Genomic DNA, 143,661 nt, shown 5'->3' with positions numbered 1-143,661 from the left:
CACTGGTACTCGGACTGGTTCCACTTCCCCCAGCTCCGCCGCCACCGACTGTACCCGTCACAACCGGCCCGAAGCGGATCGCGTAGTACCCTTGCAGACCGGCCAGAACCGGACGCCACTGGAGTGTGGCGGAGTCGGTGGAGACGTCGTGGACTTGGAGTCGCTCGGCCCGGATGATCTCTGTTAGGTGGGAGGACGAAGCAGGATGATGTCACTGCATGTGAATTCATAATATGCATGCTACAGCAGTGGTTCCCAAAGTGGGGTCCAGGGACCCCTAGGGGTCCTTGAGGGAGTTCCAGGGGGTCCCCAGCTAAATGATAGTTATAGGAACCAAATGGACCCTTATGGGTCTGTAACTCTGAGAGTGTACAAAACTACAAATGGAACCAAATGGACCCGCTAGGGTGTACACTCCCTGTAACAGAGTGGTCCTCTGTTACTTATTCTGCACAGCATATTGGCACTTTATTAACTTGCACAGTTGTATTTTGCAGTCATGATTTTATTGTTGAATACCGTTTCCTGTTGGCTGAGATGGCCACTCAGCCAACGAGTTCCACCTGGGGAAATGCTTGGTGATTAACAAACATGAGTGGCAAGTGCAATGCGGGTTATATATTCAATATGTTTGGGAAGTGCAATAATGTGGAGTTCTATTGTTGAGGTTTGATTGAATGCCTAACAATTGCCTGTGATGTGTTTCAGTAAGGATTGGGCTGGACCATGTCAGGATAGCAGGGGAGTTAAGATGTGCTGTTGTGATTATGGATGTATCATGTACCTATGTTTATTTTAATTTTTATATAGGATGTTGTGTACTGTTGTTGTCTCCACCAGGCCGAAGGCATGTGGGGAGAGTATGTTTTGCACTCCGTCCGTCCGCGTGTCCGTCCGTCCGTCCGTCCGTGTGTCCGTGTGTCCGTGAACAGCTAATCTCGGCCACCGTTAACCCGGTCGATGCCATATTTTGCACACACACTCCCTGGATGCCAACCATGAACCTCTGCCCCAAACTTTCCAGAACGGCCTGTTATAGCGCCACCAGGAGGCCGCTTTGTGCAAAACAAGTTTTTGCACAGTACACCTACAGATTTTGTCCAAACATCACGCAAATTGGTACACAGTCTCTCTAGAGCCATTCAACCAAACGGGTCTTTCAGATTTATCAGACTCCATCCTGATTGGTTAAGATTGGCTTCCAAAGTTCACAGGAGTGCTCAGTTTCAAACAAAATGCTGCAAATCATGAACACATCGCGTGATTTCCCTGAAATTGTGCACCCACATTCCCACTAGGCCGAGGACGAAATGCCACATGAACAATTTCAACTCAGCCTCAAGGTGGCGCTATAACTGGCCGAAAAGTGTTTTTACCTCTAACTGCACGGATCTGTGGATAACCTGGTGGAGACCTGTGCCCGGAAGGGCACTTTTTCTAGTTTTGTCTGTTTTTGTCTGCCTTTTATTTTTCAACTTTTACTGATCTTGTATTTAAGGTTTGTTTGTCTTGTTTTCTGTTATCATTTTTCTTTGGTGTGTTTACTCTTTTATGTCATACTTGTGGGGTTTATTTAAGAGAAGCTGTTAATGTTAATTATTCTTTTTCAAACTCTATCTCAATAATGCTTCTGTGAAAAAAACCAATAAACAAAGTTATATAAAAAAAAAACATGTGCTGTTGTGATTGCTTATTTATGTTGTAGTGTGAAGGATTTATAACTTGTATAGTACATTGTATGGTTTAAGGTTATTTCTTTATATGTATGTATTGTATGCTTCATTGCTTATGTATGTATTTATGGTATGTTCTCATTTGAAGACACCCCTGTAAATGGTATAGTCCATTCTCATTATTTCCAGCTGGGTATAAAAGTCTGCCATTTTGCCAGTGAACTGGCTGGGAGTAGAGAGCTTCCTGCATTTATGTCAGTTGGTAGTGCTCCTTTGGTGAATAAACATACCATTGGTTAACCTTTACCAATGCCTCTGTACTGTTTCTCCAGCCACTAACATGGTCATTCCTACACTCTCAAGAGTTAAATTAACTTTGATTTCACAATACATTGGGGTTCCAGAGATAGAAATGGGGGACCGCAGCCTAATTCAAGTCAAACCGAGGGGGAATCCTTGAAATGAAAATGGTTGAAAATCACTGCTAGAGCCGTAAAAGTCTTCTGTTATGGGGGTCTTTGGCATATATTTTCAAATGGGGGGGGGGGGTCTGCAGGATAATGAGTATCATTTTGGGGGTCCTTGACATGAAAAGGTTTGGGGACCACTGCTCTACAGAATGATGTCATTGCATGTGTAGTAGTTGTCTCTAGACTCCGCTAACATGGCAGGGTGGTTTTTTTCCTACTGCAGTACAAAACAGAAAGATTTAAAATGCTCCAGCCTTGCAGAGGCCCCTTGCTTTGCGGGAGGTCTTAGAACACTAGACACTAGACAGAGTGCTAAAAACGTCACAGAGACCGAGACACAGTCTGCAAGCTTTTTAACTACTGCAACAAGACAACCTGAAATAGCCAGCGCCATTAGGCAACAAAATACTAACCCAAGAGGGGGAGCGTAATGTTTTAAATGGGGATCGTCTCAACTCAAGAGGAGTATTACAGTACATGTTTTCTGAGGTAACCCGCATGCATTATGGCTGATACCCAATCTGGCAAAAAGAAATAAGCTATATAAGCTATCCCCTGGTCTATATATGTAGGTGTGTGGCACAGTGGGGGCAAGGAGAGTTGTTGAATCATTGATCCATTAATAGCTTCCCCTATCTCATTACAGGGAATCTTACATGCACAAAACACCGTCTCGGCTATCTATTAGGCTCCGTCGTCTCCAGGAGCATGTGTGGAATTAGGGAGAAGCAGAGCGACATGCCTTTACATTCAAGTGAGGGGCACTGAGTGCGGGTACAGCGTGGGGAGCTAGCTGGATGCTCAAAGCAAAGTGACACTTGGTCAAGGTTTGTGTTTGGGGCAGCGGTGGACGAACGGTTTGCGGAGCGTTCTTGATACCGGAAGGTCGCTAGTTCGTATCCCCGGACCGGCACGTTAAAATTACCACAGCTGAAGTGCCCTTGAGCAAGGCATTGAACCCCTACCATGAAATGTTCTATGAGCAGGGCCTGGCTGTAAACAAGTTCTTGAGCTTAGTCCAGTTACCCTGGGTAAACATAGTAACTTTGCTTTGCTTTGCTTTGTGTTGCGTATTTTCACCTTGCAGTGATGTAACACCAAATACTGGTGAGATATAAGTAGTTTCTCCATTGACTAGAAATTGATAATCCCAAATAACTTCCTATAGTTTTCATACATTGCACAGTGAAACAGCTCTCACTCTTTTAGCGTATACATGGATATAAACAAAGCAAATATTTGTTTTTATAAAATGGCAAATTCATGACAAAAGGATATGTAGCTTTTATAAAACATAAGCGATGATGAAATAAAACCGTCCAGAATTGAGCAATGACATAATAGTAAATCCGTCACTGGCACCACCAACGCAGCTGGCAAGTATCTCCAGACGATGGGCGTTCTTAACATACGCCCAAGATGGCATCATATTGAGCTACATCATTTTGTGAAGTGTCCCAGTTTACAGTAAGTATAATGGTCAATATACAGTACAGTACGTCACTTAACGATCACGTCTACATAAACACACACACACATGCACACGCGCGCACTCACGCACGCGCGTGCGTGCGCACGCACGCATGCACACACACACAGAATGCCAGTGCTCATGCTCACCAATGATGGCATCCCTCAGGTCCTCTGTGATGATGCTCATGTCATCGATGTCCACAAAGTACAGGTGGTTCTCCACGGGCGGGGTCACCACCTGCCGCAGCACCTGGTAGTTGCCGTGACCGGTCGAAACCACCAGCACGGCCACGCCCTCGTCCCGCAGCTCGGCCATCGGTCCGACCACGTCGCCGGGCTTCACGCCGTCCGTCAGCCACACCAGCACCCGTGGGAGGCCGGCCCTCGCCCCTCCGTCCGCACCGGGACTCAGCACCCAGGCCTTCGCCATCCTGACGAGGGTATAGTGTTGTTTTGAACAGTTTTTTAGTCATAGTCTTTTGAATAATTTTAATTACATTTTAGTCAACTGGAATGTTTTAGTCTTAGTCTAGTTTTAGTTGAGTAAATATGATGATTTTAGTCGACTAAATCGACAGCTGATTTAGTCGACTGATTTAGTCGACTCTACCTGAGGGCCTCCTCCGTGTTGGTGTCCCCCCTCAGGGCCTTGGTGTTCCTCAGGGCCTCCTGGAGGCCACTCTGGGTGTTGTAGGAGTCGAAGCCGAACTCCAAGCGCGGCTGTGTGCCCACCTGCAGGAGGCCCACCTTCACCTGGTCCTCACCCAGCGAGAAGGGCAGGAGGAGCTCCGACAGGAAGGCCAGCATGCGGGAGTGCTCGTAGGACGACACGCTGCCCGAGGAGTCCAGCAAGAACAGGACGTCGCCCTCGCAGCAGTTGAGCGCTGTGGGGGAGAACAGAAGACAGCGGTTTAGTTAACAGAACAATGGCTGTTATTGATGAGCTTATCAAGTGTTGTTACTGTGTGCGGCGGGATGATATCACTCACTATAAAGGTTATTATGTGGGCAAAAGAAACACGCTGACAAATGCCAGAGCTGGGCCAAAGCACGTTTATTTGTTTAACCGCTGCTAGGCAGTAAAATAAGCATTTAAACTCATCTTGTGAATTTAAAGACAAGAGCATATCCCTTTTTTTTACCAGGGAACATTGTGGCATCAGACCTCAGTGACAATCAGCTAGGAAGAAGAGCTAGTTTTGTTGTTGTTTATACCCGTCACTTGTTGCTTTTTTTTTGCTTTTTATGATGACACGGAGTTGTCTCTTTGGAACACCACCCGTAGCTCCATTTATTCAAAGCCTCTTGCACAACACAACCCCGGCGCATAACAAACTGACAACACAACCCGACGCACAACAAACTGACAACACAACCTGACGCACAACAAACTGACAACACATCCCGACGCACAACAAACTGACAACACAACCCGACGCACAACAAACTGACAACACAACCCGACGCACAACAAACTGACAACACATCCCGACGCACAACAAACTGACAACACAACCCGACGCACAACAAACTGACAACACATCCCGACGCACAACAAACTGACAACACAACCCGACACACAACAAACTGACAACACAACCCGACGCACAACAAACTGACAACACATCCCAACGCACAACAAACTGACAACACAACCCGACGCACAACAAACTGACAACACATCCCGACGCACAACAAACTGACAACACATCCCGACGCACAACAAACTGACAACACAACCCGACGCACAACAAACTGACAACACGACGCACAACAAACTGACAACACAACCCGACACACAACAAACTGTGTCATCATTCAACGACAGCCTTTAGGCAAAACCAAACGTTCCCCAAGCCTACACTATGTCAACATATAACAAAATACATACATGGATGCACCTGGGACGTATCCTCAGTGATGTATCCCAAGGTCATCGGGGTTTCGGGTCTGCCAACATCATACCCCTCACTCAGGTGACCCAGCCGGGGTGATCAAGTCCCGACTTACGTCCCAGTAGCTACCCTTGATCAGTCCCATTATGGAAAAGCCTAAGTCGAGGCCAGAGCAAGTGCTATACGGCAAGTGCTACGGGCTAAGATGGAGTCTGAAGAGTTGGGTTTTCAGACTACGGCGGAGGATAGGGAGTGAGTCTGCAGTTCTGATTGCAATGGGAAGAGCATCCCATAGTTTTGGAGGCAGAAGGGAGAAGAGTTTGGGACGTGTGGAGCGTTGTCCCGGCATTTTTGGTGAATGTACTTCAAGCTTTCCTGCGTTGGCTGATCTGAGCGCACAGGACGGTTTGTAGGATCCAGTCAGACTCAGGCAAGATATGGGGGTGCCATACCTTTGGTTGTGGGTCAACCTTATAGGAAGACAGAGGGAGGTGGGCTGTGACGCCATGTGGGTCAATATATCATCATCGAGTAGAAACCTACTCGAGCCCACACTGTTTCTTTAGGAACAGTATTTCTTTTCTAGTTATTATTATTATTAAAGAAGTGGCTAAATCATTATCCATGAAGCCACCCCAAAGCAGAAGCAGTAAGTACCTTTCCACTGGTGTTGTGCTATTATGCAGATGTGGGACGATACCATTAAATAACACAGCTATCCATCTCTCACAATCTGAATCCTTCCGCAACCTTTTTCCATAGGACCTCTGTGTCTCAAATTCTGTGAGCATGCGTGCGCACACACACACACACACACACACACACACACACACACACACACACACACACACACACACACACACACACACACACACACACACACACACACACACACACACACACACACACACACACAGAGAGAGAGAGAGACCCACTTGGAAAAGTTGGAATCTCCCTCCCTTCTCTCTTCCGCCAGCCAACCTCCTTGGAACAGCTTGGTCTCACAGTCATTAAAACCTTTATACTGCGTGCTTTCACCATGAAAGTGACGCAGACCGGGAGCCCAGAAGAAAGACTCGCACTTGCGTTACGGGAGGAAGTCGGAGATGAAAAGCAAAGTGATTATAAACTAAGATAAGATTAAATGAAAACAAATTAGCTTTAAATAGGGATGAGAGGAGCTGCTGAAAACTTCAGAGGTACAGGGAGGATGAAAGGCCAAGTAAGTGTTCACACGCTGAGCCACGGAACAAGGATTTTTGCCAATGTTCCATATTTCACAACAAAGTCGTAAAAGAGCTGTGAGGGCGAATCCAAAGAAAGAGGGGAGAGGAGAGGGAACAGAAGCTGCTTGGTATTGGTGGCAGAAGGAGTAGTGTGGGGAGGTGTGTGTGGAGTGAAAAGAGAATGGGTATAAAGCCTAAGGGGGGAGGTGTGTATTGGCAGTTCCATCTGAGAGACGAGGAGGAATGCATGGCCTTATACGCTCACAGTGGACAGAAAAACGCACAGAGGGAGAAGGGAAGAGCACTTGACTGACAGAAACAATTTTGCTACTGGAGATATTTAATACCAGAATAATGAACCCCCAGTCCACCCTCCGCCCCCTCAATCCACACAAGCACACACACACGTTGACAGCATCATTTGAAGTTGCAGAGCAAGGTTCAAGGAGAAGAAATTATGAATATGTGGAGAGAGTGAGAGCTGAGAGAGAGAGAGAGAGAGAGAGGCACACAGACGCCAGATTGCCTCCAGTGATTTGTGACCTTAAGAGAAAATTAGACATGCTTTTAGAGCTGAATGACATTTGAATCTGCACTGTTCAGACTTGAGTTTCAGAGTGGTTATTTTCCTGTGGGTACGCTATTTATCACTGCATGGCCAACATGTGGTGATGATTGAAGAGCCGGGGGTATGGAAAGCTACACACACTTCTGTTCACTGTCTCACACGAAAACACATACTCTCTCTCACTCACACACACACACACACACACACACACACACACACACACACACACACACACACACACACACACACACACACACACACACACACACACACACAGACGCACGCACGCACGCACGCACGCACGCACGCACGCACGCACGCACGCACGCACGCACGCACGCACGCACGCACGCACGCACGCACACACACACACACACACACACACACACACACACACACACACACACACACACACACACACACACACACACACACACACACACACAGACGCACGCACACACACACACACACACACACACACACACACACAGACACACATGACAACAAAAACAAATACACACATGCACATGCGCACGCACACACACACACACACACACACACACACACACACACACACACACACACACACACACACACACACACACACACACAGACGCACGCACGCGCACACACACACACACACACACACACACACACAGACACACATGACAACAAAAACAAATACACACATGCACATGCGCACGCTCTGCCTCTGCACCTGAAGAATGTCTTACATCTGTCTGGTTGTTTGGACTTTGCACAGCGGGTCTTTTGGAGGGAGGGGCTACTATGTGGCCTCTGTACAGCAGCCCCCAACTCAGATGTTGATATGTGTTTATCTTACACTGTGTAAGAGTTTACAGTAAAATCCTGTATATATTTTACTGGATAGGTTTCCAGATGGTAGTTTACGCTGCTAATAAAAAGTGTTGTTTAGAAGAGCCATATTATTGTAAATACCGGTATACTGTTAAAATGATTTGCGGGGAGCAGTGAGTGACATGATGCCAGAAACATGAATGATAACACAAGCTCACAGGACAGCATTAGGTCCTAAAAGTGTGCAGTGTCCGATTTAAATTAAGAGTCAGCTGAGCGCTTTGCATTGTATGTCTAAAGTCTAAAAATATATACACCATATGGCTTGCACAGTGTACTGTATAGGTACAAATTGTTTGCAAGGCCGTTGAGGGCTATTAGTGACACATACAGTACTACTAAGAATTCAAAAACCTCTCTTAGAGCCACCAGTATGGGCACACATACAGTACATACTGTAAGTGTACAACACAGCAGTGTAATCTAAGTATACAGTAGCTGAGTAGCCTATAGGTCTACCAGGTTAACAAGCCTTTGCTGGTCCATTTACACCAGTGGGTAGTCTACCTCCCAGGGGTTCTTGGAGGGGGTCGGTCATAATATTCTGTATGTATACAACAAATCCTTTCAAATGGGGTCTGCGGCCTCATACATGCCCTTGACGTGATTCTTTTTTGCGAACTACTGCATTCCACATACCAAAAGACATGGTTGTGAGGTATAAAGGCAGAACTCTCTGAGCACATCATGGCAGAATGGAAGATAAAGGCGTTTAAACATGTCTAGCTTGCTGACATAGTCAGCAATTAGGACATTTCTTCCATACAGTACTCAATAATAAGAGAAACTATACACATTACATGATTTATCTTATATGGAAATGTGTATAAAACATGGGACTGTCTTGTGTCTTCCACTCATACAAAGAAATATACACATAATCCTGCTGATGTTTTGGAGAGCACTGCATGTCATACTTGTTGTAGCTGTATCTAGATGTATTATCTTTGGTAACTTGGAGAAACTGGAGGAGTAAGTTTTTTATGGAAGCCCTTGGTTTACAAGGTCATCCTTATTAAAGGCACACAGGCTATAAGGAGCATAATTACTGTATGCTAAATCAGTGGTGGATTCCCATCAAGACAAGTTGTAATGGATATGGCACAGTGACAGCACTGTACACACACAACTATGTTAATAGTGAGTCACAAAAGGTGCTGTCACCACCAGGATTAGCTTTTCAGACAGACTGTAAATCCAACCACATAGGCTGATAACAGCTAAAACTATCTGAGGCTCATGGTCAATCCAATTTACCGTGAATTATTACAGATTAATATCCCATCTGAGGACGACCTAGAGAGATTATCAAAACGTTCAATAGCAAACTGGTGTGAAATAAACAAACACCTGAATCACTGTAGGCTACCAGCCCAGGACAGTACCAACCCCGCCCAGACCCAGTACATCCATAAACACCACTACCCCGCCCAGAGTCGACCCAGTACATCCGCAGCATGCTGAAACTTACCTCCTTCAGGTAAAGGGTTCTGTGAGTCCGACGGCCGCAGCAGGACCACGCAAACCATTGCACAACTCAACAAAACCCGAAACTCCATTGCGGACGATGGCGATCAATCTATTCCAGTGGCAGATTCCCTCGAAATAATAGCACTTCAGAGGTGTTTTTTTTCTTCCTGGGGGGTCTTGATTCAACCACCCATAGCCTGAGAGCGCGTCAACAAAGTCAAGATAGGTAGCCTAATTCATATCGCAAAGAATTCATACACAATCTGTATTTTTACTCTCTCTGTTGTCTTTAGGAAACATTATCCGCCCCGATCGAAACGTCGAGACTCGTTATATGAAGTAGTTTCTGTTGGGCTGCACTTGTAGACTATTCAGTCCATGCAGGGCAGGCGCTCTTCAATGAAAAGTGAGTGCGCTCTAAGCGCGCAGCTTTCTCTTGCACTCTATAGCCTACTCCCTCCTCCCTTCCTGTTCCAGTGCGCGCCGCTCAACCCTTTAATCCCAATATGAGAACCTATCGGCAAATAAAGAAGAAACAATGTAGTTAACAGATAATTTTGTATTTCCCTCATCTCTGAAATCTGAAATTATCTTCGTATACAGATTATATACAGATCTCCATACTCTGTAAAATTAAGAAAGAATAACATGACACAGAGACGGTGACTGCTTAATGAAGTTAATTTAGGACCTTCTAGCAGTTCATTTCGTTTTATTAAACACATTTATTCCATGTAGCCCATGTTTTGTAATGGCATCATCATGCTATTATGCCCGTGGATATACAGATACTTAACAATGATAAATTATGATAATACCTTTTCACCAACATTCATTATGTTTCTTATTTACAGGTGTATAGTATAGTGGGGCGAAATGGAAAAGGGGCATACCAGTGGCGAGTACCTAGCCTAGGGGGTATAGGCTAGTCTCTGTCTCACTGTCAGTGTGGGCTCAGCCCACTGGGCTGTAGGCACTAGGCTACACTGCAAAGCATGGTGCTGATTTAACTCTGAGATTTAACTCTGAAATTGAACAAGCAGACTCTATAGGGTAGGGTCCATATAATATGGCTACTACGCTTAATTACACAGCAGTCAAGGGGATAAAAAAAAATGAAGACTGAGAATTTCACTGCTTAATAGTCCAGTGTATGTCTTTTCCACTATCTAATCAGGTATAGGCTACATTCAGTGGCTTTATATTTATTTTACCCGCTGCCGCATGGGAACTTGTGGGAAACATTTTTTTATAATGAGTAGGTCTTGGCATTCAACAGTTATTAGAGGTTATCTTTTCTGTCAAATGAAGCAATTATCTGGGCACTGAAGAATTCCAGTTATCCTCTATATGGAACCCTCGCTCAATGAGGAGATCATCGGCCTACTTGCATAGAGCCTGGACCAGTGGGAGTGCATCTTTGACATAACCCAGTCAGTCCGTACTGATGATGACTAACTGTGAAACGCCAACTGCTTGCACACACATACATGGCCCTTAAAAGAACATCATGTAAAGCATGAGCCTCATCTGTGATCACCCACAGGCTTTTAAGATAAAGTATGATCTATATGTGGATAGCGGAATGTGTGCACGGTTTAAGAATTGGGCTGTGTAATAGTAGGCTATGCTGTGTTGTTGTGCAAGACATCTTTTTTTTATTGCAGGCATATATGTCTGTGCGTGAGAGGCAGAAATAGAGGGAGAGTTATGCCTAATTTATGCTCAGTCATATACGAAAAAGCAGATCTACAAAGCTTGTCGTTGTGAAAACAGACAGCAGATCTGCTATTTTCGGCATGCGGCGCCATCGTATGGTGAAGATAGAGATAGAGAGGGAGGGATGGTGGTGATAGAGAGGGAGGGCGACAATGAAAGAAAGGAAATTGGGGTAGGAGGGAATAATTGGATGTAAGAGGAAGAGGGAATTCCAGACAAAGGTCTAGATTCCTCTAGGACACATTCTGTCCAAATGCTTGCATTGTTCCAGTGAGACATTGACAGCAAACACGCACGCACACACACACACACACACACACACACACACACACACACACACACACACACACCCCTCCCCAATACACACACACACCTAGTAACTAAACACAAAGGGTGGAGTCATTGGATCCATATGATGCTCTCTCGCGTGACCTATATATCAGAAATTACCCCATAGCCACCTGTTGGTCTTCAGGAAGTAAACATGTGCTATTTGTCTGCTGAGAAATGCATAATACGTCTAGACTCTGACAGTGTAAATAAATCTGGACCCAAGAGTCCAGCTTTACACAGCTGGACCATAAGGATAAGGGTTTACACAACAGTAACAGCATTTTGCTGTTGTATTTGCTTCTGTGGAAAAGTGAGTTTTGTGCCATATCTAGTGGGCAGTGGGCACACTGTTAAAATGTGTTTGTTTTTTGGCTTGCCTTTATACAGTAAAATCCATAGTGTTCATGTAGCTCCAAGACAAGAGTGTATACCCTTATGGGTTAGGGTTATGGTTACATCTGTACACTCTCTGAGTTAAATTAAAACTGGGGGATTTACTGTGTGCTTCCTCTGCAGACTGGAGATTTTTCAGCATGCATATTTGTGGCCTCTGAGATCTGTGGACACTCACGGACAACTGTGTTGTTTGGATATGAATACAGATGGGTTCTTTCTGGTCCACTTCAGTCCAGTCTGTGAGCAACAAATCACTAAGATACACAAAGTATATACCCCCACCTGGAACAACTTTGTACTGGCGTGTGTGTGTGTGTGTGTGTGTGTGCACACGCGTCTGCGTGTGTGTGTGTGTGTGTGTGTGTGTGTGTGCGTGTGTGTGTGTGTGCGTGCGTGTGTGTGCGTCTGTGTGCGTGTGTCCGTGTGTGTGCACGCATGCACGTGCGAGAGAGTGAAAGAACCATATAGAGGGATGGGGCGTAGTACATGTGTAAAATATAAGTTTATGTGCATTCCGAGTTGGTGCTTTTAAAATGTAATATTTGACATATTACTGATTACTTTTGATTCAAATAATAAGCTAACTTTTTGTGTACAAAAAAGTTACTTTTGCAATGGTTTCACAAAATACCCGTAAATTAGAAATGTAATTAAGCATAATATTAAATGGAAGAGGGCAAGCTGAATGAAATAGAAGAATTATACAATATTGTATTAAAATACTGTTTTAGCATCCTAAACTTCAATGTCATGATGAGACACAAACAACTCAAGCTGGGTATACAAAAACAAACTAAAATATCTAAAAAGTGAATCTCTGACAAACTGTATTGTCATTAGTGTGTGAATGTTAGCTTAAAAAAGATTCTGAAACGTTACTTGACAGTAACTGTAATAATAGTACAGAATTTGTCACGTTACATAATATGTTATGTGTTACTTGTGTCACCCCAAGACCGAACACATTTATATGCATTTGCTCATGTCTTCAGCCCAATGATAGATCATGTGCAGCTAACAGAGCGCACACATTCTGTGGCTTATGTTACGTTTGACATTTTGCTGAAACCTTTCATTGAAAATGTCAGCGGTTTCTACGCATGTTTCTATCAGCACAGCACAGTTCTATTCTTTCCCGGTTGCTTCTAAGTCAGGTTATACAACCTACGCTTGTCTGTTTCTACTTATTAAGTTATTTGCACATACCATCATAGTCGTTGTGGAAAGATGGTTACATCCCATTTGAGCTGCACTGTGTGAGTCAGTAGCTGGAAACACCACATAAACTTGAACCCCTTGCAGAGGTCACGGCTGTAATGCACGTAGGCGGAAAGGGAGGGGTGGATGATGGTGGGATGGAATAGTTTGTGACATTTTCATTTGCAATTATATATCACACATTTATGATGCGATAACAACATAACATGGAAATGTTGAAAAACTGAAGCCTTCTTTGAGAGGAAGGGTGGTTGTTGTTGGTGAACACTTGACTGTATGGTTTAACAGCCAGGGCTAGTATTTAGTGCAGTATTTAATACTTAGTGGCTTGATACTGAGTCATAGCAAAGGTCTTGATGTAATTAACCATTAAAAACCTTGGCTGCAGGGATATTTGGCACCATACACCGCTGGACACCAGTGTCTATAGTTAAGTGAATTCCATAGCTCTGTTTAGCACGGTTCTCTCCACCCATTGGTTTGCGTTGGGGAATTCTGAGGTTTCCCCCCCCACCGCATCTTTTATTTCTACGTTTCAAGAATTTAAAGAGAAACATGTTCTCTCTCTCTAGGAGGCTTCCCTGAAACAAACTACAACATTATAAGATAACGGGAAGGTTATGGAGGATACCATTCCGAATACGGATTAGGGCAAGAAATGATGGATATATATAGTGTGTGTGGGGGGGGACAGGTGATAGAAACTAAGATAACAATTTAAGACAAGCTACATTAGAGGTAAAGACATGTGTGCCAGAATCAAGCGAGAGCGGCTTTAAATTGAGAGATAAGGAGCCAACAAGGCCCTTTGCCTCATGCACTTTGGATTCTGACACCAGACATAAATAAAAGCCATTAAAGTAAACTAAAAATACGGAGGAGGGGGAAGTCAGAGGGGGTTCCCATCACTGGGCCGTGTTGAAGTCCACGCGTCCAATGCGTAAGTGATGCCTTCCTGCCCTCCGTTGGTCAGCATCCTGTGTACGTATTTGGTGGGATCTTGTCTAAGCTTACACAGTAACATCCTCAGCAAGAATTTAACTGTGTCAGTGTGTGCAAATGGTGGACCCTTAAGGGTCCATTTGGTTCCAATTGTACACTGCAGAGTTACAAATGGAACCGAATGGACCCGTCAGTTTCACTGTGTGGTGGTTACACACAGCCTGTAAAGACATTTACAGTTTTTACAGTTTCCTGCATTCTGCTGAGGTGTTAACAAGTTAACATTGAGGAAGGACAAACTGAAAGATGGAATGTAACAGTAATTTGGTCATTTTACCCACTGTACTGTTTTTTTGTTGTTTTCTGAACACAAAATGCAAAGAGCAAGACATCGCCTTATATTTTTGGGGAGCTACAACCTGGCTGTATGGAGGAGAGAACAGAGAGCATTCTCTCGTGTTTCTGAAACAAATGTGACAAGTAACATTAAACACAGGCACAGCCAACTGTTCAGTTAAACCTGGGATCACACTTTCACAGATAAATGAAGCAAAGTGTATATTTAACTTTGCTTGAGAGGCACACACATCTGCTCACTGCGTAGGAGTGTATGAGCAACACATACAGCAGATCCCTCTCTCACCAGTTGAAACATCTGTTTTGCAATAATCTGCATGGATTCTCCGCATCGGTGGGGCCAACACCCATTATGCTGCACACTGCAACTTTCCATGGTGAAATGTCACAGCCTGGGTTTGCGTCTTTGCGAGCACAGGCTGATGGTAGTTTATTCTCTGCTGCTCAAACAATGGCCTTATTGTGGCAAGTTAGGGGGCTAGATCTTTAGATTTAGAGAATAAATATACGCATCTTTCAGGCCTAAACCGCATTTTATTTACTTTGTCGCATGGTGGCACAATGAGTCGCATCCATCTGCAGGTTTCAATGTATGACACCATCATACAACAGTAAAGGTAAAGGTCAACTGATCATCGCAAGTTGTGCAGGATTTTACTTTGTAATAAGATCTGGTCAGGGTGGCAGGTACATTATGCTGTGAATATTTAATTTAATTCAGTCACAATTAACACAATTAAAAATTAACACATGATATTATATATTCTGTCAATGTTTAGGACATATTTTTCAATATCTCTGTTAACAGTTGACACAATGCAGGAACTGTTCTAGAGGAATGCTTTACTTGTGTGCCAATGACTCCCAGCAATGTAAAAAGAGATCCATTTGGCTGCCAAAGGTCCCCTTCCTGTATGAATTGACTGACTTCTGTCCAAAAGCCCTCAAAAGAACCCTTGCATGACTCCTAAAACCGAGAAATACAAAAAACCCACTGGCTCAGTAAACCACAAGAGAAGGGCCACCGGGAATGACTCACCGATGACACTTTGGTTTCCTTTAGCTCAAGTTTAAGTCTGGCACAGTCCGATTCATTTAGTACATTGTGAGTTAAATGAACACTCAAGATTGTACAGTGTCGGAAACAGGCGTTGGTTGAATGGAACTGATGCCCTATGCACGCACGCACGGGCGCACAGTCGCACACACACACACACACACACACACACACACACACACACACACACACACACACACACACACACACACACACACACACACACACACACACACACACACACACACACCTATGCATCTATTCTTATTCTCCAATATTGCATTTTCTTATTCCCACACTTAAACACTAGCTGGCATCCCAATTTTGGGCATGCCATTATAGGCGATTTATTTTCAGAAATTGTCAAAATGTCAAACATTTTATTTCAAAACTACAAAAGTAGAAAATAGCATAAATGCAAGCTGTGTTTGTGAGCTTGTAAATTGCTATTTGCCATATGACGACGTCTAATAGGGCTTAAGTAGTTAATCAAAACAAGTCTATTGATTTGTCTGTCTCTACTGTCCTCCTCAGCTGTGTCCCCCAGTGCACGCTGTGCATTGGCCACGGTGCAAAGCAGCTGGATTCTCCATTTCATGATTTCATGGCCCTTACAGCTCATCCCACCCACCCACACACACACACACACACACACACACACACACACACACACACACACACACACACACACACACACACACACACACACACACTGTTACAGCTGTCATCCACCCTTAGTAACACAAACAGGCATGAAACACATACACGAGTCTTCACATGTACAGTATAGTGCACACTGATGCAAGTGTGTGCCACACACATGCACGTGCAAGCACAAACCAGTGAAACCGCGCATACGTGCACGCACGCACACGTGCAAGCACAAGCCGCCAAACACACACACGCCAACTAATGTACACAGACCACCATAGCCCGCAGGTGCGAGCGCATGCACACAGAAGGTAGCTGAAGTCACTTTTGTGGTATGTCTGGAGGTTTAAGACATGTTGTAATTATAAGCGCATCCGCAGTGGAATCTGTTAGGGCAGGTTGAGCGGGGGGAGGGGGGTATGGGGGGTTGGCAGGCTGGCAACCTATCAAAGCCGTCAGTCAGTCAGTCAGTCAGTCAGACCCAACTCTCCTGTAAGCCGCACATCAAACAGGAGGACACAAATAAAAGGACAACATCTGTGTAAACTTTGTTTCCAAAGCCCCACAATTACCAACCAAATCAATCACTGCAGACATTTACATTGTGTACTTGCTGGCCCAGGTATAATAGAATAAAGTATAAGCCATGTGAGGCCGTGGTTTACCATGATGTCAGAACAGCTGTGGGCCATTGCTAAGCACGATACATCATACATTTTAAGTTAAGCATCTCAAAAATGGAAAAAATGTGTGGAGATACCTCTGCGGCCTACTGGTAGTGGACACAAGACAGATGGAGCTGATCAATCCAACGGTTTGCGACATGTGAAGCCAATTAGAATGGAATGGAATATCTAAAAGATGTTCAACGGTCATTGTCACATGTGTCTCCTGATATTATGTGTACCGTATAGGTACACCGTGAAGACAAAAAAAAAATCTGCAACAAACATGACATTTGTAGTGTTTGTGGTAATGGGGTCAGATGAGGGCATTTGTTGTAACAGGCTCCTCCTACAATTTGGGAGGGGCAGCCAATTATAGCCAATCGGTATGGAATATCAAACATCTGTATCCCACATGACTCCAAAGATGTAGCAATTTATGAGTTTTATACAAAATCTGAAGAAATGCAAAATGTCGGTCAATCTAGTTAGGTAGGTGTAAATGGCATGGCCTATATGGGAACTTGCGTCATATCTCCCTATAGTCTTAAATGTTGTCTTCTAATGTGCTGAGCGGGAAGTAATATGTATCGGAGCCTGAACTCCAATATTCACAATACGTTTTATTATCTATTTTTGAGTTATCTGACTGAAATAAGCTTTGCTTGTGACCTATAGAGCGTCGCAGTCCCGCCCCCTTTCATGACGACGCCAGGCCCAGGAAATGAATCCCAATGCATTCTTCCCATAGACATTTCAAAACGTATTTATTTAAAGACCTTTTAAGCGTCGTACGAAGCCAACTCTTGTTGTGACAAATCATGACAACACACACAATATTTTGGACCAAACAAATAATTACAAAGAAGAAAAACAACAACAAAAGTGTTGTAACGTGCCGTTTTTTTCTACTTTCTAATTCTTTGTTTGGCCTGAAAAATTGTGTTTGTTGTCATGATTTGTCACAACAAGAGTTGGCTTTGCCCGCGGCGTAAACGTCTTTAAACGTCTTTAAATAAATATTTTCGGAAAAGTCTATGAGGAAAAATGAACGGGGATTTATTTTCCGGGTCTCTCGAGGGGGTGGGACGCTCTCAAGTGGTTTGCATGCATGCTCGTCACTATGTAGGTTATGTACACGCATAATGAAACTGTAATATGTAAGCAGCTGACCAATTTGATGGTCTATTTAAGATCACCATTCCACTGTTGTTTGTCTTGCTGTCACCAGCAGTTCATATGCGTTTCTTCTTGGCATGCAAACCTGCAGTGAGATTGGGAAGAGCAACGGTGGAATGAGGTGGGCTTAAATAAAAGGCCAAATTGGTCAGCTGCTTGACAACGTCAATTTCATAACCAACATAGTGGTGCGTGTGAACCTTTCAAGTGTATTTGCCTGAACTATAGCTAGTAAGCTATGCTTCATTTCAGCCAGATAACGAATGGATAGACATAAAAAACATTGTATTTATAATGGTGTGAATATTATATTTGATCTTGGTGTTCGGGGGGTTCGGGCTGCTCAGTGTGTGTAGGTGTGTGGGAATGCTCTGTCGAGGCATCCGAATCGTGGACGACGGGTGAGGGCAGGGCTGCCACCGTGGCATCGCCCTGGGGCCCAAGCGTAGCTGGCGGGGAGCTGGTTTGGACCTGGGCCTGGAACTGAGCCATCTGCTCGGGGCTGGCCATGGTCTTCAGAAGAGTGTTCTCCTGCTCCAGCTTAGAGTTACGCTCTATCAACTCCTTGATCTGCTCCTTCAGTACTTCCACCTCTTCGCGCACGGCATACATCAGGTGGCTCTTCACCAGGTCCATTGCCTGCTCAATCTTGTTGTCTATGGCCACGACACTGGCTCCTGGCGAGCTGTCATCCTCTCCGTTTGCAGTGTTGAGGACTGAGGAAGTTAAGGCCCCGACAGAGGTAGCGCCTATCTCAGTTCCAGTTCCGACCCCGGAGGCAGGAAGCCCCAACAGGGCCGACTGGTGCTGGAGGAGAAGACGCTGTGCGTCCTCCAACTGAGTGGTTGTGAAGTTGGGCAGGTTGGCATAGAGGGCCTGGGCCGTCTGAGCCTGGACTTGGGCGCTCGTGAAGTCGTGGGTCAAGCTCACATTAGGTGGCTGGATCTGAGCAGACTGAACAGATTGAGAGGATATCCCACCACTGTGCTCCCCATTGAGGGCTTGGAGCTGCGGATCACTGTGCATGTAAGAAGGAGACATGGAGGACGCTACTACCTGGTGGACTGACCCAGATTGGACTTGGGCTGGGAGTGACTGGTGCTGATCCAGAGTGACAAGGTGGCTCAGGGGTTGTTGGTTGAGGCCCTCTACACGCATCTGAGGGACCATGGTGGAGGTGGTGGCCTGAAGAGAGTTCTGCTGGGCATGAACCTGAAGGACCTGTGGCTGCTGCTGAGGAACTGCTGTAATGTGGCCGGCTCCGTTGGAAGGGCCAGGTGTCAATCCCGCAGCAGGAGGCTGGGGGATTCCTGGGTGTAAAAGTGTGTACTCCGAAGATGTCACCTGCACCTGGGCTGCCTGAGAGCTGGCACAGGGCTGCTGGGGCTGAGAAGTGTAGGCCGTCTGTTGCTGAACCCCCACCAAGCACTGGGTGGAGTCTGAGTGTGGACTAGTAACCTCCCGGGCAACACCACCAGGCAGAGGGTGGCCCACGGTGGTCTGGTTGTCTGTCATCGAGACAGGCTGGTGGTGAATGCTTCCAGGAGCCGAGGGGGCCATGGTGGTTCTCAGCTGTGAATGGGCGAGATCCTGGGGATGTACGTGAGGCTGGCTGTGGGACACTCCCATATTTAGGAGAGGTGGAGCATAATCGTGGGACTGCCTGGGCACTATGGTGCCTGCAGTCTGGCCACTGCACATGCTGTCTGTATAATGGCTCAAAATGCTGGTGGTGCTCTCCCTTTCTGAACCCACCAAAAAGGTCTCAGGAGTAAATTGCCTCACGCTGTCCACTGGCCTCAGGCCAGAAGCACATGTAGCCTCTGCCAACAGAGATGTAGGCACAGAAGAAGGCATGGTTTCCACCTTGTCATAGTGCTCAGAACATGTCCATCTTCTCCTCTTGAAGGTCTCCAACTTCACCACCCTGAAGCGAGAGCTGCTGGTGGTAGTGGTAGTGGGAGCCGAGGTGGGCTGGGATGAAGTTGACGATACAGGGGTTGGGGCCAGACCAGGGTGCACACCCGGGTCAGATAGCCTCCTGTCTGACCCGGCCATGTTGTTGGACCCGGCCATGTTGTTGGACACATCCAGGATTTCAGAGGTGGACAGATCCTCTGTGTGGGATTCATCCAGGTCATCAGAAGTCTCCGTGTCCTCCAGAGTGTTGTTGCTGGTGCTCACGGAAAGAGCCGGAGTCACACTGGTGATCTGGAAGCTACTCTTCTTCACCTGAACCCCTGCTGACTGGGCACACGGGTCTTCTTCAGGATCCGGATGATCCATTTTGAGAAACTCCAGGGGATAGTAGATTCTCTCCAACAGTCTGGGATAACGTTGCTGTTCGATAGCACCGCCGTTTTGAAACGACTCAACTCACATAACGTTACTAAGTTCCGTTAAACAATCAAAAGGTGACTGGAGTATTTGATACCTTTCCTTTCCCCCAGCCTGTGGAGATCCGTTTAGGTGTATCTCTACCTCTCTCTTTCTGTCCTGTGTTTCTTACTGTGCTGGGCTGCTATATCCAATTTCCCTCACTGAATTAAAAGGGGACTATAAATTAAACTATCAATTAAACAATCAATCAATCGGTCTATCTGTCTGTCTATCTGTCTCTGTCTGTCTATGGCGTTTGTGGATGTCTTTTAATGTGCTGAGCACGGAGGGGAAATTCAGCAGACTGAACGCCAGGATCTAATTAAAAATTCACACATGTATTTACATTCTAAATAAAATGTTTTCATCTATTTTTGTTGTCAACTGACATCTGACTCAAAGAATGCCCAGCTTTCAAGATACCTCAAACAGATATACTCCAGAGATCAACGAGCACGCATCACTATGTGGGTTATGTATCTGTATGTGTGACGTCATCTGTGACATCACACTAGCTAATTTGTACAGAGCTGATTTAGCCATTTCAGACTACAAGGTTTTACACACTTTTTGCTATGATACTGATTATTGATGTTTCATTCCGATGGCTTCTCATGTTTGTGGACGCATCGTCCTATCTATCCTATATTTGAATAATATGAAATGGGGCTTCTAAACAATGCAGAACCGAAAGCTATTACACTTCGACCTACAGTATAAGAGACTCTACAAATGTGAAACTAACATGATTTCTTTAGTATTCAAACTACACCAAATTAGGTCCACATTATCTTAGGAGTCGTGACACTGATGATCGTGACTCCGGGCACAGAGAGAGGTGGAAAGCATTATTAATTGATCATGTTGTGAAGAACATTATTATTGTAACATGCAATAATATAATGTTTTCAATCAAATGCTGCCACAACAGGTGCATTCATTCTGCCACTCTGTAGCCCTTTGTGGTTCTATACTCAAACGATGCCGGTTCATAGGCCGACAGCTACGCGCTTCAATATCACAAGACCCAAATTAGAAACTCATATATATGAAAACATATAGTAGACGCCTATGCAGTAGGCATAGGTTGGCACAATGCCACACTGTCCGGCGTCCGCACATCATCCCTGCAACGTTTGGATATTGCCTCTTACACAGCACTGGTTAGATCACCCGGCCTGGTGGATATTTGCGCTCCGCTGTGTACCCTTTCTCAGTCCTCTTGCTGTCATTGAAGGTTGGTATGCTAGCTTCCCCAACACTGTCTATGTGTCTGTGTGTAACAACTAACAACCTATGGTAACAACATGACATATGTAGTAACCTGCATCTGTTTGGATACCAGATGCTGCTATCTGGTTCTTCCTGACAGGCAGATGAAAGCCTCGCAGCTCAGCCTGTTAGCGCCCTCATCCTGATCCACCCTCCTCTCATTCCTAACATGGGCCTTTTGCTTCCGTGTACTCAGCGCACACCCACACCCACGGACACACATGCACAATTTTCCTTCCTATAGCCTACTACAGAATCCTAGCATCCTGCACTTTTAAACACGACATGCGTGCGCACGCACACACACAAGGTTGCACGCACACACACACACACACACACACACACACACACACACACACACACACACACACACACACACACACACACACACACACACACACACACACACACACACACAAGCACAAGCCCCAGAGCCAAGAGGGTCAGACATTCCAGTCTGACAAATTTTCACTCAACCAGCCTCTTGTCAAAGTGACAGAAGTCAAAGTGAGATTGTGGGAATGAACCTGGCATTGTCTGTTAGTGATACGGTACTAGGGGGGACTGTGTTTGAACTTGTCTGCTGTGAGATCCGGCTGTCTACCTGTCTGCTCTCAATGAGTAATCCATTGTGGGACTTGAACACACACATGCAGTGTCGGGTTGGGTGACACAGCCAAGGTACAAGGGGGAAGGGGCAGTTTAGCCCCGGGGTGATCGATGGCCAAGACTGAGCTGACTGCTACTGCTTCTGAAGTTGGGAAGGTGGTCCCAAATGTCTGTATTTCTTAACCTATTCAGAACAAGGATTAATACCAATAGTGACATTTTGGGTCAATCATAAAATCATCCAGCTATTTGGGGTGTCACATTACAGTCCATAAATCAAAGTAATAAATATTGTATTTGCCTCCTCAAGTTATATACTTTGTTATTGTTAGAGTGCAGTCACACCGAACTTTAATTCTGCCTATTTGGCAGACGATGCTTTTCAATGAGAACGGAGCGGTTTGTTGCCATTTGTGGTTTTCTGCAAAGACAACCACACCATTCCCATTGAAAAGCTTTGGCAGAATCCACCCTCACAGGTAGAATTAGACTTCTGTGTCGCCGCGCCCTAGAGACACTTTTTTCCACGCTATAGAATCTGATCCCACGTTTTTGTATTGAGATTTTCCTTGTTTTTGTATTGAGATGCTTGAATTTGTCTCTTTCGGGAGAGTGTCTCCAGTAGTCATGGAGACTTGATGTTTACCAGACCACTGGCTTTGCTTTGTAGAACTCCAGAGAAATCTAAGCAAAGATACATAGTAACTACACACAGGTCTACACATATGACAATCACACAAGTGTGATTGTCTAACCCCTAACCCTTTTCAATGTCCAGTGCTTTCAAAGTTAGAAGTGCTTGATCACATGATGCAAGCTTCGACAAACAAACATGGCCTGTAAATAGTATAACCAACCACGTGGTCTATTCAGGCAACATTGTTCTTAGTTTACACACCACGTCATCAATGCCGATTAACTGAATATTTATTACCATGAAAATATCTGTTTATAGTCGATAAGAGACCATTGACGACGCTGTAGGCTATATAAAGACCACATAGTACCCAGTGTATCTGTTACCGTACATAAAACGAGTGTTTATTATGACACACGAGAGGCTGCAAAGAGGCAGGATAAACAGGATACCTTGCTGAGGGAGACAGAAACAGTACAGCACGTAGACTGGGAGATTCCTCCATGACACATCCAGGATATTATTTTGATTAAGTGCCGTGGTTGTGTTAACAGTCCAGCTCATGAAGCCCGGTGGAAGTTTAATCCACCCCCACGCACTTTTCCTGTCTCCTCTCTGGGTTGTTGTCTTATTGTACAGAATGTGGTCAGATGGAATGGGGGCATATACTGTAGGCATAGTGATTGATGAAGAACACAGTCAAATCACAAACCGTTTCAAAATTATTTCAATTTCTTGTTTGTAAATTATTTTTTTATGTACTTTATGCTTGATGACAGGCCAAAAAATAATCAGCATTGTTGATTGTGAAATCAAGAAGTTCTCAACCTGGGCATGTTTTGCACAACAACAGTCTTTTCATTATGTCTGCCCCTTGATCTCTGTGATGTATAAGTTTGTTTACCTCTGAGTCACTGACACTAAAATCTTGAATTTTTTCTATGAACCTGTGACTTGACATCCATACTGTTATAAATTAAAAGATTTTGAAAAGAAGACGTTCTCAACCTCAACAACCAATAAATATCTACTGGAAGTGCAGATGGGTGTGGGGTGGTTTGGGGGGTGTTGGGGGGTCAAACAATAGGGATCAAATGTGTGTGAGAAAATGGATTTCAGGGAAACTGGGAACTCAAGAGAAGTGTCGTAAAAACAGAGAGAAACAATACAAGTGTTTGTCATGGTTACAACATACAGTACACAGAGACACGCTGCTGATTGAATCACAAGGCACAGTACAGTACCGAAAAACAAAGCACACAGACACAAGCAGAGCTCATGTTAAACACAATACACTTAATAAACGATAGTGGATAAGGACGATGGAGCTGTCCTTATCCAAAGTTTGCGTCTGTGAAGTTCACGCATATGCCAATATCTGTACTGGACCATGGCAACGCGTTGCCGGTGCATAACCCCAGCAACGATGGACATGTTGATAACATTGTTTATCAGCCCGAATATGGAACACACATAATACATAGGCCTAACACACACATTTTCCACACTTCGGTGTGGAATATTTATTTCCAGGGGTGGTTACAAACAGAAAAAAATGTCTCACTTTGAATAGTAGGCTCTGATTGGTCATCCACAGCTCTGGGGTGAGTGAAATGAAATTGAGTGCCAGACCAATCTCCAAATTAAGTGCGTGCGTGTGCTCACGTTGTGTCCTGATTATGCCCATATAGGATATCCCTGCTGACAGCAAATCAACAGGCAAGGTTTTATACCAATATGTCCAAATATGGATATGGCTGATGTCACAGTACTGCTGCTCAGTCACATCACATATGACATCATTCAATGCTGGGTAGGCCCAAGGCCCGGTAGGCCTACCGAACCACATTTTGAGTTTAATTGATTGATTGATTGATTGATTGATTGATTGATTTGATTGATTGACTAAGACTTGGTTAATCAGGGTTAATTTATCAGAATATTTAAAGACGTACAAATACCCGTGTGAAGTGATCATCATACATCATCAATTCATCATACATCATCTCATTCTGGCCAATCACAATTTTCATCCTTTCACACTTTTGTCTTCAATGTTTGTGTTTACACACTTTTGTCTTCAATGTTTGTGTTACACAGACCCTCAAAGCTGGACACCCTCTTCCCCTCACTTCCACTAAATATGACAAATTAAACATTAAAACATTAAACGCCAATGACATTGAATGGAAAGTTTATGCCATGTCAACGAGCAAATCAGCTAACCAGAGGGACAGGCAACAGGCATTCTGATTGGCCAGTATGAGATGATGCATGATGATGTACTGTATGTCTGATGATAAGAGCTGATAATTCCGCTAAATATGATGTAAATTAAACATCAAAACATTAAATGCCATTGACATTGAAGGGAAAACCTACGTCATATGTAAACGAGCAAATCGGCTAACCAATCACATATGTTGGTGGAAGCACTTGGCCAATAAGGGACCAACCACCTTATGTACCTCATACAGCAATGTCAAATGTTCGCTAACATAAATTGATGTACGATGACAAGAGCACCCCTCATTTCACACGGGTGTGATTTTTGATTATATAGAAGTCTATATTTGTACGTCTCTAAATGTTCTGATGAATTGAAAAGGGATTTTGTACACAAGTGTAATGCTGTCGTCCACTGTTAACAGTTTTTTGTATTGAGTTGTATTTTAAATGTACTGTAATTCTGCAAACTGTTAATAAATACTTCAATCAATCAATCAATAGGAGGGGCTAGCGCCCCTCAAGAAAAAGAAGAAAACTAGAAAAAGTGCCCTTCTGGGCACAGGTCTCCACCAGGATAGGAATGTAGGACATTGCAGCTTGCCTTCATCTGGTGGTTGGATAAAAGGGCAACAAAAGTAAACTAGGGAGTTGGCATACAAAGTTATCCACAGATCCGTGCAGTTAGAGGTAAAAACACTTTTCGGCCAGTTATAGCGCCACCTTGAGGCTGAGTTGAAATTGTTCATGTGGCATTTCTTCCTCGGCCTAGTGGGAATGTGCGTGCAGAATTTCACGGAAATCACGCGATGTGTTCATGATTTGCAGCATTTTGTTTGAAACTGAGCACTCCTGTGAACTTTGGAAGCCAATCTTAACCAATCAGGATGGAGTCTGAGAAATCTGAAAGACCCGTTTCGTTGAATGGCTCTAGAGAGACTGTGTACCAATTTGCGTGATGTTTGGACAAAATCTGTAGGTGTACTGTGCAAAAACTTGTTTTGCACAAAGCGGCCTCCTGGTGGCGCTATAACAGGCCGTTCTGGAAAGTTTGGGGCAGAGGTTCATCGTTGGCATCCAGGGAGTGTGTGTGCAAAATTTGGCATCGACCGGGTTAACGGTGGCCGAGATTAGCTGCTCACCGACACACACACGGACGGACACACTGACGGACACACGGACGGACGGACGGAGTGCAAAACATACTCTCCCCCCATGCCTTCGGCCTGGTGGAGACAATAACAATAGGCCTATAGCCTACAATATCACAGTGTGTCACAGACTGGGGGGTCCGGGGAACCCATGCAGTACCTACCTCCCACACGGAAAGGACTTATATGTTACATATATGTTAGACATATATGTCTAACATATATGTAACATATATGTTAGACATATATATTACATATATGATAGACATATATGTAACATATATGAAATTGGACCCCCTGAACATATATGTGCATATATGCACTTATATGAACATATATGCACATATATGCACATGTACATATATGTACATAAATAATATAATATAATAATAATAATACAATTATAAATAATACAATAATAATAATAATATAATAGCAACAATTTTATTTACACAGAAATTGTGTATGTGGTTTGGGAACCAGTGATGTAGCCTATTATATGTATAATTACATAATCTATATCTTTATCTTTCTGAATAAAAAAAATATGTGTCAGAAAAGAAGACCTCGGAGATGTTTCTTGGGAGAATAAACATTTAATTATGGCATTGGCATATAAAAATAAATCATAATAAATTATAATTAGCTCATAAATAACAAAAAATACAGGTGGGGGCTCCAGGACACCATGCAAGGCTTCTCTCCGGCACTCGTCATCCCCAAATCTGATTTGATCAAAAAGAGGCATCATTAGTTCAGAAGCAAGCTACAAAATGCACATCACAATTTGCGTCATGTCATCATGACGGTACAATACACTATGATGTATCATTCTCCATTCATTGTCAATCTGAATTTAATGTTTGTGTAGTCAGTGGACAGACATTAAAGCTGGATATAGGAGGGGCTGTATCAACAGCTTTATTTCATTTTAATAATATCATTACTTGTTTGTCTACTTCTTGTGGAACCGCCGCAGCTCCGTCAGCTTTCCGTTTACTGCTGTTCCCAGCATGCCTTTGGTTGACTGCGGGAACTTCTTTAATGTGGCTTCTACATAGAATCAAGGAAAAGGCAATAATGAGAAGACAGTGGACCCGATTTATAATTTAGGCATTTAGCAATGTAAATCGCTCTTAATCCAGAGCGATTTACATTTAAGCAAGAACAAAACATGGCAATACAAAAAAATACATGCTTGAAGTCAACTAGAATTCAAGCAGTCCATCTGTTAGTGTGTACACAAACCTATTGTTGACGATTGTTGGCCTTTAACCAAAAAGATGGTATATGGAATGAATAGATTTAAACAAGCTTTTCTCACAAATGTCACTTTAATTAGTATTGGCGACGTGACAGCACTCATCAGCACAGGTTATTTAGTGATAAGACATGCAAATCAAGCAAATTAACTAAAAGCATGATATGGTGCAAATGGCATGATTAATGATGAACCCATTTAGACCTGAAATACCCTTCATGTCAAAGTGCAATTCAATCTGGGAGTCATTTTGGACGTTACTACATTATACAGGGCTGGGTGTTAATGGACAAATTAAAATATATATGGCACTATATAAGTGCCATATATGTTGCATATATGTCATGCTTATATACATATATGCACATATATGTACCTGAATATGACATATATGTTGCATATATGCACATATATGAACATATAAGTTTCATATAAGTCCTTTCCGTGTGGGCTGTCAGTTGCTGCAGGTGTCCGGGGACCCCCCAGTAGGCCTACCTACCTGTCAGTTGCTGGTGTGCGGGGACCCCCGTTAGGCTACTGGCTGGGGGTCCCAGAGATAGAAATGCCACTAAATGGGGGTCCGCAGTCTAATGCAACACTGTGGACAATGTGGACCCTGTTGTAAACAAGTGTAATGCTTAATTGGGTCGTCCACTCACAGTTGACAGTCTTTGTATTGAGTTTGTGCTTAAAATGTACTGTAAATTCTACAAACTGTTAATAAATATTTCAATCAATCAATCAATGCATGTCAAACTAGCCCTAACCATGACCTCACAAAAACAAGCAGTCCGTGTTGTAGGAAAATTACCAACGGGGTTCGAACCGGCAAAATTAAGAGGCTAAGACTAAGTCAGATGACTAGTCCAGTACACCACCAAGGACACTGCCAAGTTAGAGATCGGGCTCTGTATTGTGTATTTAAGTTGTGACGTCAGCCACTTCCGGATTCTACTCCAGGAAGTTCCACGTCATATATTTTCTCTCGCGGGCGTGGCCTCACCCCCTCTGCTCACCCCGGAAGGAAGTGACGGCCGGCACCCTTAAATACGGAAGAGATGCGTGGAGCCGAGTTTGGTCAGTGTTTGTTTGGAAGTGCCACGTCACCATCGGAGCAGGTATGTTATTTACTACTTAACGCTGTTGTTGTTTTTGTGTTCAAACGTCTATCACCTATGAAATTACTTGTTATGATGTTTATATATGATGTTTCTACAAAATTGTAAAACAATGTTTCAGTAGCTGAATGGTTAACGTCGACGGTTTATAAACACCGGGCCTGAGTTCACTTCCCCGTCGAGGACCGAGAGTGTTTTTCTACCAAACAAACACAATTGCTTTTGCATCTAGTCGAGGTCCACGGACCACCATGTTACATAAATAGACACAATGGTGGTCAGTGGCTCAGATACAGAATGGACCTCTACTAGATCCAAAAACTTTTGTAAGAAGAAAACACACTCTCAGTCCTGGACGGGGAGTAGAACCCGAACCCGGGCCCTAACGTTACATTAACGTCGACAGTACCCACTCGACTACCGGAACACGGCTTTGAAGAGTAGTATTCACATATATAAACACAACAAGTAACTTCAAAAGTGAACATGTTTGAGCCACGGACTACCATTTCACATTAATAGACTCTCACAATGGTGGTCAGTGGCTCAAATGCTGAATAAATAATCGACTAGAGGTGAATAGAGTATTGTTTGGTATGTAAAAGGACAAACATTGTGAAAATTGTCGGGAAGCAACAAACATTCTTTGAAATTGGAGGGAAACGATTTCGGGCACTCATGTTAACAAAGCTCAGTCACTAACCACTATGGCTATGCTACAATCAGCATTATATAATTGTATCGCCGGCCGCAGCTAGAAGAATATGCAGGCTTTAGACTCTCTTTATAAGGATAGATGACAAGGAGTTTATCATTGGAACGCCACCGGTCGCTCCGTTTATTATAAATCCCCACAACAACTGATCACAGCCAACACTGGCGCATCACAACACTGCGTCATCAAAGCACGCCAGCCTTCAGGCAAAAGCAAACGATCCTCGAGCCTACATAATCAAAGGATCAAAAGTAGCAATCTTCTACATTCTCTAATTGTGTAGTTTTTTGGAAATTAAGCAGATGCTTAACAACAATTGAACTATTGAGAGTGTAAAGATCTACTATTGGGGTCCATTTGGTTACCTAAAATAAATTGCTCTGTATTGTGACAGTAATCATTGCTATAGAGTGTGTTCAGTAACAGTGTTAAATAGCTCTATAGTGTGACAGTAATCATTGCTATAGTGTGTTCAGTAACAGTGTTAAATAGATATTGTGACAGTAATCATTGCTATATTGTGTTAAATAGCTCTATATTGTGACAGTAATCATTGCTATAGTGTTTGTTCAGTAACAGAGGTCTCCCGGTCTCTCCAATTTTTTGTTAAACAGAAAAAGCATTTTCTGAAACTGCAATTTTATCCAATCAGGAACGCAGTCAGGATACAGATTAAACAAGTGGAATTGTAATGACTGTAACAGACAAAATTAGAACTGGAACATTATAAGCTCATAAATAGCTACTTTCTCCTGATTGGCTGAAAATGTGTCACCTACCTGATTTTTTTTTTTTTTTTTTTAATATCGTCACCTTATTAAACTAATTGCCTTCAAGGTTTTCAGGAAACACAAAAAACTGTGCCAAATGTAGAATAGGCCTATATTATATTTCTAAAATTATTTCAATTCCAAAAAATATGACTTGACATACAAATAAAGGTGTATGTCAATCATGTAACATGTAAGGATAAAATGACTTAGGCCAATATCTGAACATGCCATTTTAACGTAGGCAATTATAAACGTTATTTAGGCCAAATTACTTCTGCAGTAAGTGACTTAGGCAAAATGTTTTATTCCAATTATTTTTAATAGACCATGGTTTAGGGTCAGCCTCAGAGTGTTTAAAATAATATCAGAGCACAAAGACATTTGACACTGAAGGGGAGTTAATGGGAGTGAATTTCGAGTGAATGGGACTGAAAGGGAGGTACTGTTACTATGGGAGTGATTGGGAGTTAATGGGACTGAATGGGAGGTACTGTTACTATGGGACTGATACTATGGGAGTGACAGTCCCATAGTAACAGTACCTCCCATTCACTCCCATTCAGTCCCATTCACTCTGAATGGGAGTGAGTGGGAGTGACAGTCCCATATAGTAACAGTACCTCCCATTCACTCCCTTTCACTCTGAATGGGAGTGACAGTCCCATCGTAACAGTACCTCTCATTCACTCCCATTCACTCCGATTCAGTCCCATTCACTCCCCATTCACTTTTATTCACTCCCATTCAGTCACATAGTAACAGTACACCCCATTCACTCCCAATTCAGTCTCATTCACTCCCATCGTATCGTCCCATATTAACAGTACCTCCCATTCAGTCCCATTCACTCCCATAGTATCAGTCCCATAGTAACAATACCTCCCATTCACTCCCATGCACTCCCATTCAGTCCCATTCACTCCCATAGTAGATGGTATTCTCCTGTGGGTCGGTGGCGGTCTTGGTCACAACTGGTGGCCAACAGTTGTAACCAACACCGCCACCGACCCACATAGAATACCATCGCACAGTGGTATCAGACCAACCACAATCAGCCAGCCCTCAAACCAAACCCTTCGACTTAGAAGAACGTGAAACTGCAATGGGAAAGTTGAAACCCGGAAAAGCAGCAGGGATTGATGGCATACTGGCAGAAATGATACAGCACCTGGGACCTATCGCAAGGACCTGGCTTGTGGGGATGCTGAACACATGCATAGCACAGAAAACCATCCCTTCTGTTTGGAAAAAGGCTGGAGTAGTTGCAATCCCTAAACCTGGCAAAGACCCATTATCCCCGAAGAGCTACCGACCCATTTCCCTCCTCTGCATCACGTCTTTCTTATACCTGTGGTGTGCGGGCTCCATCCAATACCTACACCAGTTGTGATGCAACAGAGTTTGCTGTGACCGTTGTGAATTATGGGTGGTGTGGTCTTTGCCAAGACGGTGGATTGTGGCCCATGCCTTCCTGCTGTTATTTGTCATTATGGTGTTCTCTATATCTTTTCGTCCTGGGCATGACGTTAAACTGTTCCGTTCGAGAGGACCGGCGACCCTCGAATGTAAACGGCCACGAAAGGAAACTGTGTGTGTGAGGTGTTCTCTATCATTTCATTCCAGACTTCACTGTCTATCTCCTGTGTTTTCCATTCATCTTGAGCGTTACACAGTCGTCTGATGTGCGGGGGGAGGTGCCGGCTAGCGCATAAAGGCACGGACGGGACAGGTGTTGTCTTGACCCATCCCGTGATGATGCGACAGGTGTCATTTAGGGCTGTGTCGACCAATTTGGTGTGACGTGATCGGCTCCAGCTTGAGCAGGCATACTCTGCTGTAGAGAAAGACAGGGCCATGGCAGTTGCACGGATTGTTTGTGGGTCTGCGCCCCACTTGGGAGTTCACTCGTTTTCACAGGATGTTATTGTGGGTGTTGACCGTGGCTTTTGTGTTCTCCAGGTGTTTTTTTGAAGAAGAGTGTCCTGTCCAGTGTAACTCCAAGATACATGGGGTGGGTATGGTTGGAGAGTTTGTGACCATCCCAAGTGACGCTCAGTTCTTTTCTCGCGTCTCGGTTCCTCAGGTGGAAGCTGCATAGTTGGGTTTGTGTGTCTTTCTTTTTCTGTCTTTCTTTCTTAGGACGGAGATCAAGGTAGACACCATAGGAAGGCTCAACACTAGCCGATGCCCCTAGAGATCCATCCCAAAGCTTCCCTCAGGGAGCACAGCAAGCCAGCTAGCCAGCAAGCCTGCCCAGTCAGCCAACGCAGCCAGTCAGCTCCGCCAGTCAGCCAGTGTAGAAAGTCAGGCTGCCAAGCCAGAGCATATCAGCCCTTGCAGTCAGCCATTGCAGCCATACCAGCCTTGCTCAGTCAGCTCAGCCAGGCCTCTCTTGAGGCCTGGCTCTCTGTCTGCCTGGCCCGGTCTGCCCTGCCCTGCCTTGCAGCAACAGAACCAGCCTTGCTGGAAAGCCAGCCAGCTCAGAATGCGAGCTGAGCAAGCCAGTGCAGCAGCAAGCCCAGACTAGGTTACCGCAGCCTTACTGTGCAGCCACAGCCACTCAGTCTAGACCAGCAGGAGCTGGCCAGGCTCCAACCCTTGCAGCGCAGCCTTAGGCCGGACAGTCCCCCTGCCTGCACTTTGTTGCCTTCCTGGCCTGTCTGCCTGCCTAGGCGCCTCGGTCTTCCTGTCTGTCTGCCTTGGCCTGCCAGTCTGAAACTGGTTTAGACTAACTGCGTGCTTGCCAGCTGCGCTGGCTTGCTGAGCTCGTATTCTGAGCTGGCTGGCTTGCCAGCAAGGCTGGTTCTGTTGCTGCAAGGCAGGGCGGGGCAGACCGGGCCAGGCAGACAGAGAGCCAGGCCTCGAGAGAGGCCTGGCTGAGCTGACTGAGCAAGGCTGGTATGGCTACAATGGTTGACTGCAAGGGCTGATGTGCGCTGGCTTGGCAGCCTGACTTTCTACACTGGCTGACTGGCGGAGCTGGCTGGCTGCGTTGGCTGACTGGGCGGGCTTGCTGGCTAGCTGGCTTGCTGGACTCCCTGAGGGAAGCTTTGGGATGGATCTCTAGGGGCATCGGCTTGTGTTGAGCCTTCCAACGGCGTCTACCTTGATCTTCTTCCTAAGAAAGAAAGACAGAAAAAGAAACACACACACAAACTCAACTATGCAGCTTCCACATGAGGAAGGCAGGCAGGCACGCAGGCAGGCACAAGCTGCCTGCGTGCTTGCTTCGCCCTCCAGTTGCTGCTCCAGTTATTTGTTTTCCCTCAAACCCATCCTCAATGTGTTGGGTGAGGTTGAGCTCTGTCCAGCACAGGACGGGACGGAAACCAGCTTGGTCTTTAGTCAGCTTGGTGTCTATGAGTGGTATGAGGCGTTGGAGTAGCAGCCTCTCTTGTAGGTGATGCAGAGGAGGGAAATGGGTCGGTAGCTCTTTGAGGATGATGGGTCTTTGCCAGGTTTGGGGATTGCAACCACTTTGGCTTTTCTCCAGACAGAAGGGATGGTTTTCTGTGCCATGCATGTGTTCAGCATCCCCACGAGCCAGGTCTTTGCGTTAGGTTCCAGGTGCTGTATAATTTCTGCCAGTAGCCTATGTCATCAATCCCTGCTGCTTTTCCGGGTTTCAACTTTCCCATTGCAGTTTTGAGTTCTTCTAGGTCGAAGGGTTTGGTTTGAGGGCTGGCTGATTGTGGTTGGTCTGATACCACTGTGCGATGGTATTCTCCTGTGGGTCGTGGCGGTGTTGGTTACGACTGTTGGCCACCAGTTGTGATGCAACAGAGTTCGCTGTGACCGTTGTGAATTATGGGTGGCTCCCTGAGGTCCTTGATCGCCATTGGGTCCAACAGTGGTCATTGAAGCGTGCACACACATGCACACATGCACCTACACACACAGGGGCACATGCGTATGCACACCTGGACCTTTAAATGAACAACAACACAAAAACTAAGGCACTGGTGTCGGACTTCTGGTTTACCGGAACGGGGTTCAACTCCCTGCAGTGCCCTGCTCAATGTGTTGTATTTCATTCATTGGTCCATGGTCTCAGGTCATTGAGCGGCGCGCTATAGTGTGCGATTCTTCATCATTGTTGAGGATTTTTTAAAGGTGAAAATCAAGGAAAAGCAAAAGGCTATAGTCCATGGTCACGGACCGCATACTGGTCAAGGTCATTTATACTGGTGAAGATCATTTACTAGTCTTCTAAAGGTCATTTATACTGGTGAAGATCATTTACTAGTCTTCTAAAGGTCATTTATACTGGTCAAGGTCAATTACTAGTCTCATGAAGGTAATTTATACTGGTCACAGTCATATACTGGTCACGGTCATTTCTACTGGTGAAGGTCATTTATACTGGTCAAGGTCATTTGTACTTGTCAAGGTCATTTATACTGGTCAAGGTCATTTACTAGTCTTATTGAAGGTAATTTATACTGCTCAAGGTCATTGATATTGGTCAAGGTCATTAAGTGGCACGCTATAGTGCGCGATTCTTCATTGTTGAGGATTTGAAAAAAGGTTAAATTGCAGAAAAGCGAAAGGCTAAAGTCCATGGTCACGGAGGGCATACTATAGTATGTTGTTTTTCTTTTTTTTGGTGGTGTGCAGGCTCCATCCAATAACTACACCAGTTGTGATGCAATAGAGTTTGCTGTGACCGTTGTGAATTATGGGTGGTGTGGTCTTTGCCAAGACGGTGGATTGTGGCCCATGCCTTCCTGCTGTTATTTGTCATGTTGGTGTTCTCTATATCTTTTCGTCCTGGGCATGACGTTAAACTGTTCCGTTAGAGAGGACCGGCGACCCTCGAATGTAAACAGGTGTTGGGACAGGGTCAGGTGTTGTCTTGATGCATCCTATGATGATGCCACAGGTGTCATTTAGGGCTGTGTCGACCAATTTGGTGTGACGGGATAGGCTTGTAGGTGATGCAGAGGAGGGAAATGGGTCGGTAGCTCTTTGGGGATAATGGGTCTTTGCCAGGTTTAGGGATTGCAACCACTTTGGCCTTTTTCCAGACAGAAGGGATGGTTTTCTGTGCTATGCATGTGTTCAGCATCCCCACAAGCCAGGTCTTTCCGTTAGGTCCCAGGTGCTGTATCATTTCTGCTAGTAGGTCATCAATCCCTGCTGCTTTTCCGGGTTTCAACTTTCCCATTGCAGTTTCACGTTCTTCTAGGTCGAAGGGTTTGGTTTGAAGGCTGGCTGATTGTGGTTGGTCTGATACCACTGTGCGATGGTATTCTCCTGTGGGTTGGTGGCGGTCTTGGTCACAACTGGTGGCCAACAGTTGTAACCAACACCGCCACCGACCCACATAGAATACCATCGCACAGTGGTATCAGACCAACCATAATCAGCCATCACTCAAACCAAACCCTTCGACCTAGAAGAACTTGAAACTGCAATGGGAAAGTTGAAACCCGGAAAAGCAGCAGGGATTGATGACCTACTGGCAGAAATGATACAGCACCTGGGACCTAACTCAAGGCCCTGGCTTGTGGGGATGCTGAACACATGCACAGCACAGAAAACCACCCCTTCTGTCTGGAAAAAGGCCAAAGTGGTTGCATTCCCTAAACCTGGCAAAGACCCATTATCCCCGAAGAGCTACCGACCCATTTCCCTCCTCTGCATCACGTCTTTCTTATACCTGTGGTGTGCGGGCTCCATCCAATACCTACACTAGTTGTGATGCAACAGAATTTGCTGTGACCGTTGTGAATTATGGGTGGTGTGGTCTTTGCCAAGACGGTGGATTGTGGCCCATGCCTTCCTGCTGTTATTTGTCATTTGTCATTATGGTGTTCTCTATATCTTTTCGTCCTGGGCATGACGTTAAACTGTTCCGTTTGAGAGGACCGGCGACCCTCGAATGTAGCCACGAAAGGAAACTGTGTGTGTGAGGTGTTCTCTATCATTTCATTCCAGACTTCACTGTCTATCTCCTGTGTTTTCCATTCATCTTGAGCGTTACACAGTCGTCTGATGTGCGGGGGGAGGTGCCGGCTAGCGCATAAAGGCACGGACGGGACAGGTGTTTTCTTGACCCATCCCGTGATGATGCGACAGGTGTCATTTAGGGTTGTGTCGACCAATTTGGTGTGACGTGATCGGCTCCAGCTTGAGCAGGAATACTCTGCTGTAGAGAAAGACAGGGCCATGGCAGTTGCACGGATTGTTTGTGGGTCTGCGCCCCACTTGGGAGTTCACTCGTTTTCACAGGATGTTATTGTGGGTGTTGACCGTGGCTTTTGTGTTCTCCAGGTGTTTTTTTGAAGAAGAGTGCCCTGTCCAGTGTAACTCCAAGATACATGGGGTGGGTATGGTTGGAGAGTTTGTGACCATCCCAAGTGACGCTCAGTTCTTTTCTCGCGTCTCGGTTCCTCAGGTGGAAGCTGCATAGTTGGGTTTGTGTGTGTCTTTCTTTTTCTGTCTTTCTTTCTTAGGACGGAGATCAAGGTAGACGCCATAGGAAGGCTCAACACTAGCCGATGCCCCTAGAGATCCATCCCAAAGCTTCCCTCAGGGAGCACAGCAAGCCAGCTAGCCAGCAAGCCTGCCCAGTCAGCCAACGCAGCCAGTCAGCTCCGCCAGTCAGCCAGTGTAGAAAGTCAGGCTGCCAAGCCAGAGCATATCAGCCCTTGCAGTCAGCCATTGCAGCCATACCAGCCTTGCTCAGTAAGCTCAGCCAGGCCTCTCTTGAGGCCTGGCTCTCTGTCTGCCTGGCCCGGTCTGCCCTGCCCTGCCTTGCAGCAACAGAACCAGCCTTGCTGGAAAGCCAGCCAGCTCAGAATGCGAGCTGAGCAAGCCAGTGCAGCAGCAAGCCCAGACTAGGTTACCGCAGCCTTACTGTGCAGCCACAGCCACTCAGTCTAGACCAGCAGGAGCTGGCCAGGCTCCAACCCTTGCAGCGCAGCCGTAGGCCGGATAGTCCCCCTGCCTGCACTTTGTTGCCTTCCTGGCCTGTCTGCCTGCCTAGGCGCCTCGGTCTTCCTGTCTGTCTGCCTTGGCCTGCCAGTCTGAAACTGGTTTAGACTAACTGCGTGCTTGCCAGCTGCGCTGGCTTGCTGAGCTCGTATTCTGAGCTGGCTGGCTTGCCAGCAAGGCTGGTTCTGTTGCTGCAAGGCAGGGCGGGGCAGACCGGGCCAGGCAGACAGAGAGCCAGGCCTCGAGAGAGGCCTGGCTGAGCTGACTGAGCAAGGCTGGTATGGCTACAATGGTTGACTGCAAGGGCTGATGTGCGCTGGCTTGGCAGCCTGACTTTCTACACTGGCTGACTGGCGGAGCTGGCTGGCTGCGTTGGCTGACTGGGCGGGCTTGCTGGCTAGCTGGCTTGCTGGACTCCCTGAGGGAAGCTTTGGGATGGATCTCTAGGGGCATCGGCTTGTGTTGAGCCTTCCAACGGCGTCTACCTTGATCTTCGTCCTAAGAAAGAAAGACAGAAAAAGAAACACACACACAAACTCAACTATGCAGCTTCCACATGAGGAAGGCAGGCAGGCACGCAGGCAGGCACAAGCTGCCTGCGTGCTTGCTTCGCCCTCCAGTTGCTGCTCCAGTTATTTGTTTTCCCTCAAACCCATCCTCAATGTGTTGGGTGAGGTTGAGCTCTGTCCAGCACAGGAGCGGCCGGGACGGAAACCAGCTTGGTCTTTATTCAGCTTGGTATCTATGAGTGGCATGAGGCGTTGGAGTAGCAGCCTCTCTTGTAGGTGATGCAGAGGCGGGACATGGGTCGGTAGTTCTTTGGGGATAATGGGTCTTTGCCAGGTTTGGGGATTGCAACCACTTTGGCCTTTCTCCAGACAGAAGGGATGGTTTTCTGTGCCATGCATGTATTAAGCATCCCCACGAGCCAGGTCTTTGCGTTAGGTTCCAGGTGCTGTATAATTTCTGCCAGTATGTCATCAATCCCTGCTGCTTTTCCGGGTTTCAACTTTCCCATTGCAGTTTCGAGTTCTTCTAGGTCAAAGGGTCTGGTTTGAGGGCTGGCTGATTGTGGTTGGTCTGATACCACTGTGCGATGGTATTCTCCTGTGGGTCGGCGGCAGTGTTGGTTACGACTGTTGGTCACCAGTTGTGATGCAACAGAGTTCGCTGTGACCGTTGTGAATTATGGGTGGCTCCCAGAGGTCCTTGATCCCCATGGGGTCCAACAGTGGTCATTGAAGCGTGCACACACACATGCACACATGCACCTACACACGCACAGGCGCACATGCGTATGCACACCTGGACCTGTAAATGAACAACAACACAAAAACTAAGGCACTGGTGTCGGACTTCTGGTTTACCGGAACGGGGTTCAACTCCCTGCAGTGCCCTGCTCAATGTGTTGTATTTACATGGTTCATTGTTCCATTACTTAGGCCATTAGTTTAATAAGATATGATATATATGATATGGTACTTTATTGTCAGTTCACACTGAAATTTATCTTGCAACACAGCAGCCAAGTATGCAGAACACATATACACGCATTTGACATAACACAAACAACAAGACAATTGACATACATAAAGACATGAAGACAAGAGCAATATCCACCGCTTAGATTATCCTGTGGCTACTACAACTCCTGATTAAACCCTTTTCTATTTATTAAAGAGCTGGAGAGACAGGAATATTCCTGTTACTGAACACTTAACACTTTTACTGAACACACACTATAGCAATTATTACTGTCACAATAACTTTGTAATGCTACTGATGTTATGTTAGACTATATTTACATCAATATGTCTGGGTCCCCACCTACTCGCTCAGGGTTGACGCGTCACACCTGCAGTGATGGGAGGGGCACCAAAATGTGGTGTTTTGATTGGTTAATGGGGGCACTCCCTTAGTATAAAAGTGTATGTTTTGTGTACACATGACCTGATGAAGATCAAATAGATCGAAACGTTGTCAGTATTTCAATACAGAACGTCTTTCTTATACCTGTGGTGTGCGGGCTCCATCCAATACCTACACCAGTTGTGATGCAACAGAGTTTGCTTTGACCGTTGTGAATTATGGGTGGTGTGGTCTTTGCCAAGACGGTGGATTGTGGCCCATGCCTTCCTGCTGTTATTTGTCATGTTGGTGTTCTCTATATCTTTTCGTCCTGGGCATGACGTTAAACTGTTCCGTTCGAGAGGACTGGCGACCCTCGAATGTCGAATGTATAGTTGGGTTTTTGATGGGTTGGGTTTCAGGTGGTTGTATTGTAGTAGCTTGACATTTCTTTGAGGGCACTTTCAAGGACAGACTCAATCTTCTGGAAGTCTGCTTGTTGGGTTGTAATGCAGAGGTCGTCGGCGTAGATGAAATGCTGGCATTAGGCATTGGGTAGTGGCTGGTCGTTTGTGTAGATATTGAAAAGGAGGGTGGCGAGCACGCTACCTTATGGGAGGCCGTTCTTTTGGGCTTTCCATTTACTCCTCTGGTCATTTAACTGGACATAGAAGCGTCTGTTTTTGAGGAGGCTTTTCCTGACCATTGTGCGGTGTTGGACAGTGTCGTAGGCAGCAGAGAGATCTCTGAATGCTGCTCCAGTTATTTGTTTTCCCTCAAACCCATCCTCAATGTGTTGGGTGAGGTTGAGCTCTGTCCAGCACAGGAGCGGCCGGGACGGAAACCAGCTTGGTCTTTAGTCAGCTTGGCATCTGAGTGGCAACGAGGCGTTGGAGTAGCAGCCTCTCATAGAGCTTGTGATGCAGAGGAGGGAAATGGGTCGGTAGCTCTTTGGGGATAATGGGTCTTTGCCTGGTTTAGGGATTGCAACCACTTTGGCCTTTTTCCAGACAGAAGGGATGGTTGTCTATGCTATGCATGTGTTCAGCATCCCCACAAGCCAGGTCTTTCCGTTAGGTCCCAGGTGCTGTATAATTTCTGCCAGTATGTCATCAATCCCTGCTGCTTTTCCGGGTTTCAACTTCCCCATTGCAGTTTCAAGTTCTTCTAGGTCGAAGGGTTTGGTTTGAGGGCTGGCTGATTGTGGTTGGTCTGATACCACTGTGCGATGGTATTCTCCTGTGGGTCGGTGGCGGTGTTGGTCACAACTGGTGGCCAACAGTCGTAACCAACACCGCCACCGACCCACATAGAATACCATCGCACTGTGGTATCAGACCAACCACAATCAGCCAGCCCTCAAACCAAACCCTTCGACCTAGAAGAACTCGAAACTGCAATGGGAAGGTTGAAACCCGGAAAAGCAGCAGGGATTGATGACATACTGGCAGAAATTATACAGCACCTGGGACCTAACGCAAAGACCTGGCTTGTGGGGATGCTGAACACATGCATAGCACAGAAAACCATCCCTTCTGTCTGTAAAAAGGCCAAAGTGGTTGCAATCCCTAAACCTGGCAAAGACCCATTATCCCTGAAGAGCTACCGACCCATTTCCCTCGTCTGCATCACCTACAAGCTCTATGAGAGGCACTAACATTTCTGAACAGACTATATTTACATCAATATGTCTGGGTCCCCACCTACTCACTCAGGGTTGACGTGTCACACCTGCAGTGATGGGAGGGGCACCAAAATGTGGTGTTTTGATTGGTTAATGGGGGCACTCCCTTAGTATAAAAGTGTATGTTTTGTGTACACATGACCTGATGAAGATCAGAACGTCTTTCTTATACCTGTTGTGGTCTCAGGTCATTGAGTGGCGCGCTATAGTGCGCGATTCTTCATCATTGTTGAGGATTTAAAAAAAGGTGAAAATCAAGGAAAAGTGAAAGGCTATAGTCCATGGTCACGGACCGCATACTGGTCAAGTTCATTTATACTGGTGAAGATCATTTACTAGTCTTATGAAGGTCATTTATACTGGTCAAGGTCATTTACTAGTCTCATGAAGGTAATTTATACTGGTCACAGTCATATACTGGTCACGGTCTTTTATACTGGTGAAGGTCATTTATACTGGTCAAGGTCATTTTGTACTTGTCAAGGTCATTTATACTGGTCAAGGTAATTTACTAGTCTTATTGAAGTTAATTTATACTGCTCAAGGTCATTTATACTGGTCAAGGTCATTTACTAGTCTTAGTGAAGTTCATTTATACTGCTCAAGGCCATTTATACTGGTCAAGGTCATTTACTAGTCTTATTGAAGTTCATTTATACTGCTCAAGGTCATTTATACTGGTCAAGGTCATTTACTAGTCTTATTGAAGTTAATTTATACTGCTCAAGGTCATTTATACTGGTCAAGGTCATTTACTAGTCTTATTGAAGTTCATTTATACTGCTCAAGGTCATTTATACTGGTCAAGGTCATTTACTAGTCTTATTGAAGTTCATTTATACTGCTCAAGGTCATTTATACTGGTCAAGGTCATTTACTAGTCTTATTGAAGTTAATTTATACTGCTCAAGGTCATTTATACTGGTCAAGGTCATTTACTAGTCTTATTGAAGTTCATTTATACTGCTCAAGGTCATTTATACTGGTCAAGGTCATTTACTAGTCTTATTGAAGTTCATTTATACTGCTCAAGGTCATTGATATTGGTCAAGGTCATTAAGTGGCATGCTATAGTGCGCGATTCTTCATCATTGTTTAGGATTTGAAAAAAGGTGAAAATCACGGAAAAGCGAAAGGCTAAAGTCCATAGTCTCGGAGGGCATAAAAAAATGTGTGGTGCTATACAGGCCGTCCTGGAAAATTTGGGACAGAGGTTCATCGTTGGCATCCAGGGAGTGTGTGTGCAAAATTTGGCATCGACCGGGTTAATGGTGCCGGAGATTAGCTGTTAACAAACTGACGGACACACACACAGACACACACACACACACACACACACACTCAGAGTGCAAAACATACTCTCTCCCCATGGCTTTGGCCTGGTGCCATACCGTAATTAATCATTGCCTACAATGTAAATTGTGAAATTACTTTACTGTTAAAATGCAAAATTTACATTTCAACGAATGGACCTCGTAAAACAAAACAAAAACCAAGGCACTGGTTGTGGTACTTCTGGTTTACCGGAATGGGGTTCAACTCCCTGCAGTGCTCTGCTCAATTTGTTGTATTTACATGGTTCATTTGATTCAAGGTTCATTAATGTGCTCAGTGGCGTAAAGTACATTAAAGTACACTTTTGAGGGAAATTGGACTTTTATACTGGAGGGTTTGCAATAGTTTTCACTACGTACATCTCAGAGACAAATATAGTACCTTTACTCCACGACAATTATTTGACAAATTTAGTTAGTTTACTTTGCAGATTTTTTATTATTATTACAAAACATACATTGACCACTTCAGCCCTTCAGTAAAATATACATTTTGGCCTTTTTAAAATACCGGACCTACAAATGCATTGTGAGCTTGTAGATCTGCTATTTTCAAAAGATTTGTACACATTGAATACATTTGAAAACTTGTAAAATGGGACTTTCTAATCTACAAAATGAGTATACTTTCTATACTTTTGGCTCCACAGATGAACTTTGTTTTCATAGTCAGTAGACATGAATTATAACACAAACACTAGCATCTCTATATACCAGGGGGGCGAACATTCAACCAATTATAATACAAACACTAGAAAAAGTGCCCTTCTGGGCACAGGTCTCCACCAGGATGAGCAGATGTGAAGAATTCCAGGCAAAGGTTTTTCCTTGGCCTCTAGGGAGTTGGCATAGAAAGTTATCCACAGATCCGTGCAGTTAGAGGTAAAAACACTTTTCGGCCAGTTATAGCGCCACCTTGAGGCTGAGTTGAAATTGTTCATGTGGCATTTCGTCCTCGGCCTAGTGGGAATGTGGGTGCACAATTTCACGGAAATCACGCGATGTGTTCATGATTTGCAGCATTTTGTTTGAAACTGAGCACTCCTGTGAACTTTGGAAGCCAATCTTAACCAATCAGGATGGAGTCTGAGAAATCTGAAAGACTGGTTTCGTTGAATGGCTCTAGAGAGACTGTGTACCAATTTGCGTGATGTTTGGACAAAATCTGTAGGTGTACTGTGCAAAAACTTGTTTTGCACAAAGCGGCCTCCTGGTGGCGCTATAAAGAGCAGATGTGAAAAATTCCAGGCAAAGGTTTTTCCTTGGCCTCTAGGGAGTTGGCATACAAAGTTATCCACAGATCCGTGCAGTTAGAGGTAAAAACACTTTTCGGCCAGTTATAGCGCCACCTTGAGGCTGAGTTGAAATTGTTCATGTGGCATTTCGTCCTCGGCCTAGTGGGAATGTGGGTGCACAATTTCACGGAAATCACGCGATGTGTTCATGATTTGCAGCATTTTGTTTGAAACTGAGCACTCCTGTGAACTTTGGAAGCCAATCTTTTTTTTTTTTAAGATATTTTTTTGCGGCTTACGCCTTTATTGATTTTTTAAGGGATAGAAAGTAGGCTGACAGGAAACGGGAGAGAGATGGGGGGATGACATGCGGTAAAGGCCGTGTCGGGTCCGGGAGTCGAACCCGCGGCACACCGCGACTGGATCACCAGTCCGGTGCCCGGACCGTTACGCTACGGCCTGGGCCTGGAAGCCAATCTTAACCAATCAGGATGGAGTCTGAGAAATCTGAAAGACTGGTTTCGTTGAATGGCTCTAGAGAGACTGTGTACCAATTTGCGTGATGTTTGGACAAAATCTGTAGGTGTACTGTGCAAAAACTTGTTTTGCACAAAGCGGCCTCCTGGTGGCGCTATAACAGGCCGTTCTGGAAAGTTTGGGGCAGAGGTTCATCGTTGGCATCCAGGGAGTGTGTGTGCAAAATTTGGCATCGACTGGGTTAACGGTGGCCGAGATTAGCTGCTCACGGACACACGGACGGACACACACACACACACACACACACACACACACGGACGGACACACACGGACGGACACACACACGGACGGACGGACGGACGGATGGAGTGCAAAACATACTCTCCCCCCATGCCTTCGGCCTGGTGGAGACAATAAATCATACAATTAAAAAAGTAGAAAATACTTTTTTATAGGGGCCAGTTTCGAATTGCAGTTGCCCGTAAGTGCTCTTTGAGAGCAGTTTTGAAGGAGTCTAGGGATTCACATTTCTTAATGGCTGTTGGTAAGGCGTTCCACATTTTAGTGGCATAGGAGCACAATAATAACCCCTGGCAAAGTTGGGCAAGCTGATAATGTGGGTGCTTTCTTTGCACCAAGTTTTCTATTTAATAGGTTACTCAAGCCAACCAAAAGTATGATTTACTTATAATCTCGTCAAATAACACCCTTTCTATGGCCTTGCCTTGATGTGTTTGTTCATGGTCTGAGTCACTCTCTCTTGAACTTTCTGTTAAATTCTCAAGGCCATTAAGTGCAGCTACAAAACATGTAGACATTCTACTGTGTTTCCTCCTGTCGTGAACATGATGACCTTGAATGATTTTGTTATGCATTACCTGGGGTGGTTGAGCGGGTCAGGCTCAGCCTCATCTGAAACGAGGAGAGTGAACAATTACATGTGTTGAGGACAACAGACATACAGATGGTTGCCTGCCAATCATGACAATGTGGATGACATGCTGCAGGTTCTCTACATACACCTATAGTAGGCTAAGTAAATACTATTTGTATGTGTAAAATAAAAATAAAAGCATGATTAGTCATCCTTATTTAATTTCAGTCATGTCAATATCACAAGTTCACAACACCTACTCTAGGTCTCAAAATACCTAGAAAGATATCAACTATTTTAAATTGAAGACATGGCAGGACAGTGGAAACATAGCCGCAATTTGCAACTCTAGATTTCTTTTTACAATGGGTTGAATCTAGAGTTGCAACAAGCTCCATCCACTTCCTATTCATCATTTTTTGTTTGTGATCTGCTTTGTCTTAAATGACGTTAAACTCACCAACTTTGCAGCTGCAGTCCAAGCTTGAATTATCCTCTTTCAATCTGCCGAGCTAGTTTTTCATAAAAATCCACCGTAGAGATGTTATGAGCTACTTTCTGTCAAGACATCCTCTGCAAAGGATTATTTTTTTAAGTGTTGCAGTTTGGAAGCACTCGTTTCTGTTAACGGGTTGCGCTGCTGCCTCCTGCATTATGTGCAAATTCGAAACAGGTTGAACGCAGGGCCGTTCAGTGACATACGACGAGTGCTTCCAAACTCCAGCACTTAGAAAAATAATCACTTGCAGAGGATGAGACAGAAAGTATAGCTCATAACATCTCTACGGTGGATTTTTATGAAAAACAAGCTCGGCAGATTGAAAGAGGATAATTCAAGCTTGGACTGCAGCTGCAATGTTGGTGAGTTTAACGTCATTTAAGACAAGCAGATCACAAACCAAAAATGATGAATAGGAAGTGGATGGAGCTTGTTGCAACTCTAGATTCATCCCATTATAAAAAAATCTAGAGTTGCAAATTGCGGCTAGTGGAAACAGACAGTTGAACTGTGAATCAAGATTACTAAATAAATGTTACACTCACACCTGCTGGACAATGATGGCACTACAGCTCTATTTTGGGAGGAGTGCTCGACAGAACGCTGGATTTCGACCAATTTCATACAAAAATAAGTAACCTATCTACAAGTTACACAATCTAACCTTCAGATCAGGTATTTTTTTGGCGAGCGACACAGTCGTACTAGGAAATATATACTTTACGTGGCACGTGCATGATGCATGTCATGATGAGTCTTTAGTAAACGTTTCGTTTGCAGTCTTTCTTGAACACAGCTCTGTTCCTCAACAGCAGAAGGGCAGACACGTCATGACGGAGTTGCAAACAAAGTTCACACACTTTGTGAGTGTGTGTGCTGCAACAAACCACCGACAACATGGAGGAAAAAGAGACAAACACGGAAAGAAACTTCACTCCAGGTATAGTAGTGTATATACACTGCTACGTTTAAAGAGAAGAATCAAAACAAGTGTATTATTATTATTGCTATTTAGGATTTCAGCTTTTGGGGGTTTTAGTTGACTGGCTTGAGTAACAGATCCAGCTGTTAGCCTACTGGAGGACAGTAGTAGTAGAGTTGTGGTAGATGTGTTTGGTACTGCTCTTATTTTGGACTTTAAGATTGTTTTACTGTGTTTACGTAATGCTGTATAAAGTTATTAAAAGTCATTAAAGATTCTTATTTGTTACAGTAGGCCTACAGTACATCTCATCAGTAAGATTACACAAGAAAGAGCAAGGTTCTTTGGATTCGCTGCTCAACATTGAAGCATCAATAACAAAATAAATAATTAACAAGTAGTAGACTATGGTAAGAAAATCTAGGCTATTATAGTCCTACATTAAATATCGCATTTTGAGGTGCTTTGATGGTGCTCTGTGCATACTGTCGTACTTGAGCTATTACTGTATAGTAACATACAGTTTACAGTATTTATTATTATTATTATAATTATTATACAGTATATTATCTATGTGCACTGTAGGCTACTGTGCAGCAACTGACCACTGGAGTCGTACATTTTGGCATAGTACCTGTAGTGTACAGTACACTGTGTATGTTGCAGCCCGGGGCTATACTACTGTACTGTACATTCTGTGCTCTGTATTAAATGATTTTGGGGCAGCTGTAGCTGAATGGGTAAAGCTGTCTGGTAATCAGATGGTCACTATCACTGCCTGGTTTGGTTTGCATGCACCCTCTACTTCTACACACCCACTATGTTATTGTAATTGTATCACAGCCTGGCATCAGTCTACTGTTTGTGTCCCCAGGCATTGTAATATTGTCACTTCCCCACTGCCCCTAACAGTTAGGAATGGATAGATAAATGCAGAGGACACATTTTCATGTTATGTGCAAATGCACAGCGACAAATACCCCCCAAAACAACTAAAGTGGACTAAATTATTATTGTATCATAATCAATCATCATGAAGCCATCATCAATGGCTTCATCACTGGCTATAAATGTGAAATATTTCGTGAAGCGTAGCCCTTTCAGGGCGTTTGTTCACCTATTTATTTGAGGATGAGAAGGGGTGGTCTAGTGGTGAGTGACGCAAATTCTACTTTCATTCCAACCTGGTTCTGACCTACAGTATGCCTTTGTCTCATCAGACCCTGGGGGGTCGGGAGTGATCATTGGAAGACAGCTGACAGAACCAGGGCGTTTTGCCTATGCTGCAATGTGTGCCGTTTCCTTGGGTCAGCTGTTTGGTGGGCCTGAAAACAGGTAACTGCTGCCCTCACCCAGAGTCTAGTTATACAGCAGTTAATGTGCCTGAAGACCGTGGTGGAAAAACGACTAATCTTTTTTTGTATTGAGTAAAAGTATCAATTCCACATTGTAGAAATACTATTTTACAGGTAAAGGCCCTGTATATCAGTACTTTCTTGAGTAAAAGTACAAATGTTTTGGCACTTAAAGTACCAAAAGGTAAAAGTATTGAAAATTGGAAATACTCCAGTAAAGTGTAAAGTGCACTTAAGTACAGTACTTGGGTACATTTACTTAGTTACTTCCCACCACCGCCTGAAGACTAAATACCGGTATGTAATATTTTTTAATTTTTTGCCTAACTGTAACTAAAAAGGGGGTTTACATGTATTTGGCTGTTGTTTGTACAGAGCATTTCGTGAGCAGTACCTGGAGGGTCTGGTGAAGTGGCTGGGCCTGGATGTGTCCGTCATGCCTGTCATGGGGGCCTTTCTGTCGGGCCTGGGCTGCGAGGGTTCTGATACCTTCTACTCCATCCTCCAGGCTGAGCCGCTGCTGGCTGCTGGGGCCACGCTCGTCGCACAGGTAGTTCACACTAGTACTGGGAGATATGACTTCTCATCAGGCCCATTCTACAAACGTCTTCTAAATCATTAACAGTTTTCTTTTTTTCCCCCTTTATCCCACGATTTTGCAACCCATTTTTTCAACCCAGTGTCAATTATCTTTTTTTTTTAAACTGCAGTTAGACATAAAAATAAAAAACATAAAATGACAGTTACAGTGCAAGGATTCAGATATACAACATATTCCAGTCCATTTATGAATGTCCATCATTATTAACATTGGTGTCGTTTTTATATTCAGTCCATTTCTCCCATTTTTTTAATGAATAGTTCCTCTTGTAGTCTCAATACATGAGTTAGTTTCTCCATTACAAATATCGCCTCCACAATGCTCAGCCACTGCTCACAAGCTAGAGGTTCTGGTTTGTACCATAGTCTTGTAATTGCTTTTTTACTAGCTGCCAATAACACTTTGACCAGGTAAATATCTTCTCTCTGCGTATTATCCTGTGACAAATCACCCAGATACAGCACAACACTAGTCTTAGGTATCTCATAGCTTAGTATCTTCTTTATCTCTGACCATACATTGTCCCAATACTTACTTATTTTAGGACAATTCCAAAATATGTGTTCGTGCCTCGTGGTCAACATTTATACTTCCACATAACCTCCAGCATGATTGTTGTTTAGACTGCATTCTTGCTGTAATCTTTGGAGTTATGAAATATCTGGTAATATTCTTCCAGCTGAATTCCCTCCATGTTCTAGAGCTTGTGGCCGTGCACTGTGTTATACATATTGTACCAGTCCTCATCAGCAACCTGCACCCCCAACCCAGCTTCCCATTTCTCCTTAATATATAGGGTAGATATTCCTTTACTTGCCATCAAACCTTGATACAGAGCTCTACCCTTTTTCTTTTCATATGCCTGAATCATAATCCTAATAACCTCATTCCTTGAGTCCGTTTTTATCTCTTTTTCATAGTAATCCCTCATATCCAAGTACCGAAATAACTCATGTTTATCTAAGTCATGTTTTCTCCTTAAAATTTCAAAACTCTGCAGCTCCCCCTTTTCTATCACCGTACATACTGCTGTAATATCCTTCCATGCTGCCCATCGTTTAAATCCCTGGTCATATTTTCCTGGTTTGAAACGAGAATCATATGCCAACCAACTACGGATTTTTGTTTCCTTTTCCAGTTTGTATTGTATTCCATATTTCAATTGTAAATGTAGTGATTGGATCCAGATCTTTCTCTCCAATTTCATATATAGCTCCTTATCTGCCAATAAATGTTGTATCTTGCATCCTTCAAATTCCAATTCAATTTCCTTCGATTTCGCAACATATTCTATATTACACCAGCATGTTAATGCCATGGTCTGAGTTGTGCTGCATTAAAATATTACCTCAGGTTTCAGTGTCAATTATCTAATGTAATCCTGAGCGCTACACTTCCTCTGCCAACCCATTAACCGTTTCCGTTGCTATACCTATACCGGTGGTGCTCAAACCTTTTCATGTCAAGGACCCCCAAAATGAATTAATGTATTTGGCCACGGACCCCCATCTCAACATATTTTATTCCAGGCAAGGACCCCCAAAAGCAAAGATTTGAGTTAAGATAATAATAATTAATTAATTAAAAATGCGATGCAAATGCAATTACAAAACAAATTCACTCCCCATCTTCCAGCACAGTCTGAAAAGCCAGCTAGTTTTCTTATCAGACTCCCAGCACCAAGAAGTTTAATTTACCACCCTATATGAGCCCACTGGTGGCATGCGTGACGCGTCAACTCAAGTCCATTGTCCTACTGTATTTGGACATTTGCATTCACACATACAGCCCTGCAGCATAATGCATGGATAAATTCCAGGTTACGGTGTTATGTATGAAAGAGGCTCTAATTATGTCGGGCAAAAACCTTGTATCTCCTCATTTCATCACGTATATTTCTGACATAAATGCCACATTTTTAAATCACGGAGGTAAATTATATAGTCCAATTACAAAAACAAAAGATTTTTGTATTTTATTTTTTATTTTTTGCGCTGTGCTTAATTACTTTTATTTTATTTTACAGGACCTGGTGTCTTTTTCTGTCAAAGACGGTAAGAATCTCGTGTTATTAATGCATATTTGTCTTTGATGTAAAAACATTGTAATCATACTATGACCAATAAATCGTTCTGGTGCTGTGATGTGTGCTCAGGTCAGTATGATGCCAGAGCCAGGGTTCTCATCCGGCATGTCAGCTGTCTGCTACGAGTGTCTCCCCAGCAACTGGAGGAGTTTGAGGAGACCCTGGGAGAGAGGCTCAGGGAGGCAGTGGAGGAGAGCGAGTAAGTAATGGATGGGACTTAAGCATCAGCATGGATGGATGGGCTCTTTATAGACAGTTGAAGAATATGGATGGCAAAAAAATGTTAAAGTGAGGAACTGACCGTGTTGCTGACATGATACTGACCATTATACTTACTGACCATGATACCGACATGATACTGACCAAAGTGACCATGATACTTACTGACCATGATACTAACATGATACTTGCTGACCATGATACTGACATAATACTGTTATGACACTTACTGATCATGATACTGACCATGATACTGACATGATACTGACCATGATGACAATAATACTGACATGATACTGACTGACCATGATACTGACATAATACTGTCATGACACTTACTGATCATGATACTGGCATGATACTGACCATGATGACAATAATACTGACATGATACTGACAATGGTAATGTCATGATACTTAATGACCATGATACTGAACCTGATACCTGATCGCGTCGCACAATGCGACCCGTTTTGAGCTTGTAGATCGGCTAACTGAGGAATGCAATGGCATTGAGCGTTTCTGCACATGAAAGATAGTGATGTTCTTTGCATTGATTTTTTAATATTATGTCTCTTCATGTTCAAACCGCTCAAACATTCAGGACCGACTTCTACAGTAAGTCTGTCTGTGGCTGTTAAGATTCTTTTGCATGTTGGCTGGATTTTGTCACAGAACAGAACAGTCACGGCAGCTCTGTCACGGTCTGAAGGTCACCGAAGTTTGACACTGAGCCACTATAGTTTGCATCACTGTGTTGTGTTTGTTCTGACTTGTGCTGTGAAGCCTTATTTATGTGTGATAATCCTTTCACGCTACTATCCTCTAAACATTTGCCATGTTTTGTTTTGCTCTGCGTCGCTTAGAGAGGACTCATCTCGGAGGCTGAAAAGGGAGAGAGGACGACGGTTACGACGTTACCTCCTCATCGGCCTCGCCACGGTGGGGGGCGGGGCTGTGATCGGTCAGTGTTTTTACTGTTGTTGCATCTAGGCCAGCATGCAAGTGGGGAGTGAAAGTAACGTCAAGCCATTTGTTGAAATTGGGAACACAAATGAGGCAGTTCACAATGTTTCAATTTTAATTTATCTAATCTAATCTTTCTGTTGCTTAAGATGCTTTCTTTTGTGTATAAGAAAAGCAATGAATTCACATAAGATTACATTATTTCTGTGAATTGATTGTCAATTAATCTTATGAGTTCTTGAGCTTAGTCCAGTTACCCTGGGTAAACATAGTAACTTTGCTTTGAGCCTTCGCTAATGTCCTATCATTAAAGGCTGCTTAAGAGGAGAGTTAAGGGGGGAGGGGTCTAGTAGCTCAGCACTCAAATTGCGGAATATCACAAAAGACAATTTACAAATACCGGGATTTAAGCTTTTCAGCAACACCCAACTGCTTTCATCACCGCAGGTCATAGACACTTAACTATTCAGTTCATGCGGTACGAATTTCATTGTTAATTGCGGATACTGCCAGCCTTTACTAATGCAAACTCATATTGCACTGATTCAATGAAGATGTTAATCAATCAAAAAAGATCAATTTGTGTGCATAATTCTGATTCCCTGTGCCTGTCAGGAGTGACGGGTGGACTGGCAGCACCTCTGGTGGCAGCAGGGGCGAGTGCTGTGCTAGGGGCAGGTGGGGCTGCCGCTCTGGGCTCTGCCACTGGCATCGCCATCATGGCTTCCATGTTTGGAGCAGCGGGGGCCGGATTGACTGGTAGGATTAGACCTGTAGGATGGGTTGTCCATGTGAAAAGACTCCTACATTTAGTTTTTAATTGTTATAATTTCAAAACATAAAAAAACCCCACCAAATTAAATGTTTTTTTCTAACAAATTTCTTGAATAAATAAAAGAAAAAGAAAGAAACAAATGTTTAAGAAGTAGTAAAAATAGCCGATCTACAAGCTCACAACGCGGTGCGAAGCGATGCGTTGTGAGCTTATAGATCTGTTATTTTCACTAGTTTGGGTCCTGGGCAAATGTCTCATTTCTCTTTTGGGTGAGCCACTGTTCTAGAGCTGACCTTCTTATCTGTCTTATCTGTGTGTCCTTGATTATTGCCAATGTCTTTCTTACCTTCTTTCACTCCCCAGGCTATAAGATGAATAAGTGTGTGGGAGCGATAGAGGAATTTGAGTTCCTGCCCCTGAGTTCTGGGAAGCACCTTCACCTCACCATAGCAGTAACCGGCTGGCTCTGCAGTGGCAAATTCAGTAAGCACCGGCCTACGACGATCACACATAATGGCATTATGGATTATACTCCATTTCACATCGTTGCTGTCGTCGGGTGGAAACCTTGTGTTGTTATTATTCAGTCAGCTAAGCCAGGGGTTCTCAACATTTTTGGCTGGGGACCTCCGGAAATACTTTGGTCATGTCTCGCGCATGTCCACACGCTTCACTTCAACCAGAAAAGAGGTTCATGCGGCTTTTATGCAAACAAACCACTTATATATAATGGCTATGTAGCATCCAGTTCACCTCAACAATATATAAAACTGCTTTCAAGCACAGTGCACAGTGTCCTCTTCAAACACAATCGCTACAAAACACTTCTGGTAGGAGTGGTACTCACTTTCTCTGAGCTGCCTGGCACGCTCTCACTTTCTCTCTCTCTGTCTCTCTCTCTCTTTCTCTCTCTGATGACTACTTATTACGTACGTACTTACTACTTATTACGTACTGATACTATAATATCTGAGGAACCAGTACATATATTTTATATACTCATACTCGTACGCAAGATGTAACAATAAACCACTTAAATCTTGAATCCCCCCATGCACATGTAATGGAAATTCTAGCATGCCAAATAGATTGCCAAATATATGCATTATTGTGTATTATATATGTGCATTTAGTCTCATTGTTCACCAATATGCTCATTCTGGCTCAACTGCAGCTGTCAATCTAACAGCTGACCGGACTTCTTCATGCTTATTATCACTATGTCAGCGAATGTGTACTATTTGTCTGTCGCCCTTATGTTTAGCGCAGATCCTTATATGGACATTCAGTATAGCATCTCTGAAGACTATAAGAATTGTCTGAGAATGGGGTTGGGGAGGCTTGAACCCGGAGGGGCTGCTGGAATAGGCAAGGAGGCCTGTTCCTCACTCTCTGTATGTTGTTACTTTGTCAATCCTTCATTTTTGGAAGATTATTTAATCTACAACACACCAAACCAACCACCCAAACCCCTTGTAGACTCGTTCCAGGCCCCGTGGTGCAGCCTGGATAGTGGCGAGCAGTACTGCCTGGTGTGGGAGTCGCGCTTCCTCAGAGACCTGGGCTCAGCCATGACCTCCCTGTTGGACGGCTTTGTCAGCATGATGGCCCAGGAAGCTCTGAAATACACCATCCTGTCAGGTAGGACTGGCCTATTCCTGGAAACCAATCAACCACCATTAATGCTCTGGCATTCCTTCTTAAGGCTTGCATAGTTATAAGCACTTAGCAGGAGGGGAAAATGTGTGATTATGGATCTGCGTGTACACACTGTACAGTGCTGGATATGATGGCATTGGGTTTGAAAAGCAGTTCCTTCTGCAAAGCGGTTTCAGGAGAAATGGGCTCTATGCACACAGAATAACTCTTCCTACTTCCGGACTGCTTCCATACTTCTACTAGGTGTTACCGATGATACTAATTAAGGCTCGGTTCCATTTAGTGTACAGTGGTTCTCAGACGCTTTAATTTCAAGGACCACCATAACTCTGAGAGGGTACAAATGGGTCCATTTGGTTCCATTTGCACACTCTCAGAGTTACAGGCCCATATGGGGTGTATCCCAGTCGGGAAAGTTCTTTCCAAAATGGCATGTATGCAAGAGTGTATCCCATTGTCACTATTGACTGTATGATAGTTATGTCTGTCAACCAATCTATGTCTGAATCATTGTCTGTCCTTGTTCCCTGGTAAAGGCATCGTGACGGCTCTGACATGGCCTGCGTCGTTGCTGGCAGCGGCCAGTGTCATCGACAACCCCTGGTCTGTTTGTCTCAGCCGTTCTGCAGAGGTGGGCAAACACCTGGCCCACGTTCTCATAAGCAGACATCAGGTAACACCACCTTTGATTGATTGATTTATTACTGTAATAGAGAAATAGCCAGCACTCCAAAGTCCTTCTGGTACATTTATTTCATTGTGCAGCACACTGAGCACGGACAGACAAATCACGGGCGCGTTTCATGTCAAGCCTTCCTCAGCGTGTATGAGGAAGGCTTGACGCCGAAACACATCCGTGATTTGTCTGTCTGTGCTGCACAATGAAATAAATGTAGCAGAAGGACTTCGGACTGCTGGCTATTTCTCCATTAAAGTGATTTTTCACAAGCCGTGCATCCGGTAAACTGCATTATTTAGACTGAGAGTGATCGTTTTTCTCTTCTATGAATACTTTATTAGACAGAAGTTCAAACAGCACCTAGTGCATGCAGTCAAACACTTCAGTCTAAAAGGATAGCACCACTAAGACAACACCTTAGACCAAGGATAACACTTGGTCTAAAAGGATAACACCATCTAAAATGATGCCACTTGGCTTTGAGAGGCGTGATTTCGGGACTGCATGAGGAGCGAATAGCAGGAGGGCGAAATGTAGGCTGTTGATCAAAGCGCTACATCTGTTTGACTGCCTCCATCTCTGTGCACTTCAAGGGGAAGCGTCCCGTCAGCCTCATAGGCTTCAGTCTGGGAGCCAGGGTCATCTACTTCTGCTTGCAGGAGCTTGCCAATGAGAAAGGTATGTCCACTACTAGTCCACCGCACAGTAAAACCTTCTTAATTTAACCACTTAAACCCTCTCTATGAAACGGACCTGAGTTACAACCACATGGACCCGTAAGGGTCACTGGAACGGTTTCCTCTATTGGTTTCTCAAGTAGAATTCACCCAATGGAAATGTGCTTTTAAACTGAAACATGTTTAATAACACCTGTGCCTTACACCCTGCAGTTTTGCACAATGCGATAATAATTCCCCTTGAGATATGAGGTGCTCAGGTTGTAAAGGATGCTTAGAAATGATTGCTTTGAGATTAATTACTGTTTCCATGTCATGATTATCTTATAAGCCCAAGCCACTCAACGTCAATTCCAGCCATAAAAAACAAGCATAATATGTTAAGCATAAAAAGGGAGGATTTGTTTATTTCATGTGTATGTTTTGTACAGAAACCATTATGATGTGGATGGGATGTGGTTTGGTTTCCTAGGCAGTGAAGGTGTAGTGGAGGATGTGTTTCTGTTCGGGGCTCCTGTCGAAGGCTCAGAGAAGGCCTGGGAGAAAATGGCCAAAGTAGTGGCTGGCAAGATCGTAAACGGCTACTGCAGGTAAAAATGACGGGGATCTCCCCTTTTTAGTAAAGAAATGTAATCATTTCCATAATGACACCATAATAACCATAATCGCTCCCTAATAGCACAAGGTGAAGGATCATTTTAAACTCGTCATGACTCATGATACTTTATCTGTACATGAAAGCCTTTCTTTCTTTCTTTGGTAATCCTTACATAGTATTCTCCTTTGAAACTTTCATTTTAAGCTTGACTATAAAGAGTTCACTTTATTGCATGTTATTAATTGTATAAGCATTTTGTAACATTAAATGAGAATATAGCATACAGATGAATACAAATATGTTTTATGACTGTATAATGGACATATTACATATTACAGTATAATGACATCATCATCATACTGGGAAGTTATGCGGAAACACCTACTGAGTGGCAAAAAACTACATTCTGTCCTTGACAGCCCACAAACAGAAAAGTCTGATTGCATTAAACAACGTTAAACTCACTTTGCCACTTGATTTGCCAATCACTTTATGCATGCACATACCCTCTATATCCAACTAGAGCTGGACAACATGACTTAAATGGTTATTATGAGAATTAGATTCATTTTTTTTCATTTAAACACAGAAGCTACATTGTATGTCATTTATTTACTGAAATCAGACTTCTGAATAACAGATTTTAAGGAGGAGCAACTGAAAGGTGAGATAAGATTTCGGTGAATTATTAATTACACTGTTAAAGCCACTTTAAAGGAGAATTCTGGACCAGCGCATTTCCGTAATCTGATTTTATTATATTCAACAACCAGTGGTAGAGGCACAAATAAATAAAAACAACATCCAGAGCGGTCCGCAGCTCAGAGTATGCGTGCTGGGTCTTAGGCTCTTTTTTACAGAAGCCCCCAGGGTGGGTCCCCCACATATTTACAGATTGCGTGTAATGCTCCCTCATGTCTCTCATCCTCTATCAGGGGAGACTGGCTCCTGGGGTTCTTGTACCGAAGCTCAGCTGCACAGCTCTCTGTCGCCGGGCTACAGCCAGTCAACGTAGACGACCGACGCATCATCAATGTGGATCTGTCCTCCGTGGTGAGTCACCACTCATTACAGACCCTTTTTGAGAATGAGTGCCCTGGAAATGGGGAGCTTGTTTTTAATTAAGAATGCTTTCATGTGAATAGCAAACTTAATCAACATAATGACTAACAAACTACAAAATAAAATGCCACTGGCTGCTACAGTATTGTGTCAAACCGACATAATTAATCTATTGCGTTGGGGACAATTGTTTGCTAGCAGGCTGGCATCTGCATAATAATTAGGGGTCAGTGCGTGACTGGTGGTGGGTGCAGAGAGCCAGTATGGATGTTCCTGTGTGACAACATAACTGTACCCAATACAAGTATCTTTCTGTACATTTTGAAATATACTGTATGATGTACTTCATTGTTGCATGTGATTTGGTACTATCTATTCTATCCTCTGTTAAAAGCAGTAACTGTACATTTGTCTTAACCCATTCTGGGCGGGAACCCCTATTGGTATCTTACCCCCTCAGGCCGGGAACCCATATTTGGTATGTACAGTATTCAAAAATGTAATTTTTTTGATCTGGTCTGAATGTCTCCGCACTATTCAGTATTTAAGTCTGACGTCATTTTGTAGTGCTACGTTACGTCTGGCACCAGCTCCCGTCCGCATCTCATTGTAAATAGAATATATAAACGCGTGAATCTTTTTACAATGACGTTATTTTTCAGTGTGGGGCAGACGGCCTGTCACAGCCAGATTTGGGAGAGCAGCAGCTTTGCTGTTGCGAGGAAAGCGGTAAAATGAGGCTTTCGTGGTTATTTTCGTCTCAGATTTAGTCAGACGGAGCGTCACAGTATAACTCTATGGGGACACAAAAGCGACACAAAAGTAGGACCCGGAAGTATCTCTGGAGGGGGCGCTCACATCACGGCTGAAATACTGAATAGAGCGTCGTAGTCCCGCCCTCGACAAGAGGCCCGGAAAATAATTCCCTGTTCATTTTCCCCATAGACCTTTTAAAAGTATTTATTTAAAGACGTTTACGCCATAAACTGTGATATCAAAAGGTTAAGATATGCAGAATCATCAGTAGAATATATAGAAAGTAGAAAGAGAATAGAATGGAATGTTACATTTAAAATGTCCCCTCCTTTTCAAGAAGACTCCAACTGTTTGTCTGTGTGCTTCCCAGGTGAAGGGACACTTGGACTACATGCGTCAGATGGACACCATCTTGGTGGCGGTGGGTGTGCCCACCAGAGAGGTACCGGGAGCTTCGGCCTCCGGTCGGCTTCCTCAGACAGTAACAATAACAGAAGGGAAGGGGGACATTGCTGACGAATGCCTCGAGGAGCAAGTGGCCAAGAGGCAAACCGTTCAGTGTAGCTCAGCGGGGATCAGTGAGACTGGCACAAAAGACGACGGAGAGCGGAGAGAGGTGATGGAGGCAGAGGATGTGGACAACGCATGGGATATCCCTGATATCTCTGATCTGTTGGATTCCCTGAACGACGCAGACGGTGCAGCTGAAAGGGGAGTTGGTAGTAATTTGACCCATCCTGCAGAGGACCGTGACTCTAATGTCACACACGCAGGTTTCAGCAGTGTCTGTGATGGTGCTGAAGAGGCCAGCTCCGACAACGAACAGGTATCCTGGAGCTGGGAGGATACGGCCTGGACCAGTGAGCTCACACACCCAAACAAACATGATCACACGTAGTAGGAACAGCCAGGGTTCAATTCCAAGTCCACGCCTCTGCTTTTGATACCCCCCACTATTCGCCAGTAGGTATTATGGGAAATTGTAGACTATTGCAGCTATTTAAGCCATTAAGAACCCTGGAAACTGCTACTATACCTCCTTGTAAACTCAACTCCTGTGAACATGACTTTTCAGCATCATGGGAGCAATTGTGCATTCCATTGGTGATAATTTATGAGAAATCATAAACAACTTAAAGTGAAGAAATGTGATTCAATAACTCAATAACCCTGAGTTACTTTTTAATTTAATGTATAGCTGTAATTTAGCTAGACTGTGAAAATAATAGTGTTAATATTTTGTTAGTATTGTCTTTTAGCTAGTTTCTGAGAAAATTGAGAATAAAAGCTCTCAATCTTTCCATACCGGCTGGAGTTTGCCACTACGCACAGCAGCATACTGATTAGTTCTCACCAAAAGTAATTTGCAAAGTCCTTCAATTGCTATGCCTTTGTAGGCTAAAAAAATCAAATTCTTGCTCAATCGCTGCCACATTGCCTTGTTTTTCTTTTTTCTTTACACTGTTGGCCACTCTCAGATATGATTAACTGTTTGTCGCCGCAAGACCTAAGGCGTGGCCAAAGACTGTTTTCTCCCCTGTCCGCTCGTCTGGCGACTGGCATTTTTTCCTTCTTTGTTCCCAGCAATGCCCCAACCAATTCTGCCAAATACATTTTTCATATTTTTCGCGTTTTCTTCAAAACACACTTTTTGCTACAACTCACACAAATCGGGACTAACACAATTTATCTCTAAGGTCATGTGATCCAGATGTACAGTATTACATTTTTCAAGGAGCAAATTCTTCAACTTTAATACTGTGATACATATTAAATGTTATATTGTGTTTTGTGTACTACTTTTTCTTACATTGTTTCTTTCAACAAACATCCACATTGAGTTCCCATGATCTGTAGACAGCGGTAATTATGTATCTCTCTTTCGGTGATCCCCTTCTCCGTGTTTGACCCAGCTGTCAGTCCAGCGTGTCTACCTGGTTGGGCAGGAGCAAAGGCATCTCTATCCCGGCTGTCAGTCCAGCGTGTCTACCTGGTTGGGCAGGAGCAAAGGCATCTCTATCCCAGCGTGTTCAGCATCCAGCAGGTTCACAGCATCCGTGGCTGTGGCGGGGGGATGGGGAGGATCGGAGGCCGAAGGAGACGCTACATCGCTGGCAATGTTTGGATCGCCAGAGTTGCGGAGGGACAGGGAGAGCGCCGGCGAGGGTCTCCTGGGGGAGAGTGACGAGCAGCAAGGCAGGAGCTTCCCTAGGGCCCGCTTGAAGTCCCGCATGAACAGTGGGTAGATGATGGGGTTCATGGTGCTGTTGCAATAGCCCAGCCAGGTGATGGCGTCGAAGAGCGCAGGGGGGATGCACTCGCACACCGCCTGAGAGAAAAGAAAGACATGGACCCAAGGACAAGTTAAAGTGATGTTGAGCTGTGTGGTAGAACGTTATGCTATATATAGCTTAGCTGAAGTGTCTGAGTAACACAAGGTTAAAGAGAAATCTGACTATTTTGATGTATTAATTCAACTCTATGAAAAAAGCTGACGCATTAGATCTAATGCTTTCATACAAGTTATACACAACACATTGCTCTTTTTTGTATAAAACTGTAGGTAGCCTTATTGAAAGTGGAGCCAGCTGTTGGAGTGGAGGCTCCAGTAAAATCTCTAGATCAAGGAGGAGTGAGATCTGCGATTCGAGAGATAGCGCTATCTCTCTAGATGAGCGAAGCAGGTGAGGTGGGAGATGAAGGGAAGTGCAGAATGGGGATGGGAGAAGGGGGAGGCCAAGAGGAGGTGGGGATGCGGATGAAGCAGAAGGCAGAGCTTACGTTCACAATAATGACAATAATGAAGGAGGGCACAGACTGTGCGGTCTGAGCAGACATACTTGCAACATCAAATGACCAAAGGTCCTTCAAAGCTGGAAGGCAGGATAAGTGTAATTACCAATTGAGACGGAGCAGTTTACTCTTGCAGATGTTCTTCCTTTTTACAATCTCAGAAACATTTAAGCTTTGGCTAAAAGTGCTGGCTTTTTTAATCCCCTGCTATGATACAAATGTGTCATTTAGTGTTTTTGGAATGTGGACCTATTTTTCTATAATAAATGTAACAGGACTGTAGGCCTATACTACACATTTCGTGGTTGGTGGCTATATCTAAAAAAAAACTATATATATATATATATATATATACTGTATGTATACATACATACATTTCCATTTTTATCCCACGATTTTTGTAACCAGTTTTTTCACCCGGTGTCAATTGACTAGTGTAATCCTGGGCGCTACACTCTCTGCCAACCTGGGGAGAGCAACGGACTGACCTCATGTTTCCTTCAACGCATGAGGAGTCCAAGCCGCTTCTTTTTTAATCTGACAGGGGGGAGTTTCCCCGGTTGGACGTAGCGCGTGGAAGGAACACGTTATTCCAACCAGTTCCTTTTCCCCTCCATCAGGTGCCCCAGCTGGCCAGGGGGGGGCGATTTAGAGACCAGGATTACTGCATATTGTGAGGGTACCTATAAGGGACATGGGGAGAACCTTTTGCCAGAGTTATTTATTATATTTTTTCCAAATATCTGTTATATGGGATCCCCAGAACAATTTATTTCCCCCAAGGTTCTCCATGGCAAGAATTTTCACAAACAGATCTTTAGCTATTTCCTTTTCTCATTTAACCAATTAGACTTTAGATTTGGCATTTATTGATTGTACCTGGGTCATTGTCAGTATTTTTGTGTGTTGTTGTTGCATCTGTCCTTGTTATTACCAGTCTTATCTCATCCAGTCCACTATATGGTCCATCTTGTTCACCTGTGTTCTGTTAGCCTATCCTGTGTTTAATTGTCCCTTAAAGTTGCACCTGTGTCTAGTTAGTTCCATATACGTATATGCCTTATTTCAGCAAGTGTTTGGCAAATCCTCTGATATCACTTCCTGTGCATGTTCTGTTAACTGTTACATTATACATTATACCCCGCCATAAGCTCAGTGTTGTGTTATAGTACATCCGGGGCCAATGTCTGCTGTCTCTACTGACCTGAGCCATGTTGGTGATGAAGAAGGGCAACCAGGCACTGAAGAAGAGGCCCAGCAGAACTCCCAGTGTCAGACTGGCCTTAAGAGCTGTCCGGCCCTGCCTGTGTGCTAGACGACGCTCTGTGTTCATAGACAACTGTGGACAGCATAACACACCGGGTAATGTGATGGTTTTAGATACATTATACAGGGCTGGTACATACCTGTACCAGCCCTGTATAATGTATTTCTGAACCCAGAGTCAGAACTAAACGTGGAGAAGCAGTGCATAGTTGTTATGCACCATATAGGTGCATGTCTGTTACAACATATGTTACAAGCTGATCAGGACTTTCTATTGCTGCAGCCTTTTACTGAGCTTGTTTGAAGGACTTTGAATTGCCTTGTTGATATTTATACAAATAAATGTGTAAGTCAAACTGTTTGGGTTGACTTTTGCAGGCCAACTGCAAATTGGCCTGAAGTCCAAATGTTGGACCTATTATAAATACCAAATTATTTCATAAAAAGATAGCAGTGTCTTTATGAGCTACCTAGATTCCTAAACTACAATGAATGCCGATGGTCAGAATTTGTGTTTTGATTCCCATCAATAGACAGTAATGCGGATAATAACATTTTCCAGCTAGTATTATGAGTATTTGTTGAATTTTCCAGTCTGCATGTAGAATTAGTAATTATCAATTATCATTGCCTCCTATTCTATCCTATTCTCCTCTCTTCTCTTTTGTATTCAGCAAGCATACTACCTTGTTAATGAGGACATCAAATTAATGTGGCAGTGTGGCAAATCAAGTGGTAGAGGAGGCTGAACAAACAGACAAAAAGAACACACATCTATTACCTATATAGGCTGGGTGCTGGATCAAATAAAGTCACAAATCAAGAAAGGAAAAAAATCCGCACACCATTTTCTGCTCCCAAATATTTATGTGGTAACGTTTCGGGCCGCAGCCCTTCCTCAGATCTTCCAAAGGAAGATGGTATTTTTTTAATTTCTTGAAGTGTGGCAAATGAAAGGATTTTAACTACCCTACTATTCTGTAGTGTAGAATCCAGCTCCCGATTGTCAGTTCACTCGCTGTATGTCAAGTACTGCGAGTGTCGAGTGAACTGACAATCAGCACTCCGATCACAGTGAAATCTGGAGTGTTTGTTTAATTCACAATGTCCAGTTCGGTCAGTAGAGCACTTGCCTTTGAACCGGTTTGACCCTGGGTAGCACCAACTCAGTGTAGCAAGGCTTATGTAACTAATGACTCTTTTAGACTGGATTGGTGTTCATACAGTTCCATTTCAGATAAGGTTCTCAGAACCTAATTAGGGCCCTGACCAGGGGGTAGTACTAAAAGAGTTGAAAAGAGCCTTAAACAAGTAGGCCTACTATAGGAGCTGATGGTAGGTGTGGTGCTCCACCTCAGCAATCCATCTCTCTTACCGGTACATTACGGGATACAGAATTCTCTGGGTGACTGTAGTCATCTCCTTCCTGGTGAGCGTGCCCAGCGGCGGCCCCAGACGATGGGGGCCGGGAAGGCTCCCCAATGGAGTGATGTGGGTAGGGAGGATGGCTGAGTGCCGCCACCCGCCTCGCCTGTCGGTGGGCTACCAGCAGGATCCGACAGTAGGTGAAGCAGATGGCACTGGAGGGCAGGAAGAAGGTCAGGACGGACGCCACGAAGGCGAAGGGCAAGGTCACCCGCAGGCGACACTGGAATGACTGGCCGCCGGAGGGTGACATTTGGAAGTAGGAGGCGGGGTACAGAGCGTCCCAGTACGAGCTGGCGTTGGCACTTCGGCTGCCATGCATCGGAGCATGCCCGCTGCTGTGGCCGAGGCTGTGCCACTTCATCTTGATGGGCAGGAAGGAGGCCAGCGCTGCCAGGCCCCAGGAGGCCGCCACCAGGAGCAGGGCCCGCGGAGGGGTCATCCTCTGCTTGTAAAGCAGTGGTGAGATAATGAACAGATAGCGGTCCAGGCTGATCACACAGAGGTTGAGAATAGAAGCGCTGCAGCACATCACGTCGAAGCACAGCCAGACGGGGCAGAAGCCCGGCCACAGAACCCAGGATCCGCACAGCACGTTGAGCATGGCCGGAGGCATGACCACCAGCGCCACCATCAGGTCAGAGAGGAACAGTGACACCAGGAAACAGTTGGAGGTGCAACGCAAGGATCGATGGGCGAACACCAAAGCAATGAGCAGCATGTTGCCACAAGTGGTCATTATGATAATGCAGGTCAGCATGAACGCCAGCAACCAGGGCCCACTGCCAGTAACACCCCAGGCGCTGTTGGTTGAAACGCTGCTGTTATGGCTCCATGGTAGGTTTACACCATCTATGCCCACCGCTGCTCCATCCAGGTCTGGTGAGGGGAGGTCACCCATGGTGTTGGTAGGAAGTGGTTCCACCTCAGCCAGTCCTCCTCGTCGTGTGTTAAAAAGCACAGGAACCTGTGCAGAGTCTGCTCCCAGTTGACACAATCACAATCAAAAAGGCTACTTCAAGGAGAATGTGGAGATAATTCTAGCCACTGTAACGCTGAACTGAGAAGTCACTCTCTGTGGGAAGGTGAACTGGACTGCTGCTCCCAGGTTACTAGTCATCCCTTGGTGGTGCAAAACGCCCCTGGTGCCCTGTGAAATATGTCCACTACAACCACCACCACCTCAGCATCCCTCCATCGTACCAAACACGTCCCTGCCTCATCCACGGCTAACAGCCAGAGTGAGACATTCGGTGGCAGACGGTGGGTTTTTCTAAGCTGCGTGTCACACGGTGATGACAGTGACCGGGGGAGGGCCAGCAGAGATGTGGGTTCTTCTGACTGAGCTGAGCTTGAGAGCACGCAGCCGGTGAAAAGGAGGCAACTTAAAATGTGTATTACACCGCACAGAGGCATTCTGCTAATACTGGATCATCTTTTGTTGCATTGCAGCCAGAAATTTATTTTTTTCACCCTAGAATTTTTTTTTATTTCTTTTACACTCTGAGGCTCAAAAGAGAACAAATGTTGTTGTGCAGCTGTTCAGTGCAGGCTTTGTTCACAATAAGTGCACTCAAAGTATGACAGTCGGGGTAAAAGTACCTTTAGCCACTTTTGAACATTTCTTGAAAATAGCAGATCTACAAGCTCATAACGCACCACATAACACGTTGTTAGTTTGTAGATCGGCCATTTTCACTGCGTAATACCGCAGTACAACAAAGTATAAACAAAATATGGCTTATAAGTGGTTATATCCCCGCTCGTTCTAATCCCTGTGTCTGCCACTCCAGCGTGCCTCCCAGCGCAAAGCATCTCAGGAGGAGTGTGTTGTTAATGCATGCCCATGCACAATAACAGCCATCTAGCTAATTCTGGACATGGTGGGTGTGTGTCTTTTGTGCTTTTTGGATTATGGTAATTGTACAGCTTCTATATAGCTTTGTTTTATCAGGGGCTAATTAGAAGTTATGCATAATGACTAGCTTTGTCTTTCAAAGATACCCTTTTCATACATAATGACTTTGAAATGTTTCAATTAATTTTCATGACTCCTGTGTACATTCTAATTCTTTGCCTTATTGGTAAATGTATTCATTTGTGATTGGCGAGCACTAGAAAAACAAAACATACTTTGTATTTATTTTTTACATGATTCTTAGACTGTTCTCATGCGCATACAATTACATTACATTAAGTTCTTTAATCATTTGTCATGAAATGTTTTGCCATAAGTTAGTTTTTATGTTTCATGATGTATTTCTTAATACATCTGTCTTGGTTCTCCTCATACCTGTCGGGAAGAAGCTATTTTGTCAATCTAGCTGACTCCGTTCTGGTATTCCACAGGGCTCAATTCTGGGCATTTTCATTTTTATGCTGACGATACTCAGCTATATATTTTTGTAGCCCCAGGTGACCCCTCTGCCCTTGACCCATTGTTGACCTGTCTATCCAGCATTACATGCTGGATAAGTGAGAATTTCTTAAAACTAAACGAGGACAAGACAGAAGTTCTCATAGTTGGTTCAAATGATCAGAAAGTATCAATTAGAAACAGACTTGGTAACTTCACTGTAGGAAATAACTCAGTAAGGAATCTGGGGATTATTATTGACTCTGAACTGAATTTCAATGCGCATATTAATCAGGTTACCAAGACCGCGTTCTTTCATCTTGCAAACATTGCACGCATTAGAACATATCTATATCTATATTGGACGCTTTTGTTTTCTCTCGTATCGATTATTGCAATGCACTATTCTCTGGCTTGCCAAAGAAAACAACTGACAGGCTTCAACTTGTACAGAATGCAGCAGCTAGAATGTTAACTAGAACTAAGATGAGAGAACACATTACCCCAGTATTAGCCTCACTACATTGGCTTCCAGTAGTTTTTAGGATTGATTTTCTAAATGGACCCTCTTACCTCCTCGACTGTCTACCTAGTTATGTCCTAGGCCGTCCTCCACTGTTGGCCTGCTTGAGGTGCCTAAAGGCATGGCAACTAAAAGACACGGTGAGGCAGCTTTCTGCTTCTATCGGCCAACAGCCTGGAATAAACTCCCATTACAGCTTAACCCTCCGTAGCCATATTCAAATCACAGCTCAAGACCCACCTCTTTACTCTTGCTTTTAGTTGAGTTAAACCCGTTTGTTCTTACTGCCTTGCTTGTTTTACTGCTGTTTTTTGATCTTTGCTATTGCTTTATTGTCCAATCCAGAATAGAATGCTGTTTCAGTGTATCCCGCTGGGATGCTCCATGCAGCCACAGAAACACGCACGGTATGTATACACAACAATTTGTTGCATTTCGTTTATTTCCACGTCCTTTTTTCCCTATTATGTTTTTGTCTCACTTTGTTGTTTATTCATAGATTTTTAACCACTGGTGATAAATCAAATGCACACTTCAACCACTTTATGCCCTATTTCATAGTTTGTTGTACAGCAGCGTTGTACATTGAAAATAGACAAATCTACAACTACACAACGTGTCACAATGTGATGCATGGTTAGCTTTGTGAGCTTTCACTATTTTTGACAATAATATTTATGAAATGTTTCACCATTCATTGACAAGTGGTGAGGTCAGGTTGAAAGTGGTTGAACTGTGCCTCATTGTATTCAAACCCTGTCGAATGTACAGTATGCCTGCTTTGTGAATAAAACAGTGACTGCTTCTTTTGTCTTTACTATTTTATTAATAAACACAAACTGACCTGTTACAGGCATGTACAAAGCAAACTCAAGTCAATTTATGGTCAAATTAAGTGGAAACTAAAGAACAGTGCAAATGGTGAACCCCCCCACCCGCCAAAAAAGGCAATGGAGAAAGAAAAGACAGTCCCACGATGACATGCCAGCTATTACTCCTGTAAATAATGAAAAGAAAAAAATGAATTAGCTGGAGCAACAATACATCACTTTCATAAAGATATGAAACTTTATTGTATGTGTAGGAAAGACTCACCTCCTTTGTTCTATGCACTAAATAGTGTGATCTCAAATTGTTCTGACAGTTGGAATATGCCATGCCAAGCCCCGTTCCTAAGCCAAATGAAATCGGCCATGTGTGCCCTGTGAATGATAGAAGCACAGAAGTTAATTTAATTTAATTCCACGCTCATTAATACAAAGAAACACTTCATGACATAAAACAAACAAAAGAATGTGGTGCTGCCATGCTCTTTTCACTCCCTCATTTTGATTCCTTAATACAATCCTTTGATTGTATAGCCTGATGCAATCCTTTGATTGTAGCCTACAGTAGTACAGCCCTGTGTTATCAGTAACTAAAGTAACCAGACAAAATTATCCATGATTAAACCCACTGAAAGGTCATTATATACATTTAACAATGTAGCTTAAAGCTGCATTCTGTTAGCCTGAGGCTGTGGGAGTGTCTGTGGCTCAGGAGGTAGAGCAGGTCGTCCAATGTTACGTGGGTCGGCGGTTCGAATCCTGGCTCCTAGTCCTGTGTCCACATCTCAAAGTGTCCATTGCCTCCAGTGGTTGCCACTATTGGTGTGTGAATGTGGGAAGTGAGGACGCTGGTGTTGACTGTTCGCCACTTCACCTCCCAATATGTGAATGACCTACTGCGGCAGTAGATGGCCTACCTCATACGATGGTCTACATTTGTCAATGCAACCACTGCAAGATGTGCTAGTTATACTGTGTATAATGACTAACATATTCGACATACAGATTTGTTAAAATAGCATTTTATTCATTAAAATGAGTTCCGGATTTCAGCTTTAATTCCTGTACAAAACCTGGAGCTAGACTCTCAAGTCAGCAAATTCCACAAGAGTTTGTAACTACGCCTCCTGAAAATTGTTGTCTGTTTATCATTTCCGTTAAAATATATTTTTCATTTTCATTTTAAAGCAGCAAACTATAGAGACTTCGACTACTTTGATTTAGATTAGTACAAATTGTGCAAATCTAACAAGTGGGGGGAGGCGGGAATCCGCGTACTCCTGTCTCTTCAGTTGCACAGACTGTTTGGCGGAATCATTTGAAAATTGTGAGTCAACAGTTTTTGCTCAAGAGACTACCTTGGGGCTAATTTAATGTTTAACAAGGCATGCAACATGAAATGCTTTGAAACTACTCACGTTTGAAAAACACCACTGAAAACACAATCCCTAGCCCCATGCCAGCACCTACAGAAGAAAGAAGAGTATTAGGGGTGCAACAGCTTTTCATTTTAATAAACTATAAACTAAATAATCCAAAATAATCAATTAATAATAATATTGATCCCTCTTTTGGGCATGTCAAACAGTTTCAAAGTAAATCTAAAATAGTAAGAATAGGTCATTTACAAGCTTCAAGGCGTCACACTGCAACTCAATATACACTTGTAGATCTGTATAATTTTTAAACTATGTTAAGTACCAAAGACAGACACATTAATAGATGTATTGACCACACCAGAGGTGGCTTGAGAAATCTGATTCCAATGCTTCTAACCGTTTTACAGATTAATTTATATTTTGACATCTTTGTTAGTAATTTATCCCTTTGTAACTCAGTGTACAATGTAACCAAATGGACCCAGTTACATTTATAACTACAGTGTAGTTAGTTACAAGTGTAACTGGCTTTATTTGGTTAGTTAACTCTGAGTGTATACAGTTATTACAATTACAGTTATTATTAAATTAATACTCAGGATTTCTCCCTGTTGGAATCTGATTACTCAGTCAAGACACATTTTAATGTGTGCAACCAGGCTATAGGACAAGTAGAACAGTAGGCAAGCACGAGTACTCGTTTACTCAAAATACTTGTTGAATAGGGATTGGTGACAAGAAAGCTAATTGCTTCCCCTAACTTTTCATTTAACTCTTACTTTAATTATAAGATGCAAAAGACAAAAAAGCATCCATAACACAAGTCTGCGTCTAGATATACTCATATTTTAACTGGAAGTGGAAGCATATATCATTTTCAGCTTGGACTAGGTTTGTTTTTTCGTATTAAGTGTAGCCTACCATATGGAACAAACAAAAGTCTGTATTGTCCATTTTAAGGTGAATTTAGGACAACACATGTAGCACATTGACTGACCTGTACCTGCATAATATTGAAATCAACATTTCTAAATAGCAGGTTAAGAAGCAACATATTTTTTAATCATTATTTTCCTCACTATTGAGGGAAAATAACATTGTTAAAGATGTATATAGTTTATGTTATATGAAAATAAATAAATTGTGTCCTTATCTAGACCTTTGGCTAAATATAGTTAGCCTCCTCTTATAGTGAGTCAATGACATCTGTGAGCTAACGTTAGCTGTCAGATTAGACTGGCTCTTCATGCGGTTTTAGTTAGCCGACTATTTACCGACTTTGACGGCACAGTCTGCGAGGCACCGGTCCCATTTCTTCACCAGCTCTTTTTCAGACATGTTTTAATGTTGTTCTTGTGGCTGTGGTGTGGAATGGATGCTACGAAATGTCACATACACCGCCGCTCAAATGAACTTGAAACGTCAGCACGGGCAGTGTTTTTACTTCGTCGTACGAAGGTGTCGCTTGTCAAAAATAGCAGATCTACAAGCTCAGAGTGCGTCGCGGCCGCTACATGTTGTGAACTTGTAGATTTGCTCTTTTCGGCACCGAGTGAAGTCTCGCGATATCTGTTGTTGGGCACGATAGATGTCGCCCTCTAGCGACACAGCTGTGAGGGCTCAGGTGCTCAGGGCCCATAATTATTATGCTCAGGGCTTGACGTTAAGAGGTCCCTTTTAATTTGCAAATGAATAGTAACAGAGTAAAGCAAAGCATTCTAGAGCATTATACAACCCATGCATGCATAATAAAAGACAAATAAAACATATGGCATTGATAGTAGAGGGTCATATCAACAATGAATACAATTTTTTTTTAACTTTTATTTGACATGAAGTCACTACAGCACATTTACCTTAAAAAAAATCAGATTTCCTGAGATGATACACAACTTGCAATTACATACAGTGTCAAATTGCTTGATGTTTACGAGACAAAAGGATTGACCATTTTAAATTGTGATTTGTACAACCTAAGTAAAAATGTGACAATGTGATAATCTCAGAAGATATTTGATTACCCTGCATCCCAAATCTGAAAACTAGAAAAATTGTATTACTATATGCACACACTGAAGGACGTCAAAGGATTGGAAAATGTTAATGAATTCTACAAACAGATTTTGACAAAACGTATCAAAAACATATCAGACAATCACATACAAATAATCCATTGTCACTCTACACCAGGCAAGTGAGATGGGCAAGCTTGTGAAATAGCCAGGAGTCATATTAGCACAGGAGTGATTGATTATAAGGCTTGTATTCAAGATAGCACATCCATCCTCCAAAGAAAAACAGTGCAGGCTCAGGCTTAAGGTATCATCACTGGACTGACTCCTACTGAACAGCATAGATGATAATGAGCATTTTGTAACCATTTAAAAAAAAGCATGTGGTCAGCAGAGGGACACTAAAGAGGTAGAAACTATGTCCTTAAAAGCAAACGTGTTTTTCTTTGGCTAAAATAAAATAAAAATTACCATTACCAATGCCACTAACACTTTCCTATTTGAGGGTCCTTTCCTCCCGTCTGTGCCTTACAGTGCTGTAGCTCTTCTCCTTATATATTTTATGGTATAGTGGTAACAATACCATCTCAATGCAAATCTTGAGAAGGTATTGTTCAAATTCACTCCAATCTGCACAGACACTTGTGTAGACAGTTAGACACAATTTATTTAATTTCTCAAATTAACCCCAAATACCAAATATCTTTGCCAAAAATAGCTCACTACTAAATATCTTTGCCAAAAATAGCTCACAACATGTCCACATGAGATTGTGGATCAGCCATTATTATTTTTCTCCCCAGAGTAGGGGCGCAAGGGTTCATGTGGTTAAACTCAATTCATGAAACATAAGAGTATCTATCACCCCTGTATGCCTGGCTGCAGGTAGATGTTTTTAACAGTCACAAGCAATATGCTAAAACATATTGCAATGCTGACTGGACTGAATTCCAGCCTACATTGAAGAGTAATGTGATGAACAAAGTTGAAGATGCAGCCACACCCTGTCTGATTGCTCCTCAGGGGTGACCCCAGATACCATTCTAATCACTGGATGGTGATTCCACGGATGGCGATTCCACGGATGGTGATTCCGCAGATGGTGATTCCACAGATGGCGATTCCACCGATGGCGATTCCACCGACTCTTGTGCTGTCGCTGGTTGGTTGGTTGGTTCTTCCTTCGGTATTTTTACAGAGCTCTTACTGATGGTCAGTAGGTCTCGCAGCTCCTTGTTCTCAATCTGAAACAGCGGTAAAAAATGAATTACTTGACTGAAATGTGAACATTTCATTTCTAAACAGAGTGTAGTGTGCCCTTACAACCTGTCCCCCAACACAACACTGTTCTTACCTCTAGTTGAGCCAGCTTCTGTCTGACAGAACAATAATGCTCATCGTCCACCTGGACAGCTCTTCTCATCACCTGTCCCATCTCACATATCCGCTCCACCTGGCTCTGCACTTCCTAAATGAGAGAGAAGCATTTGATCAAGGAGATGTTGTCAGTTGTCACTCAAAATGTAATTGAAGTTAGAGCACAACCCATACTGGACTTTTGGGATTGATACACATGATCGATTTGTTGATTAATACAACGTTTTTGGCTGAGGACCCCGGAAATGCTTTGGCCATGTCTCACGTGTTGGAACAGCTTAATCTCCCCCACCCCCAACATTCAGAAAACACCCAAGCTCCACACTCTACCCAACTAAGATATTAACACTAGAAAGGCTCCCAGAGAATTGCTAATATTGCTTGGTTTGAATGCTAGAGACATTTAAAATATCGTAAGTTGTCCCTTATCTGTTGCCCTACTTTTAGGAACTGATGGTGCAAAATGCACCACATTTGAAGCCCACTTTACCTTGGCATGGTCTTGGTGGAGGCTAAGCACAGGCCCGGTGTCCAATTCCTTCTTTCCCATCATGAGCTGTAGCATCTGCCTACGGTATCGACCCATGATCAGTTCGAGCGCGTACTGGTGTTCTTCGAGAGACAGCCATAGTTCTGTGGAGACAGTTACTACTTTTTTTTTTGTCGGAAGCAGTTCTTGGTTCAGTGTCTTGCTCAAGGACAGGCCAGGAAAAACTATGGGATCAAACCAGAGAGGAAGAGATACTGCAGAAGCAGAAAACCTGCAACACTCCAAATTAGTAGAGTACCGGTATTCTTATAGGTGCAAGGCTCAAAAGGTACAAATGGAAATAAAGGAATAGCCAGCATGGGATCAAACCAGAACATTCCGGGTCCCAGATAGCTGCTCTACCTCCTAAGGCTAAGCCACTGCACTTTAATAGCGAGCACTATTAAACAATCCATACAGGTACAAACATCAGAAATCAGAATCAGTTATGTCACTGGCTACAGTAAAGACATAGGCCTACTGTAATTGTGGCAGAGATTAAAGTTTGTAGTTAACCCTATTTACTCCACTGTATGTAAAATAAACAACAGAAAAATAAATGCCCGAAATAGGGGAGCCAGGTCGAAACTTATTAAAGTGGCCGTGAAGTGAAGTCAAACACGGGGGAGAAACATGTAGGCCTCATAAAGTGACAAAACACATGAGCATGGTGACGTGGTGTGTGTTACCTTTATTCTCCTGTTGCAGTTCTTTGATTTGTGTGTTCTCCTGTGTCAGAAGAACATGAGGCTTGTACTTGGTCAGCTCCTGAAGCTCAGAGTTTTCCTCCATGTACTGTGGAAACACAGGAGACATTCATCAGATGACACTAGATCAAATGTGACACTGGAAAATCTTGCATTTAGTTGAAAATGTTATGTGTTAAACATTTTAACAACACAAATCTTGTATGGGGGTCCCTGGCACTAAATGTGTGTGTGTGTGTGTGTGTGTGTGTGTGTGTGTGTGTGTGTGTTTGTGGGGGGGGGGGGGGGATTCTGCTGCTAAATACCTGTAATTTGGGGGCACTTAAAAAATTGAGAACCACAGTATTATGTAATTAAACATCCACAGACCGTAAAAAGTGTAATTATTTATGTTACCTTGTCAGGGAGGGCATTGCCCACCTCTCTCATGCCCTGGACCCTCAGGCTGAGCTGTCCAGACTGCTCCACCAGTCCCTCTGCTGCAGTGTCGTGCTCTTTGAGTCTTTCCAGGAGGGTCCGGGCATCGCCCAGGACCTTCTCTAAAGTACACGCCATTATGATTACACTGAATAAAACAGTTTAACGTAATCTTTCACTAACGAGTAACGACACCTAATAATAAGCTTACATAGAGACGAGTCGACAACTAGGCCCAAAGCTTCTTTTTTTCTTCTTCTTTGCAACGAATTAAATGCTTGCAAGTCAGGCCTGTGTATGCAACATACCTGACCTGTTTGTACATCAAATGTAGTGTAAAGTAAACAGATAATGTACGGTCATGTTATGTTGTGAAGTCCACTAAACTCAACTATGGAGAATTTCCAAGATGCCTTGATTGTACGTCACTTCCGCATTTCAGCAAACGGGATGTGTTCAAGAACTTTACACTGACAATCTGACATAATATTAGCTAGTGACATAGTTCTGTTTACAAAATGCTGTGCCCCTCCAACTGTATATACCGGTACTTTACCCATTTTTCAACTGTTTAAAAATATGTGCACACCTGCTTTGGCAATGTAAACGTATGTTTTCTCATGCCACAGAGACTGCGAAATAGGCTACTAAGAAAACAAATAGTCCGCTCTCGTCTCTCATGCCTAATTTGTGCTCCGATGTTTACGACGGTGTCGCGCAGAAAATAGCCAATCTACAAGATCACAATGGATCGCGGATTGCCGCGTCGTGATGTTGTAGATCGGCTATTTTTGGCACGTGACGCCGTGGCTTCCCCCAGGATTCATTGCGCGGGACCATAACAACAGCGGCTAGTAGTAGTAATGTAATGGCGCTCTCATTCCTTTTTATACTCTTTGTTCCGTCTCCCCGAGAGGAGGCTGAAATCTCGCGGTAGTCCCAGTCATTAATCACTACGTAATGTGCCGTGCTGCTTCTAGCGGCGCTGGTGACAGTGCTGAAAGCTGTTGGGGTGAGTTTATTGCTATTTTCATCATTATAAAAGTCACTTTGTGTATATTTCTGGTCGGCACATGTGACAGTAATTCGAGCGGTGGTTGTCTGTCGACGGGAGTCCGCTGTTTCGCAGTGTAGTGTGTTTTTTTTCCGCTCGGGCCTCCTGGGTGGGGGCAGTGCAGCGGCGGTGTTTGTCCTCGTCGCTATTAAATCACACAACACAGCGGTTAGCATGTTGGCTATTGGCTTAGCAGCATGCTAACATAGAGGCCTGATGCTTACTTGTCACAGACGGACGCTGCTCTCCTTTTTGTTATACTATGTGCTTATAGTGCTTCAAATAATGCACCATCCCGTCGCTCGCCGACAAGAACAGATCTACAAGCTGGCTAACAAGATGCGTTGTTTGTTGGATTGCAATCTGTTCTCTTCGGTCGGACCGACACAGTCGCGATGGTAGTAGCATTGTATATTGTTCCACTAAGGCTAAGCCGTTGTCCCAATCACTCCCAAACGCCGGCTGTTTGCATGTTATGTTATATGTGGTATATTTAATATAACGTCTAATCATGGTCACGCATGCCTTCCTGTGTTGACTGTCTTGCCGATAATAGCTGTATGTGTGTGTGTGTGTGTGTGTGTGTGCGTGCGTGTGTGCGCGTGCGTGTGGCGGGGGGGGACTCGGGGCTGCGACATGCCGCAAGCCGCAACGTGTTTGTTCAGGCCCCAGAGATGAGAAGATGAGAGAACGGTTGTTTTCTAGGAAATCACATGGCAGGCAGCGCTGCTCTTGGGTGTCAATGCTGCGGTCGTGTCGACATTAGTGACCTCTCGAATTATGTGACGCCAGAGGGCGCTATTTCAAGGCCGTTCCTGGCTGCACAAAGGGTGAGGGAGGGAGTATATGGCCACCCAGAGCAGTTCAACGGGAACTAATGGACTTGTCACTGGACTGTTTGAGGTTTGCTTACTGTACTTAAGTACTATAGGCGAGTCACGGTCACGACAGTTAAATAAATCGGGAGTGGTTGATGTCTAGCAATTTCTATACAAACTTCTCTAGTTACATATTTCGATGAGTCACCAATTTCGGAGTGACGCCGGTTTGTTATTCAGGCCCAGGTGTGATTAGCCCCAACACCAGCCAACCATGTAATAACGATTGATAACGAAATGTTTTTGTGTGTACTGGTGCTTGTATTCGAATTTCATAAAACACCACATACTTGGTACATGCTTGTTCAAATCTGATTGGTAGATTTATAAGGCAACCGAGGTGTTTAATCAGGAATCTAAACCAGAGCTGGCTTATTTGGTTGACAAAGAAATTATACTTTTTATAGCCCGTTTGCCGTCGCCACCGTCATTTTTTCCTCTGTTCTTAAAAGGCAAAACGACAAAGGTAATAACGGATGTCAGTTGTATTTTCAAATGTAATAAGTAACTTTTTTGAGGAAGGCTATTCAGTAATGTTTTGTCAATATTGATCAGGTTGGGCACTACTACTGAGGCCTCTGGCAGGGACTGGGTTCATTTGTTTACTACCTTGCATTTTGTCAAGTGTTGCCACATGTCTTGGTTTAATTATTGCCCAGTTAAGATGTAGTTTGGTAATGGTAACACGTTAGAAAGTGCTGAAATGACCAATCACTGCTAGTGTTTCAGTGGGAGGAGTGTGTTCTTGGCTGAAAATCAGGTCTAAGAAGGCTGATTTCCATTGTTTATTTGCCAGAAACCTCTAACCCACTGAGCTTGTGATGACAGGTCATGCTTCTGTATGCCTCCAAGGCTATACATAAACTCAAAAAAGCTGAAAAGATTACCAAGCCCTAGTTTTAGAATACTATAAGTATGATAAAAACGAAAAGATGCACATGTACATCCTTGTCTTATATTTTGCGGCATCTGACCTTCAGACTAGTTCAATCGGATTATGCCAAAATTACCAGTCTGAAATACCAAGAAAGCTGGGTGTGTGGAAGGGGTGCTTGGAAGTTGGAATGCCATTTTACAACAGTATTTTTGAACCATCCTAGTTTGGGATGGGAGCCATTGCGACACAGCCATAGCAGAATAGGTATCATGTATCTCTGGCCTGGTGGTCAGCCAAGATTGTTTTCATGTTGCTGTATTAAGGTTAACAACACAACACACCCATCTCCTCTGACTTGGTTTGAGATTAGCTGCTGCATTTCACATAAAGCCTAACCTTTTTAACACGGACAAGCTGTACAATACCACATTCTGCTGGTGTATAGCTAGTGTCACAACATCAAAGTTGTATCATGATTAAGCAGCGGTCCCTAGTCAGAAACTGTGCCAGAAATATCAACATGGTCTGAATGGGAGGTATGCACAAGGACTTGTTGATCCACACAACCAGCCTGCTGCATCTAGTCAGCTGCCTGGCATTGTGGGCTGTCCAGAGGCAGCTGAGGGAACCCTATTTTTATGCCTGTGCTGTGTAAATCTTGAGGGCAAATAATCTAGTCTTAAAGGACCTACACCATGAATTAAAAAATTCCCCCATTTGTTTTCTTTTTGCCGCCTCTACGTCTCTTCTATCTCCAAAATTATTTGACCAATCAGGTTTTCTCAACCAGGCTTTCTCAGCATATCTGCCGATTCTTCTCTCTGGGTCTCACGCGGGGCATGGGCATTGGGCACAGAGGTGTGTATCGACCTCTCTCAGACGGCTCTTTACCATAATATATCATATGCAGTCTCCCTGACTAGGGCAAAAAAAAAGTCCTATGTCTACCAACGGTCGACTTGATTTTCTTTCTTTTTACACAATCAGTATCTAGAATAATGTCGATCCAGTATAGCGAAGCATCAAACCATGAAATAAACAGCCATTGTCATTTCGGGCAGAGGGAAAAATGGTGGTGGTGGTGCTTCGCGTGGTCTCCTCAGACACACAGAATCCCTGAAGAGCGAGGCGGTGTAGTGATGGGAGATTAATCGGCAAACGCATCGGTGTCGGCCGATTTGAGTTGTTTTTAGATTAATCTGCATTGGTTCGATTAATCAATCAGACCGATTATTAATAGGTCTGATTAATTGGTCTGTCTTTACAGATAAACAAGCCCAAAGTAACAGCTGGAACAGATCTACAAGCTCACAATATTAATATATAATATAAAGGTATTTAAGTTACATCTGACTTGCCTAAGCCTGCAGTGCAGATACCCTGTTACATGTATTTGTCAAAATGGACAAAATTATTATAATTTTTCAATACAGAATGAGATCATATCGACATCGGTAATATCGGTTATCGGCCATAACAGCAATTAATTATACCGGATATCTATATCGGCCCAAAATGTCTCATCGGCAAACCGACGGCTCGTTATGTTATATGTACTAAATATAAATAAATATATTATTTGTAATCCAAGTATTCACAGTATTATAATATCAAAGATGTGGGTGCCTGGTCGGGGAGTAGCTTGGATGAGGGTTGGGTGGAGATTTTCTTTTTAGGTATGCAAGCCTGTCCTATGCCCAGCTTTGTGTGTCACTGTGTTTACCATGGAATGTGATGATGATTGGCTGAGCACGGAATGGGATGTATGTTGGAGCACCCTCAGTTCACACAAGTGTGATTTTGGCATGCTAAATGGTGCCACTTGCCAAATGAGGACAATGTGGTATTTCAGTTTAAAATCTTGGGAGCAGAGAAAAATAATTTGGACTGGGTATATCTGAGTGGTGATTTAGGCTCAAACCTTTAGAAAACCATTTGAGGGACTGCATAAACAATATGATATTAAATAAGTAAATCCTTTTAATAAGAAGAATAGTGTTCTGATACTTTCTATGGTCTTTGGTCCACAGTTGACTCCACAGGGCTTTTCCTGTTCTCATGTGACAGAATATGAAGCGTCTTATCAGTTAGGCTAATGGTACAGTGTTGCCCACTTTATGGACGCTTAATACTAGCTGGACTAGAAACGTGCAGCCCTATGACAGGGTGTTCCACCACTAGTCCATGACAAAGCATTATTTATCAGCCAATGTTGGATGCAAGTGAGAGAGAATGGAACTGAGACTTGGCAAGGCTTCGTTCATGATACCACGCAAAATAACAGGATGCACAATGTGACATTTCTGATCGATAACGGCGATAATCGATCAACATTGCTGCCATGTTAACTCAAAATCTTTGTCCTACATAATTGCTGTTTTGGATTAGTACAATTTTGGAATTTAAGTATTAAACTAACTTTCTCTATTCTTTCTCAACAGTATGAAGTGAAACAGAACAGAATTTTTGTACCATCCGCAACTGCTTCTTCAAGTTCAGATCACAACGACAAAACTAAAGCCAAACATCCCAAAATAAAGCAAGACGTTGCACCTCTCAAGACAAGGAAAAAAAGGATCACTTCAAGGATTTATCACTTCAAGGATTGAAATAAAAGAAGCAACTAAACGACCAAAGACAAAGACGCCATTTTTGAAACGCGCTGAAGAGAAGCAATCCTACGCCTACGCGAATAACTGAGAAGACAATACCTGATCTGAAACCAGAAGTTTGTGCCTACTCAACAGCTTTGACAAAGCACACGTCCCAACGCTGCTCCTAGCCCCCTCATCCTCACCGCACCACCGAGTCACCCCGGGGTGCGGAGTGGGCTGCTATCCCCCTTCAGTCCCCCAACTGTCTCCCCATCTCTTCCTCTTATCTCCTCCCACTGTCTTCATTTTGTTTCATTTTTCTAAGCAGTGTTATTGCACCTGCATTTGCCTTTTTTTGTGCTAGTCTCCCCCTCTGTTTTCTTTTTCTTTTTTTTTTGCTTTATGCAACCATCTAGAACTTGTGCCAGAAAACCTGTAACAACAAAGTGTGTGTTCGCAACTGTGTATGAAGAGATCTACAACTACATAGTTATCAAGATTCCTGACAACTGCAAGTTTCAAGACGCCAATCAAAGGTGGGTTTAAAATCTTATGCCAGGTTGTGAAATTAGATTTGTTGGGTGGAATTCATAGGTGTAAATGGCCTATGGGCAGACACTGATGCTCTCAAATCTACTCCAAGCTGTGTCCAGGGGGGCAGGAGTGCAGATGATGTTTTTCATGACTGTCCTCTTTGCTTGACTGTGATATGCTGTTCTTGTACTCTACACACAATTACACATTTTATACCATTTATCTATAGCATGTTTAACATGGCACTTACTTAAACTGGCAATTCGATTTGTAGGTTCATCAATGGGCATTTGTGGTTCAAAAATATGTAGAAACAATCAATTGAACATGTTTGGATTGATGCATTGCATTTCAGTAAATATGTGGTTTGTATCCTCATGCCCAATAAGTGACTTGGGAATTTGTTACAAATACATTCTTCCATCCTGGAGATCAACTGGGTGAGAGACTGAATTGTCTCTAAAGACTCATACTCTTGACTTCACCTGTTTCTGGGATGATTTGGCAGCTTGTCCACAACCATTGCCCCACTACACTATCCTGCCATGTTCTTCCCCCTTCCTGAAAAAGCACACAACTCTTTCCCTGTGATTGTAACACTTGGCACACTGGCTGTCCTGTCTGCCTTACCCGTTATATTTTTGTCCCTCTCTTCACCCTTGCAGACATCCAGCGGTGTAACATTGGTTACATAGAAATATAATCTAAAACTCAAAACAAACCAATTCAAGTTATCAAGTACAACAAGGGCTCAAGTTTGGTCCGAGTTTATGGAAAAATATGGGCAGCCCCTGGAAAGGCTTTGTCGAGTTTACCTTGCCTGCGTCACCACCCACCGCATTCGTTAGCGCTGACCTGAGCAGCACCTCCCCCGTCGGACTCAGCCTGTCACCGTACGGTCGATCCGTAAGTTCCACCTTTCCCACCTCTTTCCTCCGTGACCCCCTCCTCCCCACTCCATCGAGCCCCAATCCACCCACCTTGCCCTGCATCTCTCTGCTATGACTGGCCTAACCGCTTCCATCCCTTCCGGGAACCAAGACTAGCCTCTGCTCGGGTGCAGTTTTGCAGGGTGACTGGCGTTTTAACAAAGGTCTGGAAGCTTGGCATTCCTTGAATAGTCTCCAAATGCCAAATTTTGCCTGTGCCACACAGCTGCCTTTAATGAAAATATAAAATGGAAATTTGAATTGTTTCAGGTAAACCAATTCACTTGAATCTAGAAGAAATTGAGGTGTAAAATAATCTGAACACATATTGAATTGAGATTAACTTTATTGTGCACTTCACAAGCATGCTGTTGAGCTATTTTAAATTTGACCAGAAATGTTACGTTTTTAGCCTAGAACAATTAGCTTGGTGAATAATCAAACCCAAATGTGTAGGACTTGGTACTCGGACCTAACAGACACCTGGGTGTGTTACTTTGTACTCCTGTGCTAGAGCACATGGAGCTAACAGATCTAAGCATCTGTTAAGTCCTGTGTTCAGAATAGCGGTTAGCACAGTATAGGACCTAACGGGAGGCTTCTCTGGGACCCTTCATAACCCATCACCAACTCGCTGTCTACTGTAGATGACCCTATATTTAACCCGTCATTTGCATTTTCCAATCCTCTCCACTTTTTAGTTTTTCTTACTTGACCGTAGTCAGTGTTATTAGCAGTATGTTACTGTGGCCATTTCTCACTTCCTGGCTGCAACAGTTGATCATGTTTTGTTTTCAGTTCTTTCAATCTTCCTACTATCTCAATCTTGGAATTAATGCATTAGCATCGTCTTTGCTAAGCATTGATTTTTGTTTTTGTTTGATAAACTATTTGTCACCGGTATTGATCATCATAAATGTGAGCCTACAGGGATTTAAACACATGATCACTAATCCCTATTCTGGGCATTTGGCGGAAATGGCAGATCTACATGCTCACAACGTGACACTTGGGACACGTTCTGATCTTGTAGACCGTCCGTTGTCGGCTTGTAGATTGGCTATTTTTGGGAAACAGATTTTGTGAAGTGAAAAGGAGGGGCCAAGCAGCGTAGACTCCCGCAGGACCCAGTTCAATGGAGTATAGGCCTGTGTAGGCTACAATATTGTGGCAGTCTAGGATGGGTAAGATGCAGGTAATGGCAAGAAACCATACAGAAAAGAGGTTATGAAAGCGGCTTGTTGTTTATGGGAAAGCAGGAGTTTAATTGAAAATCCCCCCCATGTTGGATTACCACTTTTTGTGTTGGATAGTGTAAGATTCAATTACCTTTGATGCTTGAATAATGCATATTGTATTTGTACCAAAATGAAATGAGTGAACATTTACCATCGGGTTCTTTTATTATATGCAAAGATCCACTCTTTTGAAAGTGGTTGCTCTCAACAGCGTGTCAGAGTCCTGCCCCCACTGTCAGAAATGGAGAGAGGCTGTTCTGAACCTCCGGTGGCACGCAAAACGACTGTCCCTGCTCCCTCCACCTCCACTGGGCCAATGCCCATACCCCGCTCCTCCTCCGTCTCATGTCCTCACCCAGGAAGTAAAAAACACAAACGGACTCCCCTGTATCAGAGATCTGTAAGTGGGCATGTTGAATTGTGCCCACATTGACTTTTAACAGCCCGGTGTGCAGCTATGATGCCTTAACAGCATGGTTTCACTATTATATTGGTATGCTGTTGAACACCTAGACCTAGTTGTAGGACAATTGGTGTTTATTCTCATTGCTCTCAATGATGGTTTGTAGAAAAGCGTAAACGTTTTTGTGTGCAGTGTAATACTTAACTTATGGAGTGTATGAAGTGGTGCCTAATGCTAGCTTTTGCGTCTCATAGGCCTAAAACACCACCAATGACAAAGCTTGATACAAAGTAGCCTACCGCATGGTTTTGATCTAGAAGGTCCACACGGTGTGATCCTGTTGGCAGCGAATGGCCTGAATCATCATGGTGGTCTATCCGTGTTCACCTCTATTCACAAATGGTGGTTAGATAGCCCTAGAATGCTCTAATAGACCGTACCCCACCCCCAAGTGTGCTGTTCCTTGCATGGTATAGTGAAGTAGATAGATGGTGTGGAAAGATTAACCTTTTTTATTTATTTATATATCCTACATCAGATTTCATTCAACTCAAACACCCCCCCCCCCCCTTTTATTTTTTCCTTCTGTGCCGTGTTCATTTTCCCATCTAAACCACTTTCAAACTGGCATCCCTATTTTGGGCATGTCATTATAGCTGAAAACATTCAGACATTTTCAAAAATAGGGAAAATGGTCGGATGAGCTATTTTTATGGCATAATAAGGGCTTATGTGCTTAAAAGTGCCTTTTTATAATCGGTACAAAAATTAACAGTTTCTTGTCCTATCCCTTGCCCAGATGAGTTTTGACCCGGGCATGCTCCACAACAATGGGCATACGGCGTATGCCAACGGCACAGGGCCCAGCATCAGAGAGACGGGCGTGGTGGAGAAGCTGCTCACCTCGTACGGCTTCATTCAGTGCTCGGAGCGGCAGGCGAGACTCTTCTTCCACTGTTCCCAGTACAACGGTAACCTGCAAGAACTCAAGATAGGAGGTGAGCATTTCTGTATCTATGTCGACATGTACAAAGTTTAGCAACATAATCCGTGGGCCTCTTTGACATTATTTCTGGCCGTTGCGGGACACTGGGTAGGTGTTACTCGCAATGATTCTCTCTCTGTTCGATTTAAGGAGCCCCACTTTCAGTTCCTTTTATTTTTATTTATAGTGCAACATCACCCCAAGGGGTCTCTGTGCACTTCACAGCAAGTTATACAACAAACACAGTAGCAAGGAAACGCAGTAAAACACTGTTAAACAATTACCATGCGGTAGTACACAGCTATAGATCATCAAAAAGAAAAAATATAACTGAGTTTATTATATTTTGACACTTGCTTTGGCAATGTAAACGTACGTTTTCTCAAGGGGGCCTATACATATTCTATAGACCCCCATTTGATATAATGTACCAGTGGGACCCCAATCTAGAAGCCATATCAAGAAGTCAGAGCTGTGCTTGTATTGTTGTGTACTAACCTAACTACTGGCCTTGTCTTCTTGTCGTTGTTCTTGTCGTGTCCCACACTTCAGATGACGTGGAGTTCGAGGTGTCCTCTGACAGGCGCACGGGCAAGCCCATAGCGGTGAAGCTGCTTAAGATAAAGCCAGAGGTACTGCCAGAAGAGCGCATCTCGGGCCAGGTGGGGCCAGACTCGCACGCCTCTCCCTTTACTGTCCTGCATGGTTATATTCATCCAGTTAAGGAATACCATTTTATTTTTGGTTGTCTATTTGTCTGTCATCTCAGTGTTTGTCTACTGTTATGTTTTTGAAATGCATTGTTTTTTCAAGCACATTGTAAACTTGTTTATCCATTGGTAAAAAACTAAACACAAAAAACACGTTTATGGTGAGCCATAGACACATTCCAGTCATCTATTGGCATTTGGTAGTGTAAATCTTTTCATCAGGGTTTACAATGAGCTTGAATGTCCTTGACCTGCATGTTTGGTGTGCAAAGCTGCAAAAGTGTTGTATGTCTAACCATAGTGATCTGATAGTGAGCTGATATAACTGCAGAGTGAGCTGAAAATCATCTATGTACTCATTTTGAAGGCTGATTTGTAAATGAACACACTGCCGGGACAAAATTGATTGGCCACTTTGTTGTACATCAAATAGCGAAAATAGCTGATAGCTCACAACGCTTTTAGAGCTGCCATTTTGCTGAATGTTCTCTTATATTTGCAGATTGCTCACCTATTCAGACATGATTAGGGACACTAAGTTCACGAGAGAAAGTATAAATATGCAGTGTACCAACTTGTCACTGTGTAGACATTTGAAAATCAGCCATTTAAGCAGGATGTGTGTAATTGCAACCATACATGGTGAATTGTATGTTTTTGAAAGATCCCTTCTGTTTTTAACTGTCCAATTTCTTGTCATTGCCTCCTTCACATAGGTTGTGTCAGCGATACCAACTCACCTGGATGGAAAGGCAGCCCCTGGCCAGGTGCCCTCTGGCAGTGTTTGCTATGAGAGAAATGGGGTACGTATCAGATGTCACCCAGAGGAATTCTAGTAAGATCAATGGCCAGTTAGGGCCGATTATTTAATGTTCTCCTAATTTACAGACGGAAAAAAAATTGCTTCGGTTCTGTAGAGACTGCAATGTGATGTCATTCGAGGTCTCTTGCGGGAGGAACCGTCGTAAAGTCGGTACTTCTGTGCCCCTGACATTTTCGGACGAGCCAAAATATTTCGGCACTAGAGTGGCATTTCCTCATTCATTCAGCCAAGCTTCCAGTTCAATTTGTTAGCTGTGAAGCCAAGGAAACACCGGTAGTTTAAAAGAGACACAAGCCAACTTGCTTGTGGCCAGGAGGTGAGCTCCACAGAGCGCGCAATATATATATATTTCAGACCTGCTGCTCACTCTTCCTCTCACACTCGTTCTCAACTTCACAGTAAAACAAATTGTCTAAAATAATTCACAAACCTATACTAGGCTACACAAAGAACATGTTCACGTAAAACATAAGAAACTAAACACAAGAGACCTCTATTCCTGAACGCATCGCGTTCTTAACGAGCCACGTTTGAGACACACACTACTGGCCTCGGAGACCGCAGGTGCACGCGCGCACACATTGGCTTGTTTGTAACGCAACACAACACCCAGCTGGCTGTAGAAGGAAGCACTGCACGAGCAAGGGTCAGTCAGATATGTATCCAGTGCAAAGGACCTCCAATATTTACAATCGACAAGGCACTAACCGTGAGGGAGTATTAATTGACTTTTATAACTAGATTCGGGCCTGGGACCTTTCCAGAACTAAATAGTATGAATCGACCCTTAGTCACATAATGGTTGAAAGGGAGGTTTCACTCTAGTAAAAGAGAGAATAAGTCTGCACACCGTTTTGAAAGCTCCCCAAAAAACACAACGTTTCGGCAGATGACTCTAGTCTCTTGAGAACCACTATGAGACGATCCACTTAAGCCCTATTTATACTATAGAAACGGGGGGTATTTTTCACAAAATAAGGACACCAGATTGAAAGTGGTTCAGAGCCTAATTTATGGTGTGGATGCATTTGCCGTTCTCTTCTTTTTCTTTATTTTCTTTTTAAATGTTGCCAGTCTATAAGCTTACAACACATTGTGTTTTGAGCCTGTAGATTATAACTTCTAGATCTAATGCCAGGTTGAAAGTGGTTGCAAATCAGACGAATTTCTCTTAAGGAATTTGTACTTTGGCTTGGTTTGCTTACACACATATGATGCGGTTCCAGACATGGCATGTCTGTACGTATGATTGTAACTATTTGGTCTATATGACCTCCACAGGAAGTGTTCTACCTTACCTACACCCCTGAAGATATTGAGGGCCAAATGCATCTTGACACGGGAGACAAAGTCAGCTTCTACATGGAAACAAACAAGCAGTGAGTATTAAGCCTACATTTGTTGTATTAACTCATTTAATGCTGATTATTATTATGTCTTTTACATGTTTTTTCCCAATGGCACTTGCTGTCGTTGACGTGTTTTATTGTCTCGGAATGGTCTCACATGGTTTGATTGAATACTTTATTAACAGTACAGGTAGCATAGTCTGGCCAGACTAGTATGACTGCGTAGATATTAGTCTGGAACTTCGGTGTGGAAGATTTATTTCCAAGGGGTGGTTACAAACCAAATGGATAGAAAAATGTCTCAATTTAAATGGTGGGCTCTGATTGGTCATCCACAACTCTGGGGTAAGAGAAATGTAATTAAAACTGACGAGTGCTGGCCTGGGCCTCGGCTGACTGGTCCAGGTGGCCGGTAATCCGGCCTGACGGTGCGCCGCGGCTTCGAGTCCCGAGCCAGTCGGCCTTTGCCGCATGTCTTCCCCCCCCCCCCCCCATCTCTCTCCCCCTCTCCTTTCACATTACTGTACCCTATCAAATAAAGGCCAAAAAAATATCTTAAACACTACTGAGGAGTGCCACACGACCTTTGCTGTGTGTCTCTCCCTCTTTCCTGTCGATCTTCACTTGGAACTATCAATAAAAGCCAAAAACTAATCTTAGCCAGACCAATCTCCCCAGGGATTTCTTTCCCTGTGGCAGATTGGTCTGGTTTCCAGGCTACAGATGGTACAGTCAAAGGTTACACTAAAAGGATATCACAGAAAGCAGGCAATCGATTTGAATCCTCAACTGCAAGATCAGTTATCAGTTGTCAATGTGTCCTGTTAAAATTGAGGGTATGATTGGGCTTTAACTGTTAATGTGTTCACACAGCATCATTTTCTAGTTGTATCTGCCATTTTAGTATAGTACCAAATCATAGCCAGGCCCCCTAAAGACACTTTACAATTTGAGCAGAGACCCCCATGTTTACCCTGTTCTAGGGTGAGTGGCCATCCACCATGACCGTGTCGAGGGGAAAAGGAGAGGATGGGGTCGACACAAAACAAGACCATAACACAAACAATGATGGTAGCAAATGTACAGTGACATGACACCTACCCCAAAACAAGTCAAGGGTACTAAATGATTAACTATAATGGCAGCTATAATGGATATTAACCCATTTTGACCTGAGATCAGATTCTAAAAATGTCTTCTACATCCTGACAGTTTTCTGAAAAAGCTATGTTTCTATGTCAGTCGGTCTTTGATTTGTCAAAAATATCAGACCTACAAGCTATGAGCTTGTAGATCTGCTATTTTTCAATAGCAAAATTATATCATGCTTAAAACACCAAAAGGGGTTCCCGCCCAAAATGGGTTAAGTATAATAGTCCATATTCTCATCCGCAGGTCTCTACTGCGTAGATATTTGTCTGGAACTTTGTCTGGAATTCTGTAGAAGTTTTATTTCCAAGAGGGACGGTTACAGATTCCAACGTCTACAGCGAAAAAAGTCTTACTGGAAATTTGAATACTGGGCTCATTGGTCACACACAACTTTAGTGTCGGACCAATCTGCCCAAGGCAGTTCTTTTTTTCCCCCTGTAGCAGATTCGTCTGGTTTCCGGCCTACCACAATCGCATGATTTGAATTTGTTCCTTTTTGTTGTGTTCTTCAGTACCGGTGCAGTCAGTGCTCATAGTATTCACCTGGTGAAGAAGAAGCAGATGAGGTGCCAGGGTGTGGTGTGTGCCACCAAGGTAAGTCCTGTCACTGTTAATCCTGACACATTATGGTCAGCTGTTGCGGGAACCCCTTTTGGTGTTTTAAGCATTGTTATACTTTAGCTATTGAAAAACAGCCGCACTACGAGCTTGTAGATCTGCTATTTTTTTTAAATCGTGAAAATGTGGCGCAAATCTTTGAATGCATATTAACGTTTAACGTTTTTAATAGGGGCGGATATTGCCAGGTACCTGGCGATGCGATTACATATTGATTCCGAGGGTCACGATTCGATTAATCCTGATTAATCAGGCTATGTTACGATTCGATTTAATCATGATTAATCACTCGCTGTTAATCACTCAGTCACTGTGTGACTAATAAACAAAGTGCTTTCTAATGATTATGAATATATATATATATTCTTTCACAGTGCACGTCTTTAACTCAAATCTTTGCTTCTGGGGGGGTCCATAAAACAAAATATTTTCAGATGGGGTCCGTGGCCAAATACAAAACGGCAATAAACAGATTAATCGAACATTCAGGCCAGCTCCTCCCCATCAAATCTGGAACAGCATATTTTCAGATGATGGTCGGCGGCCAATTACAATCATTTCTGGGATCCTTGACATGAAATAGTTTGAGAACCACCGATATAGAAACACAGGTTATTCAGAAAACTGTCATGATTGGGTCATGTGTTGGTGTTTGTGTTTCTTAGGAGGCCTTCGGGTTCATCGAGAGGGCTGACGTGGTTAAGGAAATCTTCTTTCACTACAGTGAATTCAAGGGCGATCTGGAGGCTTTGCAGGCAGGAGACGATGTGGAATTCACCATTAAAGACAGAAATGTAGGCGTCTTCATGTACTCATTTAAAGGGGAACAGGACAAGATTCAGCCACTAGATGTCACTCTTTCACAACACTTTTTTTTTTTTTTTTTTAAGATATTCTTTTGCGGCTTACGCCTTTATTGATTTTTTAAAGGGATAGAAAGTAGGCTGACAGGAAACGGGAGAGAGATGGGGCGATGACATGCGGTAAAGGCCGTGTCGGGTCCGGGAGTCGAACCCGCGGCACACCGCGACTGGATCACCAGTCCGGTGCCCAGACCGTTACGCTACGGCCTGGGCCCACAACACCTTTCTTACATCAGATTCCACACCTTTGTATGGGGGGTGCATTAGGTGTGTTCCCCCGTGGGAGGTGAGGGTTTGAGAGACAAAGTTGTGGTTGTAGTTGTAGGACTAATGACTGGTCTAAACCAAGTACTGTCTAAACTAAGTACTGCACCCGTGTATGGATCTATTAATTTATTTGTATTCATTTCAAAGATATTTTATATACCTTTTTTGTGTTTTTAATCTGGCTTCTTTTTTAATAAATGATGGTTAGGTGGGTCACTTTAACAGTGAGTCATTCCTAGAATTTACGAGAAAGAAATCCTCACAACATGTCTACAAACAAGATTTGAACTATTCTTTTCTTATCCAAGGGTAAGGAAGTGGCCACTGATGTGAGGCTGCTGCCCCAGGGAACGGTCATCTTCGAGGACATCAGCATCGAGCAATTTGAAGGCACCGTCGCCAAGGTCATCCCCAAAGTTCCCACCAAGAATCAGGTACGTGCAAAAATCATTCCAAAAATTATCAGTCTATTTTTAGTGCCTTATGTTCACTTAGTGTGTTTTTTTTGTTTTTTTTTCATCTGCTATTTTGAAAAATCTACTTATTTAGAAGGAGAATTTGTAGAATCGCCCTTGGGTCTTAATGTTGTATTGTAAAGAGCCCATTCTTAACTATATTAACCCTAGTGTCCCTATTTTGTCCCCTTGAGCTTGGGATGTCAGTTTCTACGGCCGTGCTGCTAATTGGGGGAATATATTGATTGTTCTGAGTCACGGCCACATCATTCTCAAACTGTCTCTTGTGACTGGCAGAACGACCCACTACCAGGCCGTATCACTGCAAGGATCGGCTTCACTGACAAGGAGCTGCTGTTCGGGGAGAAGGACACAAAGTCCAAGGTGACCCTCCTGGAGGGAGACCACGTCCAGTTCAACATCTCCACCGACCGCAGAGACAAGCTGGAGAGAGCCACCAACATTGACATCCTCTCTGACACCTTCAACTTCACCAAGGAGGTCCGGGAAATGGTGAGGAAAAACCTTCGTTTTCATGGTGCATATCAAGTTTTAGCTGTAAATGTTTGTGTTTTTTTTTTACTTTTTTGAAACTAAATGAGCATAAAAAGTAAAATAAGTCGAAACTAAATAAAAAGTAAAAACTAATAAAATGCTAAATAATGCTAATTCTTGGTTTGGCTTTGTGTGACTTGAAGGGATTTCTTGTTTTCTGCCTTCTAGGGTGTGATCGCTGCCATGCGTGACGGCTTTGGCTTCATCAAGTGCGTGGATCGGGATGCCAGGATGTTCTTTCACTTCAGCGAGGTCCTGGAAGACAGTCAGCTACACATCTCTGACGAAGTGGAGTTCACAGTCGTACCTGTAAGTCATACCTCCGCTCTTTTTCAGTCATGCATAACTGTTACTTTGTTGTACGACAAAACGATTCGCTCGCAACTGTCTCATTACAATGTGTTTTATAAACAACATTTTTGGAATATTTGCCCAAAAAAGGGGTTAAAATAGTTAAATTCACGTTCAGGACTTTACAAGTTTCTTTTTTTTTTACTCTGTGACTTAACCGTCTCTCTCTCTCTCCTAACCAGGACATGCTGTCCGCTCAGAGGAACCACGCAGTGCGCATCAAGAAGCTGCCAAAGGGCACCGTGTCTTTTCACACACAGTCGGAGCAGCGTTTTGCGGGTGTGGTGGAGAAGGAAGTGCCTCCATCTTCCCCCAAGACTGGCAGTCCCACCAAGGGAAAGGAGAAGGTATGAGAGCTGGAAGTCACTGAGTAAACCAATGGCAATGTGCCCTGTGCGTCCTATTCTCTCCCATCTTCTGGGCCTTAGTTCCCATTGTGATCCTCCAGCTCAGTTCTTGCACTTGTATACAACCACCTTGACATCATAATTGTTTCCCACACAGATTATTATGTGAGAGCAAAGTGGCTGCTGTGAATATGTTCAACTGGGGCTTTAAGTTGTCCGGCTTTAGTTTCTAATCCTTTTTGCTTTTTTCCTTCCACAAAACTCCACTTCATTAGAAAAAAAACAAGGTAGGATTCTGGGCTTTTGCATGATGCCTCCCCACTGAGATGAGTAAAATAACATAGAAAAGCATACGTGTGGGCGCTCGGGTGGTGCAGGAGTAAAGTTCCTGTCCACCACCACAGAGGCTAGAGGCATAATCCTCTGCGGTGCATCTGGCTTGGCCGGGCGTCCATCCATACGAAACAGTTGGCCATATTCACGTGATCCTTGTTGCTGCACCAGCCACTCTACAGGTTGGTCAGCAGGGGTGTCGAGTTAAGTTATGAGGAATAGTGTGTTCCTCTCCACTGGTACATCCTCCCATTCCTCAATATACCACCGACCAACCAGACCAAACCAGTCCCAAGGCCAACCAGTAGGGGGCAGCAGTGACAAGACAACACATTGTGTTCGGGATTCAGAAATTGACAAACAAACTCAATTTGGGGGGGCGGGGCAACATTTCTCAATTTCAACAAAATGATCAACAATATTGGAAATCCTTTACTGAATATACTAACATTTAGTATAAATTAATTATTAGACCTAACCGCATTGATTTTTACTTGAGCAAGAATTGTCTGTTAGCTAGATTATGACTATTATCTAATGGCTCTTTTCTTGTCCCTCAAGGCTAAAGTTGTAGAAAAGGTCAGTTTTCTGGCCTGTGGCCAACTCATGTAGACTGTTACTTACCCACATGGTTGATGGAATGGTCTTGGCATCAGCAATTAACATGAGCTACCTAGAATTAAATACTTTAATCCAACTTATTTCCTTTGCGGCTGTTTCACAGTTTGCCTCACACAGCCATCTACTGCATTGAGTTGTTCGATGTGTGATGTGCTCTGATCATAGGGGTTGCATGGTTATGGCCGTAATGACATTGAAACTATTCTTTGAATTTAGGTTTATGTATGACATATCAACTGTACTTAACAAACTTTTAATACATGAACCGCAGCTTCCTATTCTGGGGTGAACATTGTGCAAAAATGGTAGATCTATAAGCTTGCGTTGTGACACGAGCTTGTAGATCAGCTATTTTCGGAAAGTATGAACCCCTAGTCAACTAGTATATAATATAGTAGTTAACTTTGGCCTTCTCCAAAAAAAAGCATTTTCATCTGTCAATGTTTCAGTGTTCACACTAATCAGTAGCTTTTTTAAGTACCGTACATCAGTTTGTTTGATTTGTTTTCACTCAAGAAGGCTTTGTTTGTGGGATGGGGATCATCATGGAAGAAGCCATACTTAATTTTCTGTGTAGGAGCTTTTCAGTGGATGCATAAAATTGATTTGATGCAGGGTTACTAGTATAACTAGCAACTATAACTTCGTGTAGTGGTTAGAGAGGTGGTGTAGTCTCCCTTTTCTTCCATTGAGACATTTTGATCCTCGGAGTTGGATAGGACAACTACTGATTGAGATGTAGTCCTGCCTGAAGATCACAGCCACATGTGGGAGACCCGATATTGAATCCCTGGTGTCGAGAGAGCTTAAAACGTATACAGATAAAAGCTTTAGCCAATTAAGACCTGAGGCTAATCCTACAAATGCCTTCTAAATCAGTAGTTTGTACACTTTCAAGATTTTTCAAAAATGTTCAATAATAGCAGATGTACAAGGTTGCAGCGTGGCACGAAGTTTTTTTTGCTTTCCCGGTGTTAATGGATTACTGGCCAATCCATGACAATACGAAGTTGTTGATGGTACTTGATGGTCCAAGAAATCATTGTGAATATAAGAGGAATGAAAGTTGGAGACTTCAGTTCATCCTAAATGTCTTGGAATTGATTTTCAATATTCATAAAACACAGGTCTCAGACCTGAATTGTCAAATGAGTAATGAAGCAAGCTAGTTGAATATTTGTTAACCCACTTATGGCCCTTGACGTAATGAGAGCTTAATGTAGCAAAATGTAGCAACCTTTAGCTTGTTTAGCTAACGGCCGATGTAATTTACCTAAAACCGTCCGAAATCCTCGCGTGCTATGTGCATCGCTGCGTAAAATGCGATATTTGGGGCTTGATTAGAGCTTATATTGACTTAGTTATTAAAATAAACAAGGATAGCTTAGCATCCCGGACATCTAAATAAACGATGATAGCTTAGCATCCCGGACATCTAACTGTGTAGCACAGTGGAGAAAACTAGCGGATGTTGTGATCACGTGAATCACCAGATTCGCTCTATTTGGACAAAATCGGCCTAATGGTGAAGTTACCTCCACCATCAGGACTGGGTATAATACTATTTGATTACCGTGTTAGAATGGGATATAGTGTGTGTGTATGTCACAGATTTTTCTATTGGCAATAAAATGACGAATTAAACATGTGATTAGTGCAGGTAGAAGGCACAATCCATATAATAACTAGAAAAAGTGCCCTTCTGGGCACAGGTCTCCACCAGGATAGGAATGTAGGACATTGCAGCTTGCCTTCATCTGGTGGTTGGATAAAAGGGCAACAAAAGTAAATTGGAGGTAAAAAACACTTTTCGGCCAGTTATAGCGCCACCTTGAGGCTGAGTTGAAATTGTTCATGTGGCATTTCTTCCTCGGCCTAGTGGGAATGTGCGTGCACAATTTCACGGAAATCACGCGATGTGTTCATGATTTGCAGCATTTTGTTTGAAACTGAGCACTCCTGTGAACTTTGGAAGCCAATCTTAACCAATCAGGATGGAGTCTGAGAAATCTGAAAGACCCGTTTCGTTGAATGGCTCTAGAGAGACTGTGTACCAATTTGCGCGATGTTTGGACAAAATCTGTAGGTGTACTGTGCAAAAACTTGTTTTGCACAAAGCGGCCTCTTGGTGGCGCTATAACAGGCCGTTCTGGACATTTTGGGGCAGAGGTTCATCGTTGGCATCCAGGGAGTGTGTGTGCAAAATTTGGCATCGACCGGGTTAACGGCACAAAGCGGCCTCCTGGTGGCGCTATAACAGGCCGTTCTGGAAATTTTGGGGCAGAGGTTCATCGTTGGCATCCAGGGAGTGTGTGTGCAAAATTTGGCATCGACCGGGTTAACGGTGCCGGAGATTAGCTGCTCACGGACACACACACGGACGGACGGACGGACGGAGTGCAAAACATACTCTCCCCCCATGCCTTCGGCCTGGTGGAGACAATTAGGGTGGTCATAAGAGGGTTAAGATAAACAAAGCTAATACTAATGTTATTGCTAACCAATGAATGTTGTGCCACTGAATGTGTGCCTGTTCAGCCCAACCTTTCATCCCATACACTACTTTTTAGACAAATGGTCCACACAAATGAGTTGTGGATAACAACTACTTCAACCACATTCTTTGCTAGTGTGTACATGGTGTCATGGCGCTATTCCACTGCATGGTACAGACTCGACTTCACTGCAGAAAGGACCATCTTCAGTGTAGCTGGTCGTAATGGTGACATCCATCCCTCTCTTTAGGAAAGTACGTCCTAATATAGTTGTTTTATCTTTTAAGTTGTTTACACCCAGTTTTAGCCCCTACATTGAATTTAGATGTCTCATTCATCTGGCTTCGTAAGACTAGTTCAGCCTCTACTCCCATGTGATGTAAAGAAAAGTAACCGTTGCAGGTACACTCCACCATTTTTGCCCAGTGGAAATTGGAAAACCAAAAGGTTTTAGGCTGGACTAAGCAGTGAAAAAGGGTCCATTAGTGATGGCTACTGATCTGTTGGTGCCTGTATTGGTAAAGTGGTCTAATGCTGTACTGTGTCTTGTGTTGTGTCCTCTGAAGGAACCTGAGGAGGGAGTGATTGCATATGAAGACTGCGGAGTGAAAATGACTGTGACCTACCATGTCAAGGATCTGGAGGGATCCTATTACCCACAACCTGGAGATAAGGTATTTTACTTGTCAATATTTCCTCCACTGTTCTGTCTCACAAAGTCTTAACACCTTAAGTGCTGTTCTGCCGGGTGGCCACTAGATGGGGAGGTGCTGGGTGCAAGACGTTTTTGAATAACTTCTCAGAAAACACCAGTTTGAACCGGAACTGAAAGTCGGCCTTCTCACAACACTGTGAGATGACCAGTGTAACTGGGCGATCGTATTTTTTTTGTCATAACTAAGTCAAATTAAGCTCTAATCAAGTGCTGAATATCGCATTTTGAGCAGATTATGAGCCATAATGCATATAAAGACGGCTTGTGTGCGAGCACATTTTTGGCCATTTTTACGTCATCCGTGTCTGTAGCTAGCTAAAAATTCTACAAACATGCCAACTCGATGCTGATTAACGTGGATTCAATAAAACTCCTTTACGGCTATGGCAGCCCGGACAAAGTTACGGTAAGCTTGTCTTTTCGGCTACGGCACTTAAGCTGTTGGATGAAGTAATGTGCAGGATTATAAAAGCCCAACTGATTTATTTTTTATTTTTTTATGTTCTGTTTATTCATTTTTGGTTTTTTACAAATATAGAAGTAAATTGAGAAATAAAAACAGAGTAGCCCAACTGAAATTTGATCCATGCATAACTAATCATTCTAAATGTATTAGCTTCTGAACATTTCACAAAGAATTGAGTGAAGTGACGATATGTGACTTTGGTCAATGTGTCTGGCCACTAGGTGGAGTTTTCCATCAACGAGGTGAAGAGAACGGGCCAGCAGAGCGCTGTCAACATCAAGGTCCTCAACCGTCCGGTCAGCAACAACAGCAAGAAACTTCAGGGCTTTGTCGCCACGCTCAAGGACAACTTTGGCTTCATCGAGACGGCCAATCACGACCAAGAGATTTTCTTCCATTACAGGTAATTGTTCGTTCCAACACATTGAAGCGATTTTATTGCATACCATAAAATGTTCACACAATTGATGTCTTAGTATCTGTCACATAGGTCTGCTATAGGCACTGTGCAGAACTGTAGTCTCAGGTTTAGTATCTGTCACATAGGTCTGCTATAGAGCGTCGCAGTCCCGCCCCCCTCTCATGACGACGCCAGGCCCAGGAAATGAATCCCAATGCATTTTTCCCATAGACATTTCAAAAAGCTTTTATTTAAAGACGGTTACGCCGCGGACAAAGCCAACTCCAGTCGTGACAAATCATGACAAACACTATTTTGGACCAAACAAACAATTACAAAGAATGAAAAACAACAAAAAATTTGTTGTAACCTGCTGTTTTTTCTACTTTCTAATTTTTTGTTTGGCCCAAAACATTGTGTTTATTGTCATGATTTGTCACGACAAGAGTTGGCTTTGTCCGCGGCGTAACCGTCTTTAAATAAATACTTTCTGAAAAGTCTATGAGGAAAATGAACGGAGAATCATTCCCTGGGCCCTGGTAGGGGGCGGGACTGCGACGCTCTATAGGCACTGTGCAGAACTGTAGTCTCGGGTTTCCAGAAGGTGGCATACGCATTTATGTTCAAGGTCTGCTCTGGGGACCCCAAGGAGACCTTAAGGGGTTTCCAAGGGGTCCATATAATTGTTAATTGGAGCCAAATGGACCCTTATGGGTCTGAATCTTGACAGATAACATTTGGTTCTATTTGCATACTCATGCATTAAATTATCACTGGTACCCTGTAAAATACTCTTAATTAAAAATCGTCTGAAATGGGGCTCCATGGCCCAACTGGCAGTCCTTGAAATGATGATCATAATTTTAAGGTTGAGTCTCTATAAGTTGATCAAATTTCTCCCTTTTAGTGAGGTGTGTGGAGAGTTGGAGACCATGGAGCTGGGCGATACGGTGGAATACATCCTGTCCAAGGGAAAGGGAAACAAAGTCAGTGCTGAGAAAGTTACCAAAGTGGCAGCAGGTAGGATGGGCTTAAATTCCTGGTGTTTTTGTTTAAATTATGGAACTCACTACTCTGATCATATGAAGTTACTTCTGTCTGTGCATGATTAACCCATTTTGTGCGGGAACCCCTTTTGGTGTTTCATGCATTATGTTATACTTAAGCTATTGGAAAATAGCAGATCTACAAGCTCATAGCATGGCACCTAGTGCCGCGCTATGAACTTGTAGGTCTGCTTTTTTAACTCACATCTTTGCTACTGGGAGGGTCCCTGGAACAGCATATTTTCAGATGGGTGTCGGCGGGCCAATTACATATATTTTTGGGGGTCCTTGACATGAAAATGTTTGAGAAAGACAGAGAAACATGGATTTTTAAGAACTTTCAGGATTTTTAAGAACCGTCCTCAGGTCTAAATGGGTTAAGCATACTTGTGTTCCATGTTTTCTTGTATTATTAGTGAATGGCGTCGGGGTCGGAGAGGACATCAGTGCAACAGTGATACTAGGAAAAGTGGTCCGTCCTCTGCGTAGCGTGGACCCTTCCCAAACGGAGTACCAAGGACTTATTGAAGTTATAGAAGAAGGTGCGTCTCAGTTAACCTCTTTTATACTCTGTTGTGTGATAGTGTCAGCAGCTCTACCAAGTTCGCAAGGGGTGCCAGGTTGAATGTGGTTATTGAACAAAAGTATCACGACACGGTAGAACCTAAATAATCCTGCTTGCGCGCTCTCTCTGCTCATTCAGGTGGAGCTAAAGGCCCGAATTACCCTTTTGGCATCATGGGCATGGCAAACAAGGTTGATTGTCTGCAGAAGGGAGAGATGGTCAAGTTCCAGCTATGTACTGTGGCTCAGACTGGACAGAAGATGGCTTGTAGTGTGGTGCCGCATCGTAGAGCCCTGGTGGAGTGTGTCAAAGACCAGGTAGTGTTCTCTTTTAAAGGGATGTATGTTTTTACTAAGGCATATCAATTGAAGCAAACCTCCTTCAAAGTTATGTGCATTAGTAATGAACTGTGAATGACACATTTTATTGTGTTTTTCTGGAATAAACTTGTGAATGATACTTGGATGTTTTGTGCCATTCTCCCCCAGTTTGGTTTTATCACATATGAAGTCGGCGAGAGCAAGAAGTTATTTTTCCATGTCAAAGAGGTGCAAGATGGACTGGAACTCCAGGCCGGGGATGAGGTGGAGTTCTCAGTCATCCTCAATCAACGCACAGGAAAGTGTAGTGCCTGCAACGTACGCAGAGTCTGGTAAGGACAGCAGTTGGCAGAGTCTCCTCATTAACCACTTTTAACACAGCATCCATATGTTGTGCATTAAAGTTTTACGACCAAGTATATAATGGGGCTTAAGTTGTTAATGAAACTCCATTAATGGACAACTTGCAAGTTTATTTTCAGTCTAAGCTGAGCAAAATATTGACGACCGACGCAAAGACGTGATTCATCCAATATTTATTCATTTCATTGATAATTTAGACTTATACATCTGTAGTAGTAATTGCTTTAATGTCATTTTCACATATTCAAAAGTCGTCAATGTGTGCTTCTATTTTAAGATATTCTTTATTTCCACTTTTTCAAATTGCATATTAAGGTATGTGGTCGCCCCCCCCCCCCCCCCCTAAAATTCAGAACCCCTCATCTAATGTGTTGAACTACATTATTTTTTGTTTTTCTCCTCCGTATAGTGAAGGGCCTAAGCCGGTTGCAACTCCACGTCCCGATCGGCTGGTGAATCGACTCAAGAGCATCACCCTGGACGACGCCAGTGCCCCCCGCCTTGTCATTGTGAGGCAGCCCCGTGGTCCTGACAACTCAAAGGTACACCTTTTTGTCATTTGCCTCCTTTTGGTCCAACAGCCTTTAACCACTTTGAACTTGGTGTACCACATATCGGTATATCACTGCTGTCAGGCATAAACTGTTTGTATTGCGACTTTATATATTGTCAGTTATACTTGCAGGTGTCATAATATTATCACCACTTTACCCAAATCCAGCTCAAGTGGAGTTAGGAAGTTTATAAGAACAGCTGACGATGCATCGCCAAGCTCACAATGCATCACGATGTGTGAATTAATGCTCTGACTTAAAAAAATGCTTCTAAATCCTAAACGAATTCTGAAAAACCCCCAGAAAGGACCCCCAGAATTATCTATTGAGCCACGGACCCCTATCTCAAAGTATGTAGTTCCAGGGACCCCCCAGAAGTTAATATTTTAGTTAAAAATGTTCGCTCTGAAATATATATTCAAAGATTTGCGCCACATTTTCACGACTTTTCAAAAATAGCAGAACTACAAGCTCGTAGCGAGCTACTCGGTGGCGCGCTATGAGCTTGTAGATCTGCTATTTTTCAATAGCTAAAGTAGAACTGAATGCTTAAAATAGCAAAAAGGGTTCCCGCCCAAAATGGGTTAATAATAATAACTTCTGCCAAGAGGGGTTCAGAGTTGCTGTTTCAGTAGAACTAGCGGGAGAAATGCTATATGAACTCATTTCTTGTCACATTGCTCTCAGAAAACACTACATAGATTTAATGTAGGGAATGAATTGATTTCATAACATTAGCATTAGTGCTAAGTTTGATTAACAAGTACACTGCAACAGTTAGCTTTAACAGACTGCGGGGCGAAAGTTCCTGCCTCTGTAAAGTGTATCTTCCGCTGTGCAGCAGTTCTATGTGCTACGCATGCGAGAGGTGGTGGAGTTAGCTGCTGTGGCCGACAGTTTGACGATTCTGCTTGTAGATGGACTATTTTTGGCAAGGACACATCTTTTAAATGATTTATTTTGTGGCTTTCGCCTTTATTTTATATATATTTATTTTTAATGGAGGGATAGACAGTAGGTTGACAGGCAATGGGGAGAGAGATGGGAGGGAGACATGCAGTAAAGGCCAACCTGGATTATCAGCCACGGTGCCTGGACCACTGAGCCACGGCCCGGCAAGGACACATCTTACGATAAAGTATAAATCAAGCTGAAGTCAACTTAAGTTTTAAGTCCGTAAGTTGTTCTTTTTGTGTGCAGGGCTTCAATGTGGAATGGAAGACTCGTCAACCTGGTGTCATCGACTGAACAATACAGACCGCCCCAACTCCAACTCATCCAGAGTAGGCGGACCTAGATTAAAAAGCGCTATCCCGAAAACATATATATATATAATATATATATATCACCCCAACTCAAAGGGGATAAGGGTGTTTTGCTTTGACACATACTTGTACACACAAACTCATACACAAAATCATGCGCATACATAGAGTAATCAGCATGTGTTACCCATGTCCCTGTCCACATCTACGAAGGGAACCCTCTCATTCCATAGTTCCCAGCCTCCCATGTCTACTTCTGCACTAGAGTGTACATGGGGAAACTCTTCCGAGTGCGTGTGTGTGTGCTGTACCTAGAGTTGCTTAAAGTATGTTAATGGGGGTATTTGTTTGTTTTTTTCGAGGGTCCTGGCCCTCCAAATCAAGAGTGACGGTTGTGACTGTCTTTGTCCCCATCTCCTTTGATTTCTCTGCTTTGTCTGGAATTCTGCACCTGCAACCATTGTTTGTTTTGTTTTCCTGTTGGTGTGGGAGTGTGTTTGATGTTGGCATGTGTTTTGAGCCATCCGCTCTTTTTTTTTTTCTTTCTCCCCCTTGTAGTTTTCTCCTTACTCAAGGAAACTTAAAATGGTGTCATTGAGTTTCCACTACTGTATGCTTTCCTACAAAAACATATAAAGCAAAGCGAAGTTCCCTCCATAAGGAGGATCATATTTCTCATATGTGCGAGCTTAAACTGAGGCTACTTCTCTGCTCGTTTTTTTGAGCAGTTTTAAAATGCTTTATTCAAGAGCTGAAGTGAAAGCATGGTGTGTGTGTGTGTGTGTGTGTGTGTGTGTGTGTGTGCGTGTGCGTGTGTGTGCGCGCGTGTGATGTATGTGAATGTAGTTTATCAAATGGGGATTTACTTTTACCAATGAGTCCTTAGATGCCTTCTTGGTATTCACATGCTCATTTAAGCAAATTTTCCCAGGTGCAGAATTCCTTATGCCATCTTATATCTAGCAGTTCTTTTATACTTTTTTTTTCTTTGCACATATTTTCTTAATTGTTTTCTTTCTTTCTTTTCTTTTTTTTTCATCGAAACTTGATCTGCTAATAATACATAAGATAAAGTAAGAATAAGGTGCCTAAAAACTACAAGCAAAATAAAAAATATAAAAAAATTAGATGTATCCTCTGACCCCCAGCCAACCGCCAAAATATTCAGAACAATCTTAGGGTGGCTTTTGTTTTTCTAGTAGAAATAATACTGGTATGCATCCCAAATACCTGTGGGTTGAAATATACTGTATGTAATGTGTGCTTTTTTCCTTAGTGAAAGATTCAAACATCAAAATAACAAAAACAAATTTAACTTAAAAAAGGGGAATGGTAACGTATTAGGAAAAAAAAATAAAGTACGAAAATACAAAAAAATACAAAAAAAAAAGAAGATCAGGATGTATTGTGCTCTGGAGACATTGGTGGGAGAGATGTTGTGCCTCTATGCACATAAGTACAGTTACAGTCAGAATTACTTTCAACTGTGGAGAACACTGGGTTCCTGAGGAGCCACATACAGAGGTTATCCTATGTATGTACTTTTGTTAATGGTCTTGAATGAAACAACATGAATAAAGTTTTATGAAAACCATACATGTCTTTCTTTTATTTCAATCACTTAATGTCAGAAGTGAGTTAAATTTTTTTTAAAATAACTTCAAAAATGCTAATGTTTAACCTTAATTATGTTTAACCAGCTTGCATGTTGTCCTGCGATACATTGAGCTTGTGGATGGGCCACTTTCGCATTACAACAAAGTATAAAATGGTGCTTGAAGCTTGTGTAAATGCTTAACTAACTCTTTAGTAAAAAGAAATTAGAGTTTCAGTTGGGGACATTCATTTTACCCAAACTCATACAGGAGCACATGGAAGTGATCAAATTAAGGCAGACAAAATTGAAACACTAGGGTGCCCACACTTTTATGACGTGAGAGCTACTTTAAAAAATGATCAGCTCAACAAGATCTACCCACCATTGGTGAAAATAGTTTAAATATGTACCTGATGGGGCTTTAGAATAGGGGCGCTGGCAATACATATAGGACAAATGCACTTGGAATGGGAAATAGAGGGGGAGAAATCTAATAGTTAGGGGGTTTCTTAAGTCACCTTTAACTCAAGTGGCAGATTCCAAAAATAGTTTTTAATTATTTAAATTAAATATTCTTTAGGGACATGTCCTGTGATCTACCTGCACAGCCTTTGTGATCTACTGGTAGATTTGCAACCCACCTCACCTGAAATTTATATTCTGTTTATTATAGAGATGTGGTAAATGCTGAATAAACTAGCAATGATTACTAAAAAACTTTTAAACAACTTTGTTTTACCCAAAAAACACTTTGTGATTAAACTGAGGAACTTGGATGTTTCATGACTACATCAGTGGCAACATGAGAAACAACTACGGAAGTAGTACAACACTTAATTTGATTAAAACTTCTGTTTTGCTATCTAAACATGGGTACTGAGATATATTGTGAGCTCTGAGCGATGTATCACCTTGGGTTTAGTCTCGGATGGATGGCTTTGTGCTTCAGACCAGCGTGTCCACCATTCCCTAAGCTCTGTTGGACCCGTGGGCCGGCGTGGCTTTATCACGTTGGGATGAACTAGAGCATGAGGAAGACTTAAATCGTCTCTGGGTGGGAACTTCCTGTCGATATTTACATCGCTGGTAAGATGTGATCTCTGTTGGTTGAGGACTTTATTTGCAGTTAAACTCTCTGTGGCAGTGTTAGCTGAACTCTTCCTTGTAGTCGTATCTCGTCTCTCTTGCACTACATTTTGAACCCTATTCAATTCAAACCCTTGCATTTTGCTTTTGTACTCCTCCAACCTGGCTTTGCACTCCACAGCGTTACCCCTCATCTCCATGAACTGAACCTGCAAGTCGTTCCCGTAACCCTCCTCCGCCTTTAGTTCGTTCTCCCAAAACAACAGCTGCTCTGTCTCCTCTTCAATAACTTTCTGTTGAGTGTCCTCCTCAGCCTTCCTGGCCCTCTGTTTTTCCTCCAGCTCCCTGATTTGTTTGTCTGTCATCTTTATCTGAACCTGTAGCTCTTGCAAGCAAGAATGTTGCCGCCTAATGGTCTCTCTGAGTTTCCTTTTCTCCTCTTCGATGTCATTGCTGCTGCTTGAACGTGATGGGTCTTCAGCTTTCATTGTAGCTGTCCCCACAGCTGCAGATTCCTCAGAATGTTTGCTTTCCTTATCCCTGTACTGATTTCTCATGCAGCAGGAGATCTGTTGATCCACATCAGATAGGGATTGTCCACTTTTTTCCCCTTTCCCTTTCCCTTTGCTCGGCAAAGTGCTTGAGGCAGAGGTGTCACTGTGAACAGTAACGGACACATCCATAGAGCTGCAGTTCTTGCTGCTGCTGTCGGAGGTTGAATAATGAGCTCTGCCTTTTCCCAGGTTCTCCAGCCATCCCCAAGCCTCCTCCATCAGCGTCAAAGATTTTCTTTTGGGCCTTTTCACATCCTCTGGTGGCTGCTCAGCATCCAGTCGCAGGCGGGACAGTGGTGGCAAGCTTTGACGATGCAGAGTTTGCAAACCGCTACCACGCCGCATTCTAGCCCCAGCGTCTTTCTTTCTCAGCTGTGGGCCAGGCTGGTATCTGCTGCTTTTCGGTTTGCTTGCTCCCTCAAGGTGATATGCTGTGTTGTGAAGGAGAGTGAGTTGGACCTCCCGTGACTGCACACCATATCTTTTCAGCGACTCCAGAATGTGTTCATTCGGGGCCATGCTCCTCTCAAAATCTTTGAATTTCTCCCTCAGTATGTAACGGCCTGGCTGACCTGAACAGAATGTAAGACAGAAGTGGTCATCATCTTAGTTGAACATTTTAAATCCATCTCCCCCCTTTTCAAACCACACAAATACATACCAAGGGATTGAGCCAGTGCAATGACCACTTCTTGACAGGTTGTGTTGTCAGTAACACCACAGACTACTCGTGGGAAGCCATCAACACACACCTTCACTTCCATCATAACCTATGGAAGGGTATGTGATAAGAAGGTTTGTACATTTTATGAATATTGTGATATTTATTTTAAACGTATAGCCAAATGAACCCATTTAGGCCTAAGGCAGATTCTAAAAACGCCTTCTAAAGCCTGACCTAAGTTTTCTGAAAAACTTCAAATATTTATATAGCAGCATAATGTTTTTGTAATTTTTGAATACTGTACATACTGTACAGAACCCAAATATGGGTTCCCGGCCTGAGGGGGTAAGACACCAAAAGGGGTTCCCGCCCAGAATGGGTTAAATAGAACTGAACTGTGCACACACGTCTTGGTCACATTTTGGGCTTAACGGCAGTTAAAGCCACTTTGTTATCAACTTGGTAACTAATGTAATTAAATCAATTAAATGAAAACAGTTTAAAGCATGTCTCATAATTACAAGGCTTTGGGGGCCTCAAAAGATGAGAATATTAGCACTTCTTCATATGAACAAATTGAGTTGTTTTGCATAACGCATAGCCTATAAATAAAAGTTTTCAAAGACCTACCTTTTAGTGAACTGTCCCTCTGTTAAGCATGGACTGTCTGTTAGGAAGCGGTGGCAATTAAGACTAATTTAAATTCCTGTATCTAGTTAGCCTCGGTCCCAGCCTTACTCGGTATCTACTGCTGGTGGATTGTGCATGGCTCCACCCCTGTTGAAGAGAGTCATTTCTATAAAGGGACAACTTATGTGAATTTTTTCACTAATAAAAATTGTCACGTAACGAGGATATGTGATCACCCAAAGAACATATAATTACAAAGACTTTTAAGAAATATACAAAGAACACATTATGAAACATCCATATGGTTGGAGTCATACAGATGTGTCAGTATTATCACTATTGTGTAGGCCTACAGTAATTTTGTGACAAACGGGGATTGGACAGAGCTGTTCTGCCCATTTAGTTATCAAATAATTAAGGGTTAAAAAGGTTCTGCCCCTCACATCCAACATTAGGGTGGGGGTACTGGTACCTAGTACGTTTTTTCTTTTTCCGGAGACTAAGTGTCACAAGTGAGGTTTATGTGTAAGTCTTGTATTTATTTGTGGCCCTGGGTGTTCCTTTGTATCTCCAACAGGAAATGTGATTTCAATCTAAATGGAATGCATAAACATGCTGGCAATGCATTGCAAACTGTCCCAACGCTGAGGGGCCAAGAACATTTATGACTCACATAAATTGTGTAAGTCACAAATTCTATGTTAAACATGTTTATATCTCTTTTTTCATTAGAAAGTATTTTATGATGTGAATTTCTTGCATTTCCCTCTTGTGTTTTTGTGGGGGGACCAAAAGTGCAGTTCATTATTTATTGCTTGTTTATTCTTTCTTGAATTCTTTCAAATATAAATAAATATAAACGAAAAAATAAGTCATCATTTAAGTAGGCTACTCTGGTCTCCAACAGCCACCCCCTCTCGCAAAATGGTTTTGCATCGATAGATAAACCTGTCAATCAGACTATCAGCATCACATTTTCCAAAACCATTCTCCCAGACCCAAATAATATAATTCATGAAGGCTTAAATATGAAATCGTAAAATCACCATTAAAACACTTTTTTTGTTACTAGAGCGGTGCCCATTGGGCACTGGCCTACCTGGAACGATGTTCCAACGTTCTTTGTCAGGCATGCCCACATATGGAGTCTATGCAGACGTCAGAATGATGTCAGCACATGCCAGTTCCATATATGGACACTTGGTAGGGGCCCTGCCTAGAGCCTGGTCAGAAACCTTTTGGGGCGGTTCTGGACAACCGACTGACTCGACACTGGGCACTGCAACCCCTGTGGTGGGGTGGAATGCGTGTTTTGAATTTGAAGTCGGTGGAGCGAATGGTTCTCGTGTTACGTGGATTTCAGACGTACACACACAGAGACACAGAGGGCATTTATAGTTAAGATGTCCATTAAAGGAGTAGTTCACCAAAAATGACTTATTTTCCATCAATTATACACCCCATGAACGGGTGTGTAATTGATAGAAAATAAGTCATTTTCGGTAAATTATTACTTTAAAGCAAATTCCTATATATGGCTGACATTGAAGACACAAACAGAAGATCTGTCAATTCAAGTGTACTTTATCAGTAAGCATGAAACAGCATAGATGGGGAAAGAAAACACAAGACCGAGCACCTATGACAGCACCATAAACATGTAGTGGTGTTAGTAAAAATAAACACAGAAGCATCCCAGAGGAAATAAATCTTTTTTTCAAATGGGTTAACGAGAGAGCAAATAAAGCAGAAGTTGTAATCACATGGTCCTGGGTACAATTAACACTAATAGACCATACTCACACGGCGGCCATGTTGGCATTTCACATTGAAAAAGCGCGGTGGCATTTCATTAACTTAATGGCAAGACATGTGAATACGGTGAATGGAGCCTCTTGCAGGAGCCTGTTGGACAAGGCTCTGGTCTGGAGCGGACAACGAGAAGACAGGGTGCCACCTCCGTATCAGAAACGGTGGACTGAAAAGTGCTTTTCATTTTAGATGGCAGAGAACACATGGCCATGATGGCATATAAAGAAGCAACTGGGGCATGTATATGTACACACCACCAATGGAAAGCTAGGGTGTTTGTTCCCTTTTCTGAGACAGACGTCAGTCAGACAGGCAAGAATCTGGATATATGCATGGACGACTAGGGCCGGTTTAGGAGGAGTGGAGGAAACGATTGAAGGTGTTGTAGGCCGACTCCAGGTCAAACAGCATCTGTCGCACCTGGGAGTCATCCAACTCATCGGAGGCGGACATGCTGCTGAGCGTGGTCAACCAGAGGTTGACCTTTTCCTTGGCCTCTGAGTCGGGAGGCATGGTGATCATTCTATTCATGGTCTCCATCAGCTCCCGCAGGTCCGGTTGGATCTCATCCATGGCCCGTATCTCCAATCTCAGCTTGTCCATCACCGTGATAAAGAGAGACACGATATCTGCAATGCAGCGGTTCAAGTTGCCCTTGTCGTCCTTGATGGTGATCGGTCGGTCCTCCTTGATCCTCTCCATGGCTAGTGGGCAGTCGAGTCTATACTTCCTGCAGAAGTCATCAATGGAGCCCACGTCAGAGCCTTGCACCTGTTTGAAAGCAGCCTTGTACTGAACCAGAAGTCTGGAACACGATGCCGTGTACACAGTAGGTGTGACACAGTCTGTGAAGTAAGCCTTCTCCAGGGCTTGGACAGTCTTGACCAAAGCAAACAGATCAGCCATATTGTCATACTGTTCTCGTTCTCTTGCGTTCTTGTACAATTTCACCTCCTCATACAACTCTGGCTTGTTGGCCGGGGCTCCCCCTGTGCCTCCTGTGACTGCTACTCCACGAAACATAGCGACAGACCTTCAGCAAAGTGTACTCTTATGAACAAGTCACTGGCTGGTGACCTGCCTTTTGAGGACCAAATTCATCAACGAAGCAACGTCACCCCGTAGGTCATAACCTTTTGGTGTCGTTCACTGCATCCATGTGAAACCAGTCTGACATCATAGAACTCCATATTTGGACACATCCAACATGGACATTGTTTGGCATGGCTGTCATAGTGATAGTCATGATTGACGAGTCATGTCAAGGCAGCTCAGCTTAATACTGGAACGACAATTTAAAATGTTCAGGGATCTTATAGTAACATCTGTTCTGTTGTTTGTTTGTTTGAATGAGTGGTGTGGGAACAAGTTATTAGCTTGCTACCTTGTATACCAGGGTTTCTGGTGTGTTGGATTTGCACAGTTTTATATCATGGCAGACAAACAGTGTGATGCGATATATCACCCCACACAGTGATATATCACCCCAGGCCCACACAGTGATATATCACCCCACACAGAAGCAAGAAACATTGTGGCATTTAGAAACAATACACAACTATGGGTAGCAGTTCCCTTTATTGATCACTTTATTGTCTATACATGTTCTCATATAGTGAACATATATAATTCAGCGCAGACAAAGGTCACATTGACTCTAAATAAATATAAAAAAAGGAACCTGCTGGTGTGCTCTATACAGCAATAGAGGCACATACAGTACGTAAATTACAAATACAGTATGAACTGAGGCAGTCTGGGAAGGATGGCTTTATTGGCTTAGCGGTTTTCACCACAATCACCAAAGTCCTGTGGTTGATTTTGATCGTAGCCTACCGTACTTTACATCCATGTGTCCATGAAATGTTAATGTAACATTTCTCTCAGGAGCAGGTCAAGGTTCTGATCATGAAGACGACCACAAGTTCATTTCTAAGCAGTCGTAAATTACAGCAATGACAAACATTAACAGTTAATAGTAGTTAGTAACGGCATTAGTAGTTCATTACATTTGCGAGTCACTTGTGAATTCCTATTTAAGGCAAGTGTAGTGTATTAGTTAGTGCTAGTTAGTGCAATATTTAATCCAGGTGAGGTTCAACCAGAAACGCAACTCTTTAAACAGTTTTTGACTGTTGAGTTACAGTATCAGTCTCCTGAGGGGGTATATGTTTGGTCCCCTGGGCCTGGTGGTTCATTCATGCTATTCTCATGCACAGTGCAGAAGGAATACATCAAGGTACAACAAGATACAACAATCTCAATCCATTTTTACAAAGAAAAACGTCCTGCAGTTCCTCGTCTACAGCAACAATGCTATGATCACTGTGGCCTTCCCCCCTTTTATGGGAACACGCAGCAATGGACATTAGGGCTCCATACAGTTCAACACCAATACCAATATTGTATTTAGTGTGGTATCCACAGTATATTAAATTTAACGGCACCAATTTATTCAACCACACAATTTAATAGCGAGGTTAACAATCTGAAATTATAACACCAATCGGCATCATGGTGTCACTATATTAGATCACTTCATGTTGTGGCCTATAAGTCTTGATCATTCAAAATGTTATCATTTTAGTTTTTTCGTTTAATATAAAAGTAGAGAATCAGGGCTATAAAATGAGGTATTGTTTAGATTGGTTTTGGAACTACACCTTATGGAATCAATGTGAATGTAAAAGCTGTTAACAGAGAAAAACATCTTGAATGGTAAAAGATTTCAAGGTGAGAACTTTTCCCTGCGCTCATGGAAATGTGCTCTACAGAGGTGTGTGTGTGTGTGTGTGTGTGTGTGTGTGTGTGTGTGTGTGGCCCCTCAATAGGAGTGTCACATTTGGGGTTTGTTGGATGATGAGTTAATTATTTCTGGCATGTTTCTGTACATAGGCCCCTCCTACAAACTATGGTATAGGATAGGGTATGGCTGTATCAAATACATGTATTCTACATGGTTTAGAATTGTATGACCTGCAGTCCAAGAGTTATAGGCCAGAACGTAAATCAGTCTGGTATAGTCTCACTACACTAAACATTTAGTGTTTTCCTTGGCCTACTGGCAGTGTGCACGTAAAATGTGGAGGTGATTGATCGAGTTGTTTGCAAAATTAGCTCAGCAATTACACACAGTCATACAGACACACGGACTAGGACAAAAACATAATCTCCAATACTATCTTATCATTCAGCACTTTTGGCCTGCCGGAGATAATAAGGAGGCCTCAATAATTAAGAGTGAGAGTCTCTCTCCTCTCACGTTGCATTACGTTACGTTACAGTTCACAGGAGCTCATTTAAGCGGCCTCCCATCAGCCATCACACTCAGAATGTGTCCCACAAAGAATTATGAACCCTGAACTTAGAATATATTATGTCAACAACTTATAATGCATAATATAAAACAAGATCGGTCAAATCTATTTGGTGATAGGTGTGGTATATTAGCCATATACCATGGGTATGAAGTCTAACTTTAAGAATAAAATATAATAAACGTTGCATAACAACAATAAAAAGTAATGTATCACGAGTTGCCGGCAGCTCATTTTGAAAGTAGAAAAAACAAAAACATTTATTTTGAATAGGTCCCCTTTAAAGCGCATACATGACACTGCACTGATACCTTCAGGTCTGCTCTTACTCCAATGACACTCCCACACACCCGACCCTCTAAAAATAAAAGGATATTTAGTTGCGAGTCGACCCACAAAATGGGCCGATGCCCCACAAGTGAGTCCCAAGACTTCCGAGTCCGACACCTTCCCAAACAGTGGATCATCTCGTGGGCCCATTTTGTGGGTCGCAACTAAATATTTATCCCTTTACTTTTTTGTTTCCTACAGTTTGTTTTTAATTGTTATTTCAAGAGATCTTTCAAAAAATGTCCAAAAGAATATTTTTTTTAAAGAAATCATGAATTAAAACAAATTAAAAAAATATCTAACGAATTGTATAGATAAATACAAAAATCTAAGAGATGTCATGAATTAGAAAAATTGTTTCAGAAAATTGAAAGTGAAATAGTGGAAACTACAAGCTCACAAGGTGAGCTTGTAAATCTGCAATTTTCATTTTTCACAAGTTTGGGTCCCCCGGGGGAGACATCAAATGACTCTTTTGGGTCTCGAGCTAAAAAGGTTTAGGAACCACTGCCTTACAGAAAGTTGAGTTTTTTAGAGGTGTACACGTCACAGATGTGAGAGTCTGAGCTGAGGGGGAGCCGGACGTTTTGGAGCTCCTTTGGCTCAAAGCGTGGCCCGTCATCCAGATCTGGTCCCTGTACAGAGAGAATCACACGCACACAGAACACGTCTATTACGCCTGAAGAGTTTTCTATGTGATAAAACAAGACAAGAATATATACTAAATTATGAAACAATGTTTAACAAACATAAAAAAAAAACAATATAATTGAAATATAATATATTAATTAAAAGACACAAATAATTTCTATCAGTGAATCAACTTCTAGTGTTCATAATCGATTAATATGAAATACTGTCACAGTCCATTCATACTGTAGGCAGCACCCGGCTGTTACTTGCTTGGAAGTCAGTTTGGAGCCGTGTGGAACTCCATATTTGGGCAAGACTGATCTCACACTTGATCATATATCGTGCGATTGATATGACTTCAAATCAATATCACGATTATTGATTGATTGATTTCTTATTTTTTGAGGGGCACCTACAGTATGTCCAGCTTTTAGTGTAAGTGCTAATACAAGAGTGTTCGTGTAAACACAAACATTGAAGATGAAGGTGAGGACACAAATTCGATTGGCCGGAATGAGATGATGTATGATGATGAGGATCATGGCATGTCCATCTCTGGAGGACCTCTACAAGAGACACTGTAGCAGAAGAGCCAACAGCATCCTCAAGGACCCATCCCACCCACGTCATCACCTGCTGCAACTTATGCCCTCAGGGAGGCGCTATAAGGTCATCAATGCAAGGACGAACAGACTGAAAAATAGTTTCTACCCCAGACACTGACACTTGAACTCTGACACTTGACACTTTATGGACTAAAGGGACTTACTGTGCAATATGTCTTAAATGTATGTATTTTATATAGAGTATTATGTCTTCTGTTTTAAATGCACTTGCTAAGCTGGATTGCAAATCAATTTGGTTGTCTTGTACAATGACAATAAAGATATTCTGTATGTATTGTGTATGTGTACGCGTTGGACGCGTGTCCGAGCATGGACACATGAAACACCTCGCTAATACCACTGGATGGCACTGTTGAGCAGCGTCTCACACACACAGAGGCCAGGGAGGCAGTACGTACGAGTATAGTACAGTACAGCACCACTCACTTCAGACGGGTCTGATTTTAAATAGCAGATCTACAGTCGACATTGAGGACCAGTGCTGTAGACACAGTACCTGTCGGAACGGTGAGGAAGCACCGATCACATTGCCTGGAATCCGTGGACTCCGTGGAGTGTTCGCCACAGGAACAGGGTTCTGTGTTGAGCAACAATAGAAAAATGTTTTGTTACCACCGTGCATCTCCTTAGAACAATGACATTTAAACAAGTGACATGACATGAGCAACAATAGAGGGTATGCGTGTATGCGTGCCGGAAGTTATGTGGGAACGCCTACTGATTGGGAAAAGACTACTTTACACAGTACCTGTCGGTACGGTGAGGAAGCACCAGCCACATTGCCTGGACTCCGTGGACCTGGACTCCGTGGAGTGACGCCATTGTACACCGGGTGCACAGGGCTCTGTGTTGAGCAACAATAGAACAGATCAGCATAGCACTGAGGCTGCTAGCATATATAGCTGTAAATGTTAGCTCCTGGATGTATTGCAGAGTATGCTGTGTGTAGGAGGATGTACATGTTTTCACTAGTGCTTTCTTTTCTGAATTCAGGGTTATAAAAGGTTGTGTACTCTAACTCTCATCATGTTGCATGTTGTTGGTTTGGATAGATGTACCGCATGTCCATATTAAGCTGTTAAAGTGGTGAGATTATTTCACAAAGTCTCAGGAATTGTCAGGAAAACAACTATTTGCTCACTGCAAATATACGTTATGCTCTCACCACTAGTAGACAGTTCTAAAGAACAGACTATCACCAAACAGTAGATCAACTGGCCTGAAATTGATGTTTTGTATAGTCTGTGTGTGTTTAATGCATAAACAAACCTTAGGGTGAGCAACAGTCAGATTTTGAGGAGGATCGACCTTCTTCATATGAACAACAACCTACAAGAGATGTGACCCAAGGATTTTACTTTAGGTAGACTTTCATTTGAAATGAATGTGTCTATTCATATGAACAAATGCTCCGACAGGCTTCTTTTGTTTAAAGTGGGGAATTTGGTATATAGTCTTTTTTATTGGCCTAAAATATTGTCTATATACATACATTCATGAATCCACTTGCTTCCTGCTTTTCGGCCAATAAAAAAAGATATACCAAATTTCCCACCCGTCCACCTCGACTGCCGGACTGTTAGGTTAAGTGAAATGGGACATTATTTTGCACTGAGAGAAGCTCTTACTTTACTGAATCCTGGACTCTGATAGCTGGGAGGGGTGGGACTGGGAGGGCAAGTGTTGTATGAAGGAACCGTTGGCTTGTTGGGCTGATGAAGTTGGTTTGATTCCTAGCAAACAGGAGCACAGGTTGAGCATTTTAGTTTTTTACAAAGCTACAAGTCAAACATAAGGCGGGGTCCAGATTTTACCAAAAGTACAATTTATACAATAAAAACGTAGGATCATTTATGTTGTAGGCATATTATGTTGGTTATTTTGTAGTATGATTATTGGACACCTGGTGGCAGGCGTTAGATGAACATCACTGGGTTGTATGTAATAGAACAGCAATAGAATATGGACAGTGGAAAAAAATTGTCGTTACAAACATGTGACATGTTTTACATGCTGGCCTTGTGAGGGCCTGCATGTAAAAGTCACAGGAGACAGCAACGTCACAGGAGACAACACCTGTGACTTTGCTGAAGGAAAGCATACCAGACACAGTCCTATTCACTTTGACATAACTTAAGACAGCAGAATCCACCCTATTGTGGATCAGTGCCTACTTCAAATTCTCAAAGGTGTTCGTGGCCCACCCATCTGACATCATATGTAATCAAACGATATACTTTCACTTTCAGTTCCTATTTATCTACATCACAGTTAAAAGTTAAAACGCATTGTCTAAAAACACCACGGCCCACCAGTGGGAAGTGCTGACATAAATTACCTGCCCTCCATCTTGGTTGGAAGCTGGAGGTTGTTCTGCATCCTCTGGTGTTTTGGTGTCGCTGTCGCTGTCGTCGCCACAGCAGCACTTGTATATACAAACCAGGAAACTTATGGACAGCAATAAGCCCCCCAGACGCTTTCCAATGAAACTTATCATGGGCTCATTGTCTAAATGGGGAGTAAAACAGGAGATAAATCACTGTCCTGCATAGTACCCATGGTGCAACTTGTATATTCTGTTTTACTTGAGGTAGATTCAATACAATATGCTGAACTCAGGTTGTCTAATAGACCAGAATGTTTGTAAACAAACGTGTTTGTTGTTTACATTTTTGGATTCTCATATCAAATTATTTTAGCTTTTTTATTCCAAATTTTGTCATCAAGCTAATTAATTCTTCTCCGCACACATTTCTGTGTGTTGTCACTGCTGTTGTACCCTACTGGCTCACCTGCCCGTGAGGAGTCCCACTGGGAGGACGTACCTTCCGTTCTACTCCCATTCAACATTTCCTGCTGCCCCAGCCTGTAGGAGTACGTCGTACAGTGACATATCGCCCTCCCCACTCGGCTTCTGTCCCCCCGAACACAGGCCAATTCTGTTCGTACTATATATGCTCGACAAAGCCGGATGCACCGCAGTGGATTTGAACTCTGCGGTGGTGGACAGTTACTTTACCACTGCGCCACTCGAGTGCCCTCTATGTGCACTTAACACACACACATTACCTTTATCATAACGATCACCAACAGCACACGTGATAACCCATGCAAGCGTGGCCTAGAGAGAGAGAGAAATAGAGAGAGACAGTTCTCTATTTTAGTTTTCATTTTGTATCTTACTGTTCGTATCTCAAATGTTTAAGTTTCGAATGTATTAGAAAACATCATTGCATTATGTATCGAATATGATGTTTCTTACAGATTAAAGAGGATCGGGTCAAGTGTTTTGGGAGGCCAGGTGAATCATCCAGGACCAGGAATCATTTATATCTGGGTCTACACATCTGAGAGGCTATAGATAAAGAACCCTTGGCTGAGTCTTCTTAACCCATTTAGACCTATAAGGTCAATTCAAAAAATGCCTTCTAATTCCTGAACAACCCAAAAATGGGTTCCCGTCTTGAAAGGTAAAAACCCAAAATCAAAAAGGGATTCCCATCCAGCACGTAGAAGTAGCTATGTGAATGTGACCCTATGGGAACAGGACATACAGCAGAAGCTGAAACTTGTATATTATATAGGCCAGACAAGGGTTAAACGGGCTCTCCACACACGGGCTAGCTGGATGCTGGATGGCACCCAGATTGGTGTCTAGGTAAGCCTCACTGGCCTCCTGGAGAGTCATGACAGCTGAGCTCGCTTGAGATGTCTTGAAGTCCTGAGCTTGCCAAGTCGGCAAATGGTTTTGCCGACTTGCTAAGTCTCTCTTCTACAAAGTGAAGATAAGAGTTAGCAATGAAGCTATGAAACTAAGTGACTCTTCACCACAACAAAGATTATGCCTTATTGCCTTGTTGCCTCTGGTGCTTTTAGCTCATAGACTACTGTGATTTTCACTGGCATCATTTTTGGAGCCTGCCAAGGCAACAACTGTTAAATGTTTTTTCCTGTGGTTAGATATGTTCCTCTTTTTTCTTACTGCAGATGTACTGTCCATATTTAATGTTTATGATAAGCTGTGGCCTGCAGATCTGCCTACACAGTACACTAGAGCACTGGCTCCCAAACAGTGGTTTGGGACCCATTTGTGGGTCGCGGAAACATTTTTATGGGTCCCTTATCTTTTTTGCTTCCTACATTTAGTTTTTCATTATTATTATTTCAAAACATTTACATAAAACATTCCCAAAGAAAAGCTAAATTTTTCATGAATTGAAAAGTAAACAAAGAAAATCTGTAATTTCAGGAAGAAATAAAAGAAAAGTCTAAGAAATTCCATAAATTAGAAAACAAATGTTTAAGAAGTAGTGAAAATAGCCGAACTACAAGCTTTTTCTTTATGCCACGTAGTTTGGGTCCCGGGCTAAAAGGTTTGTCATCACACTAGAGTCTAGAGGATGTAGCCTTACAGTATCTCTGATCCATAGCTCTAATGCCTTCATTAGCCCCATTCATTTGGTGTTAGCATTATGTTGTGCTTTAACTATTGAAAAATAGCAGATCTACAAGCTCATAGCGCGCCACCGAGTGGCGCGCTACGAGCTTGTAGGTCTGCTATTTTTGAAAAATCGAAGAACGACTGACATATAAACATAGCTTTTTCAGAAAACTGTCAGGATGAAGAAGACATTTTTAGAATCTGATCTCAGGTCAGAATTGGTTAGAGCTGGTGCAGGGGCAGCAACAAAGATGGCTCTACCTGCCAGGCTTACGTCCCCCAAACACAGCCAAACGTTCACCCTGTCTGACGAGCGCTGCCCCACGCAGCCCCAGAACTTAGGAATCTCTAGTGCAGTGACAATTTATTGTTTACATTCAGATTAGATGCTCGGCCAAGCTGGATGCACATGGTGGTTCCGCCTATAAATATGTTGTTGTAAAGATAATTTTCAAGGTAAGTGATATTTCTTGGTCAAAACAAAATACTTTGTTAAAAGGTTAAAGCACTATTTACTCTATTGAGTGTTTGTTCAATAACACCCCCCTCGATCCCCCCCATCTCTCCAGGTCTTTAATAAATAAAACATATATTTTTCTGGTTATCAGTTTCAATTTTATATTGTTCCAGTTCCAATTTTGTCTGCTCATCTCTCCTGATAAAATTTGTATCCCAACCTGACAATGCATTTTCTTTTCATTAAAGAGCTGGAGAGACAGGGAGACCCCTGTTCCTAAACAAACAGTGGTTACTATCAAAATATTATTTGACATTTATTTTAACAAAGGAATATCACTTACCCCATTCCTTTAACTCAAGAGGATGGCAGAGGCCATATACCACAATAATGATGATGACAGTGGTGAATGATATTGTTGGAAATAGGATCCCTTTCAGAGCTTTGATGAATGATATAAACACTGTTAAAGTTCAAGTTCAAGTTCAGAGTCTGACAGGGAACCTGCATGGAATATTATTTATTGCCAGAAGATTAAGTGGAAATTAAGTGGAAATGCTTGCATTGCACAATTGCTCCTTTTCACTGCGAGCCACCTGCTATTAGTGTTCCTTATTGGAGGTTGACCTAAAACAGTCTCTGAAGCACAATGACACAGTCACACTCAGCTCACCCAGCAGCTGTTGCTGTGTGTCACTTCCAGTTATCCACAGAGATAAATATAGGCTTCTCAGCTATAGCCTACATCATCCTATTATCATGAGGCAGGCAGGCAGCAGACTCCTACTTGACAGCGGATGTATTTCTTTGTTATTAGGTTATTAAGATCATTAAATAATTTCATTTTTGACGTTTGGGGATTTTTATTTCACTTAAAGATGCCATTAAGGCCTAATGTAATCAGCAAGTGGGTCTAAATTCAGTCTTTATATGATGCTGAAGTGTAGAAAATAACAATATAACAATGCGGCTAAGGAGATGCACGTGAAACATGATGCTTCACTTAAGCCATGCATTAAGACAAGAGGCTATATATGCTCAACAAATAAGACTTTTGTTTGTGTAGATTAAGGGGTTATTTTAAATCTGTTGATTTCTTTTTGAGATTATCGAATAGGATTTTCAATTAATAATTCAAATCAACGTTGAACAATTTGTCCACCGTTTCTGTATAATTATGGCTACGCCCCGTCCGTCCCTCTTGCAGAATTGCATATAGATAACGTTAAGCAATACTAACTACATTAGGCGGTCACAGTGACAAGTGTAAAGCATAAATCAGTGTAAAGCCTATACTCACAATTTGAAGAGCGGATGCCTGGTGCATTTTAATTGGTTTCTGCTAGCCTACGATGCATATGGTGTTGCGCCGAATTCGGTGACTTGTCAAGCTGTGTGACGCCACATAATGTATCGCCGGTCCATTCACGTGCACGGTGGTGACGAGTTGCATGAATGAGTCTATATGGAATGAATTTAAACACATTATGTTTATTGTAGTTACAATCAGTTCATGTAAGAAGGGCAATCTTTGTAGGCCTATATTGAATTACATGGAGTCATTCATTGTGTAGTCCTATAATACATAATAACAACATAATCTCCAGTATGGAATTCTAACTCTAACATCTAAGATAATTGTTAAAAAATATATGACATTGAGTGTTTGTGTAACGAAGTCACACCTTTTGTTATCCCATGTAAGTTTATACACGGTGTGAAAGTGCGAGTCGCTACTGTCTTTAGCCAGTCACACAAATCGATTGGTCACAGATTTGAGTAAAACACTGGTTTGTCCCAGTTTGTCCTTTGTCCTTAATATTTGTAATTCATTTTATGGGTAGTAATTTAGACATAGAGAAAATGTGCTGCTTTGTAATTTGTACTTTTCAGTTTGGCATAGGCATACTTAAGATTTAAAACAAATAAAATGTGATAGGCCGATCCGTCCTCGGTCCTCCTCAGCCCTAGACCACTAGATGTGATCAAAAAAATAAACATTCTTTCGCCAGTTCGTGCGCGTGAATAACGGATGATTGTAAAACAGCGACATCTAAAGTCACACAATTTGACAGGTTTCTAGATGTCGGCAGTCGGCACACACCTAGGCTACTGTAAGTTTTGTTTGCCAGCACAAAATGTACCAGACTGTGACATCCATTCTTCTAATCGTGAGTATGAGGATCTTAATTGTCATTGTAGTAGTAGGCCTACGATATTTCTGCAAGATGGATCTTATGATTCTATACTAAGTACTGGACCCTCGTCTGGTTCTGATAGACCGCGGTCTTGTGTGTGTGTAGGCTGAGTGACGACCCGGTTGAATCATTCCTTGGTTCGGCGGCGGACGGACGGGCCGGCCCGGGTGAAGCATTAACATGACACGAGACAGTATCACGCTAAGACGTTCACAAAGTTTATTACATACATACAGAACATATATAGCTTGGATCCTCCTGTTCTAATGACGTCACTGACTACTAGACATCACAATCTATCTGCGTGCAGCACGCTTGACCTTGCTGCTGTCTCCACTCCAGGAGTTGACTATAAAGTATGTTACAGTTCAGGCAGTACACAATACATATCAAGTACATTGTATATTCACATACAAGTACATTGTACAAGTACACAGCATAGTTGTATACTACAACAGGACGGACTATTTGTTTTGGCTATAGAATATGTGCATGCATAAAGTGAATGGCAGATCGAGTGCCAAAGTGATCGAGTGACAAAGTAAATTTAATGTTGTTTAAAGTCATTTAATGTAATCAAATAGGACTTTTCTGTTTTAATGTATTGAGCTGTGAAGACCAGAAAGTAGTTTTTGCCACTCAGTAAGCTATACTTCGGCATTCCGCTGGGGCAAGTTGGGCGAGTTGGTAAAGGTATAAGACGACAGCTTACCCCGAAAGTCCGGACAACTCACCCCGGTGAGTTGTCTTCACTTTCTGACATTGCGGGGTGAGTTGTCTGTACTTTCTGTGGCACCCATTACAGTAATTCAATTTCAGATCTAACTATCGATCTAACTATCGGTTCCTACAGACGTGCGGTGGTGGGGTGACCACCGAACTACAACATGACGTCACGAGCCGTGGTGAAGAGCAAACCACCGCCACCGCTCCAGCCCTTCTCTCTGTTTTTACTCACCACCGCTCAAAATTATTTCGCGGTGGTCGCGGTAGTCAGCTCACCACCGAAAATCCAGACTATGAATAGGCCTTAAGGAGTAGAGGCAGAGCGTCTCTCTCTCTCACACACTCTATGCAGCATTGAGGGGGACGTTGTCATTGGGGGATCCTTTGGGGATAATGTTTGCGCTTCAAAGGCAGTCTCACAGCTGTACAAAGTTGCTAATTAGACTGCACTCCCAACGAACACAGTTCTAATAGGCCTACTTACTGACTGAATACTGAATAGCAGAGAGAGAGAGAGAGAGAGAGAGAGAGAGAGAGAGAGAGAGAGAGATCAAGAACAGTGGATCTATGCCGTAATTCAGGAAGATAAGGTTGAATTAATCTAGATTATATTAAGGATAAATGGGAAATATTCAGTAAAGTATATAAAAGAGCTCAAAGGGTATACATATTCAGTCAGACAACTCACTCACCCCGAAAGTGAAGACAACTAACCCCGAAAGTGCCCGAAAGTGAAGACAGCTCACTCCCGAAAGTGAAGACATCTCACCGGGGTGAGGTGTCTGGTGAGTTATCCGAACTTTCGGGGTGAGACGTCTAGACAACTCACTTGGAGGTGCAAAAAGGGTGAGTTGTCTTGTTACCTTAATGAATATGATGATGTCACGCGCATACCCTCTATATAGAAGTGTAGGCTATATTTGTATGTCTCTAAATGTTATGATGAATTGAACAAGGTGGACCCTCTTGACTCTTGTAAACAAGTGTAGTGCTTTATTGGGTCGTCCACTCACAGTTAACAGTTTTTACCAGCTGCTAAATTGGTCATAGAATGCCTTTGAAACAACGACCAGACATTAAGACATGCGAATCCCTTGAATCCTTCAAAACTGCTCTCAAAGGGCACCTACAGACGGCTGCAATTCGAAACTGGCCCCCGTAAAATCTGAATCCCCACTCCCCGACCCCTGTTCCCCCCATATGTTTCTTTTCCCTTTTTACCTCCTATGATTAGGCTTGGGCGATATTGATTTTTGGATATCGGTATTGATACCGTGAATAATATCGCGATTATCGGTATTATCGATTATCAGCCTTTTTAATTTGGCTGGAACCCGAAATGCTGCCAAACAGCAGTATTTCCAGATGTTTTTTTATGAACCAACTTGCTAGGACTCGTTACTCTCACCGGCGCCATGTTTTGTTTACTTTCCTGGGCGGAGGCGGTCCGACAACGCTGCTGTCGCCTCGTTGCCGTAATTCAGCGTCAGTGCCAGTCAATGCATGGACACTAAGTTATTAGGCAAATTATAGTCGTTTAAAATGAAATACTTGTAAATTCATCACACAGACACACACATACAGTTATGTAGATGTTTATTTAAAAGAAAATCCATATTTACATGACGGTAAAATTATGATATTGGGTATTATTTTCGATATTATTCGATATTCGATTTCGATATTATTTATATAGTCCACGATATTACCGATATTGATTTTAAATATCGCGATAAACGATAATATCGATATATTGCCCAAGCCTACCTATGATGATTTCCTGTTTTGACTATAGTTGTGTATATTCGTGCATCTCTAAAAGTTTTGATGAATTGAAAATGGTGAGCCCAGTTTATGGTGTCTCACAGTTAACAGTTTTTGTATTGAGCTGTACTTGAAATGTACTGTAATTCTGCAAACTGTTAATAAATCAATCAATCAATCAGACCGACACCGGTAGTCCTACTAATGAGTGTGTTGCCAAGTCCGCTTATTTCCAGCAAAACTTGAATTGTTTTTTTCCTCACAGTTGCTTGGCTGGATTTTGGAGGTTGGTTTAGCTTATGTCTGCCACGACAGTTGGAAACACTAGCAACCATACTGACGTGCTTCTGATATGATTGCTGATTGGCCTTGTCTCCAGCAACAACCCATAGTCTGCACGCCATGAAGAAGAGTCACAACATAATACTAGCAAGCAAGGAAATTGACACAAGCAACCAATCAATCGACAAACAGACAGACTATAAGAATAACGTAGTCGTAGAGTCTCTTGTGAGCTGATATCTGCAGTCAGTGCAGTGCTATTATTTCCGGTCATAATATGGTGGGGCTGCCGGCTGACCGTAGCACTTGTGACTTGCCCTAGCCTCGACCAGAGTAATAATAACTAGAAAAAGTGCCCTTCTGGGCACAGGTCTCCACCAGGATAGGAATGTAGGACATTGCAGCTTGCCTTCATCTGGTGGTTGGATAAAAGGTCAACAAAAGTAAATTAGAGGTAAAAACATGTATATAGTATACGTATGACTAGCTCTAAATGATGACGTAAGAGATATGGTCATTTGTGGTCGTTTGGTCCCAGCAAAGCAGGCATATACTATATAGGCATATACTATAGTATATAGGCATATACTATATACGTATACATATATACTATATAGAGTGTGTAGTTGTAAGTTGATTAGCGGTATAATGTGGTTACTTTGTGCCAAAAACCGTGACAGCTGTCCCGCCATTTGATGTTTATGCAAGAAAACAGCAAATCTGTGCCTGGTTTGCTGGGACCAAACGACCACAAATGACCATATTTCTTACGTCATCATTAAGAGCTAGTCATACATATACACACCACATACTCTGGTCCCAGCAGATCAGGCACAATTTTACTGATTATGTATATAGTATACGTATGACTAGCTGTAAATGATGACGTAAGAAATATATATAGTATATATATAGTATATAGGCATATACTATATACGTATACATATATACTATATAGAGTGTGTAGTTGTAAGTTGATTAGCGGTATACTGTGGTTACTTTGCGCCAAAAACTGTGACAGCTGTCCCGCCATTTGATGTTTATGCAAGAAAACAGCAAATCTGTGCCTGGTTTGCTGGGACCAAACGACCACAAATGACCATATTTCTTACGTCATCATTAAGAGCTAGTCATACATATACACACCACGTACTCTGGTCCCAGCAGATCAGGCACAATTTGCTGTTTTATTTTTACTGATTATGTATATAGTATACGTATGACTAGCTCTAAATGATGACGTAAGAAATATGTATAGTATATATATAGTATATAGGCATATACTATATACGTATACATATATACTCTATACTGTATAAAGTGTGTAGTTGTAAGTTGATTAGCGGTATACTGTGGTTACTTTGCGCCAAAAACCGTGACAGCTGTCCCGCCATTTGATGTTTATGCAAGAAAACAGCAAATCTGTGCCTGGTTTGCTGGGACCAAATGACCACAAATTACCATATTTCTTACGTCATCATTAAGAGCTAGTCATACATATACACACCACGTACTCTGGTCCCAGCAGATCAGGCACAATTTGCTATTTTATTTTTTACTGATTATGTATATAGTATACGTATGACTAGCTCTAAATGATGACGTAAGAAATATGGTCATTTGTGGTCATTTGGTCCCAGCAAAACAGGCACAGATTTGATGTTTTTCTGCATAAACATCGAATGGCGGGACAGCTGTCACGGCGGAAGAGACCGGGCGAAAACATTACTTGCGCGCTCTGCTTGCGCAAGTAATTATAGTAGCCTAAGAGAGTGGCGACACTAGAGTTGACTCCCATTTTAACAATGGAATGCGGAAGTGCTCATGTTTGGAACTATAGCCCATAGGCACCCACTTTGCGGCGAGATCAAAGCGTGTCGCTACTCTCCTACTCTACACTCTGGCCTCGATGACCTTACAGCCAGGCATATGCAAAGGCTCAACTAACTTATGTAATTTAGTAGATGGAATTTTATGTAGACATGATAGCACCTATGTGTGTACGCAGAGTTATATACTTATATTATACTGTATATATATTCCACTGTTGTAAATCGCTCTGGATTAAGAGTGTCTGCTAAAAGCCTAACATGCATGCAGCACGCACGCACACGCACACGCACACACACACACACACACACACACACACACACACACACACACACACACACACACACACACACACACACAGTCAGCGTAGGCACACTTTAGCGTCACCAAGATGACAGAGGGGGGGGGGGGGGGAGGGTTGCGTGGATTTTTGTTTTGTTTTCTAAATATCTAACAATAATAATTGCTAATATTAATTAGCCCTTCACTAAGTCCCTCCCCAACCCATCATTGTCCAATAGGCACGTTGGCAGCGAAGAAAGCTTGACCTGCATAGCAACCCCCTACGGCCTAGGGGATCCTCAGAGTTAGGGCCTCGGCCTAGGTTCCGGACTCCCTATTGAAGTTCCCTTACTTTACAGTGTGCAGGACATATTGTGCATTTGTGTGATATAGCTTTATAGAAGGTTTGGCAGTGATATGGCAAGATGAAAACATTGGAGCTTACAAGTTCATGCAGAGATTATTTTCTTATATACAGTAGCTCAAAGGTCTTCACATCCCGTAACCCCCTCTCTATCTCTCTCATCCCCACCCTGCACCCTCTCTGTGTCTGTCTGTCTCTCTATGTCTGTCTCTCTCCATAGGCCACACTTACATGGGTTTTTGTTATTGATGGTAATGATGATTCTGCTATCTACAATGATCAAAGAAATACAACGGCCTGTTATGGCTCTATTCATGTTCAGGTGGTACACCGATGGTACACAGAGATAACAAGAAAAGTGTGGTTTGTTCCAAGATATTCAAGAGATACTCTCGAGATATATCCACGCAATACCGTAAGTTATCAGACTTATCACACAATACTTGATCCCTTTGATATTCTCAGTGGTGGAAAAAAGTACTCACATTTATTATTTTTATTTAATTGTATTAATTGACACTTTTGGTCGTTTTATCAGCTACTTGTGATGATAAAACTTGTGAGGTGCCCGTGTTTGTTCAATTACTATATATATGAAAAAAGTACTCCTCTCACTTACGTTTCCAACAGCCAAGAACCTTTGTGTTGTCCTGGACAGTCAGCTCTCATTAAAATCAAAATAGTACTCAAAAGTGCATAATGTCCCGTTTTACAACCTTAATATCTGTGTGTAAAATGTTTATTTTTTTATTATTTAGAAAATAGCAGATTTACAAGAACACATGTCGGCGATGTCGCATTGCGACGTGTTGTGTCGATCGGCTATTTTCAAATTGCCAAAGTTTAAATAGGGCTGAAGTAAGTGGTGAATGTATATTTTGTAATAATAATCAAAATCGGCCCAGGCCGTGGCGTAACGGTCTGGGCACCTGACTGGTGATCCAGTCGCAGTGTGCCGCGGGTTCGACTCCCGAGCCCGACACGGCCTTTACTGCATGTCGTCCCCCCATCTCTCTCCCGTTTCCTGTCAGCCTACTGTCTGTCCCTTCAAAAATCAATAAAAGGCGTAAGCCGCAAAAAATATCTTAAAAAAATAAAAATCAAAAAATCAAAATCTACAAAGTAACTAATAAAGTGTGTGTGTGTGTGTGTGTGTGTGTGTGTGTGTGCGTGCGTGCGTCTCAGATGCCTGATTGTGTGTGGGATTTGGGCTCATTTGTTATTGAATATGTAACAGAAGAGCATGTTGGAGAATACAAGATTTTGGCACAAGAAGGGGGCTCTACCACACCCTTTACTTTCCTAAGACTCACGGTTACAGGTAGGCATACAGTGACATCCACATTGTTAATTGAGTCAAGTCAAGACCACAGCTGAGACCTTGTTTTAAATGTTAATAGCAATGTAATAGGAAAAGGAGCTGTCCACACACTGATTTGTAACTACCAAAGGAAAGTTTTATTTAGTTAAAGGATGACAACATTTCAACCCCAAATGGGTCTTCGTCAGGTATGACCTGGGAGCTACAACAAATCAGTTCAGCACCTGAAAGCTTTTTAGAGATGTGCGTTCTTTCTTTTGGATTATGTCTCTAATAGCAATGTAATAGAAATAGTGTCTGGGTAGCTCACTTGGTAGAGCACTCATCTTTAAACCACAAGGTTATGGGTTCCATCCTGGGCAGTGCCAACAGTATAAGTAGGGTGTGGCATGTCGTGCAGTAATTAATGGGAGCTGATGAAGGTAGGTGTTGCACTCCACCGCAGTAAATCCATCTCCCTGGGGTCTAGCGCATTGTGGAACGGGGATAGGCTCTGGCTGATACCGACTCTCTAACATAAATGGTAAATGGTGCATTCATATAGCACCTTTATCCAAGGCACTTTACATAGATTGTGTATTACATTCACCCACTTGCACTCCACAGAATGCACAGATGCAAGAACCGTGAACTACGGTGATAAGGTGGACATCGAAGTGACAGTGGCACCAACCCTCTTGATGTTCTACCCCACCAACGAACATCACTTCTACCCCACCAACGACACCTCAAAGGGGATCAAGCTCTGGAGCTCTAACAAGACCTCCAACAGTGAAGTGCCGTGCACCGGCATAATATACTATGAGTGCCATTGGTTTGTTAAGGCCGAAACAGGCCTCATATGGGCAACGATGTTGGTCAACAAGACAGGACAGATCTGGTACGTCCGGAATTTAAGACCAACCCAAAAAGACGAGGGCATGTATGTCATCCGACGAGAAGATGGCAGGCTGATCCATAAATTCCAGATCTTTGTGAAAGGTAATCACAACACTGAGTTGCTGTAAAAGTCTTTGTTCCTAAGAATACCACAACATAGTTATTGTAAATGTTCTCGTATTAAAGAACACCAAACCATAGAGTTATTAAAAATGTTGCCGTATTAAAGAACACCAATACCCAGCAAGCACGGTCAGGACCTGGACGAATTAGTGACGTCTCGATTGGCGCCAGTCCAGAATCACATCTGGCCCAGAATATCACCTGATTTCAACCAACATAAATCCTGCCCACTAAGACGGACTGACTCAGAAAGAGTCTGATAAAGTAAAACTTAAGTCATATCATAACTAGTCAGATCTGGCCCAGAATAAACTGTATTATTTCAACTCTTGAAGACGTCCTGGAAATGACGTAAAGATCATCCCCATATGGGCTGGGATCTGGCCTAGTCCTGAACGTCCTGAATGTCACCGTCATCTTAATGTCTTCATGGCGTCATTTGGCTTGCTGGGTATAGTTACTTTAAAGATCCTTGTTCTAATGAACAAATCTACTACCAAAAGTATTTGATGTATTACCATCATTGTTCTTGCTTACTATAAACTGCTCTGGATTACCTAAATTCTAAATTGTAAGGACATCTTTTTGGACCTCATTTTCCTGTTAATAGCTTCTAATCTAGACTGTCCCTCCGTTAAATCATCTTTTTCCAAGGACTATGGCAGCTAGACTTTTCAAAGCAATCTATATTTACTTTTTCAATTCCTCAATGCTTGCCAACGGCAAAACGATTAACGATGTTAAGGAAGGGTGCAATTTTATTCTGTCATTGAAGCTGTATTATGTCATTCTCTTTAGTGAATGAATACAAACAAGAAATCCTAAAAGGAGTGAGTGCTAGTGATCTTTTTTATGGCTTTCGCCTTTATTTTATATGGAGGGATAGACAGTAGGAAATGGGGAGAGAGATGGGGTGGTGACATGCAGTAAAGGCCGTCGGGATTGGGAGTCAAACCCCGTGACACACTGACAGTCTGGATTGGCAGCTAAGGTGCCTGGACCACTGAGCCACGGCCTAGGCCCATGGTGATCTTTTCTAAGAGTATGTTAATTGTTAACACAATATAACTTGTACAATTGGAGTTGTATTGAGACATTTAGATCCTGCTTCTGGTTTGACAGCAAGCAGCTATTGGCTCAGTGGAAATAATGTCATTCAGCACTTAAAACCGGGTTTAAATCAAGGGTAGAACAGGAACGTTACATAATGCAGCTTTAAGTACAGTATCAAATGTTATAGACAATCTGTGTTGTCTACAACTGCATGTTGTTTTGCAGTTAGCTCATAACACCATTTAAGGAATAAGTCAAAAGAACAAATGCAGAAAAGTGACTTATTTCATGTTTCACTCCCCAGTAACCGAACCTATCTACCTTGGTAAGCATACCAGGCCTGTGTTGGACTGGTATTGGTATGTGATAATGGTAACACTCCTTATTGCCACAAATCTGCTGTGTTGTCTGCGAAAGTGCTGCAATTCCAAACGTTCAGAGGATGCAGAAGCACCTCCGGTTTCCAACCAGATAGAGGAGGTATACTTTTATGTCAAAGTGACTGTGTTTGATGTGCTTTCCAACACCTGAGAAAAGTCATTATTTTCCAGTTTAAAGATTATAGATTTAGCTGATCTCTCGCCATTTAAGGTTGAGAGAACCAAATGTTCAGCAGCAATTAAAAAAAAAGTGTAGCTGAGAACCAGTGAGCAGACTTTATTATTTGTTTTACTGTTCAGCCGTTTGTCCTGTGACTTGATTAGGATGTGTGCATGTACTATCTCTTCTTAACATTATATCTGTAGATTCTATATCAAAGTTTAAAATGGGATTCATCTCTATCTGTTCCTTTTGGTTTTACTATTGGTTAAACTGATCACAGCTTGACTTGAAGATTTGTTAAAAAAGGAAAAGAGAAAAGAAAAGAAAAGTCAAACTGTGTTCTTGTTTACTAGGAATTGATGCGACGTCATCCTCCAAACATGATGCCAGATGACAGTTGCCCTCCCAGCTATGAGCAAATTCAGCATCCAGCAATCAGTCATGTAAGAGCTTCTTCTCTTTCATTTTCCTATCATTTTCTCTCCTTAACAGTCCCATTTCACTTAAAGGGATAGTTCAGAACTTAAACTGTATGGAATACTTGCCATTAATATAGTGGTTGCAACTGTATTAATTGATTGCCCGAGTCCCGTGGTGGGAGTTCTGTTCTGGTTTTGGTGAAATATGAAGTAGTTCCGTACATTTTCTGGGGGGCACAGGGCCACGCATTAAAAGTAAATTAATCCACAAAACTAACGTCATTTGTATTGTTGACCTATTTCTAAAATATTAGTGCAACTTTCGTTCATTTTTTACCCCTCTATCACACGACACACGGAACTATGTTGTTGTCCATATCACTACGCCCAAAAAATAGTTCCATGTGATAGAGGGGTCAAAGTTGAACGAAAGTTGCGCTAACATTTTAGAAGACCAAAACCAGAGCAGAACTCTCACCATGGGACTCGGGCAATCAATTAATACAGTTACAACCACTATATTAATGGCAAGTATTTCATACAGCTTAAAAATCACACCAGTGTGAACCGAGTGGTGCAACTCCCGTCTATTGGTTCTCTGTATCATTCCAATTTGTATCGTTCCAATTTCTTCTCTGTATCGTTCCAATTTCTTCTCTGTATCGTTCCAATTTCTTCTCTGTACTCTGGTGCCCCCTACTGGTATAAATAAGTAACATACTCGTGCTCACTTATACATACATACATACATACAGGTACCTACCTACCTACCTACCTAGGTACACGCACTACACGGACGTTGCTGGATGTAGGAGTGGTTGCACCACTCAAAAAAATCTGAACTATCCCTTTAAGGTTGAGAGAACCAAATGTTGAGCAGCAATTTAAAAAAAGTGTACTATCTATTCTTAACATTATATCTATAGATTCTATATAAAAGTTTAAAATGGGATTCATCTCTATCTGTTCCTTTTGGTTTTACTATTGGTTAAACTGATCACAGCTTGACTTGAAGATTTGTTAAAAAAAAGAAAATAGAAAAGTCAAACTGTCTTCTTGTTTGCTAGGAATTGATGCAACGTCATCCTCCAAACATGATGCCAGATGACAGTTGCCCTCCCAGCTATGAGCAAATTCAGCATCCAGCAATCAGTAATGTAAGAGCTTCTTCTCTTTCATTGTCCTATCATTCTCTCTCACAGTCCCATTTCACTTAATACTCAATCTGACAGGGACATTTGTTCATATGAATCGATGCCTGCACTTTAAATGGAAATATTTACCTATATCCTTGGGTCACAACTCTTGTTGCAGGTTGTTGTATAAAAAGATTGTCTGTCCAATATTGCCATAACGTCTGAATGGAAAAACCTTATTAATTTTTTCTCTAATAGGCTAAATAAGGAGAGAATTTTATTTAATTCTTGATTATTTTCTAAATAATAAAACCGTGACCCAGATTTTGTTTTAAAAAGAAGATAGACAATTGTATTGATAATCCTGATTTCAATATGGGCAAGAATAATCGTGAATACACTTTTTGCCATAATCGTGAAGCTCTATTTGTTTTTTTATTCTCTCTGTACAGGATCATCTGAATGACGAAGGTCCCAGCTACACCATGCCTTCCGCCCCCACCTTTGAGCTGAAGGAAACTGACTTCCTAAACAACTAGCCCCTCCTCAGCTCAGGTGCTCCCACTTGTGACGTGCGGATATTAACAAAACAGATGCCTCATTGACTGCTGCAGTTCGTTGGAGCCGTGTGTCGACGGGAGGGCGGAAGAATTTACACTGGGGGAGTAAGTACACCGGAAGAATGGAAGGCACGCTGCCACTCAAGTGACTACTGGCCAATCACAGCACATCTTTTCCGGGACTTATCAGACCCGAACATGCACTCTGTGACGCACACTCATGCTTCCGCGGTGCTTCGCAAGGAATCTCAGGATTTTTTTGCCCTCCCTTGATCACATACGCTCCACAGCCGAAAGGGGCCTTTATATGTCTATGTCGACTGTACACCTCAGACAAAATCAACTTCCTTTAAGGGATCGGCGTTTGTGGGAGTGTCATTGGTGTAAACCTCCTCCTTCCTCAAAAGTCTCCCCAAGAGTTTGCACTGATTCATTGGGAATTAACCGATTCTGATGTTGGATGATGATCAGACCTCGAATCGGCTTTAATTTATATAATGTTACGATGTCAGGTGTTCATATTAAACATGGCCAAAGTTTCAAATAATGAGATAAACCAATGATGAATTAATACTTGTGAGCAGAAATTCTCCTTTGAATGCATTTTTTTTCTTCATTTCTACTATCAAGGGGCTTTGTTCAGCCAAAGGCTAAGCAATATACCATAGCATTTACCATTTACCAAATATGCCAACATGAAAATCATATAAGTATACCAGTAAAAGCAGCTTTTGATAACAATTTCATTGCAAGAATACATTTACAAGAACATAGTCCCTCTGCTACCTGAACCAGGTGGATGCTATGCAACGTTTACATTCAGAATGTTTCCGTTGTTTGTCTATTGTGTAGCTCTGCCGGGCCCAGGTATGCGTTCATTTTCTGGGGCCTGTTGAGAACTCTAGTTCAGCTGCCGGGTGCGGCTGCTGTCTAGACTTTGAATGGACAGTCAGGTATCAGTCAAAACATCGAAGAGGAACGACGGTTGGGGAAAGCTCAACATATGGAATGTCAAAACAGGTCAGCTCCATATATGGAGATCTAAGGGTTTGATGAGGTCAGATCAACATAGTGTCCGTGAGGTCAGATGTAGAGTTGCCGGCCGGATCCATAATATGCAGATCTACTGTAGGTGATGATCCAGTCTTCTCCATGTATGGCTATCCAGGGTTTGATGAAGTCAGTGTCGTGATCTTCATATATGGAGATGGCCATATATGGAGTGACTGGTTTTGCATAGTAAACTGTGACCTACGGTCAAAAAAATCACACCCGTGTGAAGTGAGGGGCGCTTATATATTAAAGTCTAACTCATGTTGAGCGTGTCACAAAGGCGTGACTGACAGGCGGACTGACACTGGTGAGATGCAGGTTTTCATAGTAAACTGTAGGCCTACGGTGTACAGAATAAGGTGACTGTCTGGTCTTAGCTGAATCATTCATCATAGGCAATGGCGTCCGTCAGTGTCAGTGATGACGATGGATTGCGCTTGAGTGGTCAGGTTAATTCTTGCAGTGGCGGGCCGGCGGCTGTGGCTGGACAGCCCCTCCTTTACTAGCCCCGCTCCGGGGTGGCAGTCTTTAGTGCAGTTGGCAATTTGACTGTAAACCAATCCATTGCCGGTCCCCATTCAGGACCCCAGGAAGACTAGAGGCTCAGTCATGTGTCTCTAATGTGGATCCTTCAATAAACATAAACATTGCAATTTATTAAGAAAATATATTTTCTCTATATTTCTATTTAAAGAAAATGTTCTTTGTAATTTGTACTTTTGCATAGGTCTACTTAGGATTTAAAACAAATAAAATGTGATAGGCCTCCGTCCTCGTTGAGTAGACCGACCACTTGTGATCAAAATAAACATTCTTTCGCCATTCTTCGTGCGCGTGAATAACGGATTATTGTAAAACAGCGACATCTGGAGTCACACAATTGCATAGGTCACAGATGTCGGCACACACCTACTGTAATGTTTTGTTTGCCAGCACATTTTTGCGCAGCAAATCAAAATGTACCAGACATCCATTCTTCTAATCGTGAGTATGAGGATCTTGTCAGCTTGCCACTGTAGTATTACGACGAGATAGCCTATATCTACATAGATTCTGCAAGATGGATGGACACACTATTAAGATTGAATGATCCGTAGAGTCTCTGTTGTGAGCTTGATCTGCTATTTTCGGTCATTGATGGGAGTATTGTGTATGGATCAATTAAAGCATTATCTTATTTCTTTTGTGGGTCCCATGGGTTTCTTCATTACAATTTCCAGGCACGCGCGCACAGTTGCACGCACGCACACACACACACACACACACACACACACACACACACACACACACACACACACACACACACACACACACACACACACACACACACAGATTCAAGATTAGTTTGGAAATTGTAATTCCACAACTGCACTTTTATGCCGTCATAGATTAATTAGACGGCACTATGAGGGTTGTGTGAATTAGTGTTCGAGGGTTTGTTTTCAAATTACCTTTGTTAATAATAATTAGATTCATGCTAATTCACATTTTTTGATTAAATAACAAACAAAATAAATAACATTCCTAAGAACATTCCCAAGAAAAAAAGAAAAAAGATTCCCAAGAAGAAAAAGGGGCAGGGTACAACACTTTCTAATTATTTGTTCGGCCCCCAAACATGTCATGATTTGTCAACTCGGCTGTTGGCTTTGTCCAAGGCTTACAGATCTTTAAATAAATACTTTTTGAAACGCCTATGGGAAAAATGAATGGGGAATTATTTCCTGGTGTCCCCTGCTTTACAGTGTGCAGGACTTTGTGTAACATTATAGCTTTATAGAAAGTTTGGCAGTGATATGGCAAGATGAGAACATTGTATTGGAAATTACAAGTTCATGCATAGATTTTGGCATGTCTTTTCTTAGCCTATACAGTAGCTCAAAATTCAAATGTCTTCACATCCCGTAACGCCCTCTCTATCTCTCTCATCCTGTCTGTCTGTCTGTCTGTCTGTCTGTCTGTCTGTGTGTCTATGTGTGTGTGTGTGTGTGTGTGTGTGTGTGTGTGTGTGTGTGTGTGTCTCTCTCTCTCTCTCTCTCTCTCTGACTGTCTCTCTCCATAGGCCACACTTACATGGGTTGTTGTGGGTGTGGTTGATGGTGATGATCATTCTACTATGATGTCCAGCAGTAAGTAACGTGTGTAGCAGGTGGCTAGCAGCGCCGGGGCTCCACCGGGCGCGTCGCGTCACGCGTGCGTGCGTCAAAAAACGAAACGGGGCAATTTTAATGCAGTCACGCAACGCAGCACAACGCGGGCAGTGGAGCCACCCTTCATTGATTAAAAAGGGAACATTCCCTGACGGTGACGGAGACGCGACGCTGACGCGCCCGGTTGAGCCGCGCGTCAGCGTCAGAAAACTGAAAAACTGGGATTTTTTTTTACCAGCTTGCTTGAAGTGCTAGCTGGTCTATATTCAGTCGCTGCAACTAGTCAACACTTTTTCATCATTGGCTGTCATTTAAGCCAATGAGGAGACTCCCATACTCTGAGCGGTGGTGTTGCATCATCACGCCAATAGAGGTCTTCAGGTAAACCAAGGGGCCAGTGAGGCACTCCAACGTTGAAGCGCGGCGCCCTAGTGGTAAGAGGAAGGACTGCAGTGTTGCACTACCACCAAGCATCTTGGACCACCAAGATTTGCGCCCAAAAAGGCGGAAATAAACGGTCCTTCAGGCTGCTTCAAAACGCCACTGAGCAACTTCCACTGACATGAATTGCGGAGGGGCGGAGCTTCGCGCCAGATCAGTCTCTATCCTTTTAATACTCTATGGGGTAAACCCGAGATTCGAAAATTCCTGGGATCTGAGTATTAAAAAGGATAGAGATGGAACCGGAGCAATAGCCCCGCCCTCCCGCTATTTATTCCAGTGGAAGTTGCTCAGTGGCGTTTTGAAGCACCTCTACTTCCAAGTGCAAACGAGCGCTCAATGTTAAAGCCCAGCTGCACGGGGTTGCCTCGTCATAACTCCACGGGTCCGCCTGCAGTCCCCACTCTTACCACTAGGGCCGAGCGCCTCAATGTTGGAGAGCCTCACTGGGGGCTTGGGATCCGACCCGGCTCGGTCCATCCATGAGAAGTGACTCCGGGAGCGGGTCTGAACCGCTACCGTATGTCTCGTCTCGGGTCTCGGAGCTCTTTCTTTTTAGTTTTTACGTTTTTTAGACAGAAGCCCAGGTGAAATTACAGTTCCACTAATACCCGGGTGGAGTAAGTGGACCCATCGATTGGCTGTCACAGCTGTCAATCATTAAGTTTAATCACACAATTCCACATCTTCTGCTTTACAGCCTAAACCACATGCTACCGACTACCACAGTAAATTATTTGGATTTGTTTACAAAATTGTTTCTTTCTTTCTTTCTTTCGTCTCAGTGAAATTTTCTTTGTTTAAAAATAAGAAAGAAATACAAAGAAATACAACGGTCTGTTCTGGCTCTACTTTTGTTATGGGAGTACAATATCGTCGTCTGTGGGAGCTACCGAGAAAGGTGTGGTTTGTTCCAAGATATACAAGAAGAGAATTGGAGATATATCCACACAATACCGTAAGTTATCACACAACACTTCCCTTGCCTTCCCTTTGATGTTCTCAGTGGTGGAAAAAAGTACTCACATTTTTTAGGGATATTTCATATTTTCACTTTCAAAAACAGTTTTTAAGTTGCTCGATTCAGTATTTAGTTATTTGTGTCTCTCTGAGATGTAGTGGAGTAGAAGTAAAACTGTAAAATGTACTGGAAATAATACTCCAGTAACGTTTTACAAAGTAAAATTGTACTAAAGTACTTGAGCACCTGAGCACCAGTACATCAGTACTCAGTTACTTTCCACCACTGGATCTACTTAGTCAATCTCTCTCTTCTCATTATATAAACACAGTAGGCCTACAGTAGGCCTATATGTATTTTATTGTGTGTGTGTGTGTGTGTGTGTGTGTGTGTGTGTGTGTGTGTGTGTGTGTGTGTGTGTGTGTGTGTGTGTGTGTGTGTGTGTGTGTGTGTGTGTGTGTGTGTGTGTCAGTTGCCTGGTTGTGTGTGGGATTTGGGCTCATTAGTTATTGAATCTGTAACAGAAGAGCATGTTGGAGAATACAAGATATTGAAACAAGACAAGACTACCACAGCCTCTACCTTCCTAAGACTTATTGTTACAGGTAGGCATACAGTGACATCCACACTGTTAATTGAGCCAAGTCAAGACCTGCACAGCTTGAAGGTCTCAGTATTGTAAAAATGTGTTTTAAATATTAATAGCAATGTAATAGAAATAGTGTCTCCCAGGGGTCTAGCACATTGTGAAACGGGGATAGACTCTGGCTGATACCGACTCTGACATAAATGGTAAATAGGGCATTTATATAGTGCAAGGGACCAACCTGCACATCTGGAGCAATTAGGGGTTCAGAACTTCAGAGTCTTGCTCAAGGACACTTCAACACTAACTCTGGGGGAGCCTGGGACCGAACTGGGAACCTCACGGCTCCCATATGGTTGTTCTACCGGCCACTCTACCCCTGAGCCACTGCCGCCCATTCACTACTTATACTTACTACTTAGAAATAGTGGATATCCATTCCAAGTATTAGTGTAACTGATTCAAGATAATATATATAGCCCAAATGACAAGTGACGACTGAATATGTATAACATTAAATAAAAAGGTTTTTAACCCACTAATGGCCAAGTTGCCAACCTAAAATAACATCTTATTGTGCCTTAGGCCAGCTTTGGCTGACTTTTTGAATGACAATAGAATAATGTGCGATATGACCACAATGTCACGAAATATCTCATTTTAAAGCTGCACATCTCTAGTTTACACCGAAAAACTAAATATGTTCCTAGCATGTTCCTTCGTTTACTTATAAGCACTTTAGTACACCTTGGTTTGACTTATCACTGAAACCAAGGTCTACTAAAAAGCTTATAAGTAAACGATGGAACAAGCTATAATCATAATTATTTTTTCATTGTAAAGTAGTGACTTGGAGCTATAAAATGAGACATTTCGTGACATTGTGGTCATATCTCACATTTTTCGATTGCCATTCAAAAAGTCGCCAAATCTGGCCAATGCTGGCCAATGCCCCATTTCTTAATTCGTCATTTTAATGCAATAAGAGGGATCAGCGATCTAAATACAATACATTAAGTTTTACTTTCGATTTCAAAGTAATACCCAAAAGTTCCACTTGATGGCAGGAACGTTCCATTATTCTGATTTTGACAAAAGTGTTAAATCTGGCTAAATCACTTCCTGTCAAACGAGGTAAACAAAGGAAGCTAATTTGACCCCTAGCTTATAGCTTGTCCGTCCGGATTGCTAAACTAACATTAGCTTTGTCATAACTTAGTCAGATTAAGCTTAAAAACGGCCAGGAACATCCCAAAATATCACATTTTTTGCCGCGGATCACATAGAGACGGCGCGCGTGCACGATAGTGCACGATCGCGCGGGTTTCGGCCGGTTTTTGGTAGATTACATAAAAATAATTACAAAAATGTCAAACAATTGCAATATTTTGTTATAAAAAGACGTACTGACAGGGCAGTACGTCTACTACGCAGATAACGTCATTGGCTTGGAGGGATTTGTTGATTTACTACGTCAATTAACATGGCAGTCTATGGGCTTGACGTAGCCTTGGCCATCAAGGAGTTAAGTGAATATGAAGTAATTATCAGTGATCTTCCAATGTAGCAAGAATCATGTGGTACACTGATGTTCCTTGCAATCCACAGAATGCACAGACACAAGGAAGGTGAACTACGGTGATAAGGTGGACATCAAAATGACAGTGGCACCAACTCTCTTGATGTTCTACCCCGCCAACGAACATCACTTCTACCCCACCAACGACACCTCAAAGGGGATCGAGATCTGGGGCTTTAATAAGCCGTCTGAGGGTGAAGTGCCGTGCACCAGAAAAGACTATGAGTGCGATTGGTTTGTTAAGGCTGAAAATGGCATCAAATGGATGGATGTTTTGTCAGAGAAGAGAGGAGAGATCTGGTACGTCCGAAAATTGAGAGCAACCCAAAAAGACCAGGGCATGTATGTCGCCCGGAGAGAAAATGGCAGGCTGATCCATAAGTTCCAGATCTTTGTGCAAGGTAATCGCAACACTGAGTTTCTCTATGCTTGTTCCAAATAAATGCACGCCATAGTTCTTGTAAATGTTCTCGTATTAAAGAACATCAAACCATATAGTTACTTTAAAGATCCTTGTTCCAATGAATACCAAGACATAGCTACTATAACCTTTATAAAGGTAATTTTCATAACATGGCAGTTCGGCATCCAGCAAAAACGATGTGTTACTTTGTAAATGTCTGTGCGTGAACAGTCTGAAAAGGATCCCTGGCTAATAAGACAAATATGACTTTAAAACATTATACTTGCTGTCTACAACTAAAATAAGAAAATAAAAACACCTAAATGTTTTAATTTCTTTCATAAATAGAGAATCTTTCACTAAATAGTAACTGCTCCTGTCGCAAGTTGATGATGTCATATGTTCATATACACTATGGAATGTATGCTAATAAAAACAACTTAATACTTCCTGAGGTTAATATGAGCATCAAAGCAATATTTTAAATGGAAGAAAAAATAATTCAATACATTAGTTCAATACATATTTGGACAGTTTGACTAAACCAGATAATGTTAATTTCTAACATTTATTTTATCTTCCAGTGAAGACACAATCCAGGAAGGTCAACGGCAGCCAGGACGTGAAAATTACCTTTGGGCACTTTGTCAGGACGTATGATCTTACCTTCCGACCAAAGGATTGGATTGGTCAGCCTTGGATTGGTCAGTCCATTACAGAACTGGTGAAGAATGGCACGCTTTCGTCGAACCGCGTTGCTAATGTAATGCCCGATGGGGTGACCCTCAAGGATGTCCAGTATTATGACTCTGGGACATACCAAGCCTTTGATCTGGAGGGCAACCTTTTTCTGACCCTGGAGTTGACCGTTACATGTAAGTGTGTGAGACTCAGTCAGGTAGGTTGTCCATGAAAGAAGGAGTAACTGTAACTCAGTGTGCTAGCCAGCCACCATAACAGAAACCTCCCCACCTCTTTTATGGGCTTGGGTGGGAGACAGGCAGTGGTGGTGGCTGCTGTTTTTAACCCTTTACACCACTGCTTCCCAAACACTGGGTCGGGACCTTAGAGTATATATTAATAGAGAATTTGTCATTGCAGCTCGAGCCAGCACTGGTCCGTTGACTATCATTGTGCACGTTCATGTTATTGCGCCCAGACATGTGAACGAATGTTTCATACGTGAACGCGCGCAAACGGCGCAATGATAGTCAACGGCCAGCACGTTCATGTTATTGGGGCAATCAATCCCAGAATGCACTCTGTTCCTACCCGGAAGGAGGAGTGAAATCGCCTCATGCGCTTTTGAGCAACTTAATGCGTGGATGGGAGGAGAAATCCAGTGCCGTCTCTATTAATATATACTCTAAGGTCGGGACCCATTTGTGGGTCACGGACACATTTTTATGGGTCCCTTTATTTTTTGTTTCCTTCATTTTTGTTTTTAAATGTTAATTTAAAAACATTTTCAAAAGACATTTCCAAAAAAAGCAAAGATTTCCATGAATTAAAAAAACAAAAATCTATGATTTGTTTCAGTACTTTCATGAAGAAATCAAAGAAATTCCATAAATTAGAAAACAAATTAAGAAGTAATGGAAATAGCCGATCAACAAGCTCGCAACACGTTGCTTCGCACCGTGTTGCGAGCTTGTAGATCTGCTATTTTCACTAGTTTGGGTCCTAGACCCAAACTAGTGACTAACGTCTAATGTATTTTTTGGGTCTCGAGCTAAAAGGTTTGGGAACCACTGCTTATCACGACATGTTCTGCTGCTCCCTGCCCTCTGTCACTGTGGATGGTAACATCATCCAGGACCGGGCAGCAGCAGAATGCAGATGCATCACGTTCCACTTTGAAACGTGGCTGGGCCCACAGGAACTAAGAGGATGTGTCACAGATTGGCATGTTGAAGAGAAGGTAATTTTCTTTCCTTGGACCCCATTTTCCTGTTAATAGCTTGTAGATGTAGACGGTCCCTCTGTTAAATAATTATTTTCCAAGGACTATGGCGGCTAGACTTATGTGCCACTGTCATTAAAGCTGTATTATGTAAATTTCTTTAGTGAATACAATGTTATTTTGTCCAATCTGGCCGAAACGTCCGTCATTTAAGGGACACCCTTTTTGCAACCAGATCTTATTTTAATGATGTTTGGGAGACAAGAAACACTTTCCTGGGGTTTATGTTTTATGTGAGTAGTTTTTAGATATTTTAGTATTTCAAATTGTCCATGATGTCATGGGCACTGGGCTCACTTCCTTCCTGGACTATAATGCTTTGGTGGGCACGGTGGCTTTGGGGGCACGGTGGCACAGTTGGTAGTGCTGTCGCCTCACAGCTAGAAGGTCCTGGGTTCAATTCCCGCTCGGGGCGCTGTGGGTGCTGGCGGCGTGTTTCCTCCTCCGCGTCATCAGTGCCCATACCCGAAGGTGGGGTTGGCGAAAGGGCCTTTCTGTGTGGAGTTTGCATGTTCTCCCCGTGTCCCCTAGGGTAGGTACCCTCACAAAAACATGCAGTAATCCTGGTCTCTAAACTGCCTCCCCCTGGCCAGCCGGGGCGCCTGATGGAGGGGAAAGGAACTGGTTGGAATAACGTGTTCCTTCCACGCGCTACGTCCAACCAGGGAAACTCCCCCCTGTCAGGTGTAAAGGAGCAACTTGGACACTCAAGCATGAAGGAAGCATGAGTTAAGTCCGTTGCTCTCCCCAGGTTGGCGGAGGATGTGTAGAGCCCAGGATCACATTAAATGATTGACACAGGGGTGAAAAATGGGTTACAAAATCGTGGGATAAAAAATATATATATTAAAAAAATATATAATGCTTTGGTGCACTGCTCCTCCTTGTGGATAGGGGGAAGGCTGTCTTACTGAGACAACATGTAGCCTAGTTAGTAAGTGAGCCCAGTGGGCTTTTTGAATAAACATGAAATCAGGACTAAGTGATCTTTTGAGTATATGTTAATACAATTTAACAATTGGAGTTATTTGGACTCCCTGCTCTTTTATTGATACATTTAGATCCTGCTTCTGGTTTGACAGACATTTTGACCTTATTTTGACCTAAAGGTCAAAATTATATTTATCCCCAGAGCAAACAGCTATTAGCTCAGTGGTAATAATGTCAGCACTTATACACGAAAATCGGGTTCAAATCTGGGATAGAACAGGAAAGTTACATAATGCAAGTATCAATGCTAAGTATCATGTTAGAGACAATCTGTGTTCAGCATGTTATATTGCAGTTAGCTCATAGCACAATTCAAGGAATAAGTCAAAAGAACACACATGCAGAAAAGTGATTTATTTCATGTTTCACTCCCCAGTAACCTCAGTAACCAAACTTGCCAAGCCCATTTTATGGTGGATTGTGAAGCATGTGCTGCCCGCTATCGCTATCGTAAATCTGCTGTGTTGTCTGCGAAAGTGCTGCAATTCCAAACGTTCAGAGGATGCAGAAGCACCTCCGGTTTCCAACCAGATAGAGGAGGTATACTTTTATGTCAAAGTAACTGTGCTTGATGTGCTTTCCAACACCTGAGAAAAGTCTCAGATGTTGTCTCTGACGTGTAATGCATGTGTACTGCAACAAGGCCTGCATGTGAAACAAAAATCACACCAGTGTGAAGTGAGGGGCACTCTTATCATCATACATCATTATTCATTATATATCATCTCATTCCGGCCAATCAGAATTTGCGTCATCACCTTTGTCTTCAATGTTTGTGTTCACAATGTTTGTGTTTGCACATAAAATCTGGACATAGGATGAAAAAATATGAATTATGTTCTAGCTTATAGATTTTTCTGATCTCTGGACTGTGTGGGATCTGTGCATGTACTCCTCTTAACACTATCAATAGATTCTATATCAAAGTTTAAAATGGGATTTCTCTCTATTGCTGCGTTCACACAGGCAGATGCAAAGATTCAAAGCATATTTGTCGCTTTGTATCTTTGTATCTGAAGTTGAAACCAGTTAATCTTTTTTGTAGATTTCTAGCTTTGTATCTTTTGCAGCAGCTACAAACGTCGAGTGTATCTTTACATCTTCATCTCGCTGGCTTACATTGATAATGAATGGTAGACTGTATCTATGCATCTGCCCGTGTGACTGCACCATATCTGTTCATTTTTGTTTTACTCCTATTTACTGCTTTGTAATAAAGGAAAGAAAAAAAAGAAGGTCAAACTGTGTTCTTGTTTCCTAGGAAATGATGCAACATCATCCTCCAAACATCATCATCGAGCCACCTACTTCACCTGCTTCAGAAGATGACAGTTGCCCTCCCAGCTTTCAGCATCCAGCTATCAGGATGGTAAGAGCTTCTTCTCTTTCATTGTCCTATCATTCTCTCTCCCCATTTTGACCTGAGATCAGATTAAAAAAATGTCTTCTACATCCTGACAGTGTTCTGAAAAAGCTATGTTTCTATGTCAGTCGTTCTTTTTTCAAAAATAGCAGACCTACAAGCTCGTAGCGTGCCGCTCGTAGCGTGCCACTCGGTGGCGCGCTATGAGCTTGTAGATCTGCTATTTTTCAATAGCTAAAGCATAACATAATGCTAACACCAAAAGGGGTTCCCGCCCAAAATGGGTTAACACTCAATCTGACAGTCTGAATGGGAAAACCTTATTGTTTTTGCTAATAGGCAAAACAAGGAGAGAATGTTCTATTCTTGATTCATTTTTTTATTTTATTTTTCAAAATGATAAAACCCAGATTGAGTTAAAACAAAAAAAGATTGACATTTTTATTGATAATCTTTATCTCAATATGGCCACGAATAATCATGAATAAAGTTTTTGCGATAATCGTGAAGCTCTATTTATGTTTTTTTTGGGGCCGCTAGCCCCTCCTATGCCCAGCTTTCCGGATTTGTGTGAACACAAACATTGGCTTGATTTGATTGGCTGAGCAAAGTACATATTGAAACTACAAGTGAGTGCAGAAAAGTGAAGACGGAAAAGTGAGGACGCAAATTGTGATTCGCCGGAATGACATTTGTGATGATTTGATTTGCTGAGCACGGAATGTGATGTATGATGTATGATAAGAGCACAACTCACTTCAGACGAGTGTGATTTTTTTAATTATCTCTGTACAGGATCTGGATGACGAAGGTCCCAGCTGCACCATGCCTTCCGCCCCCACCTTTGAGCCGGGGGACTTCCTAAACAACAAGTCCCCCCTCAGCTCAGGTGCTTCCACTTGTGACGTGTACACCTCGGACAAAATCAACTTCCTTTAAGGGGTCGGCGTTTGTGGGAGTGTAAACCTCCTCCGTCCTCAAGAGTTTGCACTGATTGGTAGGGAATCGACCAATTGTGATGTTGGAATCTTGGATGTGCTTTAAAGTGGAGATTCAGTCATGTAATTTATATAATTTTACGATGTCAGATGTTCATTATAAATTTAAAATAATGAGATAAACCAATGATGAATTCATCCCTTTGAGCAGAAATCTCCTCTGAATGCTAGGTGTTCAGCCAAAGGCTAAGCAATATGCCATATCCTGAACTGGAGTTATTGCTTTTATAAAATGGTTACCAAACATGAAAACCATATTCCAATTAAAGCAGTTTTTTATTTGATTTCATTACAAAGAATAGTTTTACACAAGAACATAGTCCCTCTGCCACCTCAACCAAGTGGTTGCTATGCAACGTTTACATTTAGAATGTTTTCGTTGTTTGTCTCATTGTGTAGCTCTGCCGGATTCTTTGTTTTTGAGCGTTGCTAACTGCTCCAACGTGTGGCCAATGTCATTTATTCCTGCCCTGATTTGTGTTCTCAGTGTGGACCTGTTCACACATAACTGTCACTGGTCATTAAAGAACAGTATCCTTTGTCATAACCTTAGTTTCCCACATTGCCAATGGCCTTTTATCACTCAACGCCAAACCAACGTCAATGTCGAGAGAGGTAGGGGCTTAATTGCCTCCTGGTGGAGATTTGCACTCCACTGAACTGAAGATGGTAGTTCACTGTGCATGAGAATAGCATGACAAAACCCATTTCCCCACCTCGACCAAACACATCAGTACTCCTGCATTCCTTTCCTCAGGAAAGATGCTGTACCTAGACCTTCTGTACTCCTAGACAAAAGATTGCACTAACACAAACACTAACTATATAACACTAACACTTAAATATGAATTCTAGTGATCCACTAACATAATGAATTACTATTCACATATTGCTCCGTGTTTGTAATTAGAAGACTACTTAGAACTGAAATTGTATGTTTCACAACCTTGACCACAGAGGTTAATTTATACACTGATTTTTTGTGTCGTTGTCTGTGTGAATATGTGCACTGTCCACCACTAGTGTGAGCAGAGCCTGCAGCAGCAGTAGATAAATGGGGACCATGACTCCAAACATCAAGGCTGCATGCTAGTTGCTGTCTGGTTTCTGTAGAGAAGAGCTTGGTAAAAAGGCAAAAAGGTAATCAGAGACTGTGTCAACCCCACAATTTGCGCCACAGTGCACTGTGCAGCGAGGATTAAACCTCCTGCTAAAATGTTACACTGATATGCATGCACTGAAGAACAGTATGACGAAAATCAACCGAACATTTATGGTGATTGTGGTGTGAAAACTACTGGCTTAAGCCATCATTCTTAAACTGCCTCAGTTCATACTGTATGAAGCACTGGCATTATGCAGTGTGTGAAGTATGAATAATATATTCTGTATTTATGTGCCTCTGTTGTTTAACTTGTTTGTGAACATAGCACACCAATAGTGCCACTTAATTTAGAGTGAATGTGACCCTTGTCTGCACTATGTTCACTATATGAGAACTTGTATAGACTATGCGATCAATAAAGGGATTTATTAACTGCCAACTATCGTTGGTGTGTGTTGCTTCTACTTGCTGTCTGTATAGAGGGTAGGCTATGCGCTTGCATAAAGTCAATGGCAAATCGAGTGACAAAGTGAGTTTAACATTGTTAAATGTTGTTTAACATTGTTTAATACAATCAGATAAGACTTTTCAGTTTGGATATGGGCTGTCGAGGCCAGAAAGTCGGTTTTTTGCCACTCCGGTGTTCCTGGCATGATGATGTCACGCGCATACCCTCTATAATAGACAACCATGGGGGTGGGGCTGAATTGAAAAGGTTTTATTTTAAATTCATGCCATTGGTTTTGTCTCAGTGAATACAAATGTATTAGACTCCCTCTTAAACATAGATTTTCATGTTTAAGGAATCCTCCTTTTGTATTCATGCTATGAGAAGAGGAAGACATGGTAGATGTTGGTGAGGATTTTCATTAATAATTTACCTCGTGATTCTATTAACACTTATTAAAATATATATGTAAAGCCATAGAGGAAGTAAATTGAGATGATCAAATGTTCACGCACTCCTCACCTTGCATGTTTGACGCTTAACTTTCCTCTAAGAAGTAACACAGGTGAGGATCAAACTCTCAATGTTCTAAGAGAAGCCGCGGGCTTAAAGACATTACAAGACATTCTTTCAAAACTGACCTGCACTACATGTGTACATGTGCAGTATTAATGTATAATAATCATTGCTATTCGTGTGTA

At 42.8% G+C, this 143,661-nt stretch overlaps 11 protein-coding genes across 22 annotated transcripts in view; 4 read left to right on the top strand and 7 right to left on the bottom strand.

Moving 5' to 3' along the window:
- vwa1 (von Willebrand factor A domain containing 1) overlaps positions 1-10,077 on the bottom strand; it is a 16,137-nt gene extending 6,060 nt beyond the window's left edge. Inside the window, exons 1-4 of the mRNA XM_083769641.1 lie at positions 9,656-10,077; positions 4,227-4,500; positions 3,764-4,047; positions 1-180 (exon numbers count right to left, since the gene is read on the bottom strand). The exon at positions 1-180 is cut by the window's left edge and continues 153 nt beyond it. Coding sequence (XP_083625767.1) covers positions 1-180; positions 3,764-4,047; positions 4,227-4,500; positions 9,656-9,743 — 826 coding nt within the window. The 5' untranslated portion in view covers positions 9,744-10,077. The remainder of the gene's footprint in view (positions 181-3,763; positions 4,048-4,226; positions 4,501-9,655) is intronic.
- Positions 10,078-46,041: 35,964 nt separating this feature from the next.
- Positions 46,042-59,342, top strand: tmco4 (transmembrane and coiled-coil domains 4). Its single transcript, XM_083768473.1, has 14 exons — positions 46,042-46,142; positions 47,345-47,459; positions 47,855-48,029; positions 50,107-50,134; positions 50,236-50,365; positions 51,252-51,349; positions 51,967-52,110; positions 52,490-52,609; positions 53,606-53,767; positions 54,322-54,458; positions 55,058-55,142; positions 55,614-55,731; positions 56,675-56,792; positions 57,928-59,342. The coding sequence occupies exons 1-14, from the start codon at positions 46,100-46,102 to the stop codon at positions 58,453-58,455; spliced, it is 2,001 nt and encodes a 666-aa protein (XP_083624599.1). The 5' UTR covers positions 46,042-46,099; the 3' UTR covers positions 58,456-59,342.
- Positions 59,343-59,529: 187 nt separating this feature from the next.
- On the bottom strand, positions 59,530-63,942 carry htr6 (5-hydroxytryptamine (serotonin) receptor 6; the record flags this gene model as incomplete). Its single annotated transcript, XM_083769797.1, has 3 exons — positions 59,530-59,886; positions 61,555-61,689; positions 62,992-63,942. 3 exons carry the CDS (start codon positions 63,940-63,942, stop codon positions 59,530-59,532), a joined length of 1,443 nt encoding a protein of 480 aa, XP_083625923.1.
- Positions 63,943-66,401: 2,459 nt separating this feature from the next.
- micos10 (mitochondrial contact site and cristae organizing system subunit 10) lies at positions 66,402-69,567 on the bottom strand. Its single transcript, XM_083770309.1, has 4 exons — positions 69,401-69,567; positions 68,166-68,213; positions 67,016-67,122; positions 66,402-66,917 (listed from the first exon to the last, which is right to left on the bottom strand). Exons 1-4 carry the CDS (start codon positions 69,462-69,464, stop codon positions 66,912-66,914), a joined length of 225 nt encoding a protein of 74 aa, XP_083626435.1. The 5' UTR covers positions 69,465-69,567; the 3' UTR covers positions 66,402-66,911.
- Positions 69,568-69,936: 369 nt separating this feature from the next.
- Positions 69,937-74,626, bottom strand: sike1 (suppressor of IKBKE 1). 3 transcript variants are annotated; one of them, XM_083768358.1, is made up of 6 exons: positions 74,447-74,626; positions 73,148-73,290; positions 72,734-72,839; positions 72,006-72,148; positions 71,493-71,606; positions 69,937-71,382 (listed from the first exon to the last, which is right to left on the bottom strand). In XM_083768358.1, the coding sequence occupies exons 2-6, from the start codon at positions 73,178-73,180 to the stop codon at positions 71,182-71,184; spliced, it is 597 nt and encodes a 198-aa protein (XP_083624484.1). In that variant the 5' UTR covers positions 73,181-73,290; positions 74,447-74,626; the 3' UTR covers positions 69,937-71,181. The 3 variants fall into 3 exon arrangements, with proteins under 3 accessions (XP_083624484.1, XP_083624483.1, XP_083624482.1); XM_083768357.1 differs by lacking the exon at positions 74,447-74,626 and adding an exon at positions 73,380-73,824; XM_083768356.1 differs by lacking the exon at positions 74,447-74,626 and having other exon boundaries at positions 73,148-73,826.
- csde1 (cold shock domain containing E1, RNA-binding) lies at positions 74,078-100,887 on the top strand. Of its 10 annotated transcripts, none has more exons than XM_083768350.1 (23): positions 74,078-74,180; positions 78,419-79,107; positions 79,771-80,011; positions 81,451-81,672; positions 82,475-82,673; positions 83,213-83,292; positions 84,087-84,173; positions 85,475-85,572; positions 87,207-87,288; positions 87,978-88,106; positions 88,751-88,876; positions 89,195-89,410; positions 89,621-89,761; positions 89,986-90,150; positions 91,045-91,062; positions 94,166-94,273; positions 95,002-95,183; positions 96,088-96,200; positions 96,643-96,768; positions 96,930-97,108; positions 97,280-97,443; positions 97,884-98,016; positions 99,229-100,887. In XM_083768350.1, exons 3-23 carry the CDS (start codon positions 79,886-79,888, stop codon positions 99,274-99,276), a joined length of 2,742 nt encoding a protein of 913 aa, XP_083624476.1. In that variant the 5' UTR covers positions 74,078-74,180; positions 78,419-79,107; positions 79,771-79,885; the 3' UTR covers positions 99,277-100,887. The 10 variants fall into 10 exon arrangements, with proteins under 10 accessions (XP_083624476.1, XP_083624474.1, XP_083624471.1 ...); XM_083768348.1 differs by having other exon boundaries at positions 83,213-83,322; XM_083768345.1 differs by having other exon boundaries at positions 83,213-83,379.
- Positions 100,888-101,653: 766 nt separating this feature from the next.
- Positions 101,654-103,294, bottom strand: rassf11 (Ras association domain family member 11; the record flags this gene model as incomplete). The annotated part of the gene is made up of 2 exons (XM_083769144.1): positions 101,654-103,102; positions 103,192-103,294. The coding sequence occupies 2 exons, from the start codon at positions 103,292-103,294 to the stop codon at positions 101,754-101,756; spliced, it is 1,452 nt and encodes a 483-aa protein (XP_083625270.1). The 3' UTR covers positions 101,654-101,753.
- Positions 103,295-105,987: 2,693 nt separating this feature from the next.
- Positions 105,988-106,659, bottom strand: LOC310861224 (vacuolar protein sorting-associated protein 28 homolog; the record flags this gene model as incomplete). The annotated part of the gene is made up of 1 exon (XM_083768580.1): positions 105,988-106,659. One exon carries the CDS (start codon positions 106,657-106,659, stop codon positions 105,988-105,990), a length of 672 nt encoding a protein of 223 aa, XP_083624706.1.
- Positions 106,660-109,513: 2,854 nt separating this feature from the next.
- On the bottom strand, positions 109,514-113,636 carry LOC310862286 (uncharacterized protein). The gene is made up of 7 exons (XM_083770108.1): positions 113,612-113,636; positions 112,881-113,050; positions 112,171-112,275; positions 111,812-111,871; positions 111,291-111,386; positions 111,039-111,119; positions 109,514-109,918 (listed from the first exon to the last, which is right to left on the bottom strand). Exons 2-7 carry the CDS (start codon positions 113,037-113,039, stop codon positions 109,796-109,798), a joined length of 624 nt encoding a protein of 207 aa, XP_083626234.1. The 5' UTR covers positions 113,040-113,050; positions 113,612-113,636; the 3' UTR covers positions 109,514-109,795.
- Positions 113,637-117,555: 3,919 nt separating this feature from the next.
- Positions 117,556-131,089, top strand: LOC310861568 (uncharacterized protein). Its single transcript, XM_083769065.1, has 8 exons — positions 117,556-117,611; positions 123,107-123,301; positions 124,072-124,207; positions 124,814-125,188; positions 126,567-126,742; positions 127,159-127,248; positions 128,292-128,381; positions 128,813-131,089. Exons 1-8 carry the CDS (start codon positions 117,579-117,581, stop codon positions 128,897-128,899), a joined length of 1,182 nt encoding a protein of 393 aa, XP_083625191.1. The 5' UTR covers positions 117,556-117,578; the 3' UTR covers positions 128,900-131,089.
- A 952-nt stretch (positions 131,090-132,041) lies between these two features.
- Positions 132,042-141,351, top strand: LOC310861654 (uncharacterized protein). The gene is made up of 8 exons (XM_083769199.1): positions 132,042-132,102; positions 133,350-133,522; positions 133,998-134,130; positions 135,720-136,091; positions 136,678-136,968; positions 139,423-139,586; positions 140,308-140,415; positions 141,205-141,351. Exons 1-8 carry the CDS (start codon positions 132,090-132,092, stop codon positions 141,346-141,348), a joined length of 1,398 nt encoding a protein of 465 aa, XP_083625325.1. The 5' UTR covers positions 132,042-132,089; the 3' UTR covers positions 141,349-141,351.
- The last annotated feature ends 2,310 nt before the right edge of the window (positions 141,352-143,661 follow it).

The sequence above is a fragment of the Protomyctophum parallelum genome, assembly GCF_964188405.1.
Source record: "Protomyctophum parallelum genome assembly, chromosome: 7".
Classification (NCBI taxonomy): Eukaryota; Metazoa; Chordata; class Actinopteri; order Myctophiformes; family Myctophidae; genus Protomyctophum; species Protomyctophum parallelum.
The sequence above is the reverse complement of the archived record's forward strand: the minus strand, read 5'-3'. Positions and strand labels throughout refer to the sequence as shown.

Bases quoted from the DNA above. Each gene is read 5' to 3' on its own strand.
- LOC310862286 (XM_083770108.1), bottom strand. From the start codon at position 113,039: ATGATAAGTTTCATTGGAAAGCGTCTGGGGGGCTTATTGCTGTCCATA. The intron at 111,872-112,170 runs GTAAGAGCTTCT...CATCTCTTGTAG, and splicing joins AGAGTCCAGGATTCAGTAAA to GTTGTTGTTCATATGAAGAA. The intron at 109,919-111,038 runs GTACTGTGTCTA...CTCTCTGTACAG, and splicing joins CTTCCTCACCGTTCCGACAG to GGACCAGATCTGGATGACGG.
- csde1 (XM_083768345.1), top strand. From the start codon at position 79,886: ATGGGCAGCCCCTGGAAAGGCTTTGTCGAGTTTACCTTGCCTGCGTCA. The intron at 87,289-87,977 runs GTAAGTCCTGTC...TGTGTTTCTTAG, and splicing joins GTGTGGTGTGTGCCACCAAG to GAGGCCTTCGGGTTCATCGA. The intron at 98,017-99,228 runs GTACACCTTTTT...TTTTGTGTGCAG, and splicing joins GTGGTCCTGACAACTCAAAG to GGCTTCAATGTGGAATGGAA.
- micos10 (XM_083770309.1), bottom strand. From the start codon at position 69,464: ATGTCTGAAAAAGAGCTGGTGAAGAAATGGGACCGGTGCCTCGCAGAC. The intron at 68,214-69,400 runs GTAAATAGTCGG...TTTCTTCTGTAG, and splicing joins AGACTGTGCCGTCAAAGTCG to GTGCTGGCATGGGGCTAGGG. The intron at 67,123-68,165 runs GTGAGTAGTTTC...TATCATTCACAG, and splicing joins TTCAGTGGTGTTTTTCAAAC to GGCACACATGGCCGATTTCA.
- LOC310861568 (XM_083769065.1), top strand. From the start codon at position 117,579: ATGTACCAGACTGTGACATCCATTCTTCTAATC. The intron at 124,208-124,813 runs GTAGGCATACAG...TGCACTCCACAG, and splicing joins CCTAAGACTCACGGTTACAG to AATGCACAGATGCAAGAACC. The intron at 127,249-128,291 runs GTAAGAGCTTCT...CTTGTTTGCTAG, and splicing joins AGCATCCAGCAATCAGTCAT to GAATTGATGCAACGTCATCC.
- LOC310861654 (XM_083769199.1), top strand. The intron at 133,523-133,997 runs GTAAGTTATCAC...TGTGTGTGTCAG, and splicing joins AGATATATCCACACAATACC to TTGCCTGGTTGTGTGTGGGA. The intron at 136,092-136,677 runs GTAATCGCAACA...TTTATCTTCCAG, and splicing joins GTTCCAGATCTTTGTGCAAG to TGAAGACACAATCCAGGAAG.
- sike1 (XM_083768356.1), bottom strand. From the start codon at position 73,306: ATGGCGTGTACTTTAGAGAAGGTCCTGGGCGATGCCCGGACCCTCCTG. The intron at 72,149-72,733 runs GTAACACACACC...CTGTCTCCACAG, and splicing joins ACTGCAACAGGAGAATAAAG to AACTATGGCTGTCTCTCGAA. The intron at 71,383-71,492 runs GTAAGAACAGTG...CCGCTGTTTCAG, and splicing joins AGAAGCTGGCTCAACTAGAG to ATTGAGAACAAGGAGCTGCG.
- tmco4 (XM_083768473.1), top strand. From the start codon at position 46,100: ATGGAGGAAAAAGAGACAAACACGGAAAGAAACTTCACTCCAG. The intron at 48,030-50,106 runs GTAGTTCACACT...TTTATTTTACAG, and splicing joins GGGCCACGCTCGTCGCACAG to GACCTGGTGTCTTTTTCTGT. The intron at 51,350-51,966 runs GTCAGTGTTTTT...TGTGCCTGTCAG, and splicing joins GGGGGGCGGGGCTGTGATCG to GAGTGACGGGTGGACTGGCA.